Below are 144,179 nucleotides of genomic sequence, written 5' to 3' on the forward strand. Positions count from 1 at the left end.
CCGTTCTCCGTGGACAGCACTGAACTTCTGCGGGTCGAGATGGAGAGCCTGATCGACCAACTCCTCCAACTGAACATGAAGGCCCAGGCTCCGCACCAGGCAGCGCCGAAAGAAGGTCCTCAGGCGTCGGATCCTGCACCGTTACCGGAGCAACCGCTGGGATCCTCGCCGACACCGCCGGAAGAACCCGCCGCGGAGGAGGAACCTGCATCGGCTGGTGAGTCCGCCGACCCTGTCCCGCTGGCCGAGGGTTTGCTGGTGGGTCCCGTAGCAGCACCACCTCTCCCGGGAACCCATAGACTCCAGCGCCTGCTACCATGGGAGGAAGCCACGGGCATGGAACACCGTATGCGAGCCCCAATCACCCCTACTCCCTTGCTGCGTGAGGTCCACGCGGAGCGCACAGTGTGCCGCTGGGTGAACCCCGGATCCAATCTTATGGGGTTCCCCGGGGTAGAGACCCAAGAGGGGGAGATGGTACAGGCCCTAAGCTGGGAGGAATACCGGGTCCAGCTAGAACAACAGTGGAAAGAGGAGGAGAAAACACACCAGGCCGGGCGGGAGGCCCACCATCAAAAAGACTTGGCGGTCAAGGACCGGGCCCGCAAGGACCCCTGTCATGATCTCAATGGCAAGAGAACATAGCATCAGCATATATAGGAACTAGCTCTTGGAAGATGGGAACTGAGCTGACCATGAACTAAACCTAACGCACAACTAGCAGTGGCCGGGTAGCATGCCTACGTTGATTCTAGATGCCCAGCACCAGCCGGAGGACTAAATAATGCTAGCAGAGGAAAATATTAGTCCTAGCTCACCTCTAGAGAAATACCCCGAAAGGAGACAGAGGCCCCCCACATGTATTGGCGGTGAATTAAGATGAAATAACAAACGTAGTATGAAAATAGGTTTAGCAAATTTGAGGTCCACTTACTACATAGCAGAAGACAGAAAGGACACTTTCATGGTCAGCTGAAAACCCTATCAAAACACCATCCAGAAATTACTTTAGGACTCTGGCATTAACTCATAACACCAGAGTGGCAATTCCTGTTCACAAGAGCTTTCCAGACACAGTAACGAAACTACAGCTGTGAACTGGAACAAAAATGCAAAAACAAACATGGACAAGAGTCCAACTTATCTAGTAGTTGTCTAGGAGCAGGAACAAGCACAGAGAGGCTTCTGATAACATTGTTGACCGGCAAGCAACTAACAGAGAAGCAAGGTAATATAGCGACTCCCACATCTTGATGGGAACAGGTGAACAAAGAAGATGAAGACACCAGTTCAATTCCACCAGTAGCCACCGGGGGAGCCCAGAATCCAAATTCACAACAGTACCCCCCCCTCAAGGAGGGGGCACCGAACCCTCACCAGAACCACCAGGGCGATCAGGATGGGCCCTATGAAAGGCACGAACCAGATCAGAGGCATGAACATCAGATGCATTCACCCAAGAATTATCCTCCTGGCCGTATCCCTTCCACTTGACCAGATACTGGAGTCTCCGTCTGGAAACACGGGAGTCTAAGATTTTCTCCACAACGTACTCCAACTCACCCTCAACCAACACCGGAGCAGGAGGCTCAACGGAAGGCACAACCGGTACCTCATACCTGCGCAATAATGACCGATGAAAAACGTTATGAATAGAAAAGGATGCAGGGAGGTCCAAACGGAAGGAAACAGGGTTAAGAATCTCCAATATCTTATACGGGCCGATGAACCGAGGCTTAAACTTAGGAGAAGAGACCCTCATAGGGACAAAACGAGAAGACAACCACACCAAATCCCCAACACAAAGCCGAGGACCAACACGACGGTGGCGGTTGGCAAAAAGCTGAGTCTTCTCCTGGGACAACCTCAAATTGTCCACCACCTGCCCCCAGATCTGATGCAATCTCTCCACCACAGCATCCACTCCAGGACAATCCGAAGATTCCACCTGACCAGAGGAAAATCGAGGATGAAACCCCGAATTACAGAAAAACGGGGACACCAAAGTGGCAGAGCTGGCCCGATTATTGAGAGCGAACTCCGCCAATGGCAAAAAAGCAACCCAATCATCCTGGTCAGCAGACACAAAACACCTCAGATATGTCTCCAGGGTCTGATTAGTCCGCTCGGTCTGGCCATTCGTCTGAGGATGGAAAGCGGACGAAAAAGATAAATCTATGCCCATCCTAGCACAGAATGCCCGCCAAAATCTAGACACGAATTGGGTCCCTCTGTCAGAAATTATATTCTCAGGAATACCATGCAAACGAACAACATTTTGAAAAAACAGAGGAACCAACTCGGAAGAAGAAGGCAACTTGGGCAGAGGAACCAAATGGACCATCTTAGAGAAACGGTCACACACCACCCAGATGACAGACATCTTCTGAGAAACAGGCAGATCTGAAATAAAATCCATCGAGATGTGCGTCCAAGGCCTCTTAGGAATAGGCAAGGGCAACAATAATCCACTAGCCCGAGAACAACAAGGCTTGGCCCGAGCACAAACGTCACAAGACTGCACAAAGCCTCGCACATCTCGTGACAGGGAAGGCCACCAGAAGGTCCTTGCCACCAAATCCCTGGTACCAAAAATGCCAGGATGACCTGCCAACGCAGAAGAATGAACCTCAGAGATGACTCTACTGGTCCAATCATCAGGAACAAACAGTTTATCAGGTGGGCAACGATCCGGTCTATCCGCCTGAAACTCCTGCAAGGCCCGCCGCAGGTCTGGAGAAACGGCTGACAATACCACTCCATCCTTAAGGATACCTGTGGGCTCAGAGTTACCAGGCGAGTCAGGCTCAAAACTCCTAGAAAGGGCATCCGCCTTAACATTCTTAGAACCCGGTAGGTATGACACCACAAAATTAAACCGAGAGAAAAATAATGACCAGCGCGCCTGTCTAGGATTCAGGCGCCTGGCGGTCTCAAGATAAATCAAATTTTTGTGGTCAGTCAATACCACCACCTGATGTCTGGCCCCCTCAAGCCAATGGCGCCACTCCTCAAAAGCCCACTTCATGGCCAAAAGCTCCCGATTCCCAACATCATAATTCCGCTCAGCGGGCGAAAATTTACGGGAAAAGAAGGCACAAGGCCTCATCACGGAGCAGTCAGAACTTTTCTGCGACAACACTGCCCCAGCTCCGATCTCAGAAGCGTCGACCTCAACCTGAAAAGGTAGAGCAACATCAGGCTGACGCAACACAGGGGCAGAGGAAAAACGGCGCTTAAGCTCCCGAAAGGCCTCCACAGCATCAGGGGACCAATCAGCAACATCAGCACCCTTCTTAGTCAAATCGGTCAATGGCTTAGCAATATCCGAAAAACCAGCAATAAATCGACGATAAAAGTTAGCAAAGCCCAAAAATTTCTGAAGACTCTTAAGAGAAGAGGGCTGCGTCCAATCACAAATAGCTTGAACCTTGACAGGATCCATTTCAATGGAAGAGGGAGAAAAAATATATCCCAAAAAGGAAATCCTCTGTACCCCAAAAACACACTTAGAACCCTTCACACACAAAGAATTAGACCGCAAAACCTGAAAAACCCTCCTGACTTGCTGGACATGAGAGTCCCAGTCATCCGAAAAAATCAGAATATCATCCAGATACACAATCATAAATTTATCCAAATAATCGCGAAAAATATCATGCATAAAGGACTGGAAAACTGACGGAGCATTTGAAAGACCAAAAGGCATCACTAAATACTCAAAGTGGCCCTCGGGCGTATTAAATGCGGTTTTCCACTCATCCCCCTGCCTAATTCGCACCAAATTATACGCCCCACGAAGGTCAATCTTAGAGAACCACTTGGCCCCCTTTATGCGAGCAAACAAATCAGTCAGCAACGGCAATGGGTATTGATATTTAACAGTGATTTTATTCAAAAGCCGATAATCAATACATGGTCTCAAAGAGCCGTCTTTTTTTGACACAAAGAAAAAACCGGCTCCTAAGGGAGATGACGATGGACGAATATGTCCCTTTTCCAAGGACTCCTTTATATATTCTCGCATAGCAGCATGTTCAGGCACAGACAGATTAAATAAACGACCCTTTGGGTATTTACTACCCGGGATTAAATCTATGGCACAATCGCACTCTCGGTGCGGAGGTAACGAACCAAGCTTGGATTCTTCAAAGACGTCACGATAGTCAGACAGGAACTCAGGAATTTCAGAGGGAATAGATGATGAAATGGAAACCACAGGTACATCCCCATGAGCCCCCTTACATCCCCAGCTCAACACAGACATAGCTCTCCAGTCGAGGACTGGGTTGTGAGATTGCAGCCAAGGCAATCCTAGCACCAAATCATCATGTAGATTATACAGCACCAGAAAGCGAATAATCTCCTGGTGATCCGGATTAATACGCATAGTTACTTGTGTCCAGTATTGTGGTTTATTATTAGCCAATGGGGTGGAGTCAATCCCCTTCAGAGGAATAGGAGTCTCCAAAGGCTCTAAATCATACCCACAGCGTTTGGCAAGGGACCAATCCATAAGACTCAAAGCGGCGCCAGAGTCGACATAGGCGTCCGTGGTAATAGATGACAAAGAGCAAATCAGGGTCACAGATAGAATAAACTTAGACGGTAAGGTGCAAATGGAAACAGATTTATCAAGCTTTTTAGTGCGCTTAGAGCATGCTGATATAACATGAGTAGAATCACCACAATAGAAACACAACCCATTTTTCCGTCTAAAATTCTGCCGCTCGCTTCGGGACAGAATTCTATCACACTGCATACTCTCTGGCGACTTCTCAGTGGACACCGCCAGATGGTGCACTGGTTTGCGCTCCCGCAAACGCCTATCGATCTGAATAGCCACTGTCATGATCTCAATGGCAAGAGAACATAGCATCAGCATATATAGGAACTAGCTCTTGGAAGATGGGAACTGAGCTGACCATGAACTAAACCTAACGCACAACTAGCAGTGGCCGGGTAGCATGCCTACGTTGATTCTAGATGCCCAGCACCAGCCGGAGGACTAAATAATGCTAGCAGAGGAAAATATTAGTCCTAGCTCACCTCTAGAGAAATACCCCGAAAGGAGACAGAGGCCCCCCACATGTATTGGCGGTGAATTAAGATGAAATAACAAACGTAGTATGAAAATAGGTTTAGCAAATTTGAGGTCCACTTACTACATAGCAGAAGACAGAAAGGACACTTTCATGGTCAGCTGAAAACCCTATCAAAACACCATCCAGAAATTACTTTAGGACTCTGGCATTAACTCATAACACCAGAGTGGCAATTCCTGTTCACAAGAGCTTTCCAGACACAGTAACGAAACTACAGCTGTGAACTGGAACAAAAATGCAAAAACAAACATGGACAAGAGTCCAACTTATCTAGTAGTTGTCTAGGAGCAGGAACAAGCACAGAGAGGCTTCTGATAACATTGTTGACCGGCAAGCAACTAACAGAGAAGCAAGGTAATATAGCGACTCCCACATCTTGATGGGAACAGGTGAACAAAGAAGATGAAGACACCAGTTCAATTCCACCAGTAGCCACCGGGGGAGCCCAGAATCCAAATTCACAACAGACCCCACCACTCACCAGGCCCCGCGCAGGCAGGGCATTGTAGTTGACTTTAAGCTCCGTGGAGGCTGGGGCTTCATTAAAGAGCCGGGATTATACGCAGAGATCTTTGTCAACCGCCGGGATGTCGAATCTCATCTTAGAGAGGGCCACCCTGACCGGGACCTCTACCCGGGGGACAGCGTTACCTACACCAGGCACCTTGGTGAGAAGGGGTGGTTTGCTTTAAACGTTTACAAGAGGAAGCCGACGGAATCCCCGACCAAGGTGCCAGCAAAACCATCCCCTGTGGCCAAGGTGCTGCCTCGTGGTTGGCCCACGACCACCACTCAGACCACCGTGGTCACTCCCACTTGTACACTTGTGAAGACCACGACCTGCAGTATTACTACCACCACCGCTGTGGTGGCTAAGGAGGCGCTTCCCCAGGTGACCAGTGTTCCTGCTGTGCCAGAGCGGAAGACGGTGGGTACGCAGACCCCCAGATGGGACAACACTCCCCCTTATGCAGTACCAGGTGGTGCGCAGTATCCTGCGGGGTTGTCTCCACCGGTGCTGCCGCCTGCGTGGTTCCAGTAAGAAAGACACTGCATTGTATGTAAATAGTTATTGTTTCCTGATTTTTGCTGCTGAACCCGTCCAGGGTTAACTCTTAAGGGGATCCTTCTGTGGACCTGGGATCCCTATTGTTTTGCTTTTGTTTGATTTTTCCAAAGTTTTTGCACAAGTTTCTAGTTGAAAAGAACTGCTGAAATCATGAACAGTGCATGATCCGAACTTCTTGTACATAGTTTGCACCTTATTAAAGGCGCTCCCTACTGGTTTTACTTAAAGAAGGACTCTTTGTGAAGATACCACACTGGAACCTTTGCTGAGTATTGACTGGTAGCTTGAGAAGGCGTGCTACCTCATAGAGACTTGGTCCCCTCTTAAAGGGGATGTTCATTTGTTGCGCTTAAACCGTGATATTGCTTTAAGATTGGAAGCAATAATGTCTTGACCAAAGAAAGTGATGATAATGTTTACATGAGAAAGTTATATGTATTTAATTAGTTAATTGTGAAGAAATACTGATGATGTTCTCTGAGAAGGAAAAGGTGAAAGATAGAAGAAGGATGCAGTGGGCCCGTAGGGATAGACGTGGTGTCCAGCATGCATGATAGAAAGAAAGATAATGAGAAGGCTTAATGTTCAACAGAAAATGTTTTGATAATGTTGAAAGATAGTTAGGATAGAAGGTAAACCCTGAGTCCTCATAGGAGTCATGTAGAGATGGCTCAGTGCTCTTAAACTGAAAGTAATGTTATGTTCTATACTGTGTATAGTAGTTGAAAAGGCAGTAGGCCCTGGCTGAACGGGGCGGTCCTGTAACCGAAAGGAGAGGCAGAAGGTCTGGTGCCGATAGGACAGGCGGTCCTGCAGATTTAAAGAAGGAGAATGAAAAAGTTAAATTACCTTATAATGTGATTATAGGAAGGTCTTTAGTGGATTCAGAGTGTATGTCCTTAAAGGCAATGTTAAATTATTGTTCAACAATTTTGCACTTAGTAGAATACCCGGTTGGGTAAGAAGAGTTATTTATAGCATGTTGCTATGAAATTTAACCATGTTTGTAACGTTCAAGTGTCCTTACCTCCCATAAAGGGAAGCCTGTTCAAGTATACTTATTGTTATTGCACTCAACAAAACTGTATGTCTTTTTGCTAACTTGTATTGTTGTTTTCTTCCCAGTCCCGGAGTACTGTGTTTAACTAGGGGGGAGTGCAGCGCCCCAGAGTCCTGGTCGTTGCAGTACTGTGGCACCGCCACTATGGGGAGCTATGGTGCGTCTGATGGCACTGAAGGAGTTCATCTGATCAGGTATCACAGACACCAATACATTTCACAGCTGGGCCTCCGGGGGGAGCTAAGGGTGCTATTCATTAGGCCACTCCCCACCATAGTGGGTAAACTGGGGGTCAGGCAGGAAGTTAGATCAGAAAGCTGACTGGGTTGGAACCAGGCAACACCTTGTGGCAGAGGGTGTTGTAGGGGAAGATACAGTAGGGTCTCTGTCAGGGGTGGGATCCTGACAGAGGCTTGGCAACAAGAACGAACGTAACGGGACCGTGCCTGCTCCGGGTAGCGGCGGTGCCCAAGAAAGGATTAGAAGAGAGATAGATTGTGCTGAGTGAGAAACGAGATCACGCAAAGGAGAAATACCAGTAGGAGTCGTGCTGTAAGACCGAAGCAACATCCTACTGAGGCGCACTACCAGTGGCCGGAAAGCCGAGAGAGTAGAATAACATTCAGCTTCAAGCAATACTCCAAACAGCGGCAGGACAGTCAGTTTAAGGCGGGCTGTCTAACACATATCACCTATGCAGTCTTGGGGGGCAACTTGTGGAGAGGGGCGACTCTAGGGTCCCGGAAGAGCTCCGAGCCTACCCGTCAAACGGGTGCCGTCCCAACCAGAACACCAGGGAGGGACGGAGGATTAGCAGAACATCATCTAATCGAGTTGTGAGGGAACTTAAGAAACAGACACAACAGTTGTGGGGGACTTTCCGTAAGCACAGCAGGGAAGGACCACAACACATAGCGCTAGAAGGAAGGCACCGATTTCCACCTGTGAAGAGAACTCTGGAGGTGCCATTGGACCGGCCGGACTTGCGCAGCCTGGTGAACCGTGTTCCGGACTGAGGACCCAGAGATCTTCAGTAAAGAGGTAAAGAGACTGCAACCTGGTGTCCTCGTTATTTACTGCACCGCACCACCATCATCCACACCTATTATTCACTGTGCGCCCCACGGCAGGGTCACGGACCGGGGCCTAGCCGCCGTGACAACCCCAGAGCAGAGACTCAGAGGCCCGGTACCGGGTACCCCTCGGCCCTGCGGCGGTGGGGGCGCCGCACAGTCTCTTTACCTCTTTACAGAAGATCTCTGGGTCCTCAGTCCGGAATCCAGATAACCAGGCTGCGCAAGTCCGGCCGGTCCAATGGCACTTCCAGAGTTCTCTTAACAGGTGGAAATCTGTGCCTTCCTTCTAGCGCTAGGTGTTGCGGTCCTTCCCTGCTGTGCTTACGGAAAGTCCCCACAACTGTTGTGTCCGTTTCTTAAGTTCCCTCACAACTCGATTAGATGATGTTCTGCTAATCCTCCGTCCTTCCCTGATGTTACGGTTAGGACGGCACCCGTATGACGGGTAGGCTCGGAGCTCTTCCGGGACCCTAGAGTCGCCCCTCTCCACAAGTTGCCCCCCAAGACTGCATAGGTGATGTAGGTGAGACAGCCCGCCTTAGACTGACTGTCCTGCCATTGGTTTAGAGTATTGCCTGAAGCTGAATATTGTAATACTCCCTCGGCGTTCCGGCCGCCGGTTGTGCGCCTCAGTAGGATGTTGCCTCGGTCTCACAGCACGACTCCTACTGGTATTCTCCTTCTTGCTTCGATCTAGTTTCTCACTCAGCACAATCTATCTCGCTTCCAATCCCTCCTTGGGCACCGCCGCTATACTGAGCAGGCATGGTCCCGTTACGTTCGCTCAAGTTGCCAGGCGGCCTCTGTCAGTATCCCACCCCTGACAGGGACCCTACTGAATCTTCTCCCACAACACCCTCTGCCACAAGGTGTTGCCTGGTTCCAACCCAGTCAGCTTTTCTCTCTAACTTCCTGCCTGACCCCCAGTTTTACCAGTATGTGAGGAGTGGCCTAATGAATAGAACCCTTAGCTCTCCCTGGAGGCCCGACGGTGAAATGTATTGGTGTCTGTGATACCTGGTCAGATGAACTCCTTCAGTGCCATCAGACGTACCATAGCTCCCCTTAGTGGCGGAGCCATAGTACTGCAACGACCAGGACTCTGGGGCGCTGCACTAGGAGAACTGAAGTAGGTGAACCCACTGGACCGCAACAGCGAAACCTCCCCAGGACGAGTGGACCAGGTAGACCACCCCCTATACAGGGAGCGTTAAGAGCAGGCCCAGGAGAGACTACTGCACGGCAGCTGGTACCAAAAGAAGGAGGGAAGGTAAAAGGGCTAGGCAGGAACGACGGGAAAAAACATGAACGACGACGAGACGTGGATACGGGAGCCTGACAAAAGACAGACGGACGATGAGAAACAAACCAGTAGACAAGATGAGGACACAGGCGTACGGATGAGCAGAGGACGATGGCAGGAGGACTAAGCAGAGGAACAGGAGCACCGAGGAAACGGAGACACAGGAGGACTGGAGCTGAAAGGAAACAAGGAAGCAAACAATGGTGAGGCACAAGAAACAAAAGCAAGTAATGGAAGACAAGCTGCAGAGAGAACGCTGAGCACGCTGAGAAGCGTGGAGGCCAGAGACACTTGCTAGGAAACAAATGATAATCAGGCACAGCCGAAAGGAAGAGGGGGCCTGATATGCAGAGTGGCAGCGTACCTTCCAGGTCAAGGTCCTCCAGGGGCATAGAGAACTGCGGAAGGAGCGGCTGATCATAGAAAACTGTGCGCGTGCGCAGTGAAACCTAGTGCGCGCGCGCCCGACAGGAAGGAGCCGGGGGTGCAAGCAGAGGAGTCGGTGCTGGAGGGAGGACAGGAGTGTGCCGGGACGCCGTGGAATGGTAAGTATGAGCAGGCAGCAGGGGCGGCGGCGGTGATGGCTTGACCGGCGGCGACATGACAGTAAGGTTAAAAGAGCAGCTGCAAAAATGTCTTGTCATAGCAGCAGACAAGTTTTTGAAGCTGCTGGTGCCTCCAACGTCCCCAGAACAACAAGATGCAGGGTCCTTCAGAGGTTTGCAGCTGTGCGTAAGCCATCCTGTCGACCACCTCTATCCACTGCACACAAGCAGAAATGGCTCCAGTGGGCCAAACGATACATGAAGACTGACTTCCAAACTGTTTTGTTCACCGATGAGTGCCGTGCAACGCTCGATGGCCCAGATGGATGGAGTGGAGGATGGCTGGTTGATGGACACCCCATGAAAACACGGCTAAGGTGCCAACAAGGAGGAGGTGGAGTAATGTTTTGGGCTGGAATCATGGGGAGAGAGATTGTCGGCCCCTTTATGATCCCTGAAGGGGTAAAAATGAACTCCATAATCTATGTGGAGTTTCTAAAACAACACTTCCTGCCATGGTTCAAGAGGAAGAACCGTGCTTTCCGCAGCAAGAACATTTTCATGCATGATAATGCACCGTCTCATGCTGCAAAAAACACATCTGCATCTCTGGCTGCTATGGGCATAAAAGAGGACAAACTTATGGTGTGGCCACCATCTTCCCCTGACCTCAACCCCATTGAGAACCTCTGGAGCATCATCAAAAGGAGTGTCTATGATGGCGGGAGGCAGTTCACATCTAAGCAATAGCTCTGGGAGGGTATTCTGTACACATGCAAAACAATTGAAGCAGAAACCATCCAAAAACTGACAAATTCAATGGACGAGAGAGTTCAGAAGCTTCTTTCGAACAAGGGGTCCTATGTGCAAATGTAACATCACCTAGAATAAAGTTTTCACTTGAAAACTGTTTGATTTCATTTTGTAATAAGCTGATAATGCTTATAACTTCACAATTGACCATTTTTTTGTTCAAAATAAAAAAAAAAGTTGAAAACTCTGCTGTGCATAATAATTTGGAACATGCATTTTGTTTATTTTTTTTAAAAAGATACTGTTTTCATATGCAGTTTGTTCCAAAACATTGCAATTATACTAGAATAGTAGATGACTGGAAAATAACAATGACTGCAATTCAGAGAGGTAATTAAGAGAAAATATGAGGAAATATTATTTGCATAATAATTTGGAACACAGTGTATACAGATTGCCTAATGAGGGTGTATCATACTATACAGACAGTCTAATGGGGGTGCATTATACTATACAGGCTGCCTAATGGGGGTGCATTATACTGTACTGGCTGCCTATGGGGAGTGCATTATAAAAATACAGGCCTATGGGGGTGCATTATATTATACAGGCCTATGGGGAGTGCATTATACTATACAGGTCTATGGGGAATATATTATACTATACAGGCCTATGGGGAGTGCATTATACTATACAGGTCTATGGGGGTGCATTATACTATACAGGTCTATGGGAAATGTATTATACTATACAGTCCTATGGGGAGTGTATTATAATATACAGGCCTATGGGGAATGTATTATACTATACAGGCCTATAGGGAGTGTATTATACTATACAAGCCTATAGGGGGTGCATTATACTATACAGGCCTATAGGGAGTGCATTATACTATACTGGCCAATGGGGAGTGCACTATACTATACAGGTCTATGGGGAGTGCATTATACTATACAGGCCTATGGGGAGTGCATTATACTATACAGGCCTATGGGGAGTGCATTATACTATACAGGCCTATGGGGAATGCATTATACTATATTGAGGACTATTTGGCACATTATTCTATATGGAGGCTATCTAGGGGGCCATCATACAGTGTGGGGATTAAAGTGAAGGGGCCAGCACACAGTGTTGGGGCCATCAAGCAGTTTTGGGGCTACTAAGCGGTCAGTATACTTTGTGGGGTACATTACAGTGAGGCATCATGTTATGTATAAGAGAGCATCATGCTGTGTATAGGGGAGCTGTACAGGGGGAGACTCAGGACTTTATTCAGTGTTAAGTGGGCACTTATTGTTATAGGGGAACTCAGGTTACTGTGACTATCAAAGGGGCACACAGGGCATTATTACTTTCTAGGGAGCAAAATGTGGGCACTGTTTTCTAGGGCACTTGCACCCGGCATTACTATATTATAGAGGGGTGCTTTAGAATTTAGAGGGCACAGAGAATCACACAGCAGGTGCAGTAATAGGGACACATATGGCAGCAGCATTGAGGTACCAGTAGGATGAGGAGTTTGTGCAGGTTGGGAATAGATGGTGACGTGCTGAAAATATGAGAATTGAAATGTGCCTTTCTTGTATTCTCTGCAGACAAGACCAGAAAAGTGAACGATTCCATCAGAAAGAACGTCAGCGGTAAGTCGCCATCTGTAACTGTGCTGTGATCTCTTATATTTTCTGTAGGACTGGTATCTACCACTGACCATATGGCGGTCATATCCATGTTGGTCTTTATATAGAGATTATCTTCAGTAACAGTGCGGTCATCTGCTGAGGTTCTCCTCCAATATTAGGGGGCGTCACCCAGTTGTAATCAAGATTACCTGGTTAGGGGCCCACTCAGAAGCTTCGCCTCCCCTGAACCAAAACCCTAGCTATGGCTCTGGGTACATGGAACCCCCGTATATATATACTGCGGTATGGGAGACTCCTGTATATAATATATGGCCCCCGTATATATACTGCGGTACAGGAGAGTCCTGTATATAATATATGGACCCCGTATATAAATTGGGGTACAGGAGACCCCCGTATATATACACTGCGGTACGGGAGACCCTTGTATATAATATATGGCCCCCGTATATATACTGCGGTACTGGAGACTCCTGTATATAATATATGGCCTTCGTATATATACTGCGGTACTGGAGACTCCTGTATATAATATATGGCCCCCGTATATATACTGCGGTACGGGAGACTCCTGTATGTCATATATGGCCCCAGTATACTGCAGTACACGAGACCCCTATATATAATATATGGCCCCCGTGAATATACTGCGGTACAGGAGACCCCTATATATAATATATGGCCCCCGTATATATACCGCGGTACAGGAGACCCCTGTATATAATACATGGCCCCCATATATATACTGCGGTACAGGAGACTCCTGTATACAGTATAATATATGGCCCCCATATATACTGCGGTACGGGAGACTCCTGTATATAATGTATGGCCTCCTTATATACAATGCCTTACGAAAGTATTCGGCTCCCTGGAACTTTTCAACCTTTTCCCACATATCATGCTTCAAACATAAAGATACCAAATGTAAATTTTTGGTGAAGAATCAACAACAAGTGGAACACAATTGTGATGTGGAACAAAATTTATTGGTTATTTTAGATTTTTGTGGACATTCACAAATTGAAAAGTGGGGCGTGCATTATTATTCGGCCCTTTTAACTTAATACTTTGTTGCTTCACCTTTTGCTGCGATTACAGCTGCTAGTCGCTTGGAGTATGTCTCTATCAGTTTTGTACATCGAGAGACTGAAATTCTTGCCCATTCTTCCTTGGCAAACAGCTCGAGCTCAGTGAGGTTTGATGAAGATCGTTTGTGAAAAGCAGATTTCAGCTCTTTCCACAGATTCTCAATTGGATTGAGGTCTGGACTTTGACTTGGCCATTCGAACACCTGGATACGTTTATTTGTGAACCATTCCATTGTAGATTTTGCTTTATGTTTGGGATCATTGTCTTGTTGGAAGACAAATCTCCGCCCCAGTCTCAGGTCCTTTGCAGACTCCAACAGGTTTTCTTCAAGAATGGTCATGTATTTGTCTCCATTCATCTTCCCATCAATTTTAACCATTTTCCCTGTCCCTGCTGAAGAAAAGTAGGCCCAAACCATGATGCTGTCACAACCATGTTTGACAGTGGGGATGCTGTGTTCAGGGTGATGAGCTATGTTTGCTTTACACCGAACATATCGTTTGGCATTGTTGCCAAAAAGTTCGATTATGGTTTCATGTGACTAGAGCACCTTCTTCCACGTTTCTCCCAGGTGGCTTATTGCAAACTTTAAACAACACTTTTTATGGATATCTTTGAGAAATGGCTTTCTTCTTGCTACTCTTCCATAAAGGCCAGATTTGTGCAGTGTACGACTGATTGTTGTCCTATAGACAGACTGTCCCACCTCAGCTTTAGATCTCTGCTGTTCATCCAGAGTGATCATGGGCCTCTTGGCTGCATCTCTGATCAGTCTTCTCCTTGTTTGAGATGAAAGTTTAGAGGGACAGCCGGGTTTTGGTAGATTTGCAGTGGTATGGTACTTCTTCCATTTCAATATGATCGCTTGCACAGTGCTCCTTGGGATGTTTAAAGTTTTGGAAATCATTTTGTATCCAAATCCGGCTTTAAACTTCTCCACAACAGTATCACGGACCTGCCTGTTGTGTTCCTTGGTCTTCGTGATGCTCTCTGTGCTTCAAACAGAACCCTGAGACTATCACAGAGCAGGTGCATTTATACAGAGACTTGATTACACACAGGTGGATTATATTTATCATCATTAGGCATTTAGGACAACATTGGATCATTCAGAGATCCACAATGAACTTCTGGAGTGAGTTTGCTGCACTGAAAGTAAAGGGGCCGAATAATATTGCATGCCCCGCTTTTCCATTTGTGAATGTCCACAAACATTTAAAATAACCAATAAATTTCATTCCACGTCACACGTTGTGTGGGTTTCCTCCAACATTCCAAAGACATATTGATAGGGAATATAGAATGTGAGCCCCATTGGGGCCAGCGATGATAATGTGTGCAAAAACTGTAAAGCTATGTGGAATATGTTGGTGCTATGTAATTAAAGAGAGATTAGATCACAGACTGAACATGAGTCAACAGTGTGATGCAACAGCAAAAAGGGCATATACAGTTTTAGGATGTATTTAACCCCTTAATCCCGTATGACGTACTATCCCGTCAAGGTGACCTGGGACTTAATTCCCGGTGACGGGATAGTACGTCATACGCGATCGGCCGCGCTCACGGGGGGAGCGCGGCCGATCGCGGCCGGGTGTCAGCTGCATATCGCAGCTGACATCCGGCACTATGTGCCAGGAGCGGTCACGGACCGCCCCCGGCACATTAACCCCCGGCACACCGCGATCAAACATGATCGCGATGTGCCGGCGGTGCAGGGAAGCATTGCGCAGGGAGGGGGCTCCCTGCGGGCTTCCCTGAGACCCCCGGAGCAACGCGATGTGATCGCGTTGCTGCGAGGGTCTTACCTCCCTCCCTGCCTGCTCCAGACCCGGATCCAAGATGGCCGCGGATCCGGGTCCTGCAGGGAGGGAGGTGGCTTTACAGAAGCCTGCTCAGAGCAGGCACTGTGAAGCAGCCTGCACTTCTCGCAGATCGGTGATCTGTCAGAGTGCTATGCAAACTGACAGATCACCGATCTGTATTGTCCCCCCCTGGGGCAAAGTAAAAAAGTAAAAAAAAAAATTTCCAAATGTGTAAAAAAAAAAAAAAAAAATATTCCAAAATAATGAAAAAAAAATAAAAATATTATTCCCATAAATACATTTCTTTATCTAAATATATAAAAAAACCAATAAAAGTACACATATTTAGTATCGCCGCGTCCGTAACGACCCGACCTATAAAACTGGCCCACTAGTTAACCCCTTCAGTAAACACCGTAAGAAAAAAAAAAAAAACGAGGCAAAAAACAACGCTTTATTATCATACCGCCGAACAAAAAGTGGAATAACACGCGATCAAAAAGACTGATATAAATAACCATGGTACCGCTGAAAGCGTCATCTTGTCCCGCAAATAACGAGCTGCCATACAGCATGATCAGCAAAAAAATAAAAAAGTTATAGTCCTGAGAATAAAGCGATGCAAAAATAATTATTTTTTCAATAAAATAGTTTTTATCGTATAAAAGCGCCAAAACATAAAAAAATGAGATAAATGCGGTATCGCTGTAATCGTACTGACCCGACGAATAAAACTGCTTTATCAATTTTACCAAACGCGGAACGGTATAAACGCCTCCCCCAAAAGAAATTCATGAATAGCTGGTTTTTGGTCATTCTGCCTCACAAAAATCGGAATAAAAAGCGATCAAAAAATGTGACGTGCCCAAAAATGTTACCAATAAAAACGTCAACTCGTCCCGCAAAAAACAAGACCTCACATGACTGTGGACCAAAATATGGAAAATTTATAGCTCTCAAAATGTGGTAACGCAAAAAATATTTTTTGCAATAAAAAGCGTCTTTCAGTGTGTGACGGCTGCCAATCATAAAAATCCGCTAAAAAACCCGCTATAAAAGTAAATCAAACACCCCTTCATCACCCCCTTAGTTAGGGAAAAATAAAAAAAAAGTATTTATTTCCATTTTCCCATTAGGGCTAGGGTTGGGGCTAGGGTTAAGGCTACAGTTAGGGTTGGGGCTAAAGTTAGGGTTAGGGTTTGGATTACATTTACGGTTGGGAATAGGGTTGGGATTAGGGTTAGGGGTGTGTCAGGGTTAGAGGTGTGGTTAGGGTTACTGTTGGGATTAGGGTTAGGGGTGTGTTTGGATTAGGGTTTCAGTTATAATTGGGGGGTTTCCACTGTTTCGGCACATCAGGGGCTCTCCAAACGCAACATGGCGTCCGATCTCAATTCCAGCCAATTCTGCGTTGAAAAAGTAAAACAGTGCTCCTTCCCTTCCGAGCTCTCCCGTGTGCCCAAACAGGGGTTTACCCCAACATATGGGGTATCAGCGTACTCAGGACAAATAGGACAACAACCTTTGGGGTCCAATTTCTCCTGTTACCCCTGGGAAAATACAAAACTGGGGGCTAAAAAATAATTTTTGTGGGAAAAACAAAGATTTTTTATTTTCACGGCTCTGCGTTATAAACTGTAGTGAAACACTTGGGGGTGCAAAGTTCTTACAACACATCTAGATAAGTTCCTTGGGGGGTCTAGTTTCCAAAATGGGGTCACTTGTGTGGGGCTTCTACTGTTTAGGTACATTAGGGGCTCTGCAAACGCAATGTGACGCCTGCAGACCATTCCATCTAAGTCTGCATTCCAAATGGCGCTCCTTCCCTTCCGAGCCCTCCCATGCATCCAAACGGTGGTTCCCCCCACATATGGGGTATCAGCGCACTCAGGACAAATTGGACAACAACTTTTGGGGTCCGATTTCTCCTGTTACCTTCGGGAAAATACAAAACCGGGGGCTGAAAAATATTTTATGTGGGAAAAATTTTTAGTTTTATTTTTACGGCTCTGCATTATAAACTTCTGTGAAGCCCTTGGTGGGTCAAAGCGCTCAACAAACATCTAGATAAGTTCCTTAGGCGGTCTACTTTCCAACATGGTGTCAATTGTGGGGGGTTTCTACTGTTTAGATACATTAGGGGCTCTGCAAACGCAATGTGACGCCTGCAGACCATTCCATCTAAGTCTGCATTCCAAATGGCGCTCCTTCACTTCCGAGCCCTTCCATGCGTCCAAACGGTGGTTCCCCCCCACATATGGGGTATCAGCGCACTCAGGACAAATTGGACAACAACATTTGTGGTCCAATTTCTCCTGTTACCCTCGGGAAAATACAAAACTGGGGGCTAAAAAATAATTTTTGTGGGAAAAAATTTTTGTTTTATTTTTATGGCTCTGCATTATAAACTTCTGTGAAGCCCTTGGTGGGTCAAAGTGCTCACCACACATCTAGATAAGTTCCTTAGGGGGTCTACTTTCCAACATGGTGTCACTTGTGGGGGGTTTCTACTGTTTAGATACATTAGGGGCTCTGCAAACGCAATGTGACGCCTGCAGACCATTCAATCTAAGTCTGCATTCCAAATGGCGCTCCTTCCTTTCCGAGCCCTCCCATGCGCCCAAACAGTGGTTCTCCCCACATATGGTGTATCATCGCACTCAGGACAACTTGGACAACAAATTTTGGGGTCCAATTTCTCCTGCTACCCTCGGGAAAATACAAAACTGGGGGCTAAAAAAATAATTTTTGTGGGAAAAAATTTTTGTTTTATTTTTACGGCTCTGCATTATTAACTTCTGTGAAGCCCTTGGTGGGTCAAAGCGCTCAAAACACATCTAGATAAGTTCCTTAGGGGGTCTACTTTCCAAAATGGTGTCACTTGTGGGGGGTTTCAATGTTTAGGCACATCAGTGGCTCTCCAAACGCAACATGGCGTCCCATCTCAATTCCTGTCAATTTTGCATTGAAAAGTCAAACGGTGCTACTTCCTTTCCGAGCTCTCCCATGCGCCCAAACAGTGGTTTACCCCCACATATGGGGTATCAGCGTACTCAGGACAAATTGTACAACAACTTTTGGGGTCCAATTTCTCCTGCTACCCTTGGAAAAATACAAAACTGGGGGCCAAAAAATAAGTTTTGTGGGAAAAAAAAGATTTTTTATTTTCACGGCTCTGCATTGTAAACTGTAGTGAAACACTTGGGGGTTCAAAGTTCTCACAACACATCTAGATAAGTTCCTTGGGGGGTCTAGTTTCCGATATGGGGTCACTTGTGGGGGGTTTGTACTATTTGGGTACATCAGGGGCTCTGCAAATGCAACGTGACGCCTGCAGACCAATCCATTTAAGTCTGCATTCCAAATGGCGCTCCTTCCCTTCTGAGCTCTGTCATGCGCCCAAACAGTGGTTCCCCCCCACATATGGGGTATCAGCATACTCAGGACAAATTGGACAACAACTTTTGAGGTCCAATTTATCCTGATACCCTTGTGAAAATACAAAACTGGGGGCTAAAAAATCATTTTTGTGAAAAAAAAAAGAATTTTTATTTTTACGGCTCTGCATTATAAACTTCTGTGAAGCACTTGTTGGGTCAAAGTGCTCACCACACATCTAGATAAGTTCCATAGGGGGTCTACTTTCCAAAATGGTGTCACTTGTGGGGGGTTTCAATGTTTAGGCACATCAGGGGCTCTGCAAACGCAACATGGCATCCCATCTTAATTCCAGTCAATTTTGCATTGAAAAGTAAAATAGCGCTCCTTCCCTTCCGAGCTCTGCTATGCGCCCAAACAGTGGTTTACCCCCACATATGGGGTATCGTCGTACTCAGGACAAATTGCACAACAACTTTTGTGGTCTAATTTCTTCTCTTACCCTTGGGGAAATAAAAAAATGGGGGCGAAAAGATCATTTTTGTGAAAAAATATGATTTTTTATTTTTACGGCTCTGCATTATAAACTTCTGTGAAGCACTTGTTGGGTCAAAGTGCTCACCACACATCTAGATAAGTTCCTTAGGGGGTCTACTTTCCAAAATGGTGTCACTTGTGGGGGGTTTCAATGTTTAGGCACATCAGGGGCTCTCCAAATGCAACATGGCGTCCCATCTCAATTCCAGTCAATTTTGCATTGAAAAGTCAAATGGCGCTCCTTCCCTTCCGAGCTCTGCCCTGCGCCCAAACAATGGTTTACACCCACATTTGGGGTATCAGCGTACTCAGGACAAATTGCACAACAATTTTTGAGGTCCAATTTCTTCTCTTACCCTTGGGAAAATAAAAAATTGGGGGCGAAAAGATCATTTTTGTGAAAAAATATGATTTTTTATTTTTACCGCTCTGCATTATAAACTTCTGTGAAGCACTTGTTGGGTCAAAGTGCTCACCACACATCTAGATAAGTTCCTTAGGGGGTCTACTTTCCAAAATGGTGTCACTTGTAGGGGGTTTCAATGTTTAGGCACATCAGGGGCTCTCCAAATGCAACTTGGCGTCCCATCTCAATTCCAGTCAATTTTGCATTGAAAAGTCAAATGGCGCTCCTTTCCTTCCGAGCTCTGCCATGCGCCCAAACAGTGGATTACCCCCACATATGGGGTATCAGCGTACTCAGGACAAATTGTACAACAAATTTTGGGGTCTATTTTCTCCTGTTACCCTTGGTAAAATAAAACAAATTGGATCTGAAATAAATTTTGTGTGAAAAAAAGTTAAATGTTCATTTTTATTTAAACATTCCAAAAATTCCTGTGAAACACCTGAAGGGTTAATAAACTTCTTGAAAGTGGTTTTGAGTACCTTGAGGGGTGCAGTTTTTAGAATGGTGTCACACTTGGGTATTTTCTATCATATAGACCCCTCAAAATGACTTCAAATGAGATGTGGTCCCTAAAAAAAAATGGTGTTGTAAAAATGAGAAATTGCTGGTCAACTTTTAACCCTTATAACTCCGTCACAAAAAAAAATTTGGGTTCCAAAATTGTGCTGATGTAAAGTAGACATGTGGGAAATGTTACTTATTAAGTATTTTGCATGACAAATGTCTGTGATTTAAGGGCATAAAAATTAAAAGTTGGAAAATTGCGAAATTTTCAAAATTTTCGCCAAATATTCGTTTTTTTCACAAATAAACTCAAGTTATATCGAAGAAATTTTACCACTATCATGAAGTACAATATGTCACGAGAAAACAATGTCAGAATCGCCAAGATCCTTTGAAGCGTTCCAGAGTTATAACCTCATAAAGGGACAGTGGTCAGAATTGTAAAAATTGGCCCGGTCATTAACGTGCAAACCACCCTCGGGGCTTAAGGGGTTAACAGAAGCATACAGTCTAGATCAAGCGAAGTCATTATTGCCCTCTACTCCTCTTTGGTCAGATCTCATCTGGAATACTGTGTCCAGTTTTGGGCACCACATTTTAGAAATAGACAACAAACTGGAGCAAATTCAGAGAAGAGCCACCAGAATGGTGACTGGTCTGCAAACCACGTCCTATGAGGAACGGTTACAGGATTTGGGAATATTTAGCTTGCAAATAAGACGATTGAGAGGAGACTTAAGGTACCTTAACACTAAATGACTTTGCAGCGATAACGATAGCGATCCGTGACGTTGCAGCGTCCTGGATAACGATATCGTTGTGTTTGACACGCAGCAGCGAACTGGATCCTGCTGTGATATCGCTGGTCGTTGCTGAAAGTCCAGAACTTTATTTGGTCGTCAGATCGGCGTGTATTTGACAGCAAAAGCAATGATGCCAGCAATGTTTTACAATGGTAACCAGGTGAGAGCTGCAGGACCCTGATCCGACGGGAGAGAAGAGGAGGCTGTACTGGTGACGGGGGCGGCTGTGTGCGGCGGCCATTACTGAGGCGCGTGCCTCTGCAGCAGAGGGGGCAGCGCAGCTTCTCATTACCGCAGCGCGGCTGAGCAGCCCATATCTGGTTCTCATAGACTCAGGGACAACGTGGTGTGAGCTCTGAAAGATTGAGCCCCACGTTCTCCCCATAAATAATAATCCAGCCGGCTGTACTTTTAATTGGAGACCTCCAGCCCCCCCCCCTTAACCGTTTTTGCCACTACTTGGAACTTTCCCTATTGCAGGGACTGCCGTTCAATTCCAATGTACATCTCCTGATAATACATCAGCACGCCTCCTGGTCATAGAGGCTTACAGCAGCATCGCATACTATATACAATAACTCTGGTGTGGCTTCTAGACATTGTTGTGATTCTGATTTGGACTGCCCTGCTGCGTCACTTACTGGTCAATCATGCAGCGCACAAAGAGTACATCTGCAGCTGACAGACTTAAAGAGTTTGCTAGGAGTGATGCCCAAGATAATACAAGATCTCTTAGAAATAGCTCCTCACAATCCCAGCGGGGGAAAAATCGTCCTTCTGATAGTACTGATGAGGTTGAACAAGATGAACTGACTCTTGCGCAGGCATCTGCACAATTAATGCAGGCTATATCCCTGACTAGAACGTCCCTTTCTGAGCAGATAGAGGATGTGCACACTGAGGTGGGACGTCTAAGACAAGACATGCAAGCTATGAAGGGACGTACCATTAGACACCATTAAACCTATGGAGGCAAAATTGGCAAAAGTTGCTGGTTCCACGAATGCCTGGAAGCAAAAGGCTGATGATTTAGAAAACAGAATGCGTCGCAATAACATCCGCATCATAGGTCTGCCGGAACACGTGGAAGGCCAGCAGCCTGAAAAATTCTTGGAAGACTGGCTTAAGTCCTCGTTGGGAGACACGTTCTCCCCAATGTTCTCAGTGGAAAGAGCCCATAGAGTTCCCACCAAACCTCATCCTCCTGGAGCTCCACCCAGACCTTTTCTGGCACGTATCCTTAATTGTAAAGACAGAGATGCTATCCTGCGGTTGGCACGACAAAAGAGTCCCATCAAGCTCGACGGTGCTACAATCTCAATATTTCCAGACTTCTCCGCTGAGCTTCAGAAGCAGCGGGCAAGATTCGTAGATGTCAAGAGGCAACTTAGGGATAAGAACATTATTTATTCCATGATATACCCGGCGCATTTGCGGGTTGTCAGCAATGGTTCCTCCCTATTCTTCACTGACCCGTCAGAGGCGGCGGACTGGCTGCGTTCTCGTGGGAAGTCTAATGGAGCAGATCCCTGATAGATTCTAAGCTGATCTACAACTATTCAACTGTTGAATTGGAGCTCTCCCAATGAGCGTTTAGTACACCAATAATACCGGACGCTGGAATCAGCGGGGGTATCTCCAGGTTTACTTGAGGATGGGAGCGTTGAATTAAGCTCCTGGATTATCCAGTTCTTGTTAAGTTGTTTTTTTTCTTTTATTTGTTAAATTTAACCAGCCTCAGTAGGTATCTAGGTAAAAGCCGCCTTCGATACTGTTATAACCTTCTATGCGTAGTATGTGGACTCTTATTATTATTGTCGATGCATATCATGTCTTTAATGAGCGGATATGGGGTCTGAGCTAATATGTATGACATGGAACATACGGGGTATTAAATCACCCCGAAAGAAAATTAAGGTGTTTTCTCAGATAAGGCGGTACCATCCCCATATTGTGGGCCTGGTGGAGACACATCTGACCAGAGACACGGCCAAATATGTACAGAAGCCTTGGGTACAATGGCATGCTCACGCATTTCACACTAGCTATTCGAGAGGGGTGTCATTGTTAGTACATAGAGATGTCAGATGGGAAGTCCAGACGACTCGACGGGACCTGGAGGGACGTTTTGTTTTTGTCCATGCATTAATTGATTCCCGCGAATATGTCATATTGTGTATTTACAACCCTCCTCCGGCCAGTACCTCTATACTTAAGATGGCAATGAGCTTTGTGTTAAATTACCCAGATGCGCATGTTATTTGTATGGGTGACCTCAATCTAATTATGGACAGTGATCTCGATAGAGTGAGATTGGGAGATGGATCTCCTGGGGGTCCCCTGCCCTTCCCCCCTTCTTCGACCCCGACTCAGCTGGCACTGTTCATAGAAAATAGCGGCTGGGTGGACCTGTGGAGGGTGCGTCATCAGGAGGAGAGGGGATATACCTGTCACTCATCCACTAAACGCTCTCTCTCACGTATAGACTATATTTTTGGATCCAGCAACTTAGTGCAGTGGGTGGATAATGTGGAACATGGTAATAGGGGAATCTCGGATCACAGCCCAATTATACTTAAACTCGGAGTTTGGGAAGATGAATAATGGTAGAACATGGAAGTTAAATCCCTTCTGGCTCAAACTATTAAATTCAGATGATAGGACGGTTGATCAGTTGAACTGTTACATTCAATCCCATTCAGACCTTCAAAATATTAATTTATTTTGGGATGCACTTAAGGCATATTTAAGAGGCTGTCTATCGTCTACAATCTCTTATATCAAAAAGAAAACGTCAAGGGAGGACGATGAGGTTGAACAACGACTGAGAAAGGCTGAGGCCGCATATACGGCCGATCAGACTAATAATAATAGGATTGAGTGGCTGACTCTACAAAGACTATATACCCAACACTTGGACACTAAATCTAAGCGTAAACTCTTTTTCACGCGACAATCGTATTTTGAAATGGGGAATCAGGCGGGAAAATTTTTGGCCTATTTGGTGCGTCAACACAACGCATCCAATATGATAATACAAATTCGCTCACCAGATGATTCATTAAATTCCACTACTGAGGAAATTCTTCAATGTTTTTATAATTACTATAAAGGATTGTATGAGTCTAAGAGTAGTTTTAACGTTTCTGATTGTCTAAGTTATTTATCCGATATAACATTCCCCACGCTGAGCCCCACCCAGCAGGCCTTTATGGACGCTGAGTTTACTCTGGAGGAAGTGGAGCAAGCTATAACAGATATGGCTTCTGGGAAGGCCCCTGGACCGGATGGCTTCCCGGTAGAGCTATATATGAGGTACCGGGAAATACTGGCTCCGCTTTTACTGAAGGTATTTAAAAAGATTTGGGAGGGTGGATGTCTACCTGATACTTTTTATGAGGCACATATCATTGTACTCAAGAAGGAGGGGAAAGATCCTTTGGAGTGCGGTTCCTATCGTCCCATATCGCTGGTAAATGTGGACTACAAGATCTTTACTAAGATACTGGCGACCAGGCTGAACTCCATCATATTAGATATTATACATCCAGACCAAACAGGCTTTATGCCTGGTAAGAGTACATCTATAAACATTAGACGGGTTCAGTCAGTGATTCAGTATAGCTCTTTACTACAAGATAATAGTTGGGCGCTGGCGTCGCTGGACGCGGCTAAGGCGTTCGACTCTTTCGAGTGGCCCTTCTTGTCTGCTTGTCTGCAGAGGTATGGCTTTGGGGAAAAATTTCTACATTGGGTTGGTGTATTATACGTGAAACCTAAAGCCCGCATAATCGTAAATGGCTCCATGTCTGAATCAATTTCACTACATAGGGGAACCCGTCAGGGGTGTCCCCTCTCCCCAGCCTTGTTTGCTCTAGCGATAGAGGCATTAGCTATTCGTCTACGTTCTGCCCCCGATATTGATGGTATCAAAATAGCGGACCGTACCGATATCATTGGTCTATATGCTGATGACATGATAGTATTCATGGATGAGGTAGAAAAAACGTTGCCAAAGGTAATAGATACCATAGACAAATTTAGTGGGTTCTCAGGCCTATATATTAATTGGGATAAGTCTGCCCTATTGCCTCTGTCCCAATCCCCAATATCTAATCTTAACGCTCTTTCTCCGTTACCTGTAGTGTCTGAATTTAAATATTTGGGTATTTATATGTCCCGATGTAGCGGATCGGATCTGCAACTCAATGTCCTCCCCCTGCTAGAATATGCCAAATCGAAATTCACGTCCTGGAGTAAACTTCCACTGTCTGTAACAGGCCGTATTAATCTCATAAAAATGATCTTGCTCCCTAAATTCAACTATTGTCTTCAGCATAGCGCAGTAACCGTGCCAAGATTCTTTTTCACTAACTTAAATTCTTATATTACCTCATTTGTGTGGGGGAAAAGTAGACCCAAACTTAAATTGACGACTTTGCAAAGACCTAAGCAGGGGGGAGGAGCGGCATTACCAGATTTTTTTTTATACTATTTGGCGGGGCAGACCAAAGCACTTTGTAAATGGATGCCTCATAATTATCTCCCTAATTCTGAAAGCCACCTAGTTAGTTCTGCTGGCACTAAATGTCCACTGGGCCTTCTAGAATCAGAAAAAGTAAATGCCCCCCGATTGCTGCCCATGATACGATTGGCGCGATCCACTTGGAAGAAAATTAAAAAGGTCATTGGATTTGGGGACATTGTGGCTGAGATGCCTCTATGGGATAATGATTATTTCCCTGTACTAGTGAGCCACCCGTCTGCAAGCTTTTGGGTTTCCCACGGAGTCCTGTCAATAGGTGATTTATATGATCAGGGGGTCTTTAGATCCTTTGAACAGCTACAAGTTAAATATGATCTTCCAAGATCTCAATTTTTCCGATACCTACAACTCAGATCTGCCATTCAGTCATTTGTCAGGAATGTGGGAACAAACCGTAACATTTCATCTTTGCCCCTGATAGGTATTCTTAAGTCACAGGGACCTCAGGGCCTTGTTTAATCTTTGTACACATATTTGCTATCGATGGGAGCGAATTCTGTTATGGACTCGGTGAGGGGCAAATGGGAAGGGCTCATCACTAATATGCAGAACGAGGAATGGGAGGATATTTTAGACTCCCCCCTCAAAGTCTCTCCGTCAGTTAATAACAGGATGACCCAGCTGTATATAATCCACCAGTCGTATCTGACCCCACTGAGACTCTTTCGGATGGGTCGATACTCGACATCAGACTGTTTGCGTTGCCACTCACCAGGCGCTGACTTTGTACATTTGATATGGCAGTGTCCCATTGTTCTTCGATATTGGAGGGAGGTGACGTCACTGTTAACTTCTGTACTGTCAATCCCGGTTCCTATGGAGCCTTTGGTCTGTCTGTTTGGAGTATGGGACGAGGAGGCTTGGGACCATTATGCGGGGATCTTTCTACGTGAAACTTTATTTTTGGCACGGAAGTTGTTGGCTCTGCGGTGGATGGGGAGTTCACCCCCCTCCATTAGATCTTGGATCGAGTTGGTGAATACAGTTGTCCCATATGAGCACACTCTTTATCAAAACAGGGGTTGCCCGGGTAAGTTCAACAAAATCTGGGATAGATGGAACACCTCTCATCTCACCTTATGACATGACTAATAGACAAGGACATGGTTTATTTGACTCTTGTTCTACAAGCACTACGCAGCGGAGGGAGGGAAATATTGTTTACTATCGTTAAATGGCGGCTTAATAGTTTCAGAGGCTTGGTTTGGTTATAGTTTAAGAGTTTTATGTTTATAACTTTGTGTTTGACTGTTTTATAATTGTACACATAAGTTTTTCCTCTGTGAAATAATTGGCATATGTATGTGCTGTCCTTATTATCCTTTGTAAATGTAACCATGCAGACTAATGCCAAGGACAAATATGTATGCTATACTTTATTTGTGTTTGAAAATAAACAAATTAAAAAAAAAAGTAAAAGCAGAGCACAGCTGTGACGTCACCGCTGCGCTCTGCTTTTACTTTACGGCCGGCACTCACAGTCAGTGCGGGAAGCAGACGCCGGGGGACGTGACACCGGAATGTGAGTATGTACTGTTTGGGTTTTTTTACATTTACGATGGTAACCAGGGTAAACATCGGGTTACTAAGCGCGGCCCTGGTTACCCGGGGACTTCGGCATCGTTGGTCGCTGGAGAGCTGTCTGTGTGACAGCTCCCCAGCGACCACACGACGACTTACCAACGATCACGGCCAGGTCGTATCGCTGGTCGTGATCGTTGGTAAATCGTTTAGTGTGAAGGTACCTTTAGTATCTGTCTACAAATATCTCAAGGGCTGTCATACTGTAGAGGGATCAGCTTTATTCTCATTTGCACAAGGAAAGATTAGAAGCAATGGGATGAAACTGAATGGGAGGAGACACAGATTAGATATTAGAAAAAAACTTTTTGACAGTGAGGGTGATCAATGAGTGGAACAGGCTGCCATGAGAGGTGGGGAGTTCTCCTTCAATTGAAGTCTTCAAACAGAGGCTGGACAGCCACTGTCTGGGATGATTTAGTGAATCCTGCTTTGAGCAGGGGGTTGTACCAGATGACCCAGGAGGTCCCTTCCTACTCTACAATTCTATGATTCTATGATTAATGTAAAAAAATGAACTTTTTTCAATTTACCAAATGGCTGCAGTGAAACAAATAGTGAAAATTTAAAGAGGTCTGAATACTTTCAGTACCCACTGTACCAGCCTGAGAGTACTAGCCCCCGGCTTTGAGCTTTAGCAAGGCTGTTTGTCAAAAATGGGGGGGACCCCACGCCATTTTTTAAAATTATTTATTTAAATATTTAAAAAAAAAAAAAAAAAACAGCATGGGGGCCCCTCTATTCTTGATTACCAGCCTTGTTGAAGCAGACAGTTGAGGATAACAGCCCTCAGCTGTGAGTTTTTCCTGGCTGGTTATAGAAAATGCAGGGGAACCCACACCATTTTTTATTTATTTATTGTTTTATTTATTTATTGCGCAGGTGACAGCTGATGAATACCCCCATCAGCCGCTCCTGCTGTCACTGTTATTAGCAGCAGAGATAGGGTGATGGGAGTAATAGTCCCATCAACCGTCGCCTGCTCTTTTATCACTTAAATGTAACTCTCATCATTCTCCACTGCTCACATCGATTGCCGGCAGAGCAGGGGAGAATGATGAGAGTCGTGTTCATCACCCGGGAATGGGGAACAGCGCTTACTTGCGTGGGTCCGGGTACTCCGGTTTCCTCCCACATTCCAAAGACATACTGATAGGGAATTTAGATTGTGAGCCCCATCGGGGACAGCGAAGATAATATGTGCAAAACTGTAAAGCGCTGCGGAATATGTTAGCGCTATATAAAAATAAAGATTATTATTATTATTATTACTGTAACGCTTCTTCCCTGGCGCCGATGCATGTCACATGGATGACATCTGTGTGTAATGTTTATGCACGTATGGTGGTTTACCCACACATATAGGGTATAAGCTTACTCAGGACAAATTGCACAACAACTTTTGGGGTCTAATTTCTCCTGCTACCCTTGATAAAATAAAAAATTGGGGGTGAAAAGATAATTTTTATGGAAAAAATATGATTTTTTTTATTTTTACGGGTCTACATTATATACTTCTGTGAAGCACTTGGGGGTTTAACGTGCTCACCACACATCTAGATAAGTTCCTTAGGGGGGGTCTAGTTTCCAAAATGGTGTCACTTGTGGGGGGTTTCCACTGTTTACGCTCATCAGGGGCTCTCCAAATGTGACATGACATCCAATCTCAATTCCAGACAATTTTGCGTTGAAAAAAAAAACAGCACTCCTTCCCTTCCGAGCTCTGCCATGTAACGGGGGCCAGGGTGGTAGCCGTACCGAGGGATTGCTGCTGCTTCCTCATCACACCCAGATGCTCCACTACAGAAATATCATGTCCATTTTGTGGTGTGCTGTGTGTGTCAAGTACTTCACCCACCTGTGAGTCAGAATCCTTCACAGCATACAGGGCCCCAAAGCGTCGCAGACACACACAAATGTTATCAAAGTCCCAATTCATTTTCAATAAAACTTTACTCAATTCGTGCATCTTCATAACAGACTTAATCCAACAATCTTCAGAAAACATAAGAATTTCTCAGCCTGCACTTTCCCTGGTCTTTTCCTTCAGCTTATCTTCTAGCACCGTGGCTTCCAGACCCGCAGTCCCCTGGGAATTCCAGCTTTCTGATACATACCTCCCAACTTTTGAGGAAGGGAAAGAGGGACAAAGCCAGCGGCGCGCTAAGCGTGCCGCGGCAAATTTTAGGCCACACCTCTGACCACACCCATTTCACAACTAGCCACGCCCCAACCACACCCATTTAGCACTTCTGATCACAGTGTTTCGTAAACCATAATTATGAACAAAAAAATATGGCCACACACGACGTTCCATACTGTACAATGGCCACACACGATGCTCCATACTGTACAATGGCCACACACAACGCTCCATACTATACAAAGGCCACACACGACGCTCCATACTGTACAATGGCCACACACGACGCTCCATAGTGTACAATGGCCACACACGACGCTCCATACTGAACAATGGCCACACACGACGCTCCATAGTGTACAATGGCCACACACGACGCTCCAGACTATACAAAGGCCACACACGACGCTCCATAGTGTACAATGGCCACACACGATGCTCCATACTGTACAATGGCCACACACGACGCTCCATAGTGTACAATGGCCACACACGACGCTCCATACTATACAAAGGCCACACACGACGCCCCATACTGTACAATGGCCACACACGACCCTCCATACTGTACAATGGTCACACACGACGCTCCATACTGTACAATGGCCACACACGACGCTCCATAGTGTACAAAGGCCACACACGACGCTCCATACCATACAAAGGCCACACACGACACTCCATACTGTACAATGGCCACACACGACGCTCCATACTGTACAATGGTCACACACGACGCTCCATAGTGTACAATGGCCACACACGACGCTCCATACTGTACAATGGCCACACAAACGCTCCATAGTGTACAATGGCCACACACGACGCTCCATACTGTACAATGGCCACACACGACGCTCCATACTATACAATGGCCACACACGACGCTCCATACTGTACAATGGTCACACACGATGCTCCATAGTGTACAATGGCCACACACGACGCTCCATACTGTACAATGGCCACACACAACGCTCCATAGTGTACAATGGCCACACACGACGCTCCGTACTGTACAATGGCCACACACGACGCTCCATACCATACAATGGCCACACACGACGCTCCATAGTGTACAATGGCCACACACGACGCTCCATTGTGTACAATGGCCACACACGACGCTCCATAGTGTACAATGGCCACACACGACGCTCCATAGTGCACAATGGCCACACATGACGCTCCGTACTGTATAATGGCCACACATGACGCTCCATACTGTATAATGGCCAAACATGACGCTCCATACTGTATAATGGCCACACATGACGCTCCATACTGTATAATGGCCACACATGACGCTCCATACTGTATAATGGCCACACATGACGCTCCATACTGTACAATGGCCATTGGCCACATTATTCTCCATACTGTATAATGGCCCCACATGATGCTGCGTACAGTATACTTGCCCCAAGTAATGGTCCATACAGTATAATGGCGCCACATGATGCTTTGTACAGTATAATGGCCCCACACGATGCTGGCTATAGTATAATGGCCACACATAATGCTGGGTACAGTATAATGGCCCAACATGATGCTCCATACAGTATAATGGCCCCACACAATGCTGGGTGCAGTATAATGGCCACACATGGTTACCCCACCCCCATCATTGCCTTCTCCATCACTACACACAGACACCTTTCACTGCGCTCCCTCACAGCAGCCGGCAGCTTCCACTCCCACGGCGCTGAATGGTGTCATCCAGCTGCACCGCTGACTGCTCACATCGCTGCAGCTGTGATACGCCACTGATAAAGACCTCCGTGTCTCCTGTGCCAGTCAGTGTCAGAGCGAGGAGCAATATCTGCTCAGATCTGACACAGCCAGCGTCTGCTCCGTACACCTCGTACACATGCGACTCCGCTCCATACACCTCATACACACACGACTCCGCTCCATACACCTTGCACATGCGGCTCCGCTCCATACACCTCATACACATGGAGTTCCCCCACCACCGCAGGGCCGAGGGGTACCCGGTACCGGGCCTCTGAGTCTCTGTTCTGGGGTTGTCACGGTGGCTAGACCCGGTCCGTGGCCCTGCTGAGGGGCATCCAGTGAAAGGTGGTGCGTGGTGGTGATGTTGTGGTGCGGTGCTGGTCGCAGTAAATTACGAGGACACCAGGTTGCAGTCTCTTTACCTCTTTACTGATGGCTTCAGGATCCTCAGTCCGGAATACGGTTAACCGGGCTGCGCAAGTCCGGCCGGTCCGATGGCACCTCCAGAGTTCCCTTTGCAGGTGGAAATCTGTGCCTACATTCTAGCGCTTGTGTGTTGTGGTCCTCCCCTGCTGTGCTTACGGGATAGTCCCCACAACTGTTGTGTCTGTTTCTGAAGTTCCCTCACAACTCGATTAGGCTAGGTTTACATTGCGTTAGGGCAATCCGTTTAGCGCTAGCGCTAGCGGATTGCGCTAACGCAATGTATTTGTAGGGGCCGCGTTTAGGGGTAACGTCCCCGCTCTCGCAGATCCCCGATCTGCGAGAGCGGGGAACGGACCTCGGGCGCGCCGCGGACGCTGCAAGCAGCGTCCGAGGCGCGCTACAAAAGAACGGCACATCGCTAGCGCGAGCCGAAAAAGGCACGCGCTAGCGATGCGCTGCAGGCGAAATTTACATTGCTGTCAATGGGTGCGCTAACGGACCCGTTGCACGGCGTTAATTGCGACATTTTCGCCGTGCAATGCTGTCCGTTAGCGACCACCCACTAACGCAATGTGAACCTAGCCTTATGATGTTTTGCTTCGTCCCCCAGATGATATGGCTAGGACGCACCCGTATGACGGGTAGGCTCAGAGCTCTTCCTGGACCCTAGTGTCGCCCCTCTCCTGTTGTTGCCCCCTATGTCTTCTTAGGTGAATTGGGTGAGACAGCCCGCCTATAACTGACTGTCCTGCCGTAGGTTTGAAGTTAGGCCTGGAGCTCTATACTTCCTCGGCGTTCCGGCAACGGCTGCGCGCCTCAGTAGGATGTTGCCTCGTCTTACAGCACGACTCCTACTGGTGTTTCTCCTTGTTGAGTTGATCTCGTTTCTCACTCAGCACAATAAACCTCGCTTCTTGTCCTTTCTTAGGGCACCGCCGCTATCTCGTGCAGGCGCGGTCCCGTAACGTTCTCTCTGTTCGCTAGGCCTCTGTCAGGATCCCACCCCTGACAAAGGACCCCCTGAATCTTCCCCTGCAACACCCTCTGCCACAAGATGTTGCCTGGTTCCAACCCAGTCAGTTTTCTGTCTAACTTCCTATCCAACCCCCAGTTTTACCAGACTGTGAGGAGTGGCCTAATACATAGCACCCTTAGCTCCCCCTGGAGGCCAGACTGTGAAGTGTATTGGTGTCTGTGATACCTGGTCAGGTGAACTCCTTCAGTGCCATCAGACGTACCATAGCCCCCCTTAGCGGCAGAGCATCAGTACTGCAACGACCAGGACTCTGGGGCGCTGCACTCCCCCCCAGTTAAATCCAGTACTCCTGGACTGGGAAGAAAACAACAATACATGTCAGCAAAAAGACATACAATTTTGAAATGCAATAACAATAAGCAAATTTGAACTGAGCTTCCCTTTATGGGAGGTGAGGACACTTGAACGTTACAACATGGTTAAATACTTTAAATAACATACTATAAATAACTTTTCTTACCCAACCGGGTATTCTACTAAGTGCAAATTTTGAACAATAATTCAACGTTGCCTTTAAGGACGTACACACTGAATCCACTAAAGACCTTCTTATAAAACACTATAAGGCTAATCAACTTTTCTTCATTTTCCACCTTTACATCTGCAGGACCGCCTGTCTATTTGCCCCAGGCCTACTGCCTCTCGTTCTGTTGCAGGACCGCCCCTTTCCGCCCGGGCCTTCTGCCTTTCTGCTACTATACACAGTATAGAACTTATCTTCCTTCTCTCAGTTCAGGATCACCGAGCCATCTCTGTATGGCTCCTAGGAGGACTCGCCGACTAACCCCGTACGGGTTCACTTCCTGTCCTCATTCTCTAACACATTATTAAACATTCCTCACAATTAACTAGCTAACTACATATAACTGTTACATGTCAGCATTATTATTTCTTCTTTTAAAGCATCATCATTCTCTAAGTGCTATCGATGAACGTTCCCTTTAAGAAGGGACCAAGTCTCTATGAGGTAGTGCAACTTCTCAAGCTGCAAGTCCGTATGCAGTAAGGACTCCGGTGCTGTTTCCAGGAACACTTTCTTCGCAGAGAGTCCTTTCTTTTGTAAAAACAGTAGAGGGCACCTTTAAGAAGGTGCAAACTATTTACAATGAGTTTGTAATCATGCAGTGTTCATGATCCAGCAGTTCTTTCAACAATGATAAGACAGGAAACAAAAGCAAAAGCAGAGGAAGGGATCCCGGGTAAACAAAGGGATCCCTTTAAGAGTTAACCCTAGTCGGGTTATAGCAGCAGAGAAACACATAGAAGGGCGAACAGTTAACTATTTACATCCCCGTCGAGCAGTAGGGCTTCATAGTATGCTGCAAGACATCAGCTGGTGGTGGACCTCTCCTGACCGTGCAGGCTTCGGCCCCTGGTCCCCGGCTGATGTGGCATCAGCGTCAATGGTTGGTCTCTCGGGTGCAGTCAGGTCACCCGGTGTCTGGATTCGAAGGCTAACCCTAGCTGCCAGCTCAGTAGCTGCAACAAGGCGTACGGTGGCGATAGTAGTAAGATCTGTCAAGTCTGGTTCAATCATGGTCGAGGTAACAGGTGACACCCCCTCCAGCCCACATCGTTGGACGTTCTGAGCGCACCATCCTTGTGCACTCCGGTGGTGGGTGTAGGTCACCTGATCCCCCCTCTGCAATAGTGGGTCACCATATCGGTTGCGGAAAGGAGTCTTCACATCGTGACTAGTAACGAAGACGTCAGTCGGTAGTCCCGGTTCCTGTATGGAGCCCCAACCCTGCTTTGGGTGAAAGGCCAGCACATTTCCCCGCTTTACCACGTCTTTCCCGCCGCGAGCAGGCTTTGGGTGCCGTACCTTTGGCACATCAGTTTGTTCTGTCTCTTTTCGGTTTTTCCAATGTAAGATCAGGCATTGTTTATATTGTTCCCAAGTGAGCACAGCAAGGGTGAGGCCTTCCTCCCGAGCTCCATCTGGCCCGATCCAAGGGGTGTCCCACTGGAGGATCACCCCGTCTGAGCTCATGTCTATGGGTTCTCCCATCTTGGTCGGTAGTGGAGGTACCAGCTTCCCCATCGTGTCGGGGGTGAGGATCACCCGCTCAACCGAGAAGAAGCGGTTATTGTTGGGGTGAGGAGCGGTCGCGGGAGCGGGATCGGTCGGGAGAGCAGGATCGGTCAGGGGAGCAGAATCGGCCGGGGGAGTAGGGGTGCCTTCCATACCTGCGCATGATGTGATTCCACCGTTGTCGATCCGTTCCGCTGACAAGGACACTGGAATCGGCTGCAGCCCGGACCGCGGCTCCTCCAAGGCGGCCTCCCGATGTGGCTCCGCTCTCCATGGCTCCACATCTGCTGGCTCCGTGGTCGGGATAGGTAGGCTCAGCTCCTCCGCCGGCGGCTCCAAGGAGTTCAGATCCTTCTGCTGCGGTGGACGCGGGTCCGCCTCTGGTGGGTGAGGGCAAGCCGGGATCACTTCGTCGTCGCTTGGGCACTTGCTGATCATCATCGCTGTCCGGCATTCGGCGGCAACGCATGCACCTGGCTCCGCCATTTCTCCAAGGTTGAGCTCCCTCTTCACCTCGTTCCCGCCGTTGCCAATCAGGGGGCGGTTCTCCTCTGCTGCTGGGCAGATCGTCATCTCGCAGCAGGAGTCGGAGGGGGCGGTCGCTACTATTGGCGCCGCTTCGGTAGTCTCCTCCCATGGCACGCCCTCCTTCTTCCTCTGCGCTCCCTGTGGCGCTGCAATAGCGACGGGTTTTGGCGGGAACTTTTGGTGGCAAGTGGCAATACACAGTCCTTACAACAAGTCACAGTCCAGGCGCAATAAATCACAGTTCCAAGGCACACATGACCTGATTCTTCAGGCTTAAGTAGATCCTGTTCGTGACTCTAAGTTGGAGCGCCCCCACCGCCGCAGGGCCGAGGGGTACCCGGTACCGGGCCTCTGAGTCTCTGTTCTGGGGTTGTCACGGTGGCTAGACCCGGTCCGTGGCCCTGCTGAGGGGCGTCCAGTGAAAGGTGGTGCGTGGTGGTGATGTTGTGGTGCGGTGCTGGTCGCAGTAATTAACGAGGACACCAGGTTGCAGTCTCTTTACCTCTTTACTGATGGCTTCAGGATCCTCAGTCCGGAATACGGTTAACCGGGCTGCGCAAGTCCGGCCGGTCCGATGGCACCTCCAGAGTTCCCTTTGCAGGTGGAAATCTGTGCCTACCTTCTAGCGCTTGTGTGTTGTGGTCCTCCCCTGCTGTGCTTACGGGATAGTCCCCACAACTGTTGTGTCTGTTTCTGAAGTTCCCTCACAACTCGATTATGATGTTCTACTTCGTCCCCCAGATGATATGGCTAGGACGCACCCGTATGACGGGTAGGCTCGGAGCTCTTCCTGGACCCTAGCGTCGCCCCTCTCCTGTTGTTGCCCCCTATGTCTTCTTAGTTGAATTGGGTGAGACAGCCCGCCTATAACTGACTGTCCTGCCGTAGGTTTGAAGTTAGGCCTGGAGCTCTATACTTCCTCGGCGTTCCGGCCACCGGCTGCGCGCCTCAGTAGGATGTTGCCTCGTCTTACAGCACGACTCCTACTGGTGTTTCTCCTTGTTGCGTTGATCTCGTTTCTCACTCAGCACAATAAACCTCGGTTCTTGTCCTTTCTTAGGGCACCGCCGCTATCTCGTGCAGGCGCGGTCCCATAACGTTCTCTCTGTTCGCTAGGCCTCTGTCAGGATCCCACCACTGACAGGGACCCCCCTGAATCTTCCCCTGCAACACCCTCTGCCACAAGATGTTGCCTGGTTCCAACCCAGTCAGCTTTCTGTCTAACTTCCTATGCAACCCCCAGTTTTACCAGACTGGGAGGAGTGGCCTAATACATGGCACCCTTAGCTCCCCCTGGAGGCCAGACTGTGAAGTGTATTGGTGTCTGTGATACCTGGTCAGGTGAACTCCTTCAGTGCCATCAGACGTACCATAGCCCCCCTTAGCGGCGGAGCATCAGTACTGCAACGACCAGGACTCTGGGGCGCTGCACACATGACTGCGCTCCATACACCTAGCACATGTGGCTCCGCTCTGTACACCTCATACACACACGGCTCCACTCCGTACACCTCATACACACACGGCTCCACTCCGTACACCTCGCACACACACGGCTCCACTCCGTACACCTCGTACACACACGGCTCCTCTCCGTACACATTGCACACGCTGCTTGGCTCCGTATACCTTGCACACACATGGCTCCGCTCTGTACACCTCATACACATACGGCTCCTCTTCATAGATCTCGTACACACACGGCACCACTCCGTACACCTCGTACACACACGGCTCCACTCCGTACACCTCGTGCACACACGACTCCGCTCCATACACCTTGCACATGCGGCTCCGCTCCGTTCACCTCGTACACACACGACTCTGCTCCATACACCTTTCACACGCTGCTCCGATCCATACACCTTGTACACACACGGCTCTGCTACATCCACACTGTAAACACCTCCTGACCTCACACATATGCTTACCTTCCAGCGTCATGACAACCAGCAGAGTCCTGTACACGGAGGTCCTCCCGATCATGTGACCCCCTGACTCCTCCCATCCTGTGACTTCATCACAGGTCTTGAGCCTGTGCGCAGAGAGCAGCCAATATGCTGCAGTTCTCTGCAGGACGGGTGCAGGGGCTCAGGGACTGACCGGGTGATATTACACACCTCCCAACCAGTGCGTGACAACTAATGTCCCGCCCGGGATCGCGGGGCTGACTGTCAAAATCGGGACTGTCCCTCTGGATCCGGGATGGTTGGGAGGTATGGAGCAGCACATGACAGAATGGGGGCACAGGATAGGAGCAGCACATGACAGAATAGGGGCACAGGATGGGAGCACATGACAGGATTGGGACGCAGGATGGAAGCAGTACATATCAGGATGGAGACCATATACCAATATAAATGCTCGCCACCCGGGCGTAGAACGGGTTCAATAGCTAGTCTATCTATATACACACACTGGTATATGTCCCTTATACTGGGCCTCAACTTGGTATATATATCCCCATCCTGGTAATATATCTCCCTTATCTTGGTATATGCCCCCCCCCATTCTGGTGCTGTTCTTTAACTCCTTTATTACCTATGCCGTAATAGTATGACATAGGTAATAAACCCCGTTTCAGCGCGGGCTCCGGCACTGAGCCCGCACTGAACTGAGCACGTCAGCTGATCTATACAGCGGAGCCACGTGTGTGTACGAGGTGTACTGAGCGGAGCTGCATGTGTGTACGAGGTGAACCGAGCGAAGCCGCGTGTGTGTGTGTGTGTACGAGGTGTACCGAGCGGAGCTGCGTGTGTGTGTGTAAGGTGTACCGAGCGGAGCCGCGTGTGTGTCCGAGGTGTACCAAGCGGAGCCGCATGTGTATACGAGGTGAACCGAGCGGAGCCGCGTGTGTGTGTGCGAGGTGTACCGAGCGGAGCTGCTTGTGTGTGTACGAGGTGTACCGAGCGGAGCCACGTGTGTGTGTGCGAGGTGTACCGAGCGGAGCCGCTTGTGTATGTGTACGAGATGTACCGAGCGGAGCCGCTTGTGTGTGTACGAGGTGTACCGAGCGGAGCCGCTTGTGTGTGTGTACGAGGTGTACCGAGCGGAGCCGCTTGTGTGTGTATGAGGTGTACCGAGCGGAGCCGCGTGTGTGTGTGCAAGGTGTACCGAGCGGAGCCGCGTGTGTGTACGAGGTGTACCGAGTGGAGCCGCGTGTGTGTACAAGGTGTACCGAGTGGAGCTGCGTGTGTGTACGAGGTGAACCGAGCGGAGCCACGCCTGTGTGTACGAGGTGTACCGAGCGGAGCCGCGTGTGTGTGTGCGAGGTGTACCGAGCGGAGCCGCTTGTGTGTGTGTACGAGGTGTACCGAGCGGAGCCGCTTGTGTGTGTACGAGGTGTACCGAGCGGAGCCGCTTGTGTGTACGAGGTGTACCGAGCGGAGCCGCTTGTGTGTGTACGAGGTGTACCGAGCGGAGCCGCGTGTGTGTACGAGGTGAACCGAGCGGAGCCGCGTGTGTGTGTGCGAGGTGTACCGAGCGGAGCCGCGTGTGTGTACGAGGTGCACCGAGCGGAGCCGCGTGTGTGTGCGAGGTGCACCGAGCGGAGCCGCGTGTGTGTGTGCGAGGTGCACTGAGCGGAGCCGCGTGTGTGTGTGTGTGCGAGGTGTACCGAGCGGAGCTGCGTGTGTGTGTGTACGAGGTGTACCGAGCGGAGCTGTGTGTGTGTACGAAGTGCACCGCGTGGAGCCACGTGTCTCATTATAGCACATGATGATACAGTGTCAGACTGTCACAGGGGCTTTGGCTTAGCCCTTTTTTAGGCGTGGGGAAATAGCAGCCACAATAGCGTCGTGTCATCACCCTCTCCCAGGGAGCTGCAGCTGCTCCTCCTCAAATGCACTGACTGGAGACAGACGTGTCAGTGAGTCATCGATCTGTGACATGGACTACTCACTCACACTGATCTGCATCTGTCGCTCTGGAATAAGATAACACAGCAGTGAGCACTGAGCAGCCGAGGCAAACAGAGGGAGGCTGTGAGTGTGTCCGTCCCTCCCTGCTCAGCCCCATTCATTCCACACACGATTACACTAGCCAGGCATTATAATTAGCAGCACCAGTCCACTCACACTGGTCTGCTGCTTACATTCTAGTAGGTGCTCCCCGTCCACTTTCCCCATCCTGGGTGAAAAAGCAGGTTGCATCTGCAATTCCTGTAAGGACCGTAAGTCCCGGATGTCATGGGAGGTAACGCACAGGCAAGCCACCGACCCTTCCAGACTGCCTCGCTTTTCACGTGCTTTAGGATCTAACATCTCCAGACCTGCTTCCCTCAGTGCTTCTTCTGTCTCTTTCAACTGTTACTCACCACACAACTACTACCACTCCTTCTAGAACAATTCCTCTCACTCTGCTCTAGCTCCTCCCAATAACTGAAAATTACCTCAGAAAGGCACTCTCCCTGCCACTACACTGGCTCAGCCCCCTTTCTCAACTGTCACTACTCTGACTGAAACCAGTTCTCAACACAATCTAATCTCCTACTCTACAGTGCCCCCTTTAACACTAACCCACAACTACACTGACTGTTCCTATTCCTGTCCCTTAACACGCAGATATCAGAAGTGTCAGTCATTATCATATTAAACAGTGTCAACTATCATAAGCTACTCAGGGCACACAGCAAACACAAAACATACCCAGTTTCATTAGGTAGACATGCACAGGAATGCAGGGCTCAAACCAGCTGCCTGCACACCCCTTACACCATGCTCCTAAAACAGTGGTTTACCGCTACGTATGGGGTATCAGTGTACTCAGGACAAATTATACAATAACTCTTGGGGTCCAGTTTCTCCTGTTACTCTTGGGGAAAAAAAAAACTGGGGGGGGGGGCGAAAAGATCATTTTTGTGGAAAAAATGATTTTTTATTTTCACGGTTCTACGTTATAAACTTCTGTGAAGCACTTGGGGGTTCAAAATGCTCACCACACATCTAGATAAGTTCCTTAGGTGGTCTAGTTTCCAAAATGGTGTCACTTGTGGGGGGTTTACACTGCTTAGGCACATCAGGGTTCAGGCCGGACTTGGACAAAAAAGCAGCCCTGCCACATAAACCCCACAAACTATAAAACACTCCTCACCTCGATCAGTTAATTTTGCTTTACTTTGTTGTGCCCCACACTCTCCTAAAAGGAGATATTTGAAGAGCCACATGTGAATGGCGCCACAGTGCGTATGATCGCAAACAGCTGCATTTACATGGTGCTCTACAGAGCTCCGATATTCAGGATCATGGGTGTCCCAGCAGTCGGATCTCCAGCAATTGGAAAGTTATTCCCTATCCAGATTAGAGGGGATTACTTGGGATAATCCATTTAAACAGGTTTTCCAATATTTTATTTTTATTTGGCCATAGTAATATTGAAAATACTAAACTAATGTTGACCCTTACAAAGTCCAATGTCGCCTCTTCGACAACAAGATAGGAGAAGTGGTACTGTACAGGACCAGCTTCAGGTATTTGTGTGCCCCGAGTGAAAGTCTCAGTTGGCCTCTTTAACACATACCACAATTCATAATGCACAGATACAGCAGAGAAATATAGAGATAGTACAATGCCAAAGATTACATTACATGAGTGATAAATATTGTACATAGGTCATAAATCAGATAGTATATTGCTCCATACAGTATTATGGGTACCACATAGCACTCCATGCAGAATAACATGCCCCATATACTGCGCCATACAGTATAATGAGCCTCAAATATTGCTTCATACAGTATTATGGGTACCACATAGTCCTCCATACAGTATTGTGGGCCCCATATAGTGCTCCATATAGAATAATGAGCCCTATATATTGCTCCATACAGTATTATGTTCACCACATAGTACTCCATACAGTATTGTGGGCCCCATATAGAACTCCATACAGAATAACATGCCCTATATATTGATTTATATAGTATATTGAGCCCCATATATTGCTCCATACAGAATAATAAGCCCCATATAATGCTCCATACAGTATTATGGGTACCACATAGTGCTCCATACAGTATAATGAGCCCATATAATGCTCCATACAGAATAATGATTCTCATATATTGCTCCAAACAGTATAATAAGCCCCATGTAATGTTCCAAACAGTATAATGAGCCCTGTATAATGCTCCAAACAGTATAATGTGCCCCATTTAATACTCCATACAGTATAATGAGCCCCATACCTTGCTCCATACAGAATGGGCCCCATATGATTCTCAATACAGAATATGATGGACCCCATATAATGCTCCAGTTTATGATGGGCCCAATGTATTGCTTCAAACTCCAAACAGAATGGGCCCCATATAATGCTCCATACAGTATATGATGGGCTCCATATGATGCTCCATATAATGGGCCCCATATTATGCATCAGCATAATGGGTCCCATATGATGCTTCATATAATGCTCCAGTGTATGATGGGCCCCATATAATGCTCCATACAGTATATGATGGGCCTTACATATTCTCCAAACAGAATGGACCCCATATAACGCTCCATATATAATGGGCCCCATATGATGCTCCGGTATATGATGGGCCCCATATATTGCTCAGCACATTTGAAAAAAAAAGCTGAAATCCTCACCTCTCCTCGCTGGCCACTGCTTTGGTCCGGACTCCTCACCGTCGGTGTTTTCTGGTTCTCTGCACTGTGACTGTTCAGGTAGAGGGCGCAGAGACCTGACGTCACTTCACCCTCTGGCCTGAAACGTCACAGTCAGAAGATGCCGCAGTGGAGGAGCTGGAAGAGGTAAGTATCACAAGTGCTGGGACCCTGAGCAAGCGGGGGAGGGGAGGGCTCTTTATTAGCCCATGTGGCAACATTGCAGTTCCACAGCAGAGAAAGGTTATGTTGCCACATAGGCTAATAAAATGTCGGCCACTTTTTTCACAACTATCGTAGTGAATAATATATATATATATATATATATATATATATATATATATATATATATATATATACAGTATATATATATATGTATATATATATATATATATATATATATATATATATATATATATATATAAAATTACCTTAAAATGTCTGTCATCCACTTCTGCCTGGACGTCCTAGAATCCCACAATCCACCGCGTCGCACCGGAAGTACGCAGACTGCCATATTGGAATACCCAAGTGATGGTTATTCCAATATGGCACCCGTTGGTGGTACCAGGCCCTTGCGCAGTACCACCAGCGACAAAGTACAGAACCCGCAGCTGTGAAATCTGGCGGCGCAATCACAGCCTGTGCGTGCAGGACAAAGTTGTGCAGCAACAAGTGCGCGGTGCGGCGGCGGGCTCGCCGGCCGGGGTCTTCATGGCTGTGTCCCACTGACTGCTGCTCTGCTCGCCTCTCGGTTTCTGGCTCCGGTGTGAGAAGCATCTCCACCTCCTGCTCGGACCCCGGGCTCTCCTCCTACCTCCTCCCCCCCCCCCGCACTCACATCACACCCGCGGGATGCCCACCCTATGGGGAGCCACCCCCTTATGCCGTTACGCAGCACACAGCGTTGCTGTGGAGACCGAACCCCTCCCGAACGATGCGCAATACATGTCCTGGTGACGAGGGAACTGAAGGATTTGTTAGTAGTGCGGGCAACATGTTATATATGTGTAGTACAGGCAGCGGGTGTGAGAGGGTACATGTTATATATGTGCACTACAGACAGCGGGTGTGAGGGGTGACATGTTATATGTGTATAGTACAGGCAGCAGGTGTGAGGGGTGACATGTTATATATGTGTACAGTGCAGGCAGCAGTTGTGAAGGGTGACATGTTATATGTGTGTAGTGCAGGCAGTGGGTGTGACGGGTGACATGTTATATATGTGTGAAGTGCAGGTAGCGGGTGTGAGGGGTGACATGTTATATACGTTTGTAGTGCAAGCAGTGGGTGTGACGAGTGACATATTATATATGTGTAGTACAGGCAGCGGGTGTGAGGGGTGACATGTTATATGTGTGTAGTGCAGGCACGCTCCCGATGCGATAGCATCGGGCCTCCATCTACTAATACATATATATCTATATATATAAGAGGCATCGTGATTACTCGCTAATCCCGCCCCCTGCACAGTAGCTTACATAATCCCGACCCCCACATCACCACACACAATCCCGCCCCCACCACATTACCACACATAATCCCGACCCCCACCACATTACCACACATAATCCCGCTACCCCACCACATTACCACACATAATCCCGCCCCCCACCACATTACCACACACAATCCCGCCCCCCACCACATTACCACACATAATCCCGCCCCCACCACATCACCACACAATCCCGCCCCCCACCACATCGCCACACATAATCCTGCCCCCCACCACATCACCACACACAATCCCGCCCCCCACCACATTACCACACACAATCCCGCCCCCACCACATTACCACACACAATTCCGCCCCCACCACATTACCACACACAATCCCGCCCCCTACCACATTACCACACATAATCCCGCCCCCACCACATCACCACACAATCCCGCCCCCCACCACATTACCACACATAATCCCGCCCCCACCACATTACCACACACAATCCCGCCCCCACCACATTACCACAAAAAATCCCGCCCCCACCACATCACCACACAATCCCGCCCCCAACACATTACCACACACAATCCTGCCTGTTATGATCCGGTGGTAGGATCACAAAACTGACCTGATAGGTAAACCTGAATATTAGGACAAGCTCTGGGAATGTGGGAACTATACTGACCGCAACCCTGATCCTATCCACACACACTAAAGGCAGCCGTGGAGCGTTACCTAAAAACCTAGACGCCTCTTCACAGCCTGAGAAACTAGCTACCCCTAGAGAGAAAGCAAAGCCTCACTTGCCTCAGAGAAATAACCCCAAAGTTTAGACAGCCCCCCACAAATAATAACGGTGAGTTAAGGGGAAAATACAAACGTAGGAATGAAAAACAGGTTTAAGCAAATGAGGCCCGCTACCACTAAACAGACAGAAGATAGCAAGGGATCTGTGCGGTCAGTACAAAAACTATCAAAAACTATCCACGCAGAAAGTGCAAGAACCCCCACACTGACTCACAATGTGAGGGGCGCACTCTGCACCCCAGAGCTACCAGCAAGCGAAAAATCACATATAAGCAAGCTGGACTGAACTCATCATATACTGAGAAACATATTCAAGGAAATAATGAGCAAAGATAACTAGCAAGACTTAACTTCTCCAGAAGGAGACATGTCACAAGGAAGTCCTGGAGAGATCAGAACCAGTACTGAATACAACGAAAGCAGGCAACAAGTAAAGGTCCAGGTGGAGTTAAATAAGGACCAGCAAAGCAGGAAATGAGGCAGCTGAGCCCTGCTACAGACCTGCAGAATCGCTAAAGGCCACCAGAGGGAGCCCAGACGGAATTCACAACACCTGCCCCCACCACATTACCACACACAATCCCGCCCCCACCACATTACCACACACAATCCCGCCCCCCGCCACATTACCACACACAATCCTGCCCCCACCACATTACCACACACAATCTCACCCCCACCACATTACCACACACAATCCCATTCCCCACCACATTACCACATATAATACCACCCCTCCACCACATTACCACACATAATCCCGCCCCCACCACATCACCACACATAATCCCAACCCCACCACATTACCACACACAATCCCGCCTCCACCACATTACCACACACAATCCCGCCCCCCCACCACACTACCACACATTATCCCGCCCCCCACCACATTACCACACATAATCCCGACCCCACCACATTACCACACACAATCCCGCCTCCACCACATTACCACACACAATCCCGCCCCCCCACCACACTACCACACATTATCCCGCCCCCCACCACATTACCACACATAATCCCGCCCCACCACATCACCACATACAATCCCGCCCACACCACATTACCACACACAATCCCGCCCCCCACCACATTACCACACACAATCCTGCCCCCACCACATTACCACACACAATCCTGCCCCCACCACATTACCACACACAATCCCGCCCCCACCACATTACCACACACAATCCCACCCCAACCACATTACCACACACAATCTCGCCCCCACCACATTACCACACATAATCCCGCCCCCCACCACATTACCACACACAATCCCGCCGCCCACCACATTACCACACATAATCCCGCCCCCCACCACATCACCACACAATCCCGCCCCCCACCACATTGCCACACATAATCCTGCCCCCCACCACATCATCACACACAATCCCGCCCCCCACCACATTACCACACACAATCCCGCCCCCACCACATTACCACACACAATTCCGCCCCCACCACATTACCACACACAATCCCGCCCCCCACCACATTACCACACATAATCCTGCCCCCCACCACATCACCACACAATCCCGCCCCCCACCACATTACCACACATAATCCCGCCCCCACCACATTACCACACACAATCCCGCCCCCACCACATTACCACACAAAATCCCGACCCCCAACACATTACCACACACAATCCTGCCCCCACCACATTACCACACACAATCCCGCCCCCACCACATTACCACACACAATCCCGCCCCCCGCCACATTACCACACACAATCCTGCCCCCACCACATTACCACACACAATCTCGCCCCCACCACATTACCACACACAATCCCATTCCCCACCACATTACCACATATAATACCACCCCTCCACCACATAACCACACATAATCCCGCCCCCACCACATCACCACACATAATCCTGACCCCACCACATTACCACACACAATCCCGCCTCCACCACATTACCACACACAATCCCGCCCCCCCACCACCCCACCACACTACCACACATTATCCCGCCCCCCACCACATTACCACACATAATCCCGCCCCACCACATCACCACACACAATCCCGCCCCCCACCACATTACCACACACAATCCCGCCCCCCACCACATTACCACACACAATCTTGCCCCCACCACATTACCACACACAATCCCGCCCCCACCACATTACCACACACAATCCCGCCCCCACCACATTACCACACACAATCTTGCCCCCACCACATTACCACACACAATCCTGCCCCCACCACATTACCACACACAATCTCGCCCCCACCACATTACCACACACAATCCCATTCCCCACCACATTACCACATATAATACCACCCCTCCACCACATTACCACACATAATCCCGCCCCCACCACATCACCACACATAATCCCGACCCCACCACATTACCACACACAATCCCGCCTCCACCACATTACCACACACAATCCCGCCCCCCCACCACACTACCACACATTATCCCGCCCCCCACCACATTACCACACATAATCCCGCCCCACCACATCACCACACACAATCCCGCCCCCACCACATTACCACACACAATCTCGACCCCACCACATTACCACACACAATCCCATTCCCCACCACATTACCACATATAATACCACCCCTCCACCACATTACCACACATAATCCCGCCCCCACCACATCACCACACATAATCCCGACCCCACCACATTACCACACACAATCCCGCCTCCACCACATTAACACACACAATCCCGCCCCCCCACCACACTACCACACATTATCCCGCCCCCCACCACATTACCACACATAATCCCGCCCCACCACATCACCACACACAATCCCGCCCCCCACCACATTACCACACACAATCCCGCCCCCCACCACATTACCACACACAATCCTGCCCCCACCACATTACCACACACAATCCTGCCCCCACCACATTACCACACACAATCCCGCCCCCACCACATTACCACACACAATCCCGCCCCTCACCACATTACCCCACACAATCCCACCCCCCACCACATTACCACGCATAATCCCACCCCCCACCTCATTACCACACATAACCCCCCACCACATTACCACAGATAATCCCTCCCCCACCACATTACCACACACAATCCCGCCCCCCCACCACATTACCACACACAATCCCACCCCCTACCACATTACCACACATAATCCCGCCCCCCACCACATTGCCACACATAATACCGCCCCCCACCACATTACCCCACACAATCCCACCCCCCACCACATTACCATACATAATCCCGCCCCCCACCACCTTACCACTCATAATACCACCCCACCACATTACCACACATAATCCCGCCCCCCACTACCTCACCACACATAATCCCGCTACCCCACCACATTACCACACATAACTTAGCTTACCGCGAGAACTGCCATGCAAGTGACCGGGGGTTATCTCCGGTCACACTAGGCTGGTTCTCACGGTCAGCTGACCGTGAGTGCTAGAATGTAGGTGATCGCTGGAGAGTTATCTCCACCCATCATCTACAAGCTCTGCTATGTGTGGTTGTCAGGCATCCAGATGTAGCAGAGCTGGACTTGTCGTGGGACACTCGTTATTAAAGACTACGTCTGACTCAGGGAGTATACTGCTGGTTTATTATTTTTTTCTAGGAGACGAGGGCTTCGCATGGATTGAGCGTATAATAAAAATATGGTCAAAACTGTGAGGTGTTTTATTTCATTAAAATACTTTATTCTGCATGTGTGTGTGTTTTATTAACCCTTTAACATCTATAGGATTAGTAATGGTAGGTATCTTATTGATGCCTCTTGATTACTAAGCCAGCTTAATTTTTCACATCGCTACTCATAATGTGTTCGCATACATTCCCCCACTTGCTCCCCAGACTGTCTTCACCCATCCCCCATACTGTTGACTAATATATACCCCCATTCCCCCATACTGTTTCCTCATTCATGCCCCCCATTCCCCCATACTGTTTCCTCATACATGCCCCCATTCCCCTGTACTGTTTCCTCATACATGCCCCCATGCCCCTCATTCCCCCGTACTGTTTCCTCATACATGCCCCCCCTTCCCTGTACTGTTAAACTCATATATGCCCCCCCCCCCATTTCCCACTTTGCTCTTCATTTTGTGTCCTCAAATCTCTCCATACATTAAATCCCCTATCCCCACACCAAATCTCCCCACACACAATAAATAACCCCATCTCCACTCCAAATCTCACTGTCAGGGAGAGACTAGGTGAGCGAGAGCTAATAACCCGGGCTCCTGCAATTTCCCTAAGACTAGGGAAAATCCTGACTGACCCTCTACCTGAAGTTTACACTGATGGTCTGCATGTTCAGGCCTCGAACCTCACCCTAACTCCTGAACTCAGCCCTAGGCTAAAACCTCCACCCACCACCCAGTGAAGAGGTAATACTTAAATACCCACAGTTAGCACAGACAAGGATAAAGGAAAATATACACCATGCCGCAGACACTCAGAAATACACTATAAATGTGCAGGGCAAAATAAACACAAATATAGGAAGGAGTAAATAAGACGAATTAATATACACCACCAGCAACGAATCTCCAACCACCAGCTCTCCACTCCAGACAGAGATAACAACGCAAGACAGAAGCTATAATCGGCGACGCCCAATGATCAGGAGAACTATTTAAAGGCCATGGAAATGGCCCAGCTTCCAATCCGAGGATCAGGTAAATTAACCCCGGAACAGCTAGACAAAATCTAGCAGACACCAATGAGTAAATAGTGGTCAAAGGCAGAATTACCGCTGTCTGTCGGACGACCTGGTCTGAACAACGTCCGACATGACAGTACCCCGCCTTCTACGAGGGACCCCAGGGCCCTCACGGCTTGTCTGGATGACGGCGGTGAAACAACCTGACCAGCCGGTCAACATGAACGTCCGAGGCTGGTACCCAGGACCTCTCCTCAGGCCCATAACCACGCCAGTGTACCAAGTACTGTAAAGTGCAACGCACTACAGGATAGTCAACCACCTTGGAGACTTCAAACTCCAAATTACCATCCACCAAGACTGGAGGTGGCATAGGCGCCGCTTCCACAGAACCCACCCCCTTCTTTAGAAGAGACCTGTGGAACACGTTGTGTATCTTATACACCGTAGGGAGCTCCAATCGGTACGCAACTGGGTTAATGACGGTGGTGACCCTAAATGGACCAATAAACCGTGGACCCAATTTAAGGGATGGTATCTTGAGTCTTATGTTTTTTGTGGATAACCACACCCAGTCATCCACACTCAGGTCCGGACCTGGCACACGCCTACTGTCAGCCACACGTTTGTACCTAGCACCCACACTCAACAGGCGCTGTTTAACTCTCCTCCAGACTGATGAAAATTGTGTTCCTAACTGGTCCTCCTCCGGAACGCCGGAAGAGCCCCTCTGACTCAAGGTACAAAATTGAGGATGTAGCCCGTAAACACAAAAAAACGGAGACTCCCCAGACAACTCCTGGCGGTGATTATTGATGGCAAACTCAGCCAAAGGAAGAAAGGTAGACCACTCCTCCTGGTTATCAGAGACAAAGCAGCGTAAGTACTGTTCCAAATTTTGGTTCATACGCTCAGTCTGACCATTTGACTGAGGATGAAACGCCGAAGAATGAGATAACTTGATTCCCAGCCGTGAGCAAAACGCTTTCCAAAATTTTGCCACAAACTGAGACCCCCTATCAGACACGATGTCAGACGGAACCCCATGAAGTCTGACCACCTCCTGCACAAATACCTGAGCCAGAGTCTTAGCTGACACCAACTCCAAGGTACCTCTAACCCCTGGGTGACCAGCCAGGACGGCATCATGATGCTCTGCCAAAACCTTTAGGCGGAGATGAAGCGGAACAAAAGATTTGTTGACGGGAAGCTCAGATGGTACCTCCTCCTGAGCCTCGGCAATCTCAGCCTCACCCTCGGTAGTGAGAGCCGAAACCACAACACCCTTTTGGAGGATGGGTACTGGATCCTCCCGAGGTTCTCCCCCCGGAAAACACCTGGACAGAGCATCCGCCTTAGTGTTTTTAGACCCCGGTCTGTAAGTGACCACAAAATTGAACCGCGTGAAAAGCAATGCCCAGCGAGCCTGCCTGGGGGACAGACGCTTGGCTGACTCCAAATACAGCAGATTCTTATGATCGGTATTAACAGTTACCTGATGGACCGACCCCTCCAAGAAGTGTCGCCATTCCTCAAAGGCCAACTTAATTGCCAACAACTCCCTGTTGCCGGTATCGTAGTTACGTTCGGCGGACGACAGTTTCTTGGAGAAATAGGCGCACGGACGTAAACTACTCAAAGATGAGCCTTGAGATAGTACCGCCCCCACCCCAACCTCAGACGCATCGACTTCCACAACAAATGGTTTAGATACGTCTGGCTGCACAAGAATGGGGGCTGAAACAAAACTGTTCTTAAGAAATTCAAATGCGCGCACAGCAGCCTCAGGCCAAACAGAGAAATTGGTACCCTTTTTAGTCATGTCAGTTAGCGGATTAGCAATGATGGAAAAATCCTTGATAAATTTCCTATAGTAGTTAGAAAACCCAATAACCGCTGAAGTGCTTTCAGGTTATCAGGACGTTCCCAATGCAGCACCGCCTGCACCTTAGCGGCGTCCATTTTAAAACCAGAAGCAGACACAATATAACCCAAGAAAGGCAACTCTTGAACAGAAAATACACATTTCTCAAGTTTAGCATATAGCTTATTCTCTCTGAGAAGCTGTAACACCTGCCTGACATGATCTAAATGAGCCTCACGGTCACAAGAATATATGAGAATGTCATCTAGGTACACGATAACGAATTTCCCCAAAACATGCGAGAACTCATCATTGATGAAATGTTGGAACACTGCAGATGCGTTAGTCAACTCAAACGGCATCACCAAATTTTCAAAATGACCCTCAGGGGTATTAAAAGCCATCTTCCACTCATCACCTTGACGGACTCTTATGAGGTTGTACGCCCCCCTGAGGTCAAGCTTGGTGAACCACTTAGCACCTGCCCCCTGGTTGAACAAATCTGGTATCAGAGGCATAGGGTATGGATCACAAACTGTAATCTGGTTCAACTCCCTGAAATCCAAACACGGGCGTAATTCGCCATCTTTCTTCTTCACAAAGAAGAACCCTGCTGCCACCGGCGAGGATGACGGCCTGATGTGCCCTTTGCTCAAGCTTTCCGCAATGTAATCTTTTAACGTTCGTCTCTCCGGACCGGAGATGTTAAACATCCTTGCTTTAGGTAATTTGGCCCCTGGTTTAAACCTGATAGAACAGTCATAAGGACAATGTGGCGGCAACTCTGAACAACCCTTGTCAGAGAACACATCCACAAAATCCTGAAGTGACTCCGGAACGCTTGAAGTCACCGCAGCCACACATGTGGCCAGGCAATTCTCCTGGCAGAACTCGCTCCACCGAATTATGTCCTGAGTTTTCCAGTCAATTACCGGGTTGTGCATAGACAACCAAGGAAAACCCAAAACCACCTGAGCAGGAAGATTCCTGAGCACCTTACATCTAACCCGCTCAGAATGTAGAACTCCAATGTGGAGTTTCACCTCAGCCACAAATTCAGTAATCTCCCCCTGAGAGAGAGGAGCAGCATTGATGGTGACCACGCGGATAGGATGAGACAGTTTTTCAATCCTAAAACCTGCTGTGCGCGCAAACCCCTCGTCGATGAGATTTGTGGCTGAACCACTATCCACAAAAACAGTAATTGGCAGCTCACTGCCAGCAACAAAAACCTTAGCAAGGAGCATGCACTGAGAAACCACCATGGAGGATATACATAAGCTCAGACTGGTCTCCTCCACACCTTCTGAGCTCAGAAGTTTTCCGCCGTTGCGTTTTTCTTAGGCAGCAGAGGACAGATGTTAATAAAATGACCAGTTTTACCACAGTAAAAACAGGCTCCCTGCTTCCTGAGCTCAGGGGCTCGATGCTTGACATGTGACACCCCTGCGATTTGCATAGGCTCCGTGGGCTCACCTGCAACAACCTCATGTGAACCTAAACCCTCTCCCATAGGCGGTGTCTCATGCTCCCCCTGACGCAAACGGCGATCAATGCGGACAACCAGACTCATAGCGGAATCTAGAGAAGTAGGAGTCTCGTACATCAGAAGGGCTTTTTTAACCCTTCCAGAAATCCCATGTATAAACTGACTCCGCAATGCTTCATCATTCCATTGGGTATCGATCGCCCAGCGACGAAATTCAGAACAGTAATCCTCTGCAACTCGCTCCCCCTGGCGAATAGAGCGTATCTTAGATTCTGCCAGAGCCATTCTGTCAGGTTCATCGTAGATTTTCCCAAGAGAAGAAAAAAACTCTCCACAGAGACAAATGCCGCAGAATCAGATGGCAAATAAAACGCCCATGCTTGGGGATCCCCACTTAACAAAGACAACACCAGTCCCACACGCTGAGCCTCATTACCCGAAGATATCGGGCTCATACGGAAATATAGCTTGCAAGCTTCACGAACAGAAACAAATTTACTGCGTTCCCCAGCAAATTTTTCAGGCAACGGAAATTTAGGCTCAGTAACTGTTCCTGTCGCTCCAGCTTGCACATTGGACACTGCTAGTCCCTGTTGCTGCACTGCCCCCCTCAACTCAGTGACCTGTAGGGACAGCGCCTCCAACTGGTGGGTTATGGAAGTCATGGGATCCATGACAAAAAAAACAAAAAAAACCTTTTTTTTGTTGTTGTTGTTGTTGGGCCGATTACAATGTCAGGGAGAGACTAGGTGACGAGAGCTAATAACCCGGGCTCCTGCAATTTCCCTAAGACTAGGTAAAATCCTGACTGACCCTCTACCTGAAGTTTACACTGATGGTGTGCATGTTCAGGCCTCGAACCTCACCCTAACTCCTGAACTCAGCCCTAGGCTGAAACCTCCACCCACCACCCAGTGAAGAGGTAATACTTAAATACCCACAGTTAGCACAGACAAGGATAAAGGAAAATATACACCACGCCGCAGACACTCAGGAATACACTATAAATGTGCAGGGCAAAATAAACACAAATATAGGAAGGAGTAAATAAGACGAAGGAATATACACCACCAGCAACGAATCTCCAACCACCAGCTCTCCACTCCAGACCGAGATAACAACGCAAGACAGAAGCTATAATCGGCGACGCCCAATGATCAGGAGAACTATTTAAAGGCCATGGAAATGGCCCAGCTTCCAATCCGAGGATCAGGTAAATTAACACCGGAACAGCTAGACAAAATCTAGCAGACGCCAATGAGTAAATAGTGGTCAAAAGCGGAATTACCGCTGTCTGTCGGACGACCTGGTCTGAACAACGTCCGACATGACACTCACCCCACACATTAACCACTCCCATCCCCACTCCAATTCTCCCCGCACACAATAAATCCCCTATCCCCACTCCAATTCTCCCCACACACATTAAATACCCCCATCCCCACTCAAATTGTCCCCCCCGTGCACTTAATCTTTGGTGTCTTCAGCTCCACTGGAGCACTTACCACCAGTGTTCGCCTCTGCAGCGCAAGTGAGTGAAGTCATCACCATTATCACATGATCTGATCACGCTGCTCGCCAGAGTGTTTCGTTTTGTATGGTAAAAATTAAAATGTCAAATGTTTGCAGACTTTGCTTACGCCCCGAGTCTCACTAATGTAAAAAGTATATATGCCAAATTTCAAGTCGATATTATTTAGAGGTTGCACACTTTTATCAGTTTAATAAAAGTACGCAAAAAAACTGATTTTCATAGTTAAGTATTTTTTATTAGAAATTCAAACAATTAAAAACTTAGAATAATAGTGACAATAAACAGTAACATTGATAGGCAGTATCATACGTATTAAATGATTTACACTAATGTGCTGTGAAAGATGCAACTCCTTTTTTGTTCGCTTGGTGACGGCTTTTCTATGATACTCGACAACTCTTAACAAGAACTGTTTCTGTTGTTCATCTCTGATTGAATTATTAAACTTCTTTATCATAGCAATGCCCCTTTCCACGGTGTCATTCACCACCTTAAGAGCATTGACGGAGCTTCTTAGTGTATCACTGCAATATTCTTCTACGTTGTGGATCCCAAACAATTCAAAGAATGTCTTTATTTTACTTGTAACAAAATCGCTAAGGTCTTTTCCTTCAAAAATTAGGTTTTTCCCTTCCAACCGTTTCAGTTCCTTTTTCTTTGCAGGTTTCATTCTTAAATTTTCAAACATCTTATCCTTCTCAGCCTGACCGATACGTTCATCCAAAAATGCCAATCCTATGTTAGTTTCTGACAGATACCAAATGTGTCTCTTAGCCACTGTGAGGGCACTTTCTCTGACATCTTTATCTGGATAATATTGCAAAAGCTGTAGCATCTCCAAATCATTCTTTGGAGCCCATCGACTTACAACTGCCTCGTGCCAAAAACGGACATATATTAGACAGACAAAACGCGCTACTTTTCTTATTCCTTTAAATTTGGTATTACAAATATGCAATTGTTTAGTGAATAGCACAATTTTGAGTACATATATGGCCTTTGCCATCCACCTTGCTTCAGTCAGAGCCCCTGGAACCCTGAATTCGAAATCGTTTTTATCCCAACCTCCAAGATATAGAAGTGATAGTTGTAATAGCTCCTTGTAATCTTCTATTGGATGACTACCATCTTTCAAGACATTGTTGAGGTAGTCCACCACTTTCATGTGTTGTTCTTCTAGAAAACCTTGAATGGGATTTTCTTCATCTAGCATCGTGGAATAGGACTTCTTATCAACTGAATTCCACTGATTTTGGAACTTTCGGAAAATCTGGATGTCAGGACCACTTGATGGTATGTTACAACAGTTACCAAACACTCCTTTCAAGATTAATTCGTGGGTGTGGTGGCGGCAAGCCAACCACAACAATGGTCGCCCACATTCATTTTCAATTCTGATACATGCTCCTTGGATCATTCCTGTATTAGATGCAGTTGTATCGAAAGATATACCAATGATATGGTCACGTAGCGCGAATCGGTCCACCTCCTGAATAACAACTTCAGCTATTAGCTCACCAGTACCTTTCTGGGCAACAGGTACGCCAAGCAAATGCTCAAAATCTTTTCCAGTTACAAGAACAGCAACTCTATCTTCTAGAGATTTGACACTCCCACAGGCAACCGAGGGCAACAGTTTACTATCCCAATGTAAGTCTAAATGAGGAGGATTTTCAAACAGTGACTTTTTCATGTTCTCAGCCATTTGTCTTCTGTTAATTGCCTGGGCTCGGAAAACGGTAGATGGAGATATGGAAATGCATGAAACATCGTGACCAAGACTTTTTGCATTTGCAATAAATGAAGTACTTGCTTGTCGAATGGAGAGTTGTTCTCGATCCCATGTAGCCGTGAGTGTGTGATCAAGAGGTTTTAATCTACGACCTGAATAAGATTTTTTCACTGGTGGTGCAGAAAATTCGTCCTCTTCATGAATTGATGATGATGGAGATGAGACTGAGTGTTCCACTATAACTGTCTTGTGCATTTTGGCGATTTCTTTATAATGTTTCATCCTGTATGCCTCCTTTTTTTCTGTGTTTCTTTTCTTTATTTTAAGTTGTGAGGCAAGAACCTTATCTACACCACTCATTGATGAACTCATACGATCCTCTCTTTGTGACATAAGGAATGCTTTATCATCTTCTAGTACGCTATTCATGGACATCACATTTTGCCTGGCAATATCAAAGAGCTCAACAAGATCACCTTTCCAAATCTGCCGCTTCATATTTGCTTTGTCAGTGTTTCTTGATTTCTCTTTACCCAGATGTTGATATTCCTTGCATAACTTGTGTATACAAGTTTGGATATTCTCCTCTGTCATAACAGGGATACTTGCTTTCTTCCACACTTCCTGTAGTTTAATACTTGTGGATTTAGCAGCACACGAGAGTGTTTCTTTCATTTCTTTGTGATGGTAAATAAAAACTAAAAGCACTTGTTCCTTGGAAGGGAGTCGAGCTCCTAAAAATTCACCACCAGGCACCTGTTCAAGTAACCAAATTCCCTTTCTAGTACTCATTTTCAGTTTGACTACCTGCAAAACATAATAGAAACACAACATACACATTAATGTGATGTCGATGATACATTTTCATGAATTTCAGTACTTTCAGACAAAAAATGATCAAAGTGTGCAACCCCTAAATATTAATCGATTTCGCTAAAATTGTTTACATGGATTTTTTAGATGACTTAGACCAAGGATTCAAGCAAAGTCATGTGAAAATCATAACTTTGGAAAAATGAAACACCCTACTGCTCGCGTTACACTGACCGCCAGTAATTTGTCTGGGCTCCCCTTCTTTTATGGCGAAAAAGATATAGAATGTATATATATATATATATATATATATATATATATATATATAGTGTACACACTGCTCAAAAAAATAGAGGGAGCACTAACACTAAAATCCCACATCCTAGATATCACTGAATGAAATATATCAGTTGTAAATCTTTATTACATAATGGAATGTGCTGAGAACAATGAAACCTTAAAATTATCAACGTAAATCACAACTAATATCCCACGGAGGTCTGGAGTTGGAATGATGCTCAAAATCAAAGTGGAAAATGAAGTTGCAGGCTGATCCAACTTCAGTGGAAATGCCTCAAGACAAGGAAATTATGCTCAGTAGTGTGTGGCCTCCATGTACCTGTGTGGCCTCCCTACAACACCTGGGCATGCTCCTGATGAGGCAGCGGCTGGTCTCCTGACAGATCTCCTCTCAGACCTGGACTAAAGCATCCTACCAACTCCTGGACAGTCTATGGTGCTACTTGACGTTGGTGGATGGTGCGAGACATGATGTCCTAGATGTGTTCAATCAGATTCAGGTCTGGGGAACGGGCGGGCCAGTCTATAGCTTCAATGCCTTCATCTTGCAGGAACTGCTGACTCACTCCATCCATATGAGGTCTGGTACTGTCCTGCATTAGGAGGAACCCAGGACCAACCGCACAGCATATGGTCTCACAAGGGGTCTGAGGATCTCATCTCAGTACCTAATGGCAGTCAGCCTACCTCTAGTGAGCACATGGAGGGCTGTGAGACCCCCTAAAGTAATGCCACCCCACACCATTACTGACCCACTGCCAAAACGGTCATGCTAAAGGATGTTGCAGGCAGATCACTCTCCACGGCATCTCCAGACTCTGTCACGTCTGTCACATGTGCTCAGAAGAGCACAGGGCACCAGTGGCAAATTTGCCAATCCTGGTGTTCTGTGGCAAATGCCAAGCATCCTGCACGGTGTTGGGCTGTGAGCACAACCCCATCTGTGTTCGTCGGGCACTCAGACCATCCTCATGGAGTCTGTATCTAACCGTTTGTGTGGTCACATGCACATTTGTGGCTTGCTCGAGGTCATTTTGCAGGGCTCTGGCAGAGCTCCTGTTCCTCCTTGCACAAAGGTTGAGGTAGCGGTCCTGCTGCTGAGTTGTTGCCCTCCTATGGCCTCCTCCACATGTCCTGGTGTACTGGCCTGTCTAATGGTAGCGCCTCCAGCCTCTGGACAATACGCTGACAGACAGCAAACCTTCTTGCCACAGCTCACATTAATGTGCCATCCTGGATGAGCTGCACTACCTGAGCCACTTGTGTGGGTTGTAGAGACCGTCTCATGCTACCACGAGTGTGAAAGCACAACCAACATTCAAAAGTGACCAAAACATCAGCCAGAAAGCATTGGTACTGAGATGTGGTCTGTGGTCCCCACCTGCAGAACCACTCCTTTATTGAGTGTTTTGATAATTGCCAATAATTTCCATCTGTTTATTCCATTTGCATAACAGCATGCGAAAGTGATTGTCAAACAGTGTTGCTTCCTAAGTGGACAGTTGGATTTCACAGAAGTTTGATTTACTTGGAGTTAAGTTCTGCTGTTTAAGTGTTCCCTTTATTGTTTGTGCAATATATATATATATATATATATATATATATATAAATATATATATATATTCATATATATATATATATATATATATATATATATATATACACTCACCGGCCACTTTATTAGGTACACCTGTCCAACTTCTTGTTAACACTTAATTTCTAATCAGCCAATCACATGGCGGCAACTCAGTGCATTTAGGCATGTAGACATGGTCAAGACAATCTCCTGCAGTTCAAACCGAGCATCAGTATGGGGAAGAAAGGTGATTTGAGTGCCTTTGAACGTGGCATGGTTGTTGGTGCCAGAAGGGCTGGTCTGAGTATTTCAGAAACTGCTGATCTACTGGGATTTTCACGCACAACCATCTCTAGGGTTTACAGAGAATGGTCCGAAAAAGAAAAAAAATCCAGTGAGCGGCAGTTCTGTGGGCGGAAATGCCTTGTTGATGCCAGAGGTCAGAGGAGAATGGGCAGACTGGTTCGAGCTGATAGAAAGGCAACAGTGACTCAAATCGCCACCCGTTACAACCAAGGTAGGCCTAAGAGCATCTCTGAACGCACAGTGCGTCGAACTTTGAGGCAGATGGGCTACAGCAGCAGAAGACCACACCGGGTACCACTCCTTTCAGCTAAGAACAGGAAACTGAGGCTACAATTTGTACAAGCTCATCGAAATTGGACAGTAGAAGATTGGAAAAACGTTGCTTGGTCTGATGAGTCTCGATTTCTGCTGTGACATTCGGATGGTAGGGTCAGAATTTGGCGTAAACAACATGAAAGCATGGATCCATCCTGCCTTGTATGGAGCATCTTTGGGATGTGCAGCCGACAAATCTGCGGCAACTGTGTGATGCCATCATGTCAATATGGACCAAAATCTCTGAGGAATGCTTCCAGCACCTTGTTGAATCTATGCCACGAAGAATTGAGGCAGTTCTGAAGGCAAAAGGGGGTCCAACCCGTTACTAGCATGGTGTACCTAATAAAGTGGCCGGTGAGTGTATATATATATATATATATATATGTACATATACTAGATGGTAGCCCGATTCTAATGCATCGGGTATTCTAGAATATGTATGTAGTTTATTTATGAAGATTTTAGAATAATACATTGAATACACAGAATTCGGCCGCGACCAATTAGCGAAGCGTGGTTCAAATCCCGCGCCAATTCGCCGCCGGACTGCGTCTGTCGCTGATTGTTCGCAGCTGGCCATGTAGTATATAACACCCCACGTAGTAAATAGCACAGCCACGTAGTATATAGCACAGCCCACGGAGTGTATAACAGCCCACGTAGCATATAACACAGCTCACGTAGTATATAACAGCCCACTCACGCAGTATATAACACAGCCCACGTAGTGTATGACTGCGCCTGTCGCTGATTGTTCTCGGCCGGCCACGTAGTATATAGCACAGCCACATAGTATATAACAGCCCACATATTAAATAGCACAGCCATGTAGTATATTGCACAGCCACGTAGTATATAGCACATCCACTTAGTATATAGCACAGCCACGTAGTATATAGCACAGCCCACGGAGTATATAGCACAGCCACGAAGTATATAGCACAGCCACATAGTATATAGCACAGCCCATGGAGTGTATAACAGCCCACATAGCATATAACACATCCATGTAGTATATAACAGCCCACTCACGCAGTATATAACACAGGCCACGTAGTGTATAACACAGGCCATGTAATGTATAACACAGCCCACGTAGTGTACAACATAGCCCACGTAGTATATGGCACAGCCATGTAGTATATTGCACAGCCCATGTAGTATATTGCACAGCCCACGTAGTATATTGCACAGCCCACATAGTATATTGCACAGTCCACATAGTATATTGCACAGGCCACGTAGTACATTGCACAGCCCTCGTAGTACATTGCACAGCCCATGTAGTATATTGCACAGCCCACGTAGTATATAGCACAGCCCATGCAGTATATTGCACAGCCCATGCAGTATATAGCACAGCCCATGTAGTATATAGCACAGCCCACGCAGTATATTGCACAGCCCACGCAGTATATAGCACAGCCCACGTAGTATATTGCATAGCCCACGTAGTAAATTGCCCAGCCCATGTAGTATATTGCACAGCCACATAGTATATTGCACAGCCCTCATACATGCCCCCATTCCCCTGTACTGTTTCCTCATACATGCCCCCATGCCCCTCATTCCCCCGTACTGTTTCCTCATACATGCCCCCCATTCCCTGTACTGTTAAACTCATACATGCCCCCCCATTTCCCACTTTGCTCTTCATTTTGTGTCCTCAAATCTCTCCATACATTAAATCCCCCATCCCCACACCAAATCTCCCCACACACAATAAATAACCCCATCTCCACTCCAAATCTCACTGTCAGGGAGAGACTAGGTGAGCGAGAGCTAATAACCCGGGCTCCTGCAATTTCCCTAAGACTAGGGAAAATCCTGACTGACCCTCTACCTGAAGTTTACACTGATGGTGTGCATGTTCAGGCCTTGAACCTCACCCTAACTCCTGAACTCAGCCCTAGGCTGAAACCTCCACCCACCACCCAGTGAAGAGGTAATACTTAAATACCCACAGTTAGCACAGACAAGGATAAAGGAAAATATACACCACGCTGCAGACACTCAGGAATACACTATAAATGTGCAGGGCAAAATAAACACAAATATAGGAAGGAGTAAATAAGACGAAGGAATATACACCACCAGCAACGAATCTCCAACCACCAGCTCTCCACTCCAGACCGAGATAACAACGCAAGACAGAAGCTATAATCGGCGACGCCCAATGATCAGGAGAACTATTTAAAGGCCATGGAAATGGCCCAACTTCCAATCCGAGGTTCAGGTAAATCAACCCCGGAACAGGTAGACAAAATCTAGCAGACACCAATGAGTAAATAGTGGTCAAAGGCGGAATTACCGCTGTCTGTCGGACGACCTGGTCTGAACAACATCCGACATGACAGTACCCCGCCTTCTACGAGGGACCCCAGGGCCCTCACGGCTTGTCCGGATGACGGCGGTGAAACAACCTGACCAGCCGGTCAGCATGAACGTCCGAGGCTGGTACCCAGGACCTCTCCTCAGGCCCATAACCACGCCAGTGTACCAAGTACTGTAAAGTGCAGTACTGTAAAGTGCAACGCACTACACGAGAGTCAACCACCTTGGAGACTTCAAACTCTAAATTACCATCCACCAAGACTACAGGTGGCATAGGCGCCGCGTCCACAGAACCCACCCCCTTCTTTAGAAGAGACCTGTGGAACACGTTGTGTATCTTATACACCGAAGGGAGCTCCAAACGGTACGCAACTGGGTTAATGACGGCGGTGACCCTAAATGGACCAATAAACCGTGGACCCAATTTAAGGGACGGTATCTTGAGTCTTATGTTTTTTGTGGATAACCACACCCAGTCATCCACACTCAGGTCCGGACCTGGCACACGCCTACTGTCAGCCACACGTTTGTACCTAGCACCCACACTCAACAGGTGCTGTTTAACTCTCCTCCAGACTGATGACAATTGTGTTCCTAACTGGTCCTCCTCCGGAACGCCGGAAGAGCCCCTCTGACTCAAGGTACAAAATTGAGGATGTAGCCCGTAAACACAAAAAAACGGAGACTCCCCAGACGACTCCGGGCGGTGATTATTGATGGCAAACTCAGCCAAAGGAAGAAAGGTAGACCACTCCTCCTGGTTATCAGAGACAAAGCAGCGTAAGTACTGTTCCAAATTTTGGTTCATACGCTCAGTCTGACCATTTGACTGAGGATGAAACGCCGAAGAATGAGATAACTTGATTCCCAGCCGTGAGCAAAACGCTTTCCAAAATTTTGCCACAAACTGAGACCCCCTATCAGACACGATTGTTGTGAATTTACCTTTTGGCTCCCTCTAGTGGCTACTAGTGATTTGACTCTGGGTATGTCTGTCATCCCTTGTATGCTCACCTGGGTCGTTAGGTCAGGGGTGTTGCTATATAAGCTCCCTGGACCTTCAGTTCAATGCCTGGCAACGTTGATATCAGAGCTAATCTGTAGTGCTCTTGTCTTCTGATCCTGGTTCCTGTTTGATTAAGCTAAGTCTGCTTTTTTGCTTTTTGCTATTTGTTTTTGTTTGCATTTTTGTCCAGCTTGTATATAATCTGTATCCTGACCTTGCTGGAAGCTCTAGGGTGGCTGGTGTTCTCCCCCCGGGCCGTTAGACGGTTCGGGGGTTCTTGAATCTCCAGCGTGGATTTTTGATAGGGTTTTTGTTGACCATATAAGTTATCTTACTACATTCTGCTATTAGTAAGTGGGCCTCTCTTTGCTAAACCTAGTTCATCTCTGTGTTTGTCATTTCCTCTTACCTCACCGTTATTATTTGTGGGGGGCTTGTATCCTACTTTTGGGGTCTTTTCTCTGGAGGCAAGAGAGGTCTTTGTTTTCCTCTTCTAGGGGTAGTTAGCTCTCCGGCTGGCGCGAGACATCTAGCGACCAACGTAGGCATGTTTCCCGGCTACTTCTAGTGTTGGTGTTAGGAGTAGATATATGGTCAACCCAGTTACCACTGCCCTATGAGCTGGATTTTTGTACTTCGCAGACTTGCTGATTTCTCTGAGACCCTCGCCATTGGGGTCATAACAGTTTGCCAGGCCAGTATTAAATGTTAAATGCATTGCAGAAGCGGGATTATAAGAAAGAAAGTTCTGAGTTTTTTTTTTTTCTCTCTCTCATTTTTTTTTCTTTTCCCCTTTACCTCTGAGTGGCTTGTGATTGCTGCAGACATGAATGTCCAGACCTTGATTACAAGTGTGGACCAGCTTGCTGCTCGTGTGCAGGGCATACAAGATTATGTTACCAGAAATCCTATGTCAGAACCTAAGATACCGATTCCTGAACTGTTTTCCGGAGACCGATTTAAGTTTAGAAATTTCAGGAATAATTGTAAATTGTTTTTGTCCCTGAGACCCTGTTCCTCTGGAGACTCCGCTCAGCAAGCGAAAATTGTTATTTCTTTTTTACGGGGCGACCCTCAGGATTGGGCTTTCTCGCTGGCGCCAGGAGATCCGGCATTGGCTGATATTGATGCGTTTTTTCTGGCGCTCGGTTTGCTTTATGAGGAACCCAATCTTGAGATTCAGGCAGAAAAAGCCTTGCTGGCTATGTCTCAGGGCCAGGACGAGGCTGAAGTGTATTGCCAAAAATTTCGGAAATGGTCCGTGCTGACCCAGTGGAACGAGTGTGCATTGGCTGCAAATTTTAGAAATGGCCTTTCTGAAGCCATTAAGAATGTGATGGTGGGTTTTCCCATTCCCACAGGTCTGAATGATTCCATGGCCCTGGCAATTCAAATTGACCGGCGGTTGCGGGAGCGCAAAGCCGCAAATTCCCTCATGGTGTTATCTGAACAGGCACCTGATTTAATGCAATGTGATAGAATCCTGACTAGAAATGAGCGGAAAATTCATAGACGCCAGAATGGCTTGTGTTACTACTGTGGTGATTCTACACATGTTATCTCAGCATGCTCTAAGCGTCTTACTAAGGTTGTTAGTCATGTCGTCATTGGTAATTTGCAACCTAAGTTTATTCTATCTGTGACTTTGATTTGCTCACTGTCATCGTATCCTGTCATGGCGTTTGTAGATTCAGGTGCTGCCCTGAGTCTTATGGATCTGTCATTTGCCAAGCGCTGCGGTTTTGTTCTTGAGCCATTAGAAAATCCTATCCCTCTTAGGGGTATTGATGCTACGCCATTGGCAGAAAATAAACCGCAGTTTTGGACACAGATTACCATGTGCATGACTCCTGAACATCGGGAGGTGATACGTTTTCTTGTTTTGCATAAAATGCATGATTTGGTTGTTTTGGGTTTGCCATGGTTACAGACCCATAATCCAGTCTTGGACTGGAAGGCAATGTCAGTGTCAAGTTGGGGCTGTCATGGAATTCATGGAGATTCCCTGCCCGTGTCTATTGCTACTTCTACGCCTTCGGAAGTTCCGGCGTATTTGTCTGATTATCAGGATGTCTTCAGCGAGTCTAGGTCAAGTGCATTGCCTCCTCATAGGGAATGTGACTGTGCAATAGATTTGATTCCAGGCAGTAAGTTTCCTAAGGGAAGACTGTTTAATCTGTCGGTACCTGAACATACCGCGATGCGTTCATATATCAAGGAGTCTCTGGAGAAGGGGCATATCCGTCCTTCTTCTTCCCCTCTTGGTGCGGGATTCTTTTTTGTGGCCAAAAAGGACGGATCTTTGAGGCCTTGTATTGACTATCGGCTTTTAAATAAGATCACTGTCAAATTTCAGTATCCTTTGCCGCTGTTGTCAGACTTGTTTGCCCGGATTAAAGGTGCCAAGTGGTTCACCAAGATAGACCTTCGTGGTGCGTACAACCTTGTGCGCATTAAGCAAGGAGATGAATGGAAAACCGCATTCAATACGCCCGAAGGTCATTTTGAGTACTTGGTGATGCCATTTGGGCTCTCTAATGCACCTTCAGTTTTTCAGTCCTTTATGCATGACATTTTCCGGAAGTATCTGGATAAATTTTTGATCGTTTATCTGGATGATATTCTGGTTTTTTCTGATGATTGGGACTCGCATGTGGAGCAGGTCAGGATGGTTTTTAAGACTTTGCGTGAAAATTCTTTGTTTGTTAAAGGCTCAAAAAGTGTCTCTTTGGTGTACAGAAGGTTCCCTTTTTAGGGTTCATTTTTTCCCCTTCTGCTGTGGAGATGGACCCAGTCAAGGTCCGAGCTATTCATGATTGGACTCAACCCTCGTCAGTTAAGAGTCTTCAGAAGTTCTTGGGTTTTGCTAACTTCTACCGTCGTTTTATCGCTAATTTTTCTAGCGTTGTTAAACCGTTGACGGATATGACCAAGAAAGGCTCTGATGTGGCTAACTGGGCTCCTGCTGCCGTGGAGGCTTTCCAGGAGTTGAAACGCCGGTTTACTTCGGCGCCTGTTTTGTGCCAGCCTAACATCTCACTTCCCTTTCAAGTTGAGGTGGATGCTTCGGAGATTGGGGCAGGGGCCGTTTTGTCGCAGAGAGGCCCTGGTTGCTCTACTATGAGACCTTGTGCCTTTTTCTCTAGGAAGTTTTCGCCGGCAGAGCGAAATTATGATGTGGGCAATCGGGAGGTGTTGGCCATGAAGTGGGCATTTGAGGAGTGGCGTCATTGGCTCGAGGGTGCTAAGCATCGTGTGGTGGTCTTGACTGATCACAAAAATCTGATGTATCTCGAGTCTGCTAAACGCCTGAATCCTAGACAGGCCCGCTGGTCATTGTTTTTCTCCCGTTTTGACTTTGTGGTCTCGTATTTACCAGGTTCTAAGAATGTGAAGGCCGATGCTCTGTCTAGGAGCTTTGTGCCTGATGCTCCTGGAGTCGCTGAACCTGTGGGTATTCTTAAGGAAGGAGTTATCTTGTCAGCTATTTCTCCAGATCTGCGACGTGTGTTGCAGAGATTTCAGGCTGGTAGGCCTGACTCTTGTCCACCTGACAGATTGTTTGTGCCTGCTAAATGGACCAGCAGAGTCATTTCCGAGGTTCATTCCTCAGTGTTGGCAGGGCACCCGGGAATTTTTGGCACCAGAGATCTGGTGGCCAGGTCCTTTTGGTGGCCTTCCTTGTCAAGGGATGTGTGGTCATTTGTGCAGTCCTGTGGTACTTGTGCTCGAGCTAAGCCTTGCTGTTCTCGTGCCAGCGGGTTGCTCTTGCCCTTGCCTGTCCCGAAGAGACCTTGGACACACATCTCTATGGATTTCATTTCGGATCTTCCGGTGTCTCAGGGCATGTCTGTCATCTGGGTGATATGTGATCGTTTCTCCAAGATGGTCCATCTGGTTCCTTTGCCTAAGCTGCCTTCCTCTTCTGATCTGGTTCCTGTGTTCTTCCAGAACGTGGTTCGTTTGCACGGCATTCCTGAGAATATTGTGTCGGACAGAGGATCCCAGTTTGTTTCCAGGTTCTGGCGATCCTTTTGTGGTAGGATGGGCATTGAATTGTCGTTTTCGTCCGCTTTTCATCCACAGACTAACGGACAAACGGAACGAACTAATCAGACTCTGGAGGCGTATTTGAGGTGTTTTGTCTCTTCTGATCAGGATGATTGGGTGACCTTCTTGCCGTTGGCTGAATTTGCCCTTAATAATCGGGCTAGTTCTGCCACCTTGGTTTCGCCATTTTTCTGCAACTCTGGTTTCCATCCTCGTTTTTCCTCGGGACATGTGGAGCCTTCTGACTGTCCTGGGGTGGATTCTGTGGTGGATAGGTTGCAGCGGATCTGGAATCATGTGGTGGACAACTTGAAGTTGTCACAGGAGAAGGCTCAGCGTTTTGCCAACCGCCACCGCGGTGTGGGTCCCCGACTTCGCGTTGGGGATTTGGTATGGCTGTCTTCTCGATTTGTTCCTATGAAGGTCTCCTCTCCCAAATTTAAGCCTCGATTCATTGGTCCTTACAAGATATTGGAAATCCTTAATCCTGTATCCTTTCGCCTGGATCTTCCGGTGTCGTTTGCCATTCACAACGTATTTCATAGGTCCTTGTTGCGGCGGTACGTTGTGCCTGTGGTTCCTTCTGCTGAGCCTCCTGCTCCGGTGTTGGTTGAGGGCGAGTTGGAGTACGTGGTGGAGAAGATCTTAGATTCTCGTCTCTCCAGGCGGAGGCTTCAGTACCTGGTCAAGTGGAAGGGCTATGGTCAGGAGGATAATTCCTGGGTGGTCGCCTCTGATGTGCATGCGGCCGATTTAGTTTGTGCCTTTCACGCCGCTCATCCTGATCGCCCTGGTGGTCTTGGTGAGGGTTCGGTGACCCCTCACTAAGGGGGGGGTACTGTTGTGAATTCACCATTTGGCTCCCTCTAGTGGCTACTAGTGATTTGACTCTGGGTATGTCTGTCATCCCTTGTATGCTCACCTGGGTCGTTAGGTCAGGGGTGTTGCTATATAAGCTCCCTGGACCTTCAGTTCAATGCCTGGCAACGTTGATATCAGAGCTAATCTGTAGTGCTCTTGTCTTCTGATCCTGGTTCCTGTTTGATTAAGCTAAGTCTGCTTTTTTGCTTTTTGCTATTTGTTTTTGTTTGCATTTTTGTCCAGCTTGTATATAATCTGTATCCTGACCTTGCTGGAAGCTCTAGGGTGGCTGGTGTTCTCCCCCCGGGCCATTAGACGGTTCGGGGGTTCTTGAATCTCCAGCGTGGATTTTTGATAGGGTTTTTGTTGACCATATAAGTTATCTTACTACATTCTGCTATTAGTAAGTGGGCCTCTCTTTGCTAAACCTAGTTCATCTCTGTGTTTGTCATTTCCTCTTACCTCACCGTTATTATTTGTGGGGGGCTTGTATCCTACTTTTGGGGTCTTTTCTCTGGAGGCAAGAGAGGTCTTTGTTTTCCTCTTCTAGGGGTAGTTAGCTCTCCGGCTGGCGCGAGACATCTAGCGACCAATGTAGGCATGTTCCCTGGCTACTTCTAGTGTTGGTGTTAGGAGTAGATATATGGTCAACCCAGTTACCACTGCCCTATGAGCTGGATTTTTGTACTTCGCAGACTTGCTGATTTCTCTGAGACCCTCGCCATTGGGGTCATAACACACGATGTCAGACGGAACCCCATGAAGTCTGACCACCTCCTGCACAAATACCTGAGCCAGAGTCTTAGCGTTAGGCAACGCAGGCAAAGACGCAAAGTGCGACATTTTAGAAAAACGATCAACAATCACCAAGATGACCGTGTTTCCAGCTGATGAGGGCAATTCAGTGATGAAATCCATGGAGATTTCCGTCCATGGCTTACTACACTATGTTCCAAATTATTATGCAAATGACATTTTTCTCTGATTTTCCTAAATGGTTGGTGCAAATGACAATCAGTCTAATAAAAGTCATCACCCGTTAGAGGACACATCGAATTTTATTGAAGAAACCTCCCAATGATAACAGTATAATCTCTAAAATGAATAAAACTCAAAATGCACTTTCCAAATTATTAGGCACAGTAGAATTTCTAAACATTTGATCTGTTTTAAAGAACTGAAAATGCTCATTTGTGGAATTTGCAGCATTAGGAGGTCACATTCACTGAACAAAAAGCTATTTAACTCCAAAACATCCTAAAAGGCCAAGTTACATGTTAACATAGAATCTTTCTTTGATGTCACCTTCACCATTCTTCATCCATTGAACTTGTGAGTTTTTGGAGAGTTTCTGCTTGTATTTCTTTGCATGAAGTCAGAATAGCCTCCCAGAGCTGCTGTTTTGATGTGAACTGCCTCCCACCCTCATAGATCTTTTGCTTGATGATAATCCAAAGGTTCTCGATAAGGTTGAGGTCAGGGGAAGATGGAGATGGTGGCCACACCATGAGTTTATCTCCCTTTATGCCCATAGCAGCCAATGACTCAGATGTATTCTTTGCAGCATGACAGCATGAGATAGTGCATTGTCATGCATGAAGATGCTTCTGCTCCTGAAGGCATGTTTCTGCTTTTTATACCATGGAAGAAAGTTGTCAGTCAGAAACTCTATACACTTTGCAGAGGTCATTTTCACACCTTCAGGAACCTTAAAGGGCCCTACCAGCTGTTCTGGACCAAAACATGACTCCTCAACCTCCTTGCTGACGTCGCAGCCTTGTTGGGACATGGTGGCCATCCACCAACCATCCACTACTCCTTCCATCTGGACCATCCAGGGTTGCTCGACACTCATCAGTAAACAAGACTGCTTGAAAAATAGTCTTCATGTATGTCTGGTCACACTACAACCATTTCTGCTTGTGATCACTGTTTAGGGGTGGCCGAATAGTAGGTTTAAGCACCAAATCAAGCCTTTAAAGGATCCTACACCTTGAGGTTTGAGGGACTCCAGAGGCACCAGCAACTTCAAATAACTTTTTGCTGCTTTGTAATGGTATTTTGGCAGCTTCTCACTTAATTCAATGAATTTGTCTGGCAGAAACCTTCCTCAATATGCCTTTATCTGCATGAACTCTGTTTCAGTCATAAATCTCTTCATAGTATGATGATCACTCCTAAGTTTTCGTGAAATATCTAATGTTTTCATATCTTGTCCAAGGCATTGCACTATTTAACACTTTTCAGCAGCAGAGAGATCCTTTTTATTTCCCATATTGCTTGAAACCTGTGACCTGCTTAATAATGTGGAACATCATTTTTAAGCAGTTTTCCTTTAATTAGAATCACCTGGAAAACTAATTATCACATGTATTTAAGATTGATTTCAGTGATCCATTGAGCCCTGAGACACAATACCATCCATGAGTTTATTTGAAAAACAAAACGATTAAATCTTTATGACACTTAAATCCAATTTGCATAATAATTTGGAACACAGTGTAGGTACCTCAAGAGGAAGTAGTTTGCCAACCGGACGGGAGTGGGGCGTCTTAGCCCTAGCGCACGTGGTACAAGCTGACACGTATGAGACAACGTCCTGTCGGATCTTGGGCCACCAAAACCGACGTGACACCAACTCCAAGGTACCTCTAACCCCTGGGTGACCAGCCAGGACGGCATCATGATGCTCCACCAAAACCTTTAGGCGGAGATGAAGCGGAACAAAAGATTTGTTGACGGGAAGCTCAGATGGTACCTCCTCCTGAGCCTCGGCAATCTCAGCCTCAACCTCGGTAGTGAGAGCCGAAACCACAACACCCTTTTGGAGGATGGGTACTGGATCCTCCCGAGGTTCTCCCCCCGGAAAACACCTGGACAGAGCATCCGCCGTGTTTTTAGACCCCGGTCTGTAAGTGACCACAAAATTGAACCGCGTGAAAAACAATGCCCAGCGAGCCTGCCTGGGGGACAGGCGCTTGGCTGACTCCAAATACAGCAGATTCTTATTATCGGTAATAACAGTTACCTGATGGACCGACCCCTCCAAGAAGTGTCGCCATTCCTCAAAGGCCAACTTAAGTGCCAACAACTTCCTGTTGCCGATATCGTAGTTACGTTCGGCGGACGACAGTTTCTTGGAGAAATAGGCGCACGGATGTAAACCACTCAAAGATGAGCCTTGAGATAGTACCGCCCCCACACCAACCTCAGACGCATCAACTTCCACAACAAATGGTTTAGATACGTCTGGCTGCACAAGAATGGGGGCTGAAACAAAACTGTTCTTAAGAAATTCAAATGCACGCACAGCAGCCACAGGCCAAACAGAGAAATTGGTACCCTTTTTAGTCATGTCAGTTAGCGGTTTAGCAATGATGGAAAAATCCTTGATAAATTTCCTATAGTAGTTAGAAAACCCAAGGAACCGCTGAAGTGCTTTCAGGTTATCAGGACGTTCCCAATGCAGCACCGCCTGCACCTTAGCGGCGTCCATTTAAAAACCAGAAGCAGACACAATATAACCCAAGAAAGGCAACTCTTGAACAGAAAATACACATTTCTCAAGTTTAGCATACAGCTTATTCCAGGGGCTGGCTGGCAATTTTCAGCCTGGGGGGCAATCACAAGGCAGTGGCCCTCGAGTTGCGGTGGCCCTCCTTTTCCCTGCTTATATCTGGCCACTGCATTAGGGTATGTGCACACGTCAGGATTTCTTGCAGAAATTTCCTGAAGAAAACCGGAAATTTTCTGCAAGAAATCCGCATTTTTTTTTTTGCGTTGTTTTCCCGTTTTTTGTGTGTCTTTTTTAGCATTTTGCAAGCGTAATTAGCTTGCAGAATGCCAAAGTTTCCCAAGCGATCTGTAGCATCGCTTGGAAAACTGACTGACAGGTTGGTCACACTTGTCAAACATAGTGTTTGACAAGTGTGACCAACTTTTTACTATAGATGCTGCCTATGCAGCATCTATAGTAAAAGATAGAATGTTTAAAAATAATAAAAAAAATAAAAAAATGGTTATACTCGCCCTCTGCAGACAGCCGATATCCTCAGCGGCATCCGTTCCTAGATGGTGTGGTTCAGGACCTTCGATGACGTCGCGGTCACGTGAGCGGTCACATGACCGGTCTCGCGACCAATCACAAGACAGCGACGTCATCGCAGGTCCTGAACCACACCATCTATAGGACCCAAAGCGGCAGCATGCAGCAGTGAGAGGCGGGAACACTCCGGGGGCCATCAAAGGTGAGTATATGACTATTTTTTATTTTAATTCTTTTTTTTTGACCAATTATATGGTGCCCAGTCCGTGGAGGAGAGTCTTCTCTCCTCCACCCTGGGTACCAACCGCATATAATCTGCTTACTTCCCGCATGGTGTGCACAGCCCCGTGCGGGAAGTAAGCAGATCAATGCATTCCTAGGTGTGCGGAATCCCCGCAATTCCGCATTTTTAATGAACATGTTGCTTTTTTTTCCGCAATGCGATTTTTTCGCGGAAAAAAATGCAACATTTGCACAAAAAATGCGGAATACACTGTAAATAATAGGAGGCATATGTTAGCATTTTTTTCGCGTTTTATCACGTTTTTATAGCGAAAAAACGAGAAAAAAACGTGAAAAATACTGAACGTGTGCACATGGCCTTAAAGTAGCAGAGATAACAGGCTTTAAAAACAAGCTGGTACACAGATATGGAAACTGAACAGAGCTTGCTGCATAGATATAGGAGCAGAATCGAGCTTACTCCAGAGATATGGGAACAGAACAGAGCTTACTACAGAGATATGTGAGCAGAACAGAGCTTACTACAGAGATATGGGAGCAGAACAGAGCTTACTATAGAGATATGGGAGCAGAACCGAATTTACTAGATTCAGAGATATGGGAGCCGAACCGAGCTTACTACAGAGATATGGGAGCAGAACCGAGCTTACTGCAAGGATATGGGAGCAGAATCGAGCTTACTGCAGAGATATGGGAGCAGAACAGGGATTACTACAGAGATATGGCAGCAGAAATGAGCTTACTACAGAGATAAGGGAGCAGAACCAAGCTTACTACAGAGATAGGGGAACAGAACCGAGCTTACTACAGAGATATGGGAGCAGAACCTAGCTTACTGCAAAGATATGGGAGCAGAACCAAGCTTACTACAGAGATATGGGAGCAGAACCGAGCTTAGTGCAGAGAAATGGGAGCAGAACCGAGCTTGCTGCAGAGATATGGGAACAGAATCGAGCTTACTACAGAGATATGGGAGCAGAACCAAACTTACTACAGAGATATGGGAGCAGAACCTAGCATACTACAGAGATAAGGGAGCAGAACCGAGCTTACTAGAGAGATAAGGGATCAGAACCGAGCTTACTACAGAGATATGGGAGCAGAACCGAGCTTACTGCAGAGATATGGGAGCAGAACCGAGCTTACTACAGAGATAAGGGAGCAGAACCGAGCTTAATATGTCTACTACATGGAACCAAGTCTGCTACATAGAAACTGGAGCAGAACTGAGATTACGACATACATACAGTACCATAATCTAGATTACTACATTGATAGAGTACCAGAACCAAGCTTACTGCTTAGATATGGTGCCATAACGGAGCTTACTTACAAACATACACACAACAATACAGCTACACAGCGCCTAGTACTATCACCACTACACAGAGAATACATAATATTATAATATCACCATTACCTCTACATGAAACTACACTCTATACAAAGACCAATGATGCCATACACCATACACTCCCTGACACAAGTTATGTCGCTTATTCATGTTATGTAAATAAAAGCTTATAACCTGACGTTAAATTCATCCATTGGTTGTATAAGTTATTCTTTTGAAAGCTGAAACCCTCCAAAATGTGGTTTAGGTTAAGAAAATAAATTGTTATTAAAGCAGAAATATTGATCAGTTAATGGACACAGAATGGTCAGATTTTGGCAAGACAAAAGTTTTGTTGCCCACAGACAAATAATTAACTTAAAATACAAATATATGTTGCATAACATTGGTGAATGAAGTTGTGGTGCTCATCTAGATTCTTTGGTTTTGTCTTCCAAGCTTCCTCTTTCATCCTACCCCAAACATGCTCAATGATGTTCATGTCTGGTGACTGGGCTGGCCAGTCCTTGAACACCTTGATCTTTTTTGCCTGGAGGAACTTTGTTGTAGAGATGGATGTATGAGATGGAGCACCATCCTGCTGCAGAATGACCTCTTTTATGATTTGGAATATAAGAGGTAGCTAATACTTCTTGATATTTTAGGCTATTGATATTGCCTTCCATCTTGCAAATGTTTCGCACACCCCTATACGGAATGTAACCCCAGACCATGATCTTTCCACCACCAAATTTAACTGTCTTCTGGGTGTATTTTGGATCCATACGGGCTCCAGTAGGTCTCCTGCAGTGTTTGTGGCAGCTGTGGTGTAATTCTACTGAAGAGAAATCCACCTTCTGCCACTTTTCCAGTGTCCATCTATTTAGCAGGCTGTGGGAGTTTGTAGATGCCACACGGTTTTTTATTTGCCTTTTGTTTAGTGCTGGCTTCTGGGCACTGATTCGACCATGGAGGCCATTTTGAGACAGAATCCTAGAAACTGTTCTAGTTGACACAGGGACTTGAGGTGACCAGACCTGTTGGAGCTCTGCTGCTGTGGAAGAGGGGCTTGCTTTGGATTTTCTAACCAACAAACGTTCCTCCTGAGCAGTTGTCTTGCGGGGTCTGCCGGACCTGGGCTAGTCAAACACATCTCCAGTCTCTTCAAATCTTTTTTTTAATTCTTTGTACTTGACGCTGAGACACATTAACGGTGCCCGCCACCTCTGCAGTGGATCTGGTCTTCAGCCTCTTTATAATCCAGGCTTTGGTCGCAGGGTGGATTTTTGGCATGTTGTCAGAGCTTAAGTTGCAGTTCAAGTGAAGGTCTGGGGAGCGGGGTTTTTTTTTATACACACACACTAAATAACCGATCATTTACTGAGCACAGGTGAGGATGTAAACTAGGATTGGGTGCATTATATGACCAGGCGACAAAACTTTTGTCTTGCTAAAATCTGACCATTCTGTGTCCATTAACTAATCAATATTTCTGCATTGATGTCAATTTATTTTCTTAACCTAAACCACATTTTGGAAGGTTTCAGCTTTCAAAAGAATAATTTATACAACCAATGGATGAATTTAACATCAGGTTATAAGCTTTTATTTACATAACATGGATAAGCGACATTACTTCTGTCAGGGAGTGTACACCTTTCACTACTTGTATACTACAACACTGATCATTAATTTTAAAAAAGCACAATACTAAGTGCCATTGTATACAGGAACTCTGTATTTACGGTCAGTGTAAAGATACTACAGTGATCACTGGTGACATTATACACAGGAGATCTGTATAAGGTGTCAGTGTACAGGTAATACAGTGATCATCACTGCCAGTGACATTATACACAGGAGCTTTGTATATAGTATACAGTGTATAGTGTCAGTGTACAGGTAATACACTGACTCACTAGTGACGTCTCTAGCTGAAATCCTTCATCTTTTCTTTTCATTTTCATCCAGCACAGACTGCCGTCACTTCTTCCAGCCAGGACTCATCTCTGCATAAAATAACACAGTTACCTAGGCCTCCAGACCACATTCCCCACTTTTTCCCTTTCTTCTACACCATGTTCCAAATTATTATGCAAATTATATTTTTCTCGGATTTTCCTAAATGGTCGGTGCAAATGACAGTCAGTCTAATAAAAGTCATCACCCGTTAGATTATACATCAAATTTTATTGAAGAAACCTCCCAATGATAACAGTATAATCTCCAAAATGAATAAAAACTCAAAATGCACTGTTCCAAATTATTAGGCACAGTAGAATTTCTAAACATTTGATCTGTTTTAAAGAACTGAAAATGCTCATTTGTGGAATTTGCAGCATTAGGAGGTCACATTCACTGAACAAAAAAGCTATTTAATGCCAAAACATCCTAACAGGCCAAGTCACATGTTACCATAGGAACCCTTCTTTGTTATCACTTTCACAGTTCTCGCCTCCATTGAACTTGTGAATATTTGGAGAGTTTCTGCTTGTATTTCTTTGCATGAAGTCAGAATAGCCTCCCAGAGCTGCTGTTTTGATGTGAACTGCCTCCCACCCTCATAGATCTTTTGCTTGATGATACTCCAAAGGTTCTGTATAGGGTTGAGGTCAGGGGAAGATGGTGGCAATACCATGAGTTTATCTCCTTTTATGCCCATATCAGCCAATGACTCAGAGATATTCTTTGCAGCATGAGATGGTGCATTGTCAGCATGAAGATGATTTTGCTCCTGAAGGCACAATTCTGATTTTTATACCATGGAAGAAAGTTGTCAGTCAGAAACTCTATATACTTTGCCGAGGTCATTTTCACACCTTCGGGAACCTTAAAGGGCCCTACAAGCTGTTTCCCCATGATTCTGGCCCAAAACATGACTCCTCCATCTCCTTGCTGACGTCGCAGCCTTTATCTGCCTTTATCTGCATGAACTCTGTCTGTGCTCTGTTTCAGTCACAAATCTCTTCACAGTATGATGATCACTCTTAAGTTTTCGTGAAATATCTAATGTTTTCATACCTTGACCAAGGCATTGCACTATTTAATGCTTTTCAGCAGCAGAGAGATCCTTTTTATTTCCCATATTGCTTGAAACCTGTGGTCTAGGGTTGAGCGACCTTTACTTTTATAGGATCGGGTCGGGTTTCACGAAACCCGACTTTTTCAAAAGTCGGGTCGAGTGAAATCGGCCGATCCTATAAAAAAGTCGGGGTCGGGGTCGGCCGAGACTCGAAACCCAATGCAGTGCATTGGGTTTCCAATGGTTCCCAGGGTCTGAAGGAGCGGAAACTCTCCTTCAGGCCCTGGGATCCATATTTAAGTGTAAAATAAAGAATTAAAATAAAAAATATCGCTATACTCACCCTCTGTTGCGCCCTGGTACTAACCGGGAACCTTCTTTCCTTTGAATCAGCCTTCCAGAGCCTTGCGGTGACGTCACGGTGACGTCGCGGCTTGTGATTGGTCCGCGGCCGCCCATGTGACCGCTCACATGGGCGGCCGCGGACCAATCACAAGCCGCGACGTCACCGTGACGTCACCGAAGGTCCTAGAAGGGCTGATTCTTAGGAAAGAAGGCTGCCGGAAAGAAGCCGAGGGTGAGTATATTCCTATTAGGTATATACTCACCCTCGTACATGCTCTGCTTCTTTCCGGCAGCCTTCTTTCCTAAGAATCAGCCCTTCCAGGACCTTCGGTGACGTCACGGTCACATGGGCGGCTTGTGATTGGTGCGCGGCCGCCCATGTGACTGTGACGTCACCGAAGGTCCTGGAAGGGCTGATTCTTAGGAAAGAAGGCTGCCGGAAAGAAGCAGAGCATGTACGAGGGTGAGTATATACCTAATAGGAATATACTCACCCTCGGCTTCTTTCCGGCAGCCTTCTTTCCTAAGAATCAGCCCTTCTAGGACCTTCGGTGACGTCACGGTGACGTCGCGGCTTGTGATTGGTCCACGGCCGCCCATGTGAGCGGTCACATGGGCGGCCGCGGACCAATCACAAGCCGCGACGTCACCGTGACGTCACCGCAAGGCTCTGGAAGGCTGATTCAAAGGAAAGAAGGTTCCCGGTTAGTACCAGGGCGCAACAGAGGGTGAGTATAGCGATATTTTTTATTTTAATTCTTTATTTTACACTTAAATATGAATTCCGATACCAATTCCCGATATCTTAAACATATCGGGAATCGGTATCGGAATTCCGATTCCAGATTCAGAAGATCGCCGACTTCATGGCCGACCCCACACAGGGGTCGGGTCGGGTTTCATGAAACCCGACTTTGCCAAAAGTCGGCGACTTCTGAAAATGTTCGACCCGTTTCGCTCAACCCTACTGTGGTCTGCTTAATAATGTGGAACATCATTTTTAAGTAGTTTTCCTTTAATTAGAATCACCTGGAAAACTAATGATCACGTGTTTAAGATTGATTTTAGTGATCCATTGAGCCCTGAGACACAATACCATCCACGAGTTTATTTGAAAAACAAAACAATTAAATCTTTATGACACTTAAATCCAATTTGCATAATAATTTGGAACATGGTGTACACTAGACATCTGAATACAGAGGTGCACCCACAAACAATATATAATTGGTTATTATGTGTTGTGAACTGTGTTTCGGGGCTCCCTCTGGTGGTCACTAACGGTATTGTGTTAGGTATGTCTTGTTGCAAGCCTGAGCTCCAGCTGTGTCGTTAAGCAGCGGGTGTTTCCTATTTGAGTCTCCTCTGGACTCAGTCTCTTGCCTGGCATCGTTGTATCCAGACCTATTTGGTCTCCTCCGGATTCCTTTCAGTCTGCCTCATGCGAGAAAAGCTAAGTCTGTTTTGTACAATTTGGATCGTTTGCATTATTCAGTGTTTTTGTCCAGCTTGCTTTACATTTGATTTTTGACTCGCTGGAAGCTCTAGGGGGCTGATATTCTCCCTCCACACCGTCAGTCGGTGTGGGGGTTCTTGAATGTTCAGCGTGGATGTTTTGTAGGGTTTTCTGCTAACCGCATAGTCCACTATCTATTTTCTGCTATCAAGACTATTGGGCCTCACTTTGCTGAATCTAGTTCATCTCTACGTTTGTGTTTTCCTCTTGCCTCACCGTTATTATTTGTTGGGGGCTTTCTATATCTTTGGGGTTCAATTTCTCTGGAGGCAAGCGAGGTCTTATTTTTTCCCTCTAGGGGTAGTCAGTTCTCCGGCTGGCTCGAGACGTCTAGAACCAACGTAGGCACGTTCACCGGCTACTTTTAGTTGTTTGTGTCAGGATCAGGTATGCGGTTAGCCCAGTTTCCACCTCCCTAGAGCAGTATTTATATTTTTGCTATCTTGCCGGAATATCAGAGATCCTCTGCCATTGGGATCATAACAATTATGCAACCTCATAGATTGTAAGCTTGCGAGCAGGGCCCTCATTCCTTTTGGTATCTGTTGATCTATGTGTTTATTGTTATGCTTAATGTCCATTGTCTGTACAAGTCCCCTCTAAAATGTAAAGTGTTGGCACTATAGAAATAAAATTATTATAATTATTATTATTATTATTATTAACCGACCATTCCAAATATAAATTATAATCCACCACTGTGCACCCACTAACTATAAATAGCCACTTTCCCCATTTAATATATAAATTAATTAGCACCTGTACTCTTTCCCCCAATTCATTACCAGTCACTTCATCCTCAACGCCCCCCACTATGTACCTACCATTCTAACCCTAACTCCGATTCATTATAGTTACATGCCCCTCCCACCCCAATTCATTGTCATGTCTTTCTCTCTCACCCTCTATTCATTATCAACTGCTCTACCCCACATCCAATACATCATTTACTCCCCCACCCTTAAAATTAATTATTTGTTCTTCCCCTAGATCATCATTTGCTCTCCCCACCCCCTCTTCAATTGATCATTTGCTCTCCCCACCCCCACCTTCAATTAAATTGCTGTCCCCTGTCCCTCACACTGAATTTATCATTTTGCAGTCCCCCCACTTTAATTTGAAGTCCCCTTACTTCATTCATTGCAGTCCCCTATCACCCCCTCACTTCATCTGCAGTGCCCCTTCATCATTTGCAGCCCCCTATCCCCCTTCCATTTCATCATGAGCAGTCCCACATCAGACACACTTCATCATGTGCAGTCCTGCAGTCCCGTTGTCCCACTTCATCATGTGCAGTCCCCTTACCCCCACTTCATCATGTACAGTCACCCTTACCCCCCACTTCATGTGCAGTCCATCTTACACTCCACTTTATCATGTGCAGTCCCCATTACCCCCCACTTCATGTGCAGATCACCTTACCCCCCACTTCATCATGTGCAGTCCCCTTTAACCCCCACTTCATCATGTGCAGTCCCCCTTACCCCCCACTTCATCATGTGCAGTCCCCCTTACCCCCCACTTCATGTGCAGCCCCACTCCCCCTTCATCATGCACAATCCCCCTTACCCCCACATCATCATGTGCAGCACCATTCCATCATACAGCCCCACTCTCCCCACTTCATCATGTGCAGTCTCCGTTATCCACTAAACTATCATGTGCAGCCCCACTCCATCATGTACAGCCCCACTCAACCTTCATCATGTGCAGCCCCACTTACCCCCTCACTTCATCATGTGCAGTCTCCTTACACCTCCCACTTCATCACTTGCAGTTACCCACCATTAAATTTATTTTATAAAGAAAACAAAAAAGTTCTTCATACTTACCTCACCAGTCGCTCCCCTGCAGTGCCTCTCTGCTTCAAGCATCCGGGTCATGTCGGCGCGTGCGTGAGGATGCCATCGCGCATGCCCAACACCTAACCTGGAAGTATAGAGAACATGAAGGGAGCAGTAGCTGTGCAGCCATCAAGGTGACAGCCAAGCATAGCTCCTGGCCCCAGCGCAGACGTGTGCGCTGACTGTGATGCGGCTGTGTCTGCTGCCGGCCGCGTCACAGTACAGCAGACATGGCTGTGCACAATTTGCTGTGTGGCTGTAGCCACCACCAGGCAGCCGGCCCTGAACAGCAGCTGGGGGAGCGGCCCGGGGGGCATTTGCCTCTTTGCCACCTGGGCCAGTCAGCCCCTGGCTTATTCTCTCTGGGAAGCTGTAACACCTGCCTGACATGATCTAAATGAGCCTCACGGTCACAAGAATATATGAGAATGTCATCTAGGTACACGATAACGAATTTCCCCAAAACATGCGAGAACACATCATTGATGAAATGTTGGAACACTGCAGGTGCGTTAGTCAACTCAAACTGCATCACCAAATTTTCAAAATGACCCTCAGGGGTATCAAAAGCTGTCTTCCACTCATCACCTTGACGGACTCTTATGAGGTTGTACGCCCCCCTGAGGTCAAGCTTGGTGAACCACTTAGCACCTGCCACCTGGTTGAACAAATCTGGTATCAAAGGCATAGGGTATTGATCACGAACTGTAATCTGGTTCAACTCCGTGAAATCCAAACACGGGCGTAATCCGCCATCTTTCTTCTTCACAAAGAAGAACCCTGCTGCCACCGGCGAGGATGACGGCCTGATGTGCCCTTTGCTCAAGCTTTCCGCAATGTAATCTTTTAATGCTTGTCTCTCGGGACCGGAGATGTTAAACATCCTTGCTTTAGGTAATTTGGCCCCTGGTTTAAACCCGATAGAACAGTCATAAGGACGATGTGGCGGCAACTCTGAACAACCCTTCTCAGAGAACACATCCACAAAATCCTGAAGTGACTCCAGAACGCTTGAAGTCACCGCAGCCACACATGTGGCCAGGCAATTCTCCTGGCAGAACTCGCTCCACCGAATTATGTCCTGAGTTTTCCAGTCAATTACCGGGTTGTGCATAGACAACCAAGGAAATCCCAAAACCACCTGAGCAGGAAGATTCCTGAGCACCTTACATCTAACCCGCTCAGAATGTAGAACTCCAATGTGGAGTTTCACCTCAGCCACAAATTCAGTAATCTCCCCCTGAGAGAGAGGAGCAGCATTGATGGTGACCACGCGAATAGGATGAGACAGTTTTTCAATCCTAAAACCTGCTGTGCGCGCAAACCCCTCATCGATGAGATTTGTGGCTGAACCACTATCCACAAAAACAGTAATTGGCAGCTCACTGCCAGCAACAAAAACCTTAGCAGGGAGCATGCACTGAGAAACCACCATGGAGGATATACATAAGCTCAGACTGGTCTCCTCCACACCTTCTGAGCTCAGAAGTTTTCCGCCGTTGCGTTTTTCTTAGGCAGCAGAGGACAGATGTTAATAAAATGACCAGTTTTACCACAGTAAAAACAGGCTCCCTGCTTCCTGAGCTCAGGGGCTCGATGCTTGACATGTGACACCCCTGCGATTTGCATAGGCTCCGTGGGCTCACCTGCAGCAAGCTCATGTGAACCTAAACCCTCTCCCATAGGCGGTGTCTCATGCTCCCCCTGACGCAAACGGCGATCAATGCGGACAACCAGACTCATAGCGGAATCTAGAGAAGTAGGAGTCTCGTACATCAGAAGGGCTTTTTTAACCCTTCCAGAAATCCCATGTATAAACTGACTCCGCAATGCTGCATCATTCCATTGGGTATCGATCGCCCAGCGACGAAATTCAGAACAGTAATCCTCTGCAACTCGCTCCCCCTGGCGAATAGAGCGTATCTTAGATTCTGCCAGAGCCATTCTGTCAGGTTTATCGTAGATTTTCCCAAGAGAAGAAAAAAACTCTCCACAGAGACAAATGCCGCAGAATCAGATGGCAAAGAAAACGCCCATGCTTGGGGATCCCCACTTAACAATGACAACACCAGGCCCACACGCTGAGCCTCATTACCCGAAGATATCGGGCGCATACGGAAATATAGCTTGCAAGCTTCACGAAAATAAACAAATTTACTGCGTTCCCCAGCAAATTTTTCAGGCAACAGAAATTTAGGCTCAGTAACTGTTCCTGTCGCTCCAGCTTGCACATTGGACACTGCTAGTCCCTGTTGCTGCACTGCCCCCCTCAACTCAGTGACCTGTAGGGACAGCGCCTCCAACTGGTGGGTTATGGAAGTCATGGGATCCATGACAAAACAAAAAAAAAAAAAAGAAACCCCTTTTTTTTGGGTTTTTGTTGTTGTTGGGCCGATTATAATGTCAGGGAGAGACTAGGTGAGCGAGAGCTAATAACCCGGGCTCCTGCAATTTCCCTAAGACTAGGGAAAATCCTGACTGACCCTCTACCTGAAGTTTACACTGATGGTGTGCATGTTCAGGCCTCGAACCTCACCCTAACTCCTGAACTCAGCCCTAGGCTGAAACCTCCACCCACCACCCAGTGAAGAGGTAATACTTAAATACCCACAGTTAGCACAGACAAGGATAAAGGAAAATATACACCACGCCGCAGACACTCAGGAATACACTATAAATGTGCAGGGCAAAATAAACACAAATATAGGAAGGAGTAAATAAGACGAAGGAATATACACCACCAGCAACGAATCTCCAACCACCAGCTCTCCACTCCAGACCGAGATAAAAACCAAGACAGAAGCTATAATCGGCGACGCCCAATGATCAGGAGAACTATTTAAAGGCCATGGAAATGGCCCAGCTTCCAATCCGAGGATCAGGTAAATTAACCCCGGAACAGCTAGACAAAATCTAGCAGACGCCAATGAGTAAATAGTGGTCAAAAGCGGAATTACCGCTGTCTGTCGGACGACCTGGTCTGAACAACGTCCGACATGACACTCACCCCACACATTAACCACTCCCATCCCCACTCCAATTCTCCCCGCACACAATAAATCCCCTATCCCCACTCCAATTCTCCCCACACACATTAAATACCCCCATCCCCACTCAAATTGTCCCCCCCGTGCACTTAATCTTTGGTGTCTTCAGCTCCACTGGAGCACTTACCACCAGTGTTCACCTCTGCAGCGCAAGTGAGTGAAGTCATCACCATTATCACATGATCTGATCACGCTGCTCGCCAGAGTGTTTCATTTTGTATGGTAAAAATTAAAATGTCAAATGTTTGCAGACTTTGCTTATGTCCCGAGTCTCACTAATGTAAAAAGTATATATGCCAAATTTCAAGTCGATATTATTTAGAGGTTGCACACTTTTATCAGTTTAATAAAAGTACGCAAAAAAACTGATTTTCATAGTTAAGTATTTTTTATTAGAAATTCAAACAATTAAAAACTTAGAATAATAGTGACAATAAACAGTAACATTGATAGGCAGTATCATACGTATTAAATGATTTACACTAATGTGCTGTGAAAGATGCAACTCCTTTTTTGTTCGCTTGGTGACGGCTTTTCTATGATACTCGACAAACTCTTAACAAGAACTGTTTCTGTTGTTCATCTCTGATTGAATTATTAAACTTCTTTATCATAGCAATGCCCCTCTCCACGGTGTCATTCACCACCTTAAGAGCATTGACGGAGCTTCTTAGTGTATCACTGCAATATTCTTCTACGTTGTGGATCCCAAACAATTCAAAGAATGTCTTTGTTTTACTTGTAACAAAATCGCTAAGGTCTTTTCCTTCAAAAACTAGGTTTTTACCTTCCAACCGTTTCAGTTCCTTTTTCTTTGCAGGTTTCATTCTTAAATTTTCAAACATCTTATCCTTCTCAGCCTGACCGATACGTTCATCCAAAAATGCCAATCCTATGTTAGTTTCTGACAGATACCAAATGTGTCTCTTAGCCACTGTGAGGGCACTTTCTCTGACATCTTTATCTGGATAATATTGCAAAAGCTGTAGCATCTCCAAATCATTCTTTGGAGCCCATCGACTTACAACTGCCTCGTGCCAAAAACGGACATATATTAGACAGACCAAACGCGCTACTTTTCTTATTCCTTTAAATTTGGTATTAGAAATATGCAATTGTTTAGCGAATAGCACAATTTTGAGTACATATATGGCCTTTGCCATCCACCTTGCTTCAGTCAGAGCCCCTGGAACCCTGAATTCGAAATCGTTTTTATCCCAACCTCCAAGATATAGAAGTGATAGTTGTAATAGCTCCTTGTAATCTTCTCTTGGATGACTACCATCTTTCAAGACATTGTTGAGGTAGTCCACCACTTTCATGTGTTGTTCTTCTAGAAAACCTTGAATGGGATTTTCTTCATCTAGCATCGTGGAATAGGACTTCTTATCAACTGAATTCCACTGATTTTGGAACTTTCGGAAAATCTGGATGTCAGGACCACTTGATGGTATGTTACAACAGTTACCAAACACTCCTTTCAAGATTAATTCGTGGGTGTGGTGGCGGCAAGCCAACCACAACAATGGTCGTCCAAATTCAATTTCAATTCTGATACATGCTCCTTGGATCATTCCTGTATTAGATGCAGTTGTATCGAAAGATATGCCAATGATATGGTCACGTAGTGCGAATCGGTCCACCTCCTGAATAACAACTTCAGCTATTAGCTCACCAGTACCTTTCTGGGCAACAGGTACGCCAAGCAAATGCTCAAAATCTTTTCCAGTTACAAGAACAGCAACTCCATCTTCTAGAGTTTTGACACTCCCACAGGCAACCGAGGGCAACAATTTACTATCCCAATGTAAGTCTAAATGAGGAGGATTTTCAAACAGTGACTTTTCCATGTTCTCAGCCATTTGTCTTCTGTTAATTGCCCGGGCTCGGAAAACGGTAGATGGAGATATGGAAATGCATGAAACATCGTGACCAAGACTTTTTGCAGTTGCAATAAATGAAGTACTTGCTTGTCGAATGGAGAGTTGTTCTCGATCCCATGTAGCCGTGAGTGTGTGATCAAGAGGTTTTAATCTACGACCTGAATAAGATTTTTTCACTGGTGGTGCAGAAAATTCGTCCTCTTCATGAATTGATGATGATGGAGATGAGACTGAGTGTTCAACTATAACTGTCTTGTGCATTTTGGCGATTTCTTTAGAATGTTTCATCTTGTATGCCTCCTTTTTTTCTGTGTTTCTTTTCTTTATTTTAAGTTGTGAGGCAAGAACCTTATCTACACCACTCATTGATGAACTCATACGATCCTCTCTTTGTGACATAAGGAATGCTTTATCATCTTCTAGTACGCTATTCATGGACATCACATTTTGCCTGGCAATATCAAAGAGCTCAACAAGATCACCTTTCCAAATCTGCCGCTTCATATTTGCTTTGTCAGTGTTTCTTGATTTCTCTTTACCCAGATGTTGATATTCCTTGTATAACTTGTGTATACAAGTTCGGATATTCTCCTCTGTCATAACAGGGATACTTGCTTTCTTCCACACTTCCTGTAGTTTAATACTTGTGTATTTAGCAGCACACGAGAGTGTTTCTTTCATTTCTTTGTGATGGTAAATAAAAACTAAAAGCACTTGTTCCTTGGAAGGGAGTCGAGCTCCCAAAAATTCACCACCAGGCACCTGTTCAAGTAACCAAATTCCCTTTCTAGTACCGTATATACTCGAGTATAAGCCGAGATTTTCAGCCCAAATTTTTGGGCTGAAAGTGCCCCCTCGGCTTATACTCGAGTCATGATCGGTGGTGGGGTCGGCGGGTGAGCACTGTCATATACTTACCTGCTTCCGGGGCTCCTGGCGCCCCCCCTGCACGTCCCACTGTCTCCGGGTGCCGCAGCCTCTTCCCCTGAGCGGTCACGTGGGACCGCTCATTAGAGAAATGAATAGGCTGCTCCACCCCCCATAGGGGCGGAGCCGCCTATTCATTTCTCTAATGAAGCGGTGCCGGTGACCGCTGATAGAGAAAGAGGCTGCGGCACCGAAGACCAGCTGTCCGGGGGAAGGAGCGGGACGCCGGGAGCAGGTAAGTATGACATATTCACCTCTCCCCGTTCCACACGCCGGGCGTCGCGCCATCTTCCCGGCGTCTCTCCGCTCTGACTGTTCAGGCAGAGGGCGCGATGACGCATATAGTGTGCGCGCCGCCCTCTGCCTGATCAGTCAGTGCGGAGAGACGCCGGGAAGATGGCGCCGAGGAGCTGCAAGCAAGACAGGTGAGTATGTGTTTTTTTTTTTTTTATTGCAGCAGCAGCAGCAGCAGCACAGATTTATGTGGAGCATCTATGGGGCAATGGTGCAGAGCACTATATGGCAGAGCTATGGGGCAACGGTGCAGAGCACTATATGGCACAGCTATGGGGCAACGGTGCAGAGCACTATATGGCACAGCTATGGGGCAAAGGTGCAGAGCACTATATGGCACAGCTATGGGGCAACGGTGCAGAGCACTATATGGCACAGCTATGGGGCAACGGTGCAGAGCACTATATGGCACAGCTATGGGGCAACGGTGCAGAGCACTATATGGCAGAGCTATGGGGCAACGGTGCAGAGCACTATATGGCACAGCTATGGGGCAACAGTGCAGAGCACTATATGGCACAGCTATGGGGCAACGGTGCAGAGCACTATATGGCACAGCTATGGGGCAACAGTGCAGAGCACTATATGGCACAGCTATGGGGCAATGGTGCAGAGCACTATATGGCAGAGCTATGGGGCAACAGTGCAGAGCACTATATGGCACAGCTATGGGGCAATGGTGCAGAGCACTATATGGCACAGCTATGGGGCAACAGTGCAGAGCACTATATGGCACAGCTATGGGGCAACGGTGCAGAGCACTATATGGCACAGCTATGAGGCAACGGTGCAGAGCACTATATGGCACAGCTATGGGGCAACAGTGCAGAGCACTATATGGCACAGCTATGGGGCAACAGTGCAGAGCACTATATGGCACAGCTATGGGGCAATGGTGCAGAGCACTATATGGCACAGCTATGGGGCAACAGTGCAGAGCACTATATGGCACAGCTATGGGGCAACGGTGCAGAGCACTATATGGCACAGCTATGAGGCAACGGTGCAGAGCACTATATGGCACAGCTATGGGGCAACAGTGCAGAGCACTATATGGCACAGCTATGGGGCAACAGTGCAGAGCACTATATGGCAGAGCTATGGGGCAATGGTGCAGAGCACTATATGGCAGAGCTATGGGGCAACAGTGCAGAGCACTATATGGCACAGCTATGGGGCAACAGTGCAGAGCACTATATGGCACAGCTATGGGGCAACAGTGCAGAGCACTATATGGCACAGCTATGGGGCAACAGTGCAGAGCACTATATGGCAGAGCTATGGGGCAATGGTGCAGAGCACTATATGGCACAGCTATGGGGCAACAGTGCAGAGCACTATATGGCACAGCTATGGGGCAACAGTGCAGAGCACTATATGGCACAGCTATGGGGCAACAGTGCAGAGCACTATATATGGCACAGCTATGGGGCAACGGTGCAAGCACTATATATATGGCACAGCTATGAGGCAACGGTGCAGAGCACTATATGGCAGAGCTATGGGGCAACGGTGCAGAGTACTATATGGCACAGCTATGGGGCAATGGTGCAGAGCATTATATATATGGCACAGCTATCTATGGGGCAACGGTGCAGAGCATTGTATATATGGCACAGCTTTATGTGGAGCATCTATGGGGCCATAATGAATGGTATGGAGTATCTATTTCTAATTTTGAAATTCACCGGTGCTGCTGCATTTTCCACCCTAGGCTTATACTCGAGTCAATAAGTTTTCCCAGTTTTTTGTGGCAAAATTAAGGGGGTCGGCTTATACTCGGGTCGGCTTATACTCGAGTATATACGGTACTCATTTTCAGTTTGACTACCTGCAAAACATAGTAGAAACACAACATACACATTAATGTGATGTTGATGATACATTTTCATGAATTTCAGTACTTTCAGATAAAAGTGATCAAAGTGTGCAACCCCTAAATATTAATCGATTTCGCTAAAATTTTTTACATGGATCTTTTAGATGACTTAGACCAAGGATTCAAGCAAAGTCATGTGAAAATCATAACTTTGGAAAAATGAAACACCCTACTGCTCGCGTTACACTGACCGCCAGTAATGTGTCTGGGCCCCCCTTCTTTTATGGCGAAAAAGATATAGAATGTATATATATATATATATATATATATATATATATATAGTGTACACACTGCTCAAAAAAATAGAGGGAGCACTAACACTAAAATCCCACATCCTAGATATCACTGAATGAAATATATCAGTTGTAAATCTTTATTACATAATGGAATGTGCTGAGAACAATGAAACCTTAAAATGATCAACGTAAATCACAACTAATATCATACGGAGGTCTGGAGTTGGAATGAGGCTCAAAATCAAAGTGGAAAATGAAGTTACAGGCTGATCCAACTTCAGTGGAAATGCCTCAAGACAAGGAAATGATGCTCAGTAGTGTGTGGCCTCCACGTACCTGTGTGGCCTCCCTACAACACCTGGGCATGCTCCTGATGAGGCAGCGGCTGGTCTCCTGACAGATCTCCTCTCAGACCTGGACTAAAGCATCCTACCAACTCCTGGACAGTCTATGGTGCTACTTGACGTTGGTGGATGGTGCGAGACATGATGTCCTAGATGTGTTCAATCAGATTCAGGTCTGGGGAACGGGCGGGCCAGTCTATAGCTTCAATGCCTTCATCTTGCAGGAACTGCTGACTCACTCCATCCATATGAGGTCTGGTACTGTCCTGCATTAGGAGGCACCCAGGACCAACCGCACAGCTTATGGTCTCACAAGGGGTCTGAAGATCTTATCTCAGTACCTAATGGCAGTCAGGCTACCTCTGGTGAGCACATGGAGGGCTGTGAGACCCCCTAAAGTAATGCCACCCCACACCATTACTGACCCACTGCCAAAACGGTCATGCTAAAGGATGTTGCAGGCAGATCACTCTCCACGGCATCTCCAGACTCAGTCACGTCTGTCACATGTGCTTAGAAGAGCACAGGGCACCAGTGGCAAAATTGCCAATCCTGGTGTTCTGTGGCAAATGCCAAGCATCCTGCACGGTGTTGGGTTGTGAGCACAACCCCATCTGTGTTCGTCGGGCACTCAGACCATCCTCATGGAGTCTGTATCTATCCGTTTGTGTGGTCACATGCACATTTGTGGCCTGCTCGAGGTCATTTTGAAGGCTCTGGCAGCGCTCCTGTTCCTCCTTGCACAAAGGTTGAGGTAGCGGTCCTGCTGCTGAGTTGTTGCCCTCCTACGGCCTCCTCCACATGTCCTGGTGTACTGGCCTGTCTAATGGTAGCGCCTCCAGCCTCTGGACAATATGCTGACAGACACAGCAAACCTTCTTGCCACAGCTCACATTAATGTGCCATCCTGGATGAGCTGCACTACCTGAGCCACTTGTGTGGGTTGTAGAGACCGTCTCATGCTACCACGAGTGTGAAAGCACAACCAACATTCAAAAGTGACCAAAACATCAGCCAGAAAGCATTGGTACTGAGATGTGGTCTGTGGTCCCCACCTGCAGAACCACTCCTTTATTGAGTGTTTTGATAATTGCCAATAATTTCCATCTGTTTATTCCATTTGCATAACAGCATGCGAAAGTGATTGTCAAACAGTGTTGCTTCCTAAGTGGACAGTTGGATTTCACAGAAGTTTGATTTACTTGGAGTTAAGTTCTGCTGTTTAAGTGTTCCCTTTATTTTTTGTGCAATATATATATATATATATATATATATATATATATATATATATATATATATACATATACTAGATGGTAGCCCGATTCTAACGCATTGGGTATTCTAGAATATGTATGTAGTTTATTTATGAAGATTTTAGAATAATACATTGAATACACAGGATTCGGCCGCCACCAATTAGCGAAGCGTGGTTCAAATCCCGTGCCAATTCGCGGCCGGACTACGTCTGTCGCTGATTGTTCGCAGCCGGCCATGTAGTATATAACACCCCACGTAGTAAATAGCACAGCCACGTAGTATATAGCACAGCCCACGGAGTGTATAACAGCCCACGTAGCATATAACACAGCTCACGTAGTATATAACAGCCCACTCACGCAGTATATAACACAGCCCACGTAGTGTATGACTGCGCCTGTCGCTGATTGTTCTCGACCGGCCACATAGTATATAGCACAGCCACATAGTATATAACAGCCCACATATTAAATAGCACAGCCATGTAGTATATTGCACAGCCACGTAGTATATAGCACATCCACTTAGTATATAGCACAGCCACGTAGTATATAGCACAGCCCATGGAGTATATAGCACAGCCACGAAGTATATAGCACAGCCACATAGTATATAGCACAGCCCATGGATTGTATAACAGCCCACATAGCATATAACACAGCCATGTAGTATATAACAGCCCACGCACACAGTATATAACACAGGCCACGTAGTGTATAACACAGGCCATGTAATGTATAACACAGCCCACATAGTGTACAACACAGCCCACGTAGTATATGGCACAGCCATGTAGTATATTGCACAGCCCACGTAGTATATTGCACAGCCCACGTAGTATATTGCACAGCCCACATAGTATATTGCACAGTCCACATAGTATATTGCACAGGCCACGTAGTACATTGCACAGCCCACGTAGTACATTGCACAGCCCATGTAGTACATTGCACGGCCCACGTAGTACATTGCACAGACCACATAGTATATTGCACAGCCCACGTAGTATATAGCACAGCCCATGCAGTATATTGCACAGCCCATGCAGTATATAGCACAGCCCATGCAGTATATAGCACAGCCCACGCAGTATATTGCATAGCCCACGCAGTATATCGCACAGCCCACGCAGTATATAGCACAGCCCACATAGTATATAGCACAGCCCATGCAGTATATTGCACAGCCCACGTAGTATATAGCACAGCCCACGTAGTATATTGCATAGCCCATGTAGTAAATTGCCCAGCCCATGTAGTATATTGCACAGTCACATAGTATATTGCACAGCCCATGTAGTATATTGCACAGCCCACGTAGTATATAGCAATGTGGGCATCATATCCCTGTTAAAAAAAAGAATTAAAATAAAAAACAGTTATATACTCACCTTCCGCTGGGCCCCGGATCCAGGCGAAGCGGTTACCAACGTTGCTCGCACTCTCCGGTCTCAAGAGTGCATTGCTCTCTCGCGAGATGATGACGTAGCGGTCTCAGAGACCGCTATGTAATCATCTCGCGAGATCTCAATGCATGGAGAGGTCACCGGAGTGTCGCGAGGAGCGGGGAAGGCCTGTTCTGGATCCGAGGGGCCAACAGACGGTGAGTATATAACGATTTTTAATTTTTTTTTAAATATTAGATCTGCATAGGCAGCATCAATAGTAAAAAGTTGGTCACACAGAGTTAATAGCAGCGTTAACGGAGTGCGTTACACCGCGGCATAACGCGGTCCGTTAACGCTGCCATTAACCGTGTGTGAGCGCTGACTGGACGGGAGTATGGAGCGGGCACTGACTGCGGGGAGGAAGGAGTGGTCATTTTGCCGCTGGACTGTGTCCTTTGCTGATTGGTCGTGGTTGTTTTGCCGCGACAAATCAGCGACTTGGATTTCCATGACAGACAGAGGCCGCGACCAATGAATATCCCTGACAGACAGGCAGACAGAAGGACAGACAGAAAGATGGAAGTGACCCTTAGACAATTATATTATATTATAGTAGACTAGATGGTGGCCCGATTCTAACGCATCGGGTATTCTAGAATATGTATGCGTAGTGTATAGCACAGCCCACATAGTATATTGCGCAGCCCTTGCAGTACATTGCGCAGCCCACGCAGAACATTGTGAAGCCCACGCAGTACATTGCACAGCCCACGCAGTACATTGCGCAGCCCAGGCAGTACATTGCACAGCCAACGCAGTACATTGCGCAGCCAACGCAGTACATTGCGCAGCCAACGCAGTACATTGCGCAGACCTCGCAGTACATTGCTCAGCCCTCGCAGTACATTGTGCAGCCCACGTAGTATATTGTGCAGCCCACGTAGTATATTGAGCAGCCCACATAGTATATTGTGCAGCCCACATAGTATATTGCGCAGCCCACGTAGTATATTGCGCAGCCCACGTAGTATATTGCGCAGCCCTCGTAGTACATTGCGCAGCCCACGTAGTATATTGCGCAGCCCACGTAGTATATTGTGCAGCCCACGTAGTACATTGCGCAGCCCACGTAGTACATTGCGCAGCCCTCGCAGTACATTGCGCAGCCCACGTAGTATATTGCGCAGTCCACGTAGTATATTGCGCAGCCCACGTAGTATATTGCGCAGCCCTCGTAGTACAGCCCACGTTGTACATTGCGCAGCCCACGTTGTACATTGCGCAGACCACGTTGTACATTGCGCAGCCCACGTTGTACATTGCGCAGCCCACGTAGTATATTGCACAGCCCACGTTGTACATTGCGCAGCCCATGTTGTACATTGCGCAGCCCATGTAGTACATTGCGCAGCCCACGTAGTATATTGCGCAGCCCACGTAGTATATTGCGCAGCCCACGTAGTATAAATAGCAGCGGTAACGGAGTGCATTACACCGCGGCATAACGCGGTCCGTTACCGCTGCCATTAACCCTGTGTGAGGGCAGACTGGAGGGGAGTACGGAGCGGGCACTGACTGCGGGGAGGAAGGAGCGGCCATTTTTCCGCCGGACTGTGCCCGTCGCTGATTGGTCGTAGCTGTTTTGCCACGACCAATCAGCGACTTGGATTCCATGACAGACAGAGGCCGCGACCAATGAATATCCGTGACAGACAGACAGAAGGACAGACAGACAGACGGGTATCGGGTATTCTAGAATATGTAGGTAGTATATAGCACAGGCTACGTACTATATTGCACAGTGACATAGTATATAACACAACCGACGTAGTATATAACATAGCTACGTAGTATATAACAGAGCTACGTAGTATGTAACAGAGCGTACGTAGTATATAGCAGAGTTACGTAGTATATAACACAGACACGTAGTGTATTGCACAGGTATGTAGTATATTGGTCAGCCACTTAGTATATAGCAGAGCCACATAGTATATAACATAGCCACGTAGTATATTGTAGAGCCACGTAGTATATTGCACAGGCACGTACTATATTGCACAGCCACGTAGTATATAACACAGTCACGTAGTGTATTGCACAGCTACGTAGTGTATTACACAGCTATGTAGTATATTGGTCAACGATGTAGTATATAGCAGAGCCATGTAGTATATAACATAGCCACGTAATATATTGTAGAGGCACGTAGTATATTGCAGAGGTACGTAGTATATCGCACAGCCACGTAGTATATAACAGAGCCACGTAGTATATTGCACAGTCGACGTACTATATAACAGAACCGAGCCCACGTAGTACATTGCGCAGCCCACGTAGTAAATTGCGCAGCCCTCGCAGTACATTGCGCAGCCCATGTAGTACATTGCTCAGCCCATGTAGTATATTGCGCAGCCCACGTAGTACATTGCGCAGCCCACGTAGTATATTGTGCAGCCCACATAGTATATTGTGCAGCCCACGTAGTATATTGCGCAGCCCACGTAGTATATTGCGCAGCCCTCGTAGTACAGCCCACGTTGTACATTGCGCAGCCCACGTTGTACATTGCGCAGCCCACGTTGTACATTGCGCAGCCCACGTAGTATATTGCACAGCCCACGTTGTACATTGCGCAGCCCACGTTGTACATTGCGCAGCCCACGTAGTATATTGCACAGCCCACGTTGTACATTGCGCAGCCCACGTTGTACATTGCGCAGCCCACGTAGTATATTGCGCAACCCACATAGTATATTGCGCAGCCCACGTAGTATATTGCGCAGCCCACGTAGTATAAATAGCAGCGGTAACGGAGTGCATTACACCGCGGCATAACGCGGTCCGTTACCGCTGCCATTAACCCTGTGTGAGGGCAGACTGGAGGGGAGTACGAAGCGGGCACTGACTGTGGGGAGGAAGGAGCGGCCATTTTTCCGCCGGACTGTGTCCGTCTCTGATTGGTCGTGGCTGTTTTGCCACGACCAATCAGCGACTTGGATTCCATGACAGACAGAGGCCGCGACCAATGAATATCCGTGATAGACAGACAGAAGGACAGACAGACAGACGGGTATCGGGTATTCTAGAATATGTAGGTAGTATATAGCACAGGCTACGTACTGTATTGCACAGTGATATAGTATATAACACAACCGACGTAGTATATAACATAGCTACATAGTATATAACAGAGCTACGTAGTATGTAACACAGCGTACGTAGTATATAGCAGAGTTACGTAGTATATAACACAGCCACGTAGTGTATTGCACAGGTATGTAGTATATTGGTCAGCCACGTAGTATATAGCAGAGCCACATAGTATATAACATAGCCACGTAGTATATTGTAGAGCCACATAGTATATTGCACAGGCATGTAGTATATTGCACAGCCATGTAGTATATAACACAGTCACATAGTGTATTGCACAGCTACGTAGTGTATTGCACAGCTATGTAGTATATTGGTCAACGACGTAGTATATAGCAGAGCCACGTAGTATATAACATAGCCACGTAGTATATTGTAGAGGCACGTAGTATGTAACAGAGCCACGTAGTATATTGCACAGTCGACGTATTATATAACAGAACCGACACAGGAACATAGTACAGTCATATGAAAAAGTTTGGGCACCCCTATTAATCTTAAGCTTAATGTTTTATAAAAATAGTTTTTTTTTGTAACAGCTATTTCATTTTCATATATCTAATAACTGTTGGACACAGTAATGTTTCTGCCTTGAAATGAGGTTTATTGTACTAACAGAAAATGTGCAATCTGCATTCAAACAAAATTTGACAGGTGCATAAGTATGAGCACCCTTATCATTTTCTTGTTTTAAATACTCCTACCTACTTTTTACTGACTTACTAAAGCACTTTTTTTGGTTTTGTAACCTCATTGAGCTTTGAACTTCATAGCTAGATGTATGCAATCATGAGAAAAGCTACTTAAAGTGGCCACTTGCAAGTTGTTCTCCTGTTTGAGTCTCCTCTGAAGAGTGGCATCATGGGCTCCTCAAAACAACTGTCAAATGATCTGAAAACAATGATTATTCAACATAGTTGTTCAGGGGAAGGATACAAAAAGCTGTCTCAGAGATTTAACCTGTCAATTTCCACTGTGAGGAACATAGTAAGGAAATGGAAGAACACAGGTACAGTTCTTGTTAAGGCCAGAAGTGGCAGGCCAAGGAAAACATCAGAAAGGCAGAGAAGAAGAATGGTGAGATCAGTGACTTGGATTTCCATGACAGACAGAGGCCGCGACCAATGAATATCCGTGACAGACAAACAGACAGATAGAAGGACAGACAGAAGTGACCCTTAGACAATTATATAGTAGACTAGACTGTGGCCCGATTCTAATGCATCGGGTATTCTAGAATATGCATGTCCCCGTAGTATATGGACAATGATGATTCCAGAATTCGCGGCAGACTGTGCCCGTCGCTGATTGGTCGAGGCAACCTTTATGACATCATCGTCGCCATGGCAACCATTATGACATCTACGTCGATACTGTGCCCGTCGCTGATTGGTCGAGGCCTGGCGGCAGACTGTGCCCGTCGCTGATTGGTCGAGGCAACCTTTATGACATCATCGTCGCCATGCTGTGCCCGTCTCTGATTGGTCGAGGCCTGGCGGCCTCGACCAATCAGAGACGCGGGATTTCCAGGACAGACAGACAGACAGAAAGACAGACAGACAGAAAGACAGACAGACAGACAGACAGACGGAAAAACCCTTAGACAATTATATATATAGATTACTGTGAAACAGAAGACACATTGGTTGGATTTGTCTCCTAAGCCATCTTCTCCTATTCATAGATGGTGGCCCGACATCGGGTATTCTAGAATATGCATGTCCACGTAGTATATTATTATTATTATTTATTGTTATAGCGCCATTTATTCCATGGCGCTTTACAAGTGAGGAGGGGTATACATAATAAAAACAAGTACAATAATCTTGAACAATACAAGTCATAATAGGTACAGTAGGAGAGAGGACCCTGCCCGCGAAGGCTCACAATCTACAAGGGATGGGTGAGGATACAGTAGGTGAGGGTAGAGCTGGTCATGCAGCGGTTTGGTCGATCGGTGGTTACTGCAGGTTGTAGGCTTGTCGAGGCAAGGAAATATATTGCACAGCGACGTAGTATATTGCCCAGCCACGTAGTATATTGCCCAGCCACGTAGTATATTGCACAGCCCACGTAGTATATTGCCCAGTCACGTAGTGGATTGCCCAGCCACGTAGTATATTGCCCAGTCACGTAGTATATTGCCCAGCCATGTAGTATATTGCCCAGTCACGTAGTAAATTGCCCAGGCACGTAGTATATTGCCCAGGCACATAGTATATTGCCCAGCCACATAGTATATTGCGCAGCCACGTAGTATATTGCCCAGCCACATAGTATATTGCCCAGCCACGTAGTATATTGCACAGCCCACGTAGTATATTGCCCAGTCACATAGTGGATTGCCCAGCCACGTAGTATATTGCCCAGTCACGTAGTATATTGCCCAGCCACGTAGTATATTGCCCAGTCACGTAGTATATTGCCCAGGCACGTAGTATATTGCCCAGGCACGTAGTATATTGCCCAGCCACGTAGTATATTGTGCAACCCACGTAGTATATTGCGCAGCCAAATAGTATATTGCCCAGCTACGTAGTATATTGCCCAGTCACATAGTATATTGCCCAGCTACGTAGTATATTGCCCAGTCACATAGTATATTGCCCAGGCACATAGTATATTGCCCAGCCACGTAGTATATTGCGCAGCCACGTAGTATATTGCCCAGCCACATAGTATATTGCCCAGCCACATAGTATATTGCACAGCCCACGTAGTATATTGCCCAGTCACGTAGTATATTGCCCAGCCACGTAGTATATTGCCCAGTCACGTAGTATATTGCCCAGGCACGTAGTATATTGCCCAGGCACGTAGTATATTTCCCAGCCACGTAGTATATTGCGCAACCCACGTAGTATATTGCGCAGCCACATAGTATATTGCCCAGCTACGTAGTATATTGCCCAGTCATATAGTATATTGCCCAGTCACGTAGTATATTGCACAGCGACGGAGTATACAGCACAGAGCCACTTAGTTGTTGTGAATTCCGTTCTTGAACTCCCTCCTGTGGTCATGAATGGTACTTCGGCGAGTTCTGTCCGTGGACTCCCTCTGGTGGCTGTGAGTGGAACTGCTGGTCCTTGAGGTTTCTTCCTCAGCTGCCCTCGTTTGTGGCTAGGCTGGCTTCTCTATTTAACTCCACTCAGATCGTTACTTCATGCCAGCTGTCAATGTATCAGTACTGGTTCAGATCTCTCGCGGATCTTTCTGATGACCTGTCTACTCCAGCAGAAGCTAAGTCCCTGCTAGTTCATTTGTTGTTCATTGTGTACTGAATATATTTCTTAGTACTTGCTAAGTTCTAGTCCAGCTTGCTAATATGATATTGCCTTGCTAGCTGGAAGCTCTGGGGTGCAGAGTGGCACCTCCACACCGTGAGTCGGTGCGGGGGTCTTTTTGCACACTCTGCGTGGCTTTTTGTAGTTTTTTGTGCTGACCGCATAGATCCCTGTTCTATCCTCTGACTCTTTAGTGAAGTCTGGCCTCCTTTGCTGAAACCTGTTTCATTCCTGTGTTTGTGACTTTCCTCTTAACTCACAGTCAATATTTGTGGGGGGCTGCCTTTTCCTTTGGGGAATTTCTCTGAGGCAAGGAAAGGCTTTATTTCCTTCTTTAGGGGTAGTTAGCTCTTAGGCTGTGAAGAGGCGTCTAGGGAGAGTTAGGTACGCTCCACGGCTATTTCTAGTGTGTGTGATAGGATTAGGGTTTGCGGTCAGCAGAGATCCCACTTCCCAGAGCTTGTCCTGTCGTCTAGTTTAACCATCAGGTCATTCCAGGTGCTCCTAACCACCAGGTCCATAACACTTAGTATACAGAGTTACAATAAAAAATAAACATATACTCACCCTCCGTAGGCCCGTTAAAGTCCTGGCCCTGTGCGCGATGCAGGCGTCAGCTTCCGGTCCCAGGGTGTGATGACGTCGCGGTCACATGACCGTGACGTCAAGGCAGGTCCTTCTCGCGCAGGACCTGTGATGATGTCGCAGTCACATGACCATGACGACTGCAGGCGGCAGCTTCCGGTCCCAGGATGGTATGCCAGAAGGACCTTCCATGATGTCACGGTCATGTGACCGCGACGTCATGGAAGGTCCTTCTCGCAGGGCCTGTGATCACATCGCGGTCACATGACCGTGACGTCATGGAAGGTCCTTCTGGCATACCATCCTGGGACCGGAAGCTGCCACTTGCATGGAGCAGTCACCGTAGCGACGCTAGGAGCGCAAAAGGCGGCAGATGGTGAGTATAGCAGGTTTTTTTTTTATTATTATTTTTAGCATGACATATTTTTACTATTGATTCTGCATAGGAACAGTGTTTGAACCATTGGATGCACTTGGTCACCCAAAATGCCTAAATAATCTCGGCTGTTAATTCTTCCATGAAGGAATATCATTGGCCCAGCAGATCTCCACGAAATAGCACACCAGATCATCACAGAACCTCCACCATGTTTTACGGTTGGGAGAAGGAAGTCTGGATGTGGAGCGCCCCCACACCGCCGCAGGGCCGAGGGGTACCCGGAGCCGGGCCTCTAGGTCTCAGTCTCGGGGTTGTCACGGTGGCTAGACCCGGTCCGTGGCCCTGTCCGTCAGTGGGGGGACGTCCGGTGCAATAAGTGATGTTAACGGTGGTGTAGCGGTGCAGTTGTGGGGTGCAGGTCGCGGTAAATAACGAGGACACCAGGTTGCAGTCTCTTTACCTCTTTACTGGAGATCTCTGAGTCCTCAGTCCAGAATATGGTTCACCAGGCTGCGCAAGTCCGGCCGGTCCAATGGCACTTCCAGAGTTCTCCTCTCAGGTGGAAATCAGTGCCTTCCTTCTAGCGCTATGTGTTGTAGTCCTTCCCTGCTGTGCTCACGGAAAGTACCCCACAACGGTTGTGTCTGTTTCTTAAGTTCCCTCACAACTCGATTAATTGATGTTCTTCTCGTATTCCATCCCTCCCTGTTATTCAGGTTGGAACGGCACCCGTTTGTCGGGTAGGCCTGGAGTTCTTCCGGGACCCTAGCGACGCCCCTCTCCCGCAATTGCCTCCCAAGACTTCATAGGTGATATGTGGTAGACAGCCCGCCTGAGACTGACTGTCCTGCCGCTGTTTGGAGTATGGCTTGAAGCTGTATTCTATTCCACTCCCTCGGCGTTCCGGCCACCGGTAATGCGCCTCAGTAAGGTGCTGCCTCTTTCAACAAAACCCCTACTGGTATTTCTCCTTTCTCTTGATCTCGTTTCTCACTCAGCACAATCTATCTCGCTTCTAGTCCTTTCCTGAGTCCCGCCGCTTCCAGGAGCTGGCGCGGACCCGTTACGTTCTTTCCAATGCCAAGCCTCTGCCAGGATCCCACCCCTGGCAGAGACCCTACTGTCTCTTCCTCCACAACACCCTCTGCCACTAGGTGTTGCTTCGTTCAATCCAGTCAGCGTTCTGTCTAACTTCCTGCCTGACCCCCAGTTTACCCACTATGGTGGGGAGTGGCCTAATGAATAGCACCCTTAGCTCCCCCCGGAGGCCCAGCTGTGAAACATATTGGTGTCTGTGATACCTGATTGGAGGAACTCCTTCAGTGCCATTGAACGCACCATGGCTCCCCTTAGTGGCGGAGCCACAGTACTGCAACGACCAGGACTCTGGGGCGCTGCAGATGGAATGCTTCTTTCGGCTGTCTCCAAACGTACACTTGGCCGGAGGTTGGAAATAGGGTAAACGATGATTCGTCTGAGATTATCACATGTTTCCACTGCTCGAGGGACCAATTCTGGAGGTTTCTACACCACTCTAAATGCTTGGAAACATTTGTCATTGAGAGCAGGGGTTTTCTAATTGCAGCTCTTCCGTGGAATCCAGATTTGTGCAGCTCCCGACGAACAGTTTTCGTGGAAACTGAGTTCTGTAGGTGTTCATTGAGCTCAGCAGTGATTTTCAGAGCTGTGGTCTTGCAATCCTCTCTCACAATTCGCTTTAGAGTCCGATGGTCTCTCTCAGTCAACTTTGACTTTCAGCCGGACCTGTGCTTTGCTGTGGACATTTTTCCTTCTCTTTCAAACGCAGTCATTACTTTGGAGACAGTACCTCTTGACACGCCAAGCATTAGGGCACTTACTGTTACACTAGCGCCTGCCATACGAGCACCAACAATTTGGCCTCTTTGAAAATCCGAGAGGTCTGCCATTGGTATCAGGTTCTCATCAATGTTCTTACAATTATGCAAAACAGTTAATTTACATACACATATCACATAACAAAAATAATCAGCTACAAAACATTACCATATATCATGGTTTGCATGTTTATAACATGTTCGAAGATTATGATGCCAAAACGTTAGGTGTTACCATTATTTGGTCCAACCCCTCTATATATATATATATATATATATATATATATATATATATATACACACACACATACACACACACCAATCGGCTCTGTCGGCACCACTATTCGGTTGGGAGATCAGCGGCTCATCTCCCATAGCAGGAAGGTCAGCGGGTATTCCGATATGGCAGCCGGGATTCATATCCCTCGCCGGCTGAGCAAATGAGCGGCACGGGATTCAAATCCCCTGCCAAAGCCCCTGGTGCTCAGCCAATGAGCGGCACGGGATTCAAATCTCCCGCCAAAGCCACACGACTTCGCTCATTGGCTGAGCTGCCCTCCGGCTGAGGTTTGGCAAGGGGTTCAAAGTGTGTGTGTGTGTGTGTGCGTGCGTGCGTGCGTGCGTGCATGCGTGATCAGCAACAAGGGCTGGAGGGCACCGCTGCTAGGGATCTCCCATTACATGCTAGAAATAATGCACAAACCAACAGAGATAAAGGTAGCATGCAACCAACAGGGATCACCCCAAATTTTTTTGATTACAAAAATATATAAACTTTATTGAGTGACAATACAACAACACTGCAAAAGTTAAAATCATTTAAAATTGCATAATGCAAACAAAACTGTACATTAACCCACAATAGGGTCATGCCCTTGCCACCCCCCCAAAATAACAACAAATTCCCTACGTCAAAAAACATTTAAATATTTCATCTTTGCATGTCTTCTGGATTAATACTGGTACTATATAAGACCCTGCTGTCTAAATAATGCAGCTAAGCATTTGTAAAGGGCACTGCTCCATAATACAAAAAGGTATTAAAGCATGTGGTATGGACAGGTTTCTATTTAGGGACCTGGATAGGCTTTTGCCATAATAATAGGATGATCCCCTAAATAGGGAGGCAAAAAGAGCCTATACAACCTGTACCTGTGGATGGAACCTGCACAAAGCAATGCCTGAATGAAACACCGATATGGCAAGAGAAGAGAGGAGTGGAGGAGGCAAGGGCAGGATCTTATTTCATCTTTGCATGTCTCCTGGATTAATACTGGTACTATATGTTTGCATTTGTTGTTATTTTGGGGGGTGGTAAGGGCATGATCCTATTGTGGGGTAATGTACAGTTTTGTTTGCATTATGCAATTTTAAATGATTTTAACTTTTGCAGTGTTGTTGTATTGTCACTAAACAAAGTTTACATATATTTGTAATAAAAAAATTTTTTTGGGGTGATCCCTGTTGGTTGCATGCTTGGCACTACAAGTCCAATCTGGCTATGCCTGCTACAGTGATTGACACATTAGGCAATGATGGGACAGTAGTAGTCCCATCATCCGGCTAATGTGTTGAATGTAAAAAAAGAACAACAAAAAAACAAACACATACACACATACAGTGCATACATATAGACATACAGCATACAACATTTCACATACAGTACATACAACATTCAGTATATACAACACATAAAACATACAACATACAGCACATATACACAACACATACAGTACATACAACATAGAGCAGATACTCACTAATCACCTTGATCCCGAAGCCATTGATCACCTGTAAAAAATATTAAAATAATAAACCAACAATATACTCCCTGATCCGCAGTAATCCAATTAATATGAGTGTCCCATGACGATCTCTCATGGAGCGCTGCCGCATCAGCTGATGCGACCACTCTCCAGGGGCTCCGGTGATATAATGACGGAAGGTATCCTTTCGCACTGTATCCCTCCGCCGCTGAGAGAAATAGTTCCTACTCACTTGCGGCACTGCTGTGTAGGAAAATTCCCACGCAACTTTGCCATAAAGTGAGAGCCTGAACTCAGGTAACTTCTTCAGTGATGCACTGCAGGAGCCATTGTCTCCTGTCAGTGTGTCACTAGAGGCCCTATAGAGCAGTGACATCTTCTGATGTCACTGTTCTATAGGGCAGATCGTTGTGGGACATTTGTTACTAATCAGACTAAGTCGGACAGGGAGTATACTGTTATGATCCGGTGACCCTGGAGCCGCATGAGACGTTCTCTGGAGTAGGTGGTACCTGTACTGACCGCAACCCTAAACTGACACTGCAACTAGAAGTAGCCGTGGGGTGTACCTAACACGTCCTAGACACCTCGACACAGCCGGAGGACTAAATACCCCTATAGATGGAAATGGGAATTCTATCTTGCCTCAGAGCAGAACCCCAAAGGATAGGCAGCCCCCCACAAATATTGACTGTGAGGATAAGAGGAACGACACACGCAGACAGAAAGCAGGATTTAGCAAAAGAGGCACTTCTAGCTAAATAGAATAGGATAGGACAGAATTCTAAGCGGTCAGTATTAAAACCCTAAAAATATCCACAGCAGATAATACAAAATATTCTACATCTAACTAAAGACATAGAATGTATATCTGCATCTCCAGAGAATCCAGCATGACTGAAAAATCCAAACAAAGTCTAAGCTGGACAAAAACACAATAAATTGCACTGAAATGTAAAGCACACAGAATGTGTGCTACAGAGACAAAAAACCAGACACTTATCTTAGCTGAATTGACAGCAGGGCATGAGGAGCCAGACAGAGATGCAATCCCTCCAAGAACAATGGACAACTGGCAGGGACTCATGGATCCTGCACACCTAAATACCTAGTAGAGCTGCAATCAGCAGAAACACCTGCCCTGGATTACAACCCAGAGACAACTGCACTGCCACCAACAACCACCGGAGGGAGCCCAAGAGCAGAATTCACAACAGTATACGGTTGTTTTTTTATTTTTTATTTTTTGCAGGAAGTCGAGAGCATCGCAGGAATTAGGCATCTTTGTAAGTATGGTGAAATTAAAAAAACGCATCAAAACAGCGCAAAAAATGCATCAAAAATGCACCTGTGTTTTCTGCCAAGAGATGCGGATTCAGTGCAGAAAATTCTGCAGTCAAATCTGCAACGGGTGCACATACCCTGAATCCTGCTCCGCTCAAAGCTGCGCTGCACCAGTCATTGGTTGGGCTGCCACCGCACTGCTCATTGGCTGAGCCACCCGCCGGCTGAGCCAATGAGCAGCGGGGGATTCAAATCCCCCGCCATGCTGGCTTAGCCAATGAGCGGTGCCGTGCAGGAATTGAATCCCCCACCAAAGCTGGGCAGCCAGGGGTGGCTCAGCCAATGAGCAGCGCGGGATTCAAATCTCCCGCCCCGCCGGCTGAGCCAATGAGCAGTGCTGCGCGGGATTTGAATCCCCCACCAAAGCTGCGCGGCACCACTCATTGGCTGAGCCGCCCGCCGGCTAAGCCAATGAGCGGTGCCGCACATGATTCAAATCCCCCGACATGCGCCCAGCACCGCTCACCTGCAGGGCAGTAAAGCAGCGGCCATTTCGCTGCCAGACTATGGCCGTTGTTGATTGGTCGTGGCAATGGTCATGGGCATTTTGCCATGACCAATGAGCGACTTGGATTTCCATGACAGACAGAGGCCGCGACCAATGAATATCCGTGACAGGCAGACAGACAGAAGGACAGACGGCAGTGACCCTTAGACAATTATATAGTAGATCCACACACACGTACATGTGTATATATTTATTATGTATATTGCCATCCCTTATTATACAGTGCCGTCTCTTGTTATGTACAGCACCGGTCCTTACATATTGGATTATATAGAGCCCTGTTTTTTCATTACATACTGTCCTCTCTTGTTAGCTGTATAATCCAATGATGGCTGATGGAGCATGGGAAAGCTTCTTTTCTAATGGAGGACCTGATGGACTGGTCGTCTGGTCACCAGCTCCTCCATCAGCAGTAATTTTATATCTAAAAAGAGAGGGGACTATGTAATAAAAGAGGGCACTGTGAATAACAAAATTAACAAGAATACACTATGTAAGAGACAGCACTGTACATAACAGCAGAGGAAGCTATATAATAATAATAATATAATAATAATAGAGAGAATGGTCTGTAATAAGGGACGATGTTATACATAATAAAAGAGGAAACTATGTAACTAAGGATGGTGTTATACAGAATTAGTGAGTACACTATATACTAAGGGACTGTGCTATATATAATAAATGAGTACACTATATACTGAGGGACTGTGTTATACATAATAAGTACGTACACTCTATAGTAAGGGACTGTGTTAAACATAATAAGAGATAATAATGTCTTCCTGCACCTCCCCCTGTTCCTAAGTCCGTTATAAGTCTCCCTTCCTCCCATCCCAATCCCCAACACCCCTCATTGTCCTCCCCCTGCATCCCATTATTGTCCTTTACCCCACCCCATCATTGCCCTCTTCACCATCTCCATCATTGCCTTCTCCACCACCATTATCATTGCTTTCTCCTCCACCTCCCCTTATCATTGCCCATTCCACCACCTCCATCATTTCCTCCTCTCCCACCACCCCCATCATTGTCTTTACCCCCAACTCACAGCAGTCTGTATACATTATACAGGTGGTACTGCAAGTGCTGTACATACATAAAACAAAGTTTCCATATTTGGACTCGCCCAGGTTCCTGAGATGGGGGGTGATGAACAGTTGAGGTGCATCCATCGTCGGGCGTGCAGAGGAGCGGGTCCCTGGCTCAGATGGTGAGTAGAGCAGAAAACAAAAAAGGGGATATACAGCACTGGGGGGGACAGGCATCGCTGGGAAGGCACATAGATCAACGGTTGATGCTCTTAGATCACTGGGGGGGACAGATCACTGGGGGTGGCACGAAGATCACAGGAGGCACAGAAATCACAGGAGTGCACATAGCTGGAGGGCACAGATATCACGGAGGGGCACATATCTGGAGGGGACAGAGATTACAGGGAGCACAGCGATAACAGGAGGGTATATAGCACGGGGGCACAGGGATCACATAAATCATGTGGGCAGGAGGAGGGCAGAAAGCTAAGAGCCACAGAGATCACAGTGGTGCATATAGCTGATGCGCACAGAGATCACAGGGGGCATATAGCTGGTGGGCACAGAGATCACAGGAGGGTACATAGCAGGGGGGCACAGAGATCACAGGGGGCACAGGGATCACGGGGCAGAAAGCTGGGAGCCACAGAGATCATAGAGGTGCATATAGTTAGGGGCAGAGCGATCACAGGGGGACATATAGCTGGTGAGCACAGAAATCACAGGGGGCATGTAGCTGGGGCTGAGAGATCAAAGAAGGAACAGATCACAGGGGGACATAGCTGGGGGCACAGAAATCACAGGGTACACATAGCTGGGGGGGCACAGGGGGACATATAGCTATGGGGCACAGAGATCATGGGGGCACAAAGCTGGGGCCATAGAGATCACAGGGGGGCACAGATCACATGGGGGCACATAGCTGGGAGGCACAGAGAACAGAGGGGGCATATAGTTGGGGGGCACAGAGATTATATTGGGGCACATAGCTGGGGGCACAGAGATCACAGGGAGGGCACATAGCTGAGGGGCACAGATTACCAGGCACATAAATCACCAGCAGGCAGGCACTGAGCTGCCGGCACAGAGATCTCTCTGGACTGTCTCTCTGGCAGAAGTTCCTATTCTGGGTCAGGAGGAAGTGAGAGCATTGGGAGCTAAAACCACCCACCCTGGAGCTAAACCTGACCACCCCAATGACGCTATAATTCGTGTGCGTGCTCTTGGGGGTTAAAGGGCCGGCAACTGGCAGAATACAGCTGCCACTTGAGCATTGCGGAATCCGGGGGCCACATGAAAAGTCACTGCGGGCAGCAAGTAGCCCACGGACCGGAGGTTCACCACCCCTGTTTTAAAGGGCCGTCAGCCCATTTTGTATTACAGAGCCGCCAGCTTACCGGGCATCTGCCTGGCTGGGCAGATTATCAATCTGGGCTTGTCAGAGGCTCTCCAAATGCGACGTGACGTCCGATCTCAATTCCAGCCAATTTTGCATTGAAAAGTCAAACGGCGCTCCTTCCCTTCCGAGCTCTGCTATGCCCCCAAACAGTGGCTTACCTGCATATATGGGGAATAAGCACACTCAGGACAAATTGCACAGCAACTTTTGGGGTCCATTTTCTCCTGTTACCCTTGGTAAAACATAAAAAATTGGATCTGAAGTAAATTTTTTGTGAAACAAGTTAAATGTTCATTTTTTTAAACATTCCAAAAATAACTGTAAAGCACCTGAAGGGTTAATAAACATCTTGACTGTGGTTTTGAGCACCTTGAGGGGTGCAGTTTTTAGAATAGTGTAACTTTGGGGTATTTTCTATCATATAGACCCCTCAATGTGACTTCAAATGTGATGTGGTCCCTAAAAAAAAAAAGGTGTTGTAAAAATGAGAAATCGCTGTTTAACTTTTAACCCTTATAACTCCCTAACAAAAAATAATGTTGGTTCCAAAATTGTACTGACGTAAAGTAGACATGTGGGAAATGTTACTTATTAAGTATTTTGCATGCCATATCTCTGTGATTTCAGGGCATGAAAATTTAAAATTGGAAAATTGCGAAACTTTCACCAAACTTCTTTTTTTTTTTTTCTTCACAAATAAGTCACATCAAAGACATTTTACCACTAACGTGAAGTACAATATGTCACAAGAAAATATTCTCAGAATCACCGGGATCCATTGAAGTGTTCAGAGTTATTGACTCATAAAAGGACAGTGGTCAGAATTGTAAAAACTGGCCCGGTCATTAACGTGCAAACCACCCTCTGGGGTAAAGGGGTTAAAATTAACAGTTATAAATAATATCGTTTGCGCAAATACCTTATAAAAAGACCTCACACATTTATTATAAAATCAATACATAAATCTATATGCACAATAAAAAAGCCACATTAATAACGTACAGAAAAGCCTAAAATCCAAGTTGATTAACAATTTGACACTATAAAGTCCACCACTTTAGTTCTATCCAAACAGCAGTAGATAAATGTAAACAATACGGGTTACCTCTAAAAGAAAGTCCTGGAGTCCGTGTTAGATCCACACTGTAGAGTCACTTTAGATAAAGCGTAGCCAAAGAAAATGGAATAAAAAAATGTGCTGAAAGGAGCGAGGTCCCGGCCGGTGACCAGCGCTCCCAACAAACTGGTTTTTGATATTTCTCAAATGTTCATTTATTCTCACATTAAGTGGGCGTTTAGTGCGACCCACATAGATTTTACAGCAGGGGCATTTCAAAGAATAAATGACCCCCGGGGTGGTGCATGTAATGAAATCCCGGATACCAAATTCATTTGTCCCATTGATGATCACCGACTGTTTCGTAGTCTTCAATAACTTGCACATTTTGCACTTTCGACATGGAAAAAAAACACACATGTGTACACCAGTACGCTGCTTAAAATTGTTTTGCTGATTATAATGAGGTATTGATGGGGCTATATTATTCCCCAAATTGTGGGCTTTTCTAAAAATAAATCTGGGATTAAGCGGGATGAGATCACCCACAACTTTATCATCCCTTAAAAGGTCCCAGTGTTTTCGAACAATTCTTTTTATAAAATGTGCATTAGCGTTATATTGGACAATGGTCGGGATATCATTCAGAGTGTCAAATTCTTCTCTATATCTCTTACCACCATTTATTAAGTCATTTCGTGATTTTGAAGTCGCCAACTGTCTCGCATTTAAAAGGTGATCTATATCATACCCCTTATTTAAAAAATTAGTGGTTAATAAATCTGCCTCCACCTCAAAGTCTTGATGGTGTGAGCAATTTCTAAATACAGGGGTAAACTGACTCCTTGGCACATTAAGAAGCCAGTTAGGAAGATGACAACTGTCCGTAGAAATATAATTATAATTATACGAATCGGTGGGCTTCCGATACGTACGAGTATGAATACTATTATCTTTTATAAAAATTTCCAAATCGAGGAAATTAGTCCTCTCGGTGCTGGTAGTAGCAGTAAAATTTAAAAAATATGCATTTTTATTAATATCATTTAAAAATTCTGTAAGGGATTCAAAACCTCCTGACCAAATAAATATAACGTCATCAATAAAACGATGCCAGAGGACCAGGTTCTCGCACAGCACACCCCCCTCATAGATGGCAGTGCTCTCCCACTTGCCAACATAGAGGTTGGCATAGCTGGGCGCGAACCTGGTCCCCATAGCAGTACCCCACTGCTGGGAGTAGTAGTCCTTTTCAAACATGAAAAAATTGTGCATTAAAACAAAATAAATACAATCCTTAATGAATAGCATTTGTTCATAGGGGAGAAAACCTGCTTGCTCTAAGAAATAACGCACTGCCTCACACCCCTTTGTATGCTGAATGACTGTATAAAGGGAAGTGATGTCAAGCGTACCTAAAATAAAATGTTCTTGCCAATTAATTTCCTGCAAGATCCGTAAAATATGTGCACTGTCCTTCAAATAGGATGGTATTGTTGGCACTATACTCTGTAAATGAGTGTCAACATATTTTGACAAATTGGCTGTCAGGCATTTAATGCCAGAGATAATTGGGCGGCCTGGAGGTTTTTCTGGACATTTGTGCACTTTAGGCAGGTAATAAAAAATGGCAATTCTGGGATATAAAATATTTATAAAATCATATTCCTGCTTATTTAAGATTCTCTGATCTAACCCTCTTTTAATTAATGCTTGCATTTCTTTTCCATATTTTATAGAGGGGTCACTTTTCAATTTTTTGTAAGTTTTTTCATCATTAAGAAGGCGTAAAGCTTCTTGTCTATAATCAACCGTATTTAAAATGACGATTCCTCCGCCTTTATCGGCGGGGCGGATCACTAGATTTTTGTTCTCTTGTAGTTGTTTTATTGCCATTCGCTCCTTAAAATTTAAGTTATATCTAAATTTTGAGCATTTTCTATCACTAATTTTTCGGATATCCCTAATAACATTTTTTTGAAAAGCCTCAAAGGACTCAGAATATTCGTTTAATGGGTTAAAATTTGATTTATTACGTAAATTAGTATGTATATAATATGGAGCTTCATTTATTGTATCATTTGAAATAATTGCATTCTTCCTTTGAAAATGTTTTTTTATTGCTAATTTTCTCATGAACATTTTTATCCCAATGAACGCCTGAAATTAATTAAACTTGGTAGCCGGGGCAAATTTTAATCCTTTATTAAGGAGATGAATTTCACTCTGATTTAACACATAACTACTCAGGTTAAATACTTTTTGCTGTTGTGGGTTTTCATTCATTTCCTTCTGTTTTTTTCTCTTTTTTGGGGCGAGTTTCCCCCCCCCCCCCTACATCCTCGCTTACGTTTCTTTTTTGAAGAGGCCGAAAAAACGGAACCTTGCTTTGTGTTTTACGGAATTTGTTTTTTATTCCTCAAAGGTTTAGTGTTATTTTGCGCTACGATGGATAAATTAGAATTACTAGTTGAAGGAAAGGCATCGCAATTACTAAGACATTGAAATCTATTTTGTGTATTAGTTGCAGTCGTTACTTCAAAGGATACAGAATTTTCTTGAACATTAGGTGTAGAAATTGATACTATATTACTTACACACATATCATTTTCGTCTCCATTCGCAATACAGTTTTTTGGAGAATGATCACCCTCGGACACAGGATGAATGGAGAACATCTCATCCGAGGTGGCAGTGGAGAGAGGGCTACCTATAACTTCATCTATCACCTCAAATTGTAAGTCCCTATCTGGTGTATTTGCTATACGAACTGCTGGTATAGCATCCCTACCAAATTTACGGCATTTTCTTTCAATAATTTCTCTCTCCTTTAGACGGATTCTCTTTTGTATATTAGTAGACAGATGTAAAATTTCTGGGTGAGATTGATACGGTTTTATTTCCTTAAAGAGTCTAGAAATCTGATTTTTACTCTCCAACAATTGTTCTTTCCTTTTTTCTATAATAAAAAGGACAGCTTGTTTGAGAAATCCTTAAAAAGAGAATCCCATTCAGAAATAATATTGGGATCAGCGAAATCTCCTGATAATGATTTATACACCTGGAGTCCTTTTGGGATAGAATTATAGGCTAAATAGCGTTCTAACGTAGCCACCTCCCATAGATCCCTCATTTCTTTTAATAAGCACTGTTCAAGTGTTTTTAACGACTCTATTATATTCCTAAGATCAACATTATTAGATTTACTAGGAGCTTGTTCCTGAGCCAAGTTGAAGAACTTGTGGATAGTTTGAATTCTATCTCTCCTATCAGCCAACAAATCAACCATAATGAAAAAAAACAATTAGAACCAATACAATGCGACCTGCCCTAAAAAGTGGAAAGAAACAAATAAAGAAAAAATAAATAAAGGGTTGGCGCAAAGTAATTATAGATACAGGTATTTGCTGCACAACAGACACTTCCACAAGATATGTCAAACAAAAAAAATTATAAATAATATCGTTTGCGCAAATACCTTATAAAAAGACCTCACACATTTATTATAAAATCCGCAAATGCCTTATAAAAAGACCTCACACATTTATTATAAAATCTTCTTACATCACAGAAGGTCCTGCTGGTCTTCTCTCACACCGCGGACTTCAAGTACGAGCTTTCTCACGCTCTTTTACCGGCGGGGAGCAGGTCGTTGGGAGCGCTGGTCACCGGCCGGGACCGCGCTCCTTTCAGCACATTTTTTTCTTCCATTTTCTTTGGCTACGCTTTATCTAAAGTGACTCTACAGTGTGGATCTAACACAGACTCCAGGACTTTCTTTTAAGGTACCTTCACACGAAGCGACGCTGCAGCGATAGCGACAACGATGCTGATCGCTGCAGCGTCGCTGTTTGATCGCTGGGGAGCTGTCACACAGACCGCTCTCCAGCGACCAACGATGCCGAGGTCCCCGGGTAACCAGGGTAAACATCGGGTTGCTAAGCGCAGGGCCGCGCTTAGTAACCCGATGTTTACCCTGGTTACCAGCGTAAAAGTAAAAAAAACAAACAGTACATGCTCACCTGCGCGTCCCCCAGCGTCTGCTTCCTGACACTGACTGAGCTCCGGCCCTAACAGCACAGCGGTGACGTCACCGCTGTGCTTTCACTTTCACTTTAGGGCCGGTGCTCAGTAAGTGTCAGGAAGCAGACGCTGGGGGACGCGCAGGTGAGCATGTACTGTTTGTTTTTTTTACTTTTACGCTGGTAACCAGGGTAAACATCGGGTTACTAAGCGCGGCCCTGCGCTTGGTAACCCGATGTTTACCCTGGTTACCAGTGTAAAACATCGCTGGTGTCGTTGCTTTTGCTTTCAAACACAACGATACACGGCGATCGGACGACCAAATAAAGTTCTGGACTTTATTCAGCGACCAGCGACATCACAGCAGGATCCTGATCGCTGCTGCGTGTCAAACGAAATGATATCGCTAGCGAGGACGCTGCAACGTCACGGATCGCTAGCGATATCGTTACAAAGTCATTTCGTGTGAAGGTACCTTAAGAGGTAACCCGTATCGTTTACATTTATCTACTGCTGTTTGGATAGAACTAAAGTGGTGGACTTTATAGTGTCAAATTGTTAATCAACTTGGATTTTAGGCTTTTCTGTACGTTATTAATGTGGCTTTTTTATTGTGCATATAGATTTATGTATTGATTTTATAATAAATGTGTGAGGTCTTTTTATAAGGTATTTGCGCAAACGATATTATTTATAATTTTTTTTGTTTGACATATCTTGTGGAAGTGTCTGTTGTGCAGCAAATACCTGTATCTATAATTACTTTGCGCCAACCCTTTATTTATTTTTTATAAATGTAAGGAGGTTGCTTTCCCTGCTCCTTGCCTGGAACCACTTAGTCAGACAGCTGGGTTGTTGGGGGGAAGACTTTCTGCCCTGGACAGAGGGGACCAGGGGACTGCTGGGAAAAGAGAGGTGTGGTCAGAAAAGAGCGGGAGAGCAGAGAGAAAGCAGCGCGCCAAAGAGAGGGCAGGCTGCAGCGCCGCGCTCCCCTAAAAGTAGTGCTCCCCGTGAGGGCACTGAGGCTGAGATACCCACCAGAGTGAAGGCTGGATGTGGGGGTGTAGATTTGGAAGCCTCCAGAATCAGAGACAGTGACTGTGCAGCCCTGGTGACCGCAGTGACAAGCAAAGAATCCCTGGTGACCGCAGTGACAAGCAAAGAATCCCTGAGTGTGATAAGTAACTACCCAGTGTGTGTGTGACAATCGTTATTACAGAGAGACTGTCAGCCTGGTGCACAGAGGCTCTTGCAGCAGCGACGGAGACTGGGCTATTTCCTGGTTTCAGTTTCACTTTGTGAAGAACAGATTGCAGAGAGACTTAACCCCGGACTCTCCAGGAGACACAGAAAAGACCAGAATCTCAAGCGTTGCTGGTGACTGTATCCACATTGGTAAAAGGACCCTCCAGTCAGGATCTCCCTGGGCTGATAAGTTACAAGAACACTCGTTAACCCTTTTGATTCCGCTTAACTGTTTACTGTTTTACTTGACTCTATTAACCCCGTTTATTCCCTGCGAGGAGAATTCTACCCCTGTTAATAAATCCCCTTCAACAGTTGGTCTGTCTGTTCCGTGGTGACATACGTAACCCTGCACTCTATTACACTTGGCGTAGTCGGCAGGATGTCACACGGTAGCGCAGAAGGGGCAGACCAAGCAGTTGAGGGAGGTCCCAGGTCTAGCATTTCCCTGGGAGCCATGTTAGCTAACCTGCCAACATTTTCAGGGAGTAATGTCATGTTGTGGGGTTGGACGGAGCGCATCCGAGGGATGATGCGGATGCATCCTATGACACCGGCTCTGCAGGCAAAAATAGCGGTGATGGCCCTAGAGGGGGATGCACGGGACTCTGTTATGCTCAGACCCCCCCAGGCGAGAGATACCCTGGACAAAGTATTACGTATACTTGAGGAGACGCATGGGGTCCCCACTGACGTAGGGGAGCTGCGCATGCGACTGTTCCGCCGGGTACAAAGAGAGGGGGAGACCGTGACGCAATATATGAATGCACTGCATGAGCTCCATACTGCCATTATACGGAAGGATGGCGTAGGTGTGGGGTCAGTTGACGTTGTGCTGCGAGACCAACTGGTGACAGGCTTGCGAGATGTGTTGATGAAACAGGCCCTGCGAGAGCGCATGCGTGTAAAGCTAGATATGACTTTCTCTGAGGTCTTGAGTGAGGCACGCACACGCGAGCAAGAGCAAGGGGTGGTAGTGCCAGTGGGAAAGGTATGGAGCAGGGAGGTAACAGCCCCTCAATGGGTAGAAGACTTGAAGAAGGAGGTTGAGCGAGTCTGTGAGGAGGTGGCTGAATATAAGAAGATCCCTGCTGCAGAGTACAGTCCTCCGGTGCGAGAAAGAGAGACCACCCCCCAAAGTGAGACTAGTGCCGCTTGGCGAAGAAGACTGCCTAGATGCTACAACTGCGGAGCACCCAGTCAAAATGAAGAGGAGGCAATGTGGACCCGAGATTCCCAGCTGAAGATAAGAAGAATCTGGGAGGAGATTGAGAGTCTGGGGAAAGCCCTTACTGCCGTTTTGGGGACCAGCGGCATACCCCGAGGCAATGTGCGGAAGCCGCCAGAAAGAGATAGAAGAGAGGTGCGCAGCATGAAGAAGGCTTCGGTGGTGGCCCCAGAGTGTAACTCCGTATCCTGGGGTGAAGAGCAACCGCGGATGAGAGATGTCCCCTGCCGACGTCGACGATCCAGACTGAAGCGCCCTCCAGACAGACGCAGACGTGAGTGCTGGACGTGCAGAAAGGTGGGACACATGTCCAGAAATTGCCCTACCCGAGAAGAGCGGTGGCAGAGATTCGCTCACCCCTCTGAGGGTCCTGCTAACTGGAGTGAACGTCGTCCCTGGAGGGAATGGTACGGCAGGAAGAGAAGAGTTCCACCTAGGGCAAGACAGTACCACAATGTCGGACGCCAAGGAGAGGTGGAGAAGGTGTCAGGCATCTCTGGTGAAATGACTGCGCTATCCCAACACGTAAAGGCGAACCTGGTGAATCTACAGCCTGGGTCTGAAGGTTTTGTTGGTGAGACTCAGTCCAGCGGGAAGAAAGTAACGTTCACTCGAGAAGACCACCAAAGTGCTTTACTACCCTGTCCAGCACGAGTTCCTGAAGAAGGAGAGAAAGTGCCAAGTGTTCCTGCGACACTCGTTTTCAATGTCCGAGCCGATGAGAAGGAGGAACCACTGATGTCGTCCCCTGAGGTGAAGAATGTGCTGGCTGTCAGCTCACCAGTTCCTGATCGGACAGGGGAAATGGAGCAGCTGTGTGAGACAGGGCGTGTGGCTGAGGAGCCCGAACAAGAAGTCCCTAAAGTTTCCGATAACGACAAGGAGGAGGATGAATCATCTACGCAGACATCTGCTAGCGGCAAAGCTAAGAAGAAGAAAAAGAAGAAGACAGCAGTTGTTGATGAAGCAGAGAAAGCATATCTCAACCTGACTGATGAACAGCTCCTAAACCATTTAGTCTGGGAGTATGTACAAGAAGAAAGGCAGAAGGAGATGCGAGAATCGCAGGTATCTGACTCCCCTCCAAAGAACAAAGAGAAGCACGAAGAGTCCTCGCCCGTGGAATGGCGAGCTTTAAGAGAGGGGGAATGTAAAGAGGTTGCTTTCCCTGCTCCTTGCCTGGAACCACTTAGTCAGACAGCTGGGTTGTTGGGGGGAAGACTTTCTGCCCTGGACAGAGGGGACCAGGGGACTGCTGGGAAAAGAGAGGTGTGGTCAGAAAAGAGTGGGAGAGCAGAGAGAAAGCAGCGCGCCAAAGAGAGGGCAGGCTGCAGCGCCGCGCTCCCCTAAAAGTAGTGCTCCCCGTGAGGGCACTGAGGCTGAGATACCCACCAGAGTGAAGGCTGGATGTGGGGGTGTAGATTTGGAAGCCTCCAGAATCAGAGACAGTGACTGTGCAGCCCTGGTGACCGCAGTGACAAGCAAAGAATCCCTGGTGACCGCAGTGACAAGCAAAGAATCCCTGAGTGTGATAAGTAACTACCCAGTGTGTGTGTGACAGCGTTAATACAGGGAGACTGTCAGCCTGGTGCACAGAGGCTCTTGCAGCAGCGACGGAGACTGGGCTATTTCCTGGTTTCAGTTTCACTTTGTGAAGAACAGATTGCAGAGAGACTTAACCCCGGACTCTCCAGGAGACACAGAAAAGACCAGAATCTCAAGCGCTGCTGGTGACTGTATCCACGTTGGTAAAAGGACCCTCCAGTCAGGATCTCCCTGGGCTGATAAGTTACAAGAACACTCGTTAACCCTTTTGATTCCGCTTAACTGTTTACTGTTTTACTTGACTCTATTAACCCCGTTTACTCCCTGCGAGGAGAATTCTACCCCTGTTAATAAATCCCCTTCAACAGTTGGTCTGTCTGTTCCGTGGTGACATACGTAACCCTGCACTCTATTACATAAAATTAACAGTTGCTGTTTGGCTACAAACCTATGTATGTTCGTTCTGTTAATGCACCTACATAGGCTGGTGACAATGTGTGGGTAGGTTTGTGTGTGTTTGTGTTTTCTTACCGGCTTAGTAATGAAGGTATCGGGCTGACACCTTTTCATTACTAAAGGTACCTTCACACTAAACGATATCGCTAGCGATCTGTGACGTTGCAGCGTCCTGGCTAGCGATATCGTTGAGTGTGACAGGCAGCAGCGATCAGGATCCTGCTGTGATATCGCTGGTCGTTGGTTAAAGTTCAGAACTTTATTTGGTCGTCAGATCGCCGTGTATTGTTGTGTTTGACAGCAAAAGCAACGATACCAGCGATGTTTTACAATGGTAACCAGGGTAAATATCGGGTTGCTAAGCGCAGGGCCGCGCTTAGTAACCCGTTGTTTACCCTGGTTACCAGTGTAAAATGTAAAAAAACAAACAGTACATACTCACCTTCGCGTCCCCCACCGTCCGCTTCCTGCACTGTCTGAGTGCCGGCTCTAACAGCAGAGCGGTGACGTCACCGCTGTGCTGTACTTTCACTTTACGGCCGGCGCTCAGTCAGTGCAGGAAGCGGACGCCGGGGGACGCGAAGGTGAGTATGTACTGTTTGTTATTTTACATTTTACACTGGCAACCAGGGTAAACATCGGGTTACTAAGCGCGGCTCTGCGCTTAGCGACCCGATGTTTACCCTGGTTACCCGGGGACCTCGGCATCGTTGGTCGCTGGAGAGCGGTCTGTGTGACAGCTCTCCAGCGACCACACAGCGATGCTGCAGCGATCGGCATCGTTGTCACTATCGCTGCAGCGTCGCTTAATGTGAAGGTACCTTAAGCCTAGAGCTAGGTGACATTGACAGCTGCTGCCCTAATCCCATTACACTGATACCACACTGCATCAGCATGAAAAAGGTGGTGTTGAGCCAAGAAATCACATCACAAAACTTTTTTTTTGTTTTTTTAAATATCTTTAACTCAGAAAGCCTTCATTGCAATACAAAAACGCATACAAAAACGTACCAAATCGCAGCAAAAACTGAGCTTTTTTTCCTGCCGAGACATGCAGAAACCTTGCAGAAATTTCTGCAAGCAAACACTCAACGTGCGCACATAGCCTAATACTGGCCTTAAAATGGATGATAGAAACTTATGGATCACTTTAGGGTAGAATGTGAGGAAGCAGGGACTACCTGAGGATGCTGTGTGGCCGCACGGACCTCCACACAACATCCCCAGATAATCCCTGCTTCCTCACGTACTACCCTAGAGTGATCCATAAGTTTCTATCAGCCATTTTATCGCCAGTATTTTTGTTGGCAGTAAGTATTTTAATCTTTCCCTATCTCTCCATGTCAATACTCATTACTCTGAACACCTAACCAGCACAAATTATTTTACTAATTTGTCCCCTTCTATCTATATGGTTTAAATCCTAATTTTCAACAGGTTTCCCTATGTGCATATACAAGTGCCGCTATATATAAATTTCTACCTCTAGAAATGATATAAATCGTCCGGTAATTGTACCGGCCAAGAGAATAAATCGGTATTATCGCTTTTACCGCTTGGCAAACAGCACACAAATAAATAAAAACAATAATTGAATTGCTGTTTTTCTTCTTTCTGTGTCTAAGGAATCTGAATATAAAGCGATCAAAAAACGTCATGTGTCCTAAAATGGCACAAAAAAAATCTCTAACTCGTCACAGGAAAAATAAGCCCACATTTATTCTACTGTACCTCCTAAGGGCTGTCCCACACGTCCAGATAATTCCGGTACCGGAATAAATCGGTACCGGAGTTATCCGTGTCCGTGTGCCTGGGAACTCACGTAGGCCATACGTGCGGCACACGTGTGCCGCCCGTATGGCGAGTGGGTACCACACAGAGCGTGTGGTACCCACGCGTGTGGTACCCTGCATCGTGCTGAAGCCGCGATTCATATGTTCCCTGCAGCAGCGTTTGCTGCAGAGAAAATATGAATAATAGTGTTTAAAATAAAGATCTATGTGTCCCACGTGACCGCATACAGTAGAAGGCGCGGGGCAGAGAGGAAGGAGTGACAGCCAACGAGCGAGCGGGTGAGTATTTTCTGAACAGTGGGGGGCGCACAGGGGGTGCGGGGGGCGACAGACACATAGATCTTTATTTTAAACACTGTTATTCATATTTTCTCTGCAGCAAACGCTGCTGCAGGGAACATATGAATCGCGGCTTCAGCACCATGTGGGGGGGACAGCGCTTACTGTAGCGCTGTCTCCTGCACGCACACGGACCCCAGACGGAGAACGCCCGTGTGAGGTCCGTGTTTTACACGGACCCATTGACTCTATTGGGTCCGTGTAATCCGTGCGCTCCCACGAACACTGACATGTCTCCGTGTTTGGCACACGGAGACACGGTCCGCAAAAAATCAATGACATCTGAACAGATGCATTGATTTTTATGGGTCTACGTGTGTCAGTGTCTCCGGTACGTGAGGAAACTGTCACCTCACGTACCGGAGCCACTGACGTGTGAAACCGGCCTAAAGATCAGAATAAGGCCGGGGTCCCATTAGTGTATAACATCCGATAATTCTCTCCGATCCTCTCGCATGAGAGAATGGGCAGCACTGGTGATGAGGAAAAGGAGAACGTAATTTAGTCATTTTCTCTGCTGGAGGCGTCGGCGGGAATCGCACTGCACTCAGGTCATATCCGAATTCAGTGCAATGTTTCACATGCACCCATAGACTTGTATAGGCGCATACGATCCAATTGCCGGGTGCAATCAGCTGACATGTGCCCCTAACAGCCGCAGGTGGAATCGCGATACCACCTGCTGCTGTTAACATGTTAAGCCCTTTGCGACATGTGCCATATATATATATGTGCATGTCGTGTCTCTCCCTTTGATGTGGGCTCTGGCACTGAGTTAGCATTCTTTCCAGCACATGACAGTGTAAGGGGGCGTCCACGTTCAGGATGGCTGGTGCTTTGGACGGAGCGGAAAACTCGCTCCGCCCACAGCCCCGCCCCCTTCTGTAGACGCTGTGATTCCGGATGTGTTCATTGCACACATCCGGAATCATCGCACCCCACACATAGGGCCCTGTGTGTTACCTTGCGGTGATGCGGTAAACGGACATGCTGCGTTCTAAAAAGACGCGCCGCATGTCCCGAATCGCAGGGCCGCCGGATGCGTGTTCGCACGCATAGTGGAGACGGGATTTCATAAAATCCCCTCCACTATGCTGTAACATCTGTACACAGCGGATTGAACGCTGAGGCTCTACGCATCGCTCAATCCGCAGCTATTCCGGATGTAATACGGCCCGTGGACACGCACCCTAAGGGTATGTTTCCATGTTCAGGATTGGCTCAGTATTTGCTCAGGATTTGACGCAGGTGAAATCTGCATCAGAGGTGACAAGCAGGTCACCTGCGTTTTTGATGCGTTTTTTACATGCGTATTTGATGCGTTTTTCCACATGCGTTTTTCATGTGTTTTTTCATTACATGCGTTTTTTGACACTTGAAATAAAGCTAATTGAAAGTTGGCTTCTGGGAAGGAAAAAATAAGTGATTTCCTATTTGCAGATAATACTGTAATGTCAGTATTGTCTTTGAAGGGAGAATACCGCACAGGCAGGAGAGAGATGGGGGGGTAGCACATGGGGGAGACAGGTCAAAGAAGAGAGCACAGATGGGAGAAGTCAGCACATGGGGAAAGAGAGAGTGGATAGGTGGGTGAGCACATGAGGGGGAGAGATTCTCAGCACTGCGAAGCCTGCCCCCATCGTGACATTACAGCCTACCCGATGTGATAGCAGCGGGCCTCCATCTGGTTTACTATAAAGGTCCAGGCTCCTGACCAGATGTCATATTTTCCCAAATTCTTTTTTGGGACCTGGACCACCTCCCTGAAGCAGCTGATCCAGATCATAATGTCCATACCAGAAAGTGACTCGTTACTGGTTAAAACGGTCACATTTTTATGGCATTCTAGCGGGGGATTGCTTCAATGACAAAATCCCGCCATTCGGGATGACTTTCTGCCAGCTCATAGTGAGACCAAAAGAGATTCAAACCCTCTGGCATCACAAATCTGACTTCAAAATAGGAGGTACCATAGGAATGGATCAAGGCATAGATGTCATGTGCCTTGTAGCCCCATTCAAAAGGAGCTAAAGGATTTAGTGACTTGGCTAGATAACTGATTAAATCTTTGAACTATGGATACTTGTATCTACAATCTTGCCGGTGGATTACCGCGCCTCAACAATAAGCATACCAGAAACAGGTGGAAATAGATAGGAAACCAGGAACCGAACTTCCCCCCTCCCCCCTTTTTTTCCTTTCTTCCTCTCTTTTCTTTCCCCTTTTTCTCTCTTTTTCCTTATTTCGTTTACGAACCTTTGTCGCAATATAGATAGACCGTCCTTTTAACTAATGGGTAATATACCCTCAAGATTGATTCATGGCGTACGGTTATTGATCCTAGATCGCCTTTTGAATAGTTGGGGGAAGGATATCCCTCTCTCATATAGATGACATAGAAGAATATTGCCACTCAGGTTTACTTTATAATTTAATATACTTTATTGTTCAAAAGTGTTTACAATGGAAAATAATATATCAATATATATTTGTCTGTTGATGGTTTAACCTGTAATGAATGAATATTTATATACAACTTATTAATAAAATGATTTACACAAAAGGAGCTCAGGAGGAGCTCAAAAGGAGCTTTTCATTCTATAGAGCTACCTTCTCTATAGAAGGACATGCCTCATCGCCTTCGCACCGAAGGCAGGCCACATTCCTATGAGTACCCCCTGCCCCACTGTTGACAGAGACCAAACAGTCTCAGCCCATTTCTTTCGGAAGGCTGATAGATAGTGATGAGCAAGTACTAAAATGCTTGGGTGCTCATTGCTCAACCCGAGCAATGAGCCCAATGTAAGTCTATGGGAAAACCGAGCATTTTTGTTGCGACCCTCCCAGGGGTCTTTTTAGGGTCTAAAAACGTATCAAGTTGATGGGAACAGTGCTCAAATGACATGGGAGCATCATGGGGAATACCCGTGGAAGCATTTCTGACTCCCAGGTGAGCAATGTTGTCAGAATCTTACGCCACTTTTACAGGTGCACAAAAAAACATACAAAAACAAACCAAAGTGGATTTTCCTGGGAAACATGTTAAGGAATATCCTTTCCAGGGTATTGATTTGTATGTAAGGCTAGGTTCAAATTTGCAGTTGAGTCCGCAATGTCTCGTCCGCAACCGCAACCGCATTGCAAAACGCATGCAAACGCATGATAACGCTGTGTTTTTTTATCCACATCAACTTACGCATGACAGATAAAAAGACGCAACGTTTGCACGCGTTTGCATGCGTTTTTGCATGCCTTCGCGTTTTTTATGCGCATGTGCAGCGCCCCAGAGTCCTGGTCGTTGCAGTAACGTCGCTCTGCCACTAAGGGGAGTAATGTTACGTCTGATTGCACTAAAAGAGTTGAACGCTTTGCTGGACACCGGTTCTCAGGTGACGACTATACCTTACGTGCTTTATAAACGGTATTGGGAGGACACCGATATTACTCGTGGCCCTGACGATGATTTCACCATAATAGCCAGTAATGGTCAGCCGTTACCACAAGTCGGGTATAAGGAGGTCACCATCAAAGTGGGGCGGGTGGAATTGAAAGCCCAAGGGATTGTGATTGTTGATATTGATCGTCGAGAATGTAATCCCATGATGACTCTTGGTACTAATGTTATAGAAAATTGTCTTGCAGAAGTTATTGTTTTGTTGCAACAGGTGGCAGAAACTGCTGGCCACAGTGAGCAATGTGCCCTGCAGAAGGAAATCAGAGCTCTGATGCAGAGACAGCAGGTAGAGCTGACTGGTGGTGAGATTGGTCGTGTCACTGTGAGTGATTCAAAACCCATCGCGATACCCCCCAGGAGTGAAATGTTAATATGGTGTCGGGCAGCCATAGGCCTCAGGGGAAAGGACTACCAGGCCTTGGTAGAACCCGTATATTCAGACAATAGGCCTACTATTCTAACCGCCAGGGGGGTGGTTGACGTTCGCCAGGGGAGGGTGCCTGTACGTGTCCTCAATTGTGGGGAGGAAGAAGTTCACCTCACCAAGTATGCCACGCTCGCCAAATTGTTCACTGTTAATAATAGTGTGATACAGACACCTGAACCCTTGGTCCCGCCAAACGTGGCAGGGGACAACGCTTCTGCAGAGCACTCGAAAGACTGGTGTCGGGAATTGCATGTGGGCACTGATTCTACCCCATTCCATCAAAAACAGGGGGCCTACAGGGTGGTACACGAGTACGAGCAGGTATTCAGCAAACACCCCTTAGATTTCGGGCAGGTGAAAGGGATCCAACATCATATCCCGACGGGAGATCATTACCAGTGTGCCAATGACATGTTGCGGGAAATGAAGGAGGCTGGGGTGGTGAGAGACAGCTGTAGTCCCTGGGCAGCTCCGTTAGTCCTTGTTAAAAAGAAAGATGGAACAATGAGGATGTGTGTTGATTACAGGCAGTTGAATCGCATTACACATAAGGACGCATACCCACTGCCCAGGATAGAGGAGTCTCTGGCTGCTTTAAAATCTGCTAACTATTTCTCTACCTTAGATCTCACCAGTGGGTACTGGCAGGTTCCTGTGGCGGAGGCGGACAAAGAGAAGACGGCTTTCACGACACCAATGGGTCTCTGCGAATTCAATTACATGCCCTTCGGATTGTGCAATGCTCCAGGGACGTTCCAGAGGATGATGGAGTGCTGCCTGGGACACATGAACTTTCAAGCCGTGCTGCTGTATTTGGATGATGTTATTGTTTTCTCTAAGACCTACGAAGACCATCTGAAGCACCTGGCCGAGGTGTTTGAAGCTCTGTCCAACTTTGGCTTAAAGGTGAAACCGTCCAAGTGTCATCTGCTGAAACCTAAAGTGCAGTACCTGGGCCATGTGGTGAGCGCTGAAGGAGTGGCCCCAGACCCAGACAAGGTCACGGTGATCAAGGACTGGCCAAAGCCCAGTGACCTCCACGAAGTCCGGCAGTTCCTCGGGCTGGTAGGCTATTACCGGAGGTTCATTAAGGACTTCACCAAGAAGGCCGCGCCCTTGCAAAACCTGTTGGTGGGACAACCAAAGAAGACTAAGGGGAGGAACACCCCATTTGATTGGAATGAGGAGCTGGAGGGATCCTTTACTTGTTTGAAGTCGGCGCTGACGGGCGACGAGGTACTGGCCTACCCCGAATACGACCAACCGTTTGTGCTATACACGGATGCCAGCAATGTGGGATTGGGAGCCGTGCTGTCCCAGGTCCAGAAAGGCAAAGAGAGGGTGATCGCTTACGCCAGCAGGAAACTCCGTCCCACGGAAAGAAACCCTGACAACTACAGTTCCTTTAAGCTGGAATTCCTTGCCATCGTCTGGGCAGTGACAGAGAGGTTTAAACACTACCTGGCCTCCGCGAAATTCACCGTCTTCACGGACAACAATCCGCTAACGCATCTGGACACTGCCAAACTCGGGGCCTTGGAACAGCGGTGGATGGCCCGGCTGTCCAACTATGATTTCACCATCAAGTACTGGGCAGGACACAAGAATGCTAATGTCGATGCCTTGTCCCGAATGCCCAATTTGCCAGAAATGGGAGAAGACCCGGAGGCACTTGAAGAGGCAGAGCTGCCTGCATTCCATCGCCCCAAAGCCACTCAGAAATCTCATCATGTGAAGAACAGGCACAAGAACCAACCGGATGCCACGCTGAATCCCCTGCCCCATCACGGATGGGCGGAAACCCAGGATGGTGACCCCGCGGTCCGTCGGGTGAAAGAGCTCTTGACGCAGGCAGGGTTGCACCCTGGCCCAGATGATCCACAGGAGACCCAACAGCTGTGGAAGGGGAGAAGCAAATTGTTTATCCATGATGGCAAGCTGTGCCGGAGGAGCATCGACCCACGTACTCATGAATTGGTGTGGCAGATAGTGGTGCCAAGGCGAGATGCGCCCATGGTTCTGGGAGCCTACCACGATGGAGCCGGACACTTCGGATGGAGGAAGCTAGAGAGGCTACTCCGAGGGAGGTTCTATTGGATTGGCATGAAGAGAGCCATTGAGAAGTGGTGTCGGGAGTGTGGTCCATGTAGCCTACGCAGGAAGGACCGTGGTAGTCAACGGGCTCCACTGCGGCCTATCATCACCAAACGGCCGCTCGAACTGGTCGCACTGGATCATGTGAAACTGACACCTAGCCGGTCAGGCTATATCTACGCCCTTACCATCGTAGATCACTACTCCAGATTTTTGGTGGTCGTACCTGTTAAGGATCTAACGGCTAGGACTGCCGCCAAAGCCTTCCAGCAGTACTTTTGTCGGCCCCACGGCTACCCGGAGAAGGTACTGACCGATCAGGGACCAGCATTCGAAGCAGAAGTGTTCCAAGAGTTCTGCCAACTGTACGGATGTAAGAAGATCAGAACCACCCCGTACCATCCTCAAACCAATGGGATGTGCGAAAAGATGAACCAAGTGGTGATCGACTTATTGAAGACCTTACCCGTAGAGGAACGGAACATGTGGCCGACCAAGTTGCCTGACTTGGTGGATATGTACAACCACATCCCAGTAAATTCCACCAACTATGCGGGCTGTGCTGTATACTATGCGGGCTGTGCTGTATACTATGCGGGCTCTGCTATATACTATGCGGGCTGTGTTACATACTATGTGGGGTATATTATATTCTTTGGGGGAGACTGTGTTATATACTATGTGGCTGTGTTATATGCTATTGGGGTATATTATATTCTATGGAAGAGGCTGTGTTATATGCTATGGGGGGCTGCATTATATTCTATGGGGGGCTACATTACATACCATGGGGAGGTGGGCTGTATTATACTCTATGGGGGGCTACATTATATTCTATGGGGGTCTGTATTAGATTTTATGAGGGAGGATTGCATCATACTCTTTGATGGGGCTACATTATATTCTATGGAGAGGTGGGCTGTATTATATTCTATTTGGGGCTACATTATATTCTATGGGGGGCTGTAATATATTTATATTCTATGAGGGGTGATTGCATCATACTCTATGAGGGGGATGCATTATATTCTATAGGGGGTTACATTATAATCTGTGGGGTGGTTGCATTATACTTTGTGGGGTGGCTGCATTATGTACTATGGAGTGGCTACATTATTCTATATGTGGGCTGCATTATACTGTATCGAGGTCTATGGGGAATACATTATTGTTGGAGGTGATTTCCCATCCTGTATCCTGTCCTGAATATTTCCGATATAATCAATAACTCAAGTTTGGGAAAATGATCGAGATATTTAATGACACGCAAAATAAGATAGTAGTAAGACAATTCAAATAATTATATAACAATAAAAACCTTTTCTTCAATGTCCTATAATTAGAGAAAATACCAATACAAATATCTACAAGTATACTTAGCAATGATTCTTCATGGCAATAATGAGAGAGAGAGAGAGAGAGAGATGGCCTTGATTCTTCCTCCATTTATACCAATATTTCCCATCCACACCCACATACAAGCCATGACTCCACCCTTGCTTCCGTTATCTTCTGTGGCAAATGTCCAATCATCTTCCGGCAATGTGAATATTGTCATTGGCTGCAGTAATCATCACCTTCCTGCAGATGGCATCCTCGTACTTGGGAAGAAAGTTCTTGTGTAGGACGGTTCAACCCCAAACAGGATAGAGACTATTCATTCAAGATTTCCACAGTGTACACTTGTATCCTCCATTAGGTTTTAGGGCCAATATTCATTTCATATGTAGATGCACCTCTGCCTTATCACTAAAACAAAGGACATCACACAAAAGAACACAGGCCTGACCGCCTAATAGGTTTACACAGTCTTGTATCTGGTTTATCTCATCAACAGAGTCCTGGAAATATTCGGCACTCATAAATTCAATATATTTCTATGATACGTACATTGTCCATGTTGTCTTCCAACATACCCCCCTTTGTGTCTGAATGAAACATAACTGTTAAAGGGCCACAAATCCAGAATTCTCTTCACCACTGTAGTTGATTCTTCTTAGGCTACTTTCACACTTCCGTCTTTCAGCTCCCGTCACAATCCGTCGATTTTTGAGAATGCAGGATCCTGCTAAAAAATTTGCAGGATCCTGCATTTTCCCAAAGACTTGTATTAGCGACGGATCACGACCGATGGCCACATGTCGCATCCTTCGTGCGACTGATCCGTCATGTTTTGGCAGACCATCGTCTGGAAAAAACGTTCAATGTCTGCATCGGAAAAACGTGTAGTGACGGATCCTGCGTCATACGTTGTTCAGTAGAATGGAAGCCTATGGGCGCAGGATCCGTCGCTCACCGTCACACACTGGAATCCAGCGACGGATCCAGTTTTCCCCCTCTGAGCTTGCCCGGAAGGATTTTCAAGTCCGGGAAAAAGGTCTCTCTCTCTCTCTCTCTCTCTCTCTCTCGTCCCCAGACATTTATTTTCCCGGAATTTGTGGACGACGCGTAAGGCTACTTTCACACTGGCGTTTTTCTGTAGACGTCGAAATGCGTCGTTTTGTGAAAAAAAAACGCATCCTGCAAAATGTCCCGCAGGATGCATTTTTTTCCCATAGACTTGTATTTGCGACGCATTGCGACGGATTGTCAAACGTCGTGTACGTCGTACGACGGATGCTTCGAAATTTGGCGACACGTCGTCGGGAAAAAACGTTGATTGTAACGTTTTTTGTCTCCGCCTAAAAAACGTGTCGCGACGCATCCTGCGGCATGCATCATTGTCTACATTGGAAGCCTAACGCAGGATCCGTCGAGACGATCGTACGATGCAATGCAGCGCTGCAATACGTTTCTTTACACTGAGCATGCTCAGAAGCAGGATTTTGTAGCCAATTGGCCAGACACCCCTAAATCTATATAAACCTGGCTTGGGCCTTCAACCCCAAATATGCAAGCAAGAAGCCTACATGAAAGAAGACAGAGAAGACAGAGAAGACTGCAGTTAGCATCTGCCCAGCCAGCAAGACTCCGGCCTGCAGGAAGACTCTGGCCTACAATCAACACTCCAGCCTGCCAGCTAGACTCCTGCCACACCCAGACTCCAGCCACCATAGAGCCAGTGTGAGTATTGCCATTTTTGTGTGCGCCTGTGTGCATGTCTGTGTGTGCGTGTGCATTTGACGTACTGACTACAGCAAGAGCTAAAAACCTGAATATAGCCAGAGGCCTGCCATCGTCCTGCATCAGCCAGTGTCCTGCTAGAGTCCAGATCCTGCCTGAGGCCTGCCATTGTGAAGACATCCAACTCCAGCCGGAGGACTGCCAGCCTTTTTTACGTGTGCGTGTGTGTATGCGTCTTGTGTTTGGGTCCGCCTGTGTGCTTTTGTGTGTATGCTTTCACTTGCCTGCACCTTATGCCTTCGCCAATCTTATGCCTGTTCATGTGTTATGCTTGTGTTATGCCTGCGCCTGTGTGCTTTTTGTGCGTGTGCATGCACCTGTGTGCTTTGAGGCATGTTTGTGTGCGTCTTGGTGATTGCATGTGCATGCGTCCATGCCTTTTGATTAATTCCCTTTTTCTTATGTATTCACCAAGTATAGTGATGTGTGCAGCATGTGGTTTCAATGTGTGAGCGTGTGTCTTGCATTTTTGATTGTTTCTCTTTAAAATTGTTTTTTTTTTTTTTTAAATCGGATGTATTTTTACCAAGTATAGTGGTCTGTGCAGCATGTGGTTTCAATGTGTGAGCGTGTGTCTTGCATTTTTTATTGTTTCTCTTTAAAATTGTTGTTTTTTAAAAATAGGATGTATTTTTACCAAGTATAGTGGTCTGTGCAGCATGTCGTTTCAATGTGTGAGCATGTATTGTGTGTTTTTTTTTTCTATTTTATTTTTTTTTTTATTATTACTGTTGAAACCACCCAGTTGATGTACTTGTATTTAAAATAAAGAGCATTTTAGCTCCTTTGTTATGTTTTAAACAAAAAAAAAGAAATAAAAAAGAAAATAATAAAATGTTTAATAACAAATGTCTGTAGTATCATTTCAGAAATGAAAATTTAAAAATGGTTTATGTACAAATGGTAACACATGCAATAGAGTTGGTTGAGAGCTTATTTTAGATTAAAGGTAATACTTTACATTTTTTTTGGGGGGGAGGTGAATTTTTCAAGTGATTTTTGGGAAAAAAATATGTGGTAAATATATTTTAACATGGTGGGTTCACATTTCATTTTTTTTTTTTGTACATGGAAATGGTTAGGTGCACCGGGTGTATTTGTTTTTGGGTTTAGGTGTTCACCTTCCTGAACATTGCTCACATCATTTTAGCAGGGTTCTTATCGTTAAACATTACCTAGTTTGGGGAGTGGTCTAACTATAAATTCATTATACTTACAGATACACCAGGTACCAAAGCCCTCCTACAGGGACCACCCAAACACACCCAGACGTGCCCACATCTTGAAATCTTTCAAAGTAAGTTTTGAAGACCCTAAATCTGCTACTTCAATGTGTATAGCAGATTGCAAGTGTCTTTTAACTTACAGAACCACCAGGACCACAGCCACCGGTCATCCCACAGGCCCACAGCCATCGGTCATCCCACAGGACCACAGCCACCGGTCTTCTCACAGGACCACAGCCACCTGCCATCCCAGACGTACCCACATCTTGACTTCTTTCAAAGTAAGTTTTGAAGACCCTAAATCTGCTACTTCAATGTGTATAGCAGATTGCAAGTGTCTTTTAACTTACAGAACCACCAGGACCACAGCCACCGATCATCCCACAGGACCACAGCCACCTGCCATCCCAGACGTACCCACATCTTGAAATCTTTCAAAGTAAGTTTTGAAGACCCTAAATCTGCTACTTCAATGTGTATAGCAGATTGCAAGTGTCTTTTAACTTACAGAACCACCAGGACCACAGCCACCGGTCATCCCACAGGAACACCCAGTGATCCCACAGCCACAATATCCTCTTCTGACAGCCCTCCTCCACAGCAACAGCGTGTATCGGTAAGTTAACCAAAATTTTTTTTTTTTTTACATTTTTGTTAATAACTACATGCATTAATTATGTTTAAACAGGAAGCTGAATCATATGAGGAGCTATCAGAAGGGGATGAGACGGGTGGAGAGATGCAAGTTGTGGAGGAACCAAGTGTAAGTAGTGGCGAAACAGTTGCTTCACACATCACACTGCACCAAACACAAAGCAGATCTTCATACATAGCTAAACACATAAAACATATGCGTACATTATAGAAAATTATTTTCCTTTTTTTCAGTCTCCTGCTGCTGCTGCTGCTGCACATTCACAACATCGTTAAGGTTCTCCCAGCTGCTCCCAGAGTCGGCGTAATCGTCGCCGCAGTCGGCCATCAGTGAGTTGTAATTTTTTTGGGATTCTATTGGTACTTTTGTGTATCAGTGTACTAATTTTTTTATTATTATTATTTATTTTCAGTCTTCACAGCGTGCTCCCGACGAAGACATTGAGGACACAATAGATGTGGACCGCCTCATTGAGGAGGATCGTGAGCGGGAGCCGCTGTGGAACATGGCTGACCGCAGGCATGCTGATACCCATGTCACCCGTCGGCTCTGGGAGGAAGTATGCCAGAATGTATTGCCGAGGTGGGAGGACCTTCATCCACAGCAGCAGAGCAAAGAATGTAAGTATTCACTTTTCAGTGATGTTTAGAGCTAAATGTAATGTATTGTAATTAACAATTTTTTTTTCTTTTCATTCTTGTCTTCACAGGTGGAAAGGTTAGGAAGCGGTGGCGGTCACTGAGGGATCGCTTCAAGAGGGAGTTTAACCTGGAGATGCAGGCCCCGAGTGGCTCAGCTGGAAGGAGGACTAAATACAAGCATGGCATGGCCCTCTCCTTCCTCAGGCAAACCATGCTGAGTAGAGCGTAAGTATTCTACAGCCTACTAAATAACCATGTTAACCCGTCTAAATTTGTTTGGTTTCAGTCAGGGCTTTTTCTTATCAAAATATTAATTGTTTTTGTTTTTTCTTTCACAGCACCTTCTCCAGCCATCGGGCGCCTGCATCTTCCTCGGCGCCCTCTGGAGCGATCTCTCACGAGTCCGCCACCGAGGGCCACGTCGGTAGACCCCACACCTCTGACCCCTCATCTAACCCCTCTGTCCCCTCCACTTCAGCCGCCCCAAGTACTGGAGCATCATTGCAGCCTTCCTTACTTGAATCTGATGCTCAACAGTTAGCGTTCCCTTTACCCCACCCCTCTGATCCTGCCACCTCTAGACCACCATTAGGTTCGTGGCGGCAGCGACAGAGGGGTCAGGAAAGGAGCTATGCTCCTGAGTTCTTACACCTGAATGCAGCCTTCCAAAGCTCTTTCAAAATTTTGGGAGAGCAAGTGACTGCTGGTTTCAACATGGTGCAACCACACATCAGTGAAACAAGCCGTGAAATCAGCAGTCGCTTGGATAGGCTGCATTCAGATGTAAGTCAATCTCCAGCCAACCTTTTTTTCCAATCCATGCTCAGGAGCATGGAAAAGCTTTCTTTTGAGCAACAGATGCGGGTAATGAATAGCTGCCATGATGCTCTACTTAAGGCCCTGTCCGAATCCCAAACTACCCCCACACCTCCCCACTCAGCCACTACATTTCCACCCCAGGCCCCATTTCAACACCAGGCCCCACCCCAGGCCCCATATCAACACCAGGCCCCACCCCAGGCCCCATTTCAACACCATGCCCCACCCCAGGCCCCATTTCAACACCAGGCCCCATTTCCACACCAGGCCCCCATTACCAAACCCATTCCCAATACACACGGCAATCCCAATACCCAAGCCAGTCCCAATACCCAAGCCAGTCCCAATACCCAAGCCAGTCCCAATACCCAACCTGTCATGGTTCTCTAATGGCAAGAGAACATAAATACAGACTAGCTCTTGGAAGATGGCAACTCGAGCTGACCGTGAGCTAAACCTATCGCACAACTAGCAGTGGCCGGGTAGCGTGCCTACGTTTTTATCCCTAGACGCCCAGCGCCAGCCGGAGGACTAAATAACCCTAGCAGAGGAAAGTACAGACCTGGCTTACCTCTAGAAGATTTACCCCAAAGGCAGACAGAAGCCCCCCACAAATATTGTCGGTGAATGCAGAGGAAATTGACAAACGTAGTATGATGATAGGTTCAGCAAAGGGAGGTCCGCTTACTAGATAGAAGAAGACAGAAAAGGGAACTTCACGGTCAACTGAAAACCCTAACAAAAAACCATCCTGAAATTACTTTAAGACTCTAATATCAACTCATGATACCAGAGTGGCAATTTCAGCTCAACAAGAGCTTCCAGTCACAGAAATAATCAATCACTGAGAACTGGAACAAAAATGCAAAACAAACATGGGACAAGAGTCCAACTTAGCTGATAGTTGACTAGAAGCAGGAACATGCAACAGAAAGGCTTCTGGTTACATTGATGGCCGGCATAGGAATGACTGAGGAGCAAGGCTAAATAGAAAACTCCCACATCCTGATGGAAACAGGTGAACAGAGAAGGTGAAACACACAAGTTCAATACCACCATTGACCACCGGGGGAGATTCACAAAAACCAAAATCACAACAGTACCCCCCCCTCAAGGAGGGGGCACCGAACCCTCACAAGAACCACCAGAGGGATCAGGATGAGCCCTATGAAATGCACGGACCAAATCGGAGGCATGAACATCAGAGGCAGTCACCCAAGAATTATCCTCCTGACCGTAGCCCTTCCACTTGACCAGATACTGAAGTTTCCGTCTGGAAACACGGGAGTCCAAGATCTTCTCCACAACGTACTCCAACTCACCCTCAACCAACACCGGAGCAGGAGGCTCAACGGAAGGCACAACCGGTACCTCATACCTGCGCAATAATGACCGATGGAAGACATTATGAATAGAAAAAGATGCAGGAAGGTCCAAACGAAAGGACACAGGGTTAAGAATCTCCAATATCTTGTACGGGCCGATGAACCGAGGCTTAAACTTGGGAGAAGAAACCCTCATAGGGACAAAACGAGAAGACAACCACGCCAAGTCCCCAACACTAAGACGAGGACCAACCCGACGACGGCGGTTGGCAAAATGCTGAGTCTTCTCCTGGGACAACTTCAAATTGTCCACCACCTGCCCCCAAATCTGATGCAACCTCTCCACCACGGCATCAACTCCAGGACAATCCGAAGACTCCACCTGACCGGAAGAAAAACGAGGATGAAACCCCGAATTACAGAAAAAAGGAGAAACCAAGGTGGCAGAACTAGCCCGATTATTGAGGGCAAACTCCGCCAACGGCAAAAAGGCAACCCAATCATCCTGATCCGCAGACACAAAACACCTCAAATAAGTCTCCAAGGTCTGATTAGTTCGTTCGGTCTGGCCATTAGTCTGAGGATGGAAAGCAGACGAAAAAGATAAATCAATGCCCATCCTAGCACAGAACGCCCGCCAAAATCTAGACACGAATTGAGTCCCCCTGTCAGAAACGATATTCTCCGGAATACCATGCAAGCGAACCACATTCTGAAAAAACAGAGGAACCAACTCGGATGAGGAAGGCAATTTAGGCAAGGGAACCAAATGGACCATCTTAGAGAAACGGTCACACACCACCCAGATGACAGACATTTTCTGAGAAACAGGGAGATCAGAAATAAAATCCATCGAGATGTGAGTCCAAGGCCTCTTCGGAATAGGCAAGGATAACAGCAATCCACTAGCCCGAGAACAACAAGGCTTGGCCCGAGCACAAACATCACAAGACTGCACAAAACCTCGCACATCTCGCGACAGGGAAGGCCACCAGAAGGACCTAGCCACCAAATCCCTGGTACCAAAGATTCCAGGATGACCTGCCAATGCGGAAGAATGAACCTCCGAGATGACTCTACTGGTCCAATCATCAGGAACAAACAGTCTACCAGGCGGGCAACGATCAGGTCTATCCGCCTGAAACTCCTGCAAGGCCCGTCGCAGGTCTGGGGAGACAGCAGACAATATCACTCCCTCCTTAAGGATACCTGTAGGTTCAGAATTACCAGGGGAATCAGGCTCAAAACTCCTAGAAAGGGCATCCGCCTTCACATTCTTAGAACCCGGCAGGTAAGAAACCACAAAATTAAACCGAGAGAAAAATAACGACCAGCGCGCCTGTCTAGGATTCAGGCGCCTGGCAGACTCAAGATAAATCAAATTCTTGTGGTCGGTCAATACCACCACCTGATGTCTAGCCCCCTCAAGCCAATGACGCCACTCCTCAAAAGCCCACTTCATAGCCAAGAGCTCCCGATTACCAATATCATAATTTCGCTCGGCGGGCGAAAATTTACGAGAAAAGAACGCACAAGGTCTCATCACAGAGCAGTCAGAACTTTTCTGCGACAAAACCGCCCCAGCTCCGATTTCAGAAGCGTCGACCTCAACCTGAAAAGGAAGAGCAACATCAGGCTGACGCAACACAGGGGCGGAAGAAAAGCGGCGCTTAAGCTCCCGAAAGGCCTCCACAGCAGCAGGGGACCAATCAGCAACATCAGCACCCTTTTTAGTCAAATCAGTCAATGGTTTAGCAACATCAGAGAAGCCAGTTATAAATCGACGATAAAAATTAGCAAAGCCCAAAAATTTCTGAAGGCTTTTAAGAGAAGAGGGTTGCGTCCAATCACAAATAGCCTGAACCTTGACAGGATCCATCTCAATGGAAGAGGGGGAAAAAATGTACCCCAAAAAAGAGATCTTTTGAACCCCAAAAACACACTTAGGACCCTTCACACACAAGGAATTAGACCGCAAAACCTGAAAAACCCTCCTAACCTGTTGGACATGAGAGTCCCAGTCATCCGAAAAAATCAAAATATCATCAAGATACACAATCATAAATTTATCCAAATATTCACGGAAAATGTCATGCATAAAGGACTGAAAGACTGAAGGGGCATTTGAAAGACCAAAAGGCATTACTAAATACTCAAAGTGGCCCTCGGGCGTATTAAATGCGGTTTTCCACTCATCCCCCTGCTTAATTCGCACTAAATTATACGCCCCACGGAGATCGATCTTAGAGAACCACTTAGCCCCCTTTATTCGAGCAAACAAATCAGTCAGTAGTGGCAAAGGATACTGATATTTAACCGTGATTTTATTCAAAAGCCAGTAATCAATACACGGCCTCAAAGAGCCATCTTTTTTAGATACAAAGAAAAAACCGGCTCCTAAGGGAGATGATGAAGGACGGATATGTCCCTTTTCCAAGGACTCCTTAATATATTCACGCATAGCAGCATGTTCAGGCACAGATAGATTAAATAAACGACCCTTAGGGAATTTACTGCCCGGAATCAAATCTATGGTACAATCGCAATCTCTGTGCGGAGGTAGTGAACCAAGCTTAGGCTCCTCAAAAATGTCACGATAATCAGATAAAAATTCCGGAATCTCAGAGGGAATAGATGACGAAATGGAAACCAAAGGAACGTCCCCATGAGCCCCCTGACATCCCCAACTTAACACAGACATAGCTTTCCAGTCAAGGACTGGGTTATGAGATTGCAGCCATGGCAATCCAAGCACCAAAACATCATGTAGATTATACAACACAAGAAAGCGAATAATCTCCTGGTGGTCCGGATTAATACGCATAGTTACTTGTGTCCAGTATTGTGGTTTATTACTAGCCAATGGCGTGGAGTCAATACCCTTCAGAGGTATAGGAACTTCCAATGGCTCTAAATCATACCCACAGCGCTTGGCAAAGGACCAATCCATAAGACTCAAAGCGGCGCCAGAGTCGACATAGGCGTTCGCGGTAATTGATGACAAAGAACAAATCAGGGTCACAGACAGAATAAACTTAGACTGTAAAGTGCCAATTGAAACAGACTTATCAACCTTCTTAGTACGTTTAGAGCATGCTGATATAACATGAGTTGAATCACCACAATAGAAGCACAACCCATTTTTTCGCCTAAAATTCTGCCGTTCGCTTCTGGACAGAATTCTATCACATTGCATATTCTCTGGAGCCTTCTCAGTAGACACCGCCAAATGGTGCACAGGTTTGCGCTCCCGCAAACGCCGATCAATCTGAATAGCCATTGTCATGGACTCATTCAGACCTGCAGGCACAGGGAACCCCACCATAACATCTTTCACGGCATCAGAGAGACCCTCTCTGAAATTCGCCGCCAGGGCGCACTAATTCCACTGAGTAAGCACAGACCATTTACGAAATTTTTGGCAGTATATTTCAGCTTCATCTTGCCCTTGAGACAGGGCCATCAAGGCTTTTTCAGCCTGAATCTCTAAATGAGGTTCCTCGTAAAGCAACCCCAAGGCCAGAAAAAACGCATCCACATTGAGCAACGCAGGATCCCCTGGTGCCAATGCAAATGCCCAATCCTGAGGGTCGCCCCGAAGCAAGGAAATTACAATCCTGACCTGCTGTGCGGGATCTCCAGCGGAGCGAGATCTCAGAGACAAAAACAATTTACAATTATGTCTGAAATTCTGAAAGCGAGATCTATCCCCGGAGAAAAATTCAGGTAAAGGAATTCTAGGTTCAGATACAGGAGCATGAATAACAAAATCCTGCAAACTTTGAACCTTCATAGCGAGATTATTCAAACCTGTAGCTAGACTCTGAGGATCCATTTTACTCAGGTGAGATCAGAGCCATTCAAGGATTAGAAGGAGAGAGAGACGAAGGCTGCAGTATACAAGGAGATGCAAGATTCAACTATAGAGCAAAAAAAAAAAAAAAAAATTTTCCTGCAGACTTCTTTTTCTCTCCTTTCTTCTGCCAATTATTTTAACCCTTGGCCGGCCATACTGTCATGGTTCTCTAATGGCAAGAGAACATAAATACAGACTAGCTCTTGGAAGATGGCAACTCCAGCTGACCGTGAGCTAAACCTATCGCACAACTAGCAGTGGCCGTGTAGCGTGCCTACGTTTTTATCCCTAGACGCCCAGCGCCAGCCGGACGACTAAATAACCCTAGCAGAGGAAAGTACAGACCTGGCTTACCTCTAGAAGATTTACCCCAAAGGCAGACAGAAGCCCCCCACAAATATTGTCGGTGAATGCAGAGGAAATTGACAAACGTAGTATGATGATAGGTTCAGCAAAGGGAGGTCCGCTTACTAGATAGAAGAAGACAGAAAAGGGAACTTCACGGTCAACTGAAAACCCTAACAAAAAACCATCCTGAAATTACTTTAAGACTCTAATATCAACTCATGATACCAGAGTGGCAATTTCAGCTCAACAAGAGCTTCCAGTCACAGAAATAATCAATCACTGAGAACTGGAACAAAAATGCAAAACAAACATGGGACAAGAGTCCAACTTAGCTGATAGTTGACTAGAAGCAGGAACATGCAACAGAAAGGCTTCTGGTTACATTGATGGCCGGCATAGGAATGACTGAGGAGCAAGGCTAAATAGAAAACTCCCACATCCTGATGGAAACAGGTGAACAGAGAAGGTGAAACACACAAGTTCAATACCACCATTGACCACCGGGGGAGATTCACAAAAACCAAAATCACAACACCAACCCAGTCCCAATACCCAACCCAGTCCCAATTCCCATCCCGGCCCTAAACCAAATGTCTTCCCCACTGTTTTCTTCCTTGCCCAGCTTTCCTTCCCCATTAAGTATTCCACATACCCCAACACCACCTACCTCTGGTCAGCCTCCTGTTTTTACCCCCCCTTCCACTGCACCCCAACCAAGTAGGCTTTCCCCACCTATCGACGTGGTCCAACCTTCCAGCCCCTCCTCCGCTCGTATCTCCACCCCACACTTTGAGGATTTATAAAAAGTGTTTTGTAAAAATGTTTAAATTTTTGAAAATTTTTTACCAAAAAAAAGATATTTAAAAAAAACAAAAAACAAAATAAAATTCTGTTTGATTTAAACTCTACTCTTTGTGTCTGTGCATTCATTTAGGTAATGTGTTAACATAAAAAAAAGGTAAAAAAAATGTAAACACAACACATTTCAAGGTATAACATATTGGGTTTAATACCAAGAAAACCACACTTTTGGAACCTTTTTTTTTTTTGGGGGGGGGGGGGTGAAATGCAATCTGCACAGAAACATACATCCATGAAACACATGAAATAAACATTTCACATTTCACACAATGGTGTCTTGCCATGGAACCCGCCCAACAGGTGACACAAAATAATCCACAAAGTGGTCCCTCATTCTGGTAACAGAACCTGTGGAGCGAACAGAGCTGCTGCAGTAATCCCACAAGGTTGTCTCCAATTCTTCTTCATCAATGGAAACAGGCTCCTTGGACAGTATAAATTTATGGAGCACCACACAGGCCTTAACTACCTCGTCTACAGTTTGGGTTTGCAGTTTTATTGCAGTCAGCAGAACTCTCCACTTTGCCGTCAATATGCCAAAAGCACACTCTACAACTCTTCTGGCTTGAGTAAGGCGGTAATTAAATATCCGTTTTGTACGGTTTAAGTCACGGCTACCATATGGTTTAAGTAGGTGCAGCGATAGCTGAAAAGCCTCATCACCTACACATAAATATTGCATGGGTGGTTCACTTGTTCCCGGGAGTGGTCTGGCTGGCGGAAAATCGTATGCATCTGCATACAAGCAACGGCCCATCGGAGAGTTTTTAAAAACTTGTGAGTTGTTGGACTGGCCATAGGCTCCTATGTCCACAGCCAGGAATTTGCAGTTGGCGTCTGCTATAGCCATGAGTACAATAGAAAAGTATTTCTTATAATTGTAGTACTCAGAGCCTGTTACTGCCGGTTTAGCAATCCTGATGTGTTTCCCGTCGATGGCACCAACACAATTTGGGAAATGGCAAATTTGCTCAAAATGTTCGGCACGTGTCAGCCAGATGTCCATTGATGGTTGGGGGATATACTCCGGCTGTAAAGTGGTCCAAGTAGCCCGACATGTCTCCTTCACTATTGTGGAAATAGTGGAAATGCCAAGCCGGAATTGATAATGGAGTCAGGGATTCACCCGTAGCAAGGAAGCTGTGGGAAAAAAATAAATATGTTAGAAAAAATAGCACAGACCAACAACATTTTAAATTTTTTTGGTTTCATGGTAAAGTTTCAATAAATGGCACTGTGGAAATTTTGGGTTCTCACGGGACGCACAATAAAAACTGCATGAAACAGGTGTAAAACAGTGTAATGACCACAAACAATAAAAAAAAAATAACATGCTGCAGAAAATGCTACGCAATGCTTCAGCGCAGTATTTTCTGCAGTATGTTATATCACATTACATATGAGCAATGCCAATGACATAATAAAAAAGCAGTGGAATGGCCACAAACAAAAAAAAAAACATGCTGCAGAAAATACTACGCAATGTTTCAGCGCAGTATTTTCAGCAGTATGTTAGATGACATTAAATATAAAAAAATGACTTAAAAAAAAAGGCTTACCACAGTGTAACCATCAGCCGCTCCGCCGGTGTGATGGCAAGCCTCATCCTTGTGTCCTGCCTTTGAATGACATCCTCAAGTTTTTCCAGCAAATAATCAAAATGTTCCTTCCTCATACGTACATAATTGAAAAATTTGCCTGGATTGTGCCGCAACTCCAGGTAGAGAGTGGACTGGACACCCCGGGTCATCCGCAGTTCATTTATCGGATGTATCCATAGTCGTCTCTGTCGACGTTCCTGCAGAAGCATCCTCCGTCTTGCTGCTTCCTCCTTCTCCCGCACTATAATATCCAGGCGATTTGTCTCAAATATAACGTCAGTTACCACACTCGCAATCCTACCAAGTACTCCTTCCATCTCTGCCACAACTAAAACCCTCAAATATGGGCTGTAAAAACAGTCAGTATATACTTTTCCATATTTTCCAGTAGCCAATCAAATTTGGGAGCCTCCTATTTTAAAAACGGATCCGTCGTAAAAACAGATGCAACGGATGGTAAAAACGGATGCAACGGATGCAACGCATCCAGTATTTGGACGGAACCGTTTAGCGTATTTGCGACGGATCCGTTGAAATGCTGTATGCGTTGCATACGTTTTTCACTATTTTTGACGCTTCCGTTTTTTACACAAAGCGACGCATTTCGACGTCTACAGAAAAGTGTGAAAGTAGCCTAAAGCATTACACTCGATGCGTCGCACACGTTTTTCACTACGACGGACACAAAAAAACGGAAGTGTGAAAGTAGCCTTAGGGCAAGGAGTCTTGACAAATTCACTCACCAGCTGACAACACTTACTCCAAAAAAAATTAACTCTGTTATAGCTTGATTTTTATTAGGACATTGAAGGAGGCATGAAAAAAATACACATCAAATTATACATAGGATCATTACATCACACAAAAAAATCACATAGAAAACAAGCAATTTCATAATTTGTGATAGGATATCAATTTCGTACTAGGATTTACCTATAGGTTTCGTTTTGGAATCAAACAACCTTTTTTACTGTGCCCTCTTCTGCCACAGTTCTCACATATTACAATTTCTTTTAATTCAATGGGAATTTGTACATCTGTATCACATGATGCAATTTTGACATTGGCTTGTCCTTTCACAGTTAAACTCTGAATCTTCCTATATAGGTGACGGGTAACACAGCACATATAGACTTGTAAAAGGATTAAAATTACAGTAACAAAAAGCAATATAACAATCGGGTGGATTAAATAATTCCTTGCACGTCAAAACCTTTCTTGCTATTGGTTGCTATGTCTATAAGTTTTGTCCTTAAGCTACAGATATCAGCTTGATTAATGACACCCATACCTGTTCCTAATCCTCCCAACAGTGTGCTGAAAGTATCCCTTTGCCCTCTGTCATTCTTTGAATTAAATAGTTTGTGATTGTGATTTATCTGATTTCCTGCATTTTTATTAGTAAACCATCTATATAGGGCATGTACATGGTTTAGGCTGTGTTCACACGTTGCAGATTATTCGCGTTTTTTTCGCGGTTTTTCCCTATAAAAACGCTATAAATCCGCAAATAATCTGCTTATATTATGCATCCTATCATTTTTAATGAATTCTGCACTTTTTGTACACATGATGTTTTTTTTTCCGCGGTAAAAACGCATCGCGGTAAAAAACGCAGCATGTTCATTAACTTTGCTGTTTTTTTGCGGATTTCCCACTTAAAATGCATTGGGAAATGTCCGGAAAAAAACGCATCAAAAACGCACCAAAAACGTGTCAAAAACGCGCAAAAACGCATGCGGTTTTCTAGCAGATTTCTTGCAGAAAATTTCAGGTTTTCCTCAGGAATTTTCTGCAAGAATTCCTGAACGTGTGCACATAGCCTTAGTGTATATCCTGCATAAATTGGGTAGTAGGTTTTTATCAACCATAGGGAGATATTAACTCGCCAAGTGACAAATGCATATTGAATGTCACTAGCAATTGTTTGACTAGAATCTAGGTTGACCTGCAAAGGGTGTCCCTCTTCTAAGTACATTGTCTGCTGATTGCTGTCAGATTCATTGGTGACACATGGTTTCATGTGATCTGGAGCGGCATCAATAATGTGCATCTCACCTATCTCTATTTCTGGTGTTCCACATGCCCAATAACCAACCATTACCCTATAGGACTCATATGGCTCAGACAGTGAACCAATTATAAAATGTGGCCCTTGCTGAACTGACATCTCAACCTCTGTAGCATCTCCAATGTATGCCTCACGATATGTGAGGGTAATCCTTTTTGGCCTGAACATTGGGTGTATATTATTATGCCAATATATACCATATACAAACAAATATTCTCCTTCTTTTAAGTTGTCACTAAAAACCCCATAATCTATCCCCTTTTCCTCATTTTTGTTGGGTAACTTAGACTCTTCCCCCAACCAGTACCCAGTTTCATCTACATAAACTGTAGCCCTCATGAATGGCTGTGGTGATTCTGGATCTATGTTTTGTACTCCTTCCATATATGTTAATCTCTGGGTACTAGAGCTATGATTGACTCTCCCAAAAGAAAAGACAACACTGTACTGATTGCTGGGACCCTGATAATATCTCCCAGTTACCTTTTTACCCTCTGGTATCAGTCTCACTGTCCTACTTTTAACACCATTGTCTTTATAGTCACTATTTGCATCAATGGTTATGTCTGGGTGTGTATACAATATGTTCCCATATTCCTTGTTGTGTAATATACCCTGATCAATATCCCCAGAGTGTTCAATGTGAGTGGATTCCATAGCATTGATGATTCCAATTGCCAATAAAATTGCTGCAATTCTCATATCCGGAATCCAGAAATTTCCATCTTTGAATTCACGCTTCATTTAGGATGCTGGAAAACAAGAACAAGAGCAGCATCAAATTCTTATCAGTTATATCCGTTTACACTGATCTGCATGAACCCACTTTTCTATATCTCTCCTTTTCATGCATTTGACGCTTTTCTTGTCTATTTATTAAACTTTTACCACTTGTTCACTCAGTGTCATAGTTACCACATAAGGTCCTATCCAATTTGCATCCCATGAAGATTTGGGTACAAAATTCTTTACCATCACCCTGTCACCTAGTTGTAATTTTATTGGTGGCTTGCCTGGTTATTCCTTTGCCTTTGGAGCCATATTAGCAGCTGCAATAGCTGTAATATTTTTGTACTTGGTCCTGTAACTGTGTCAGGAACTTTTCCTTCTCTGCACTCTCTCTCATGGGAGTACTAAGTTTGGGATCTGCAGGATGGCAAAGGTTCATTACTGTACCAGTCATTAGTTGATATGGGGTGATTGTAGTGCTCTTTGAATCCGTTCCCCGTATTGCCATTAGAATCGCAGGTAGGTGACACAGCCAATTACTTCCGGATTGCAGAACCATTTTCTTTAATCTTTCTTTTAAAGTTTGATTCATTCTTTCTACTATCCCAGATGATTGCGGATGATATGATACATGAAACTTCTGTTCTACATTCAACATTTCACACATTTTAGTCATGATTTTGCCAGTGAAATGTGTACCTCTGTCTGATTCAATGACTTTTGGGAATCCCCACCTTGAGAAAACCTCCCTCCATAATGCAGTTGCTGCTTCTGTAGCCATGTCCTTCCTTATAGGCAAAGCTTCCACCCTTTTGGAAAAAACATCAACTATCACTAGCAGGTACCGATAACCTCCTGTAGCACTTGGCAAGGGACCAACAAAGTCAATCTGTAATCTGTAAGCCAAAGGTACTCTGGAAAGCACAGGTTTTTGTCCCTTTGGTCTAGGGTTCATTTGGGCACAGATTAAGCATTCTTGGATAATTTCTGCAATAGTATTTTCCATGTTCTCCCACCAGTATTTGGTTTGAATAAACTTTAAAGTACTGTCAACCCCCATGCGTCCTGTCAATCTATGGTTTTCTTTAGCAATATCCTTTTGATACTGAGATGGCAATACAAATTTAGGGCGTTTTGAAGTCTCTCTTAGTAATAGCTCATCTTGCAGGATATATTTTTGGGGCTTATCTGTTGACTTTTACTTAATTTTGCATTTGATTTGATTCAAAATTGAGTCTTTATCCTGCTCTGCTGCCAAACAAGGAGTAGGTGCTTTAACAACAGGGAAACACTCAAACTCAAACTCATCTTTGTCCTTGTCCTCAAAATCTTGTTCTTCCCAGGCTTGCTTTCCCTCTACATTATAGGAAGTCCACTTTTCTCCTATCACTGCTGCCTCTTTGGCTAATTCATCTACCTTGTTATTACCAACTGTAATTTAATCATTGCCTTTTTTATGTGCTTTCACCTTTATTATCGCCACTCTTTGTGGTTCTGCACTAGCCTTGTCCCAAATGTTTTTCAAAACTGAACCATGTACTAGTGTCTTACCTGATGCATCACTGAATCCTCTTGTGTGCCACAAAGGCATGTACTCAGTAAGTGATCTTGTGACATATGCACTATCAGAGAAAATTGCGATAGGCCCTGCAGTGAAATGTAAAATTGCTTCCCTCACAGCTTCTAGTTTAGCTCTTTGTGCTGAGAATTTTCTTGGGCATTTAATGAGAATTTGTTCATTTGTTTGAGGACACCACAGGACATAACCTGTGTAAAATTGTCCCTCTTCCCAATACCTTGATCCATCCACCCAAATCTTTAGATCTTCCTTTCCTACCACTAATCTAAACACCTCCTGGGTCTTGGTCATGTGTACCTCCCCGCAGTCATGTTTTTCCCCTTTGTATTGCATCAATTGTGGCAGGATGTAGTTAGTATCATGAGTTACTGTGATGTTCCTAGGTGTCAAATCTACCAGCCATCTTGCTACTCTTTGGGAAGATACACCACTGAGTGTTCGCTCCAAGAGCATTTTGATGGGCGTGTGCGGTGTTTGTAGTATGATTTCAGAAAATTCTACTATGTATTCTGTGGATAGTATTGCCCAACAGATTCCTCACACAATCAGCAAATCCTATTTCTTAACAATCTCGATAGGTATCCATCAGGAACCCATTTTCCTTACCTCTCCTGTAGCAATACAGCCATAATTGCTATCACAGAGGTGTGAACCTGCAATGCAAAAGGTAGATCTGGGTTTGGATTGCTCAGAGCAGGTGCTTGAGTAAGGCTGATTTTCAACCTGACAAAGGACCCTTCATGATCTCCCATCCATTCCAATGGATCAGCTTTCCTTTTATCACCTTTGATGAGTTCATAGAGGGGTTTTGCTTTTTCAGCAAATCTCTCAATGAAATCTCTGCAAGATCCAACTAGTCCCAAGAACTGTCTCAGGGCTGTTTTTGTGTTTGGCCTTGGCAATTTCCTTATAGTCTCACACCTGCTAGGGTCAGGAATTTTTCCTCCCTTTGAAATTATTACCCCCAAAAATGACACAGATTCTTTCATTAACTGGGTCTTGTTAGGATTAAGCTTAAGGCCTGACTTCTCAAGAATGGTTAACAGTTCACTCAACAATGCATAGTGTTGTTATTTTGTATCAGTTTGGAGCAGAATATCATCTACATACTGTATAATACAATCAGGTTCTGAGAAATGTGACAAAATTTCAACCACACAATTATGGAAGTAAGTACAACTAGTCTTGAATCCTTGCGGCAACCAACAAAATGTTAATTGTTTCCCTTGGAATCTAAATGCAAATTTGTATTGACAATCAGGGTGTAAAGGAATGGAGAAATATCCATTTGAGATGTCTATTGATGAAAACACCGCGGAAGAGGGTTTGAGTGCTGTCACCGTGTCAGGCATTTTGGCAACCACATTAGTCACAGGAGGGGTACACTTGTTTAAAGCTCTGTAGTCCAATGTCGGACGCCAACCATTTGGTTTCTTCACTGGCCATAGGGGCGCATTATTGGTGGATTGGCATTCTCTGATGACATTTTGAATTAGTAAATCATCCAGTATTCTCTTAATGTATGGGACTGACTCTGGTGGTATTTTATACAGTCTCTGGGGAGGGGGATCAGGACCGTCTACCATCACCACCATGTTAGACCCTTTGCCACATTGGGTTTTTGAATTTTCCCACACATTGTTGTGCTGCCACAAGATGTCAGCCAATATTTCATCATCTGTTCTCAAAAGCATAGCTGGATCTAAAGATTCTGCACCTTTGATTGAATACCATAATTGTCAGTAACCTTCTTTAAACAGCCTCTATACCGTGATCCTCTCCACAACATCCAGTTTCACAAATCCACAATAAGTCCATGTTCCTTTGGAGCGCCCCCACTGCTGCAGGGCCGAGGGGTGCCCGGTACCGGGCCTCTGAGTCTCTGTTCTGGGGTTGTCACGGTGGC

The 144,179-nt window shown here is 46.3% G+C and overlaps 1 protein-coding gene across 1 annotated transcript; it reads right to left on the bottom strand.

The window, feature by feature from the left end:
* Window positions 1–55,622: 55,622 nt before the first annotated feature.
* On the bottom strand, window positions 55,623–84,428 carry LOC143817697 (uncharacterized). The gene is made up of 2 exons (XM_077299187.1): window positions 82,739–84,428; window positions 55,623–56,105 (listed from the first exon to the last, which is right to left on the bottom strand). Exon 1 carries the CDS (start codon window positions 84,426–84,428, stop codon window positions 82,794–82,796), a length of 1,635 nt encoding a protein of 544 aa, XP_077155302.1. The 3' UTR covers window positions 55,623–56,105; window positions 82,739–82,793.
* Between the last annotated feature and the right edge of the window lie 59,751 nt (window positions 84,429–144,179).

The sequence above is a fragment of the Ranitomeya variabilis genome, chromosome 3, assembly GCF_051348905.1.
Source record: "Ranitomeya variabilis isolate aRanVar5 chromosome 3, aRanVar5.hap1, whole genome shotgun sequence".
In the NCBI taxonomy this organism is placed as follows: Eukaryota; Metazoa; Chordata; class Amphibia; order Anura; family Dendrobatidae; genus Ranitomeya; species Ranitomeya variabilis.

Bases quoted from the DNA above. Each gene is read 5' to 3' on its own strand.
- LOC143817697 (XM_077299187.1), bottom strand. From the start codon at position 84,428: ATGAAACATTCTAAAGAAATCGCCAAAATGCACAAGACAGTTATAGTT.